This window comes from Taurulus bubalis, assembly GCF_910589615.1.
Source record: "Taurulus bubalis genome assembly, chromosome: 2".
NCBI lineage: Eukaryota > Metazoa > Chordata > Actinopteri > Perciformes > Cottidae > Taurulus > Taurulus bubalis.
The window spans coordinates 24,321,102-24,446,934 of record NC_136590.1 but is presented as its reverse complement, the minus strand read 5'-3'; the positions used below and the strand labels follow the sequence as shown (position 1 = coordinate 24,446,934).

At 40.8% G+C, this 125,833-nt stretch overlaps 7 protein-coding genes and 1 pseudogene across 8 annotated transcripts in view; 5 read left to right on the top strand and 3 right to left on the bottom strand.

Annotated features, from left to right (window-relative positions):
- Window positions 1-19,699: 19,699 nt before the first annotated feature.
- Window positions 19,700-54,724, top strand: LOC306753887 (uncharacterized protein; the record flags this gene model as incomplete). The annotated part of the gene is made up of 22 exons (XM_079237801.1): window positions 19,700-19,906; window positions 20,657-20,839; window positions 21,685-21,788; window positions 23,262-23,416; window positions 23,526-23,697; window positions 25,607-25,733; window positions 27,541-27,638; window positions 27,952-28,166; window positions 28,389-28,571; window positions 30,931-31,066; window positions 32,971-33,193; window positions 33,635-33,817; window positions 33,949-34,052; window positions 34,264-34,418; window positions 34,577-34,748; window positions 37,701-37,833; window positions 38,017-38,117; window positions 38,303-38,517; window positions 38,792-38,974; window positions 41,290-41,425; window positions 41,768-41,813; window positions 54,641-54,724. The coding sequence occupies 22 exons, from the start codon at window positions 19,700-19,702 to the stop codon at window positions 54,722-54,724; spliced, it is 3,315 nt and encodes a 1,104-aa protein (XP_079093927.1).
- A 4,855-nt stretch (window positions 54,725-59,579) lies between these two features.
- On the top strand, window positions 59,580-67,806 carry LOC306753886 (solute carrier family 22 member 4-like; annotated as a pseudogene). Its single transcript has 7 exons — window positions 59,580-59,786; window positions 60,287-60,469; window positions 60,640-60,745; window positions 62,240-62,375; window positions 62,529-62,700; window positions 65,043-65,175; window positions 67,684-67,806. The product of its transcript is annotated as a solute carrier family 22 member 4-like (transcript).
- A 3,476-nt stretch (window positions 67,807-71,282) lies between these two features.
- slc22a21 (solute carrier family 22 member 21) lies at window positions 71,283-81,157 on the bottom strand (the record flags this gene model as incomplete). The annotated part of the gene is made up of 9 exons (XM_079214156.1): window positions 71,283-71,422; window positions 71,804-71,986; window positions 73,112-73,326; window positions 74,330-74,427; window positions 75,778-75,904; window positions 77,887-78,058; window positions 78,146-78,300; window positions 79,563-79,666; window positions 80,759-81,157. 9 exons carry the CDS (start codon window positions 81,155-81,157, stop codon window positions 71,283-71,285), a joined length of 1,593 nt encoding a protein of 530 aa, XP_079070282.1.
- A 3,688-nt stretch (window positions 81,158-84,845) lies between these two features.
- Window positions 84,846-90,642, top strand: slc22a5 (solute carrier family 22 member 5; the record flags this gene model as incomplete). Its single annotated transcript, XM_079237800.1, has 9 exons — window positions 84,846-85,235; window positions 85,709-85,812; window positions 87,105-87,259; window positions 87,399-87,570; window positions 87,697-87,823; window positions 88,677-88,768; window positions 88,917-89,131; window positions 90,171-90,353; window positions 90,503-90,642. The coding sequence occupies 9 exons, from the start codon at window positions 84,846-84,848 to the stop codon at window positions 90,640-90,642; spliced, it is 1,578 nt and encodes a 525-aa protein (XP_079093926.1).
- A 2,483-nt stretch (window positions 90,643-93,125) lies between these two features.
- slc22a4 (solute carrier family 22 member 4) lies at window positions 93,126-102,696 on the top strand (the record flags this gene model as incomplete). Its single annotated transcript, XM_079237799.1, has 10 exons — window positions 93,126-93,554; window positions 94,801-94,904; window positions 94,989-95,143; window positions 95,786-95,957; window positions 97,993-98,119; window positions 98,360-98,460; window positions 98,614-98,828; window positions 99,650-99,832; window positions 101,635-101,770; window positions 102,543-102,696. 10 exons carry the CDS (start codon window positions 93,126-93,128, stop codon window positions 102,694-102,696), a joined length of 1,776 nt encoding a protein of 591 aa, XP_079093925.1.
- An 8,009-nt stretch (window positions 102,697-110,705) lies between these two features.
- Window positions 110,706-118,075, bottom strand: ppp2cab (protein phosphatase 2 catalytic subunit alpha b). The gene is made up of 7 exons (XM_079237396.1): window positions 117,950-118,075; window positions 112,757-112,966; window positions 112,464-112,637; window positions 112,264-112,353; window positions 111,995-112,156; window positions 111,591-111,709; window positions 110,706-111,384 (listed from the first exon to the last, which is right to left on the bottom strand). The coding sequence occupies exons 1-7, from the start codon at window positions 118,049-118,051 to the stop codon at window positions 111,312-111,314; spliced, it is 930 nt and encodes a 309-aa protein (XP_079093522.1). The 5' UTR covers window positions 118,052-118,075; the 3' UTR covers window positions 110,706-111,311.
- Window positions 118,076-119,265: 1,190 nt separating this feature from the next.
- On the top strand, window positions 119,266-123,342 carry skp1 (S-phase kinase-associated protein 1). The gene is made up of 6 exons (XM_079235397.1): window positions 119,266-119,362; window positions 119,964-120,063; window positions 120,329-120,402; window positions 121,414-121,557; window positions 122,436-122,576; window positions 122,666-123,342. The coding sequence occupies exons 2-6, from the start codon at window positions 119,967-119,969 to the stop codon at window positions 122,699-122,701; spliced, it is 492 nt and encodes a 163-aa protein (XP_079091523.1). The 5' UTR covers window positions 119,266-119,362; window positions 119,964-119,966; the 3' UTR covers window positions 122,702-123,342.
- Window positions 123,343-124,656: 1,314 nt separating this feature from the next.
- tcf7 (transcription factor 7) overlaps window positions 124,657-125,833 on the bottom strand; it is a gene marked incomplete at its 5' end in the record, with an annotated part of 66,455 nt that continues 65,278 nt past the window's right edge. Inside the window, one exon of the mRNA XM_079214039.1 lies at window positions 124,657-125,182. Within this exon, the coding sequence (XP_079070165.1) occupies window positions 124,828-125,182 (355 nt within the window). The 3' untranslated portion in view covers window positions 124,657-124,827. The remainder of the gene's footprint in view (window positions 125,183-125,833) is intronic.

Here is a 125,833-nt window from a genome sequence, read left to right as displayed (position 1 = left end):
TGTTTTCACGTCAGTACTAAACCTTAACGTAATCAATGGTGGTTAGAGGATTCATGTGGTGATGTGAAACTTACATGATGGTGTGTGTGTGTGTGTGTGTGTGTGTGTGTTTGTGTGTGTGTGTGTGCAGTCTTTATTATTGTGCTGCAGGAAGATATAATCTAGAAAGTATTAATGTTAAAATGTGAATTTATGTGTCGGTGCTCGGATTCAAAAGTGAGTTTACTATGAAAAAGGTTTTCTTTATATTTTCCTCATGAGAGACGGTAGTCTGCATTCCTTTTTTACGGTCTGTAAAGTGAATCTGGTGTGAAAAACGTCACATATTCTCTGTGCAGCAGACTCCGGACTCCTTACAATTCTCATCCTCCTCGACCTCAGCACAGCATTTGATACCATCTTGCACCCTCTGCTCCTGGACCGCGTGGCTGGCATTGGAATCACTGGCGCTGCACTTTCTTGGTTGAAATCATATCTCACTGACCGCCAACAATTCGTGCAACTAAGGAACCACAAGTCTGGGTGTTCGGGTGTTTCACTGGGAGTGCCCCAGGGGTCAGTCTTGGGTCCCCTTCTTTTCACCATTTACCTCCTCCCCCTGGGCACACTCCTCCGTCACCATGGGATATATTTTCACTGCTACGCCGATGACACACAGGTCTACATCTCCTCTAAACCGACCACTGCCATCCCTCCTACCTCCCTCATCACCTGCCTTGATGACATCCAGAACTGGATGAGCAGGAACTTCCTTAAGCTAAACGGCAATAAAACTGAGGCCCTACACACCCCAGCTCCACCCATCATCATCATCGACGGATTCCCTGTACCCTTCTCCCCCCAAGTCAAGAGCCTCGGCGTCATTCTGGACAGCACCCTTTCATTTGCACCCCATATTCAAAACATCACCCGGACTGCATTTTTCCACCTCCGCAACATCTCCAGACTCCGCCCATCACTGACCCAGTCCAGCACCGAAATCCTAGTCCACTCATTTATCACATCCCGCATCGACTACTGCAATGCCCTCCTCACCGGACTCCCCACCAAACTCATCAACAGACTGCAAATCATTCAGAACTCAGCCGCCCGGATCATCACCTGTACGAAATCATCGGACCACATCACTCCTGTACTCATCCAACTTCACAGGCTCCCTGTACAATACCGCATCGACTACAAAAACCTTCTCCTCACCTATAAAGCTCTCCACAATCTAGCCCCCACTTACCTCTACGACCTCCTTCAGGAATACAATAATTATTATTAGGGCCCGAGCACTGACGTAGTCAGAGTTGAGGACCTATTGTTTTTCAAATGTTTATTTATTAGGGCCCGAGCACTGACGTAGTCAGAGTCGAGGACCTATTGTTATTCGAATGTTTATTATTATTAGGGCCCGAGCACTGACGTAGTCAGAGTCGAGGATCTATTGTTATTTGAATGTTTATTTATTAGGGCCTGAGCACTGACGTAGTCAGAGTCGAGGACCTATTGTTATTCGAATGTTTACTATTATTAGAGCCTGAGCACTGACGTAGTGTAATGGGAAAATATAGTGTTGTAATAATACAGTCTAAATTGAACCTTAAATGACCCTCAGAGATGTAGGACCAAATGGAGGGAGAAGCAGATGTATTGGGATCAAAGGGATGTTCCTTCACTGGTATAGGGGGAGGGTCGTAAACAGATAAGGTGTTGATCGTCAGGCTGTTGACGGGAACAGTGGGGGTTCATGTTTCTTGAATAGACTCAGCTACTCTGGGTTCCTTCATTGGGGGGTTTGGAGGCGGAGACCTCATGGTGTTATAAAATGGGCTGATGACTGTTGCTCCATTGAAGATTCTGTGTTACAGGCTGCGCCAGTAGCCGTGGCAGACTTTTCCTTCCTGCAGAAATAAACGAACTTAAGACAACTTTGATTCAGAGACTTCATTCCTTTTTAACAGATATGATATAGGAAAATCTTCCATTACAGTAGTCAGAGCGGAGGAAAGCGAAATGCTAATGTTTATTATTTTTATGGTACGGCTTTGCGCAGGGAAAAGAGGTGCTTGGGCTTAACCTACACCTTTCAAAATTTCCACACCAATCCGACTCGCCGAAAATACCAATCTGATTGGGGTTTTGTGAAATAATCGGAGAAAATGTCTTGCTATCGCCCCCTTTAGTTGTGAAAGCCCACCCTTTTTGCGGACTGTGGCCGATTGACTTGAAATTTGGCACACATGACTGCATGACTGCATGACTGCTCTACAAAAAAATCGTGGCAGTAAAATGCACCTAATTAGATTTTCCGCCATTTTAAATTTTGTAAAATCCACATTTTTGCCCACTCCTCCTAAACGCTGGGTCCATTTCATACAAACATTTCTGTGGATCATCATTGGCTCAATGTGATCAAATAATATCTTCCACTTTGTTGATATCTCATTGCGTTCAGAAGTTATTAACCAATTAACCTCTTAGGGGCGTGGCTCAATATGTCACAACAGTATGCAATATGCAACAGGAAGTTACATGTTTTCTACTTGTACACCGTGCTCCTCACAGATCATTCATATCCCTCTCAAAATGCGTCGGAAGAGACTTAAGACATTGGTAATGCATCACCTTGAAGATTGTAAGGATCCGTTGAACGGCGTCGCGTCGGAGCATCGCAGAAGTTTGATCCTTTGCCGTGACCGAATAAAGCGATGTAACTCGAATCCACATAATAAGATCCTTTCCAGGTTTCACATGTTTGATGAGACTCCAGGCCTGAAGACATGTGCAGTCTAATTTTTAATTAGAGTTATAGCGCCACCTAATGGCAACAGGAAGTCAATATTTATATACTTTGGCTTGCTTCTCTTAGTACAGGGCTCGGCAACCTGCGGCTCAGGAGCCGCATGCGGCTCTTTAGCCCGTCTGTTGCGGCTCCCTGAGGCTTTGACAAAAAAAAAAAAAGAAAGACAATTTTTTTTTTTTTTTTGCCCAGTGGAAAAACTTTTAAAGGGAAGTCCTCTTATTTTGAAGTTTTAGGTGATATTGTGTCACTGAAAATAAAAATAAATGTTTAAATATTTCTTTCACTAAAATGTGCGTCACGTCGCTGTCAAGCCTCCGCCCCTGCAGCTGCAAAAGATATGCGTTTAAAATGTAAAACTCACTGAAGAGGACAGGTATTGAACCTGCTACCTTGCAGTTACAGGACAAACACTCTACCACATGAGCCACAAATATAGATAGACCTGAAGGTCTGTATAGTTGTGTTTTTAATTAATCTTAATGTAGCCGACACATGACTATATTTTGTTTGATAGTTATAAACAGGTAAAATAGCAATACAATGTAAAAACAAAACGTTCGCCTGCCAGGCGGATGTTCGAGGCCGGGAGAGCCGGAGACTTTAGGTTACCCCTGCACCAACTAGCTTCCAATTCCAGTGACTAAGGCTGCAGTCGAATAGTCCTTTTTGGTTATGGACCTTCCTAACTGAGTGAAATTACCCGGAAGTACCTAAGTGGCCTCCATGATAAGTGCCGGTCGAATTCTCTAAACGCAAAGGAAAGGAGCTTAATGCTTCCTAACTTATATCCTTTAGCATAGGAAACACTGGACCTGCCTTTACGAAAGGAAAGGAGATAATGTGACACACAATTCCTTGCGTTGGCAATTTTTAAAGTGACGTATCATTCGGCCGTTCACGAAAACAAACGATCATGACCAAGAAATGCAGATCATGTAAATAACCGTTGTTATAACTTGGAAATACTTTCAATGATCTGTTAAACCTGCTGGGAAACTATGAACGTTACGTTTCTGAAAACTGCTGTAAAGTGATCAAACTGCTGTATTTGATATTCTCTCTCTGGTGTTGTACTTCAGCTTCAGCCCTCATTCTTTTATTTTACTTCAGTTACAGAAGCTTTAAATTAAACTGGACGAGCTCTTCAGTCTTAGTCATGTTTGTGATCAACTATGTTGTTACATTACCATAAAACACTATCAAGTCAACACGAGTTGTGTTTCATAAACTATTTTTATGATGAGATTATAATCTACATATAAACCGTAACAACATAAAGTGACGTGACGTTTTCCACAGAGGTTAAGGAAAAGTGCTTAGGGTTAGACGTTAGGAGGTCATTATTAACTATTCGACTGCAGCCTAAGCCTTGCCGGGTCAAATGTGTGAGTAAAACAACAAGGAAAAGGCTACTCATGAGAGAATGTGTCTTATTTCCATGGTGTTTAGCCTACAGACGTTTCCTCAAAGGGAAATCTGCTGCTTCAAATTGATTTTTTTTGTCATAAAAAGGCACCATCTGAAGCGTCACATCCTCGGCTCTCGGGATTGGAACACTCGCTGGCCAAATCAGCCCATTTACCCACTTTGTAATGTTGGTGGAATGTGGCTGCTTTTACTCCACCGTGAACTGGAGAGACAATGTTACTGGGTCCTGCGTGGGCATATTGCAAGCATGGAAAAATGACTCTAGTTTCTTTTCAATCAACAGTTGGCAGAGCTTTTATGGGCTAAAGTCTGAAGGAAGTTGTGTTTGTCTTTATTTATGAACGCACATGTGTGTGTATTCTCGTATTTCCTCAGTGAGGACAAAATCTACACACACAGATGAAAAGGTGCACCGTTTGTGTATAAACAGAACCCTCATGGTCTGTTTGCAGGGACTTATGTCTCTTGATCCTTCTAACGTTTTGTTTGGCCTTGTGGAAGGAGGAAGCTTTGATTCTCATGAAACAGGGATTTAAAAAAGAGACAGTCACTGATCTTGAGACACCCACAGGATGACCTCAGAGCTGCTGAGCTGTCAAAGGAGCGAGTCATTCGTGATGGTGGTCCGGAATCGGTTGGTGGAAAGAAACCGGTGCAGCCACAATGTAAAAAATAGAATTATCTCCCAAAATGAGGAATGTTTAAAAAAGCAACTGGATTTAACCAATCGGCAACCTCTGGATCTGAAAAGGGAAGTCAGTGTCTTAAATTAGCATTATCTCTACTGACCACCAGGGGGCGACTCCTCTGGTTGAATGTGTCTTGTATAGAAGTCTATAGAAAATTATTCTACTTCTCTCTTGCTTTATTCCCTCAGTAAACATTGTAAACATGAGTTTATGTATCAATCTCTAGTTTCAAGTCTTCTTCAATACAGCATGATGTTCATGGTCCATTTAGAGACCACAGAGTATGCTTTAGGGGCGGGGCCTTTTACAGTGTGTTTTCAGTTCATGAAAGGTAATTGTTACATTAAGGGTCGCTTAAAAATGTCTTATTCAGCGTTTTGTTATAGCTCCACCCTCTTATGTCACTTCTGGTTGCAAAAACCAAGATGGTGTAGACAACATGCCGCTTGAGTTTCAAAGTTTGTGCCAATTCGATCAGACCGGAACGAAATCCACGTGTCCTGAAACGCACAAACAGGAACCGACGTGATGTCGAGCCCGTGTTGGAAAAGAGTTACAAATCCAGTCCGTCAGACGACTAATTACATTTCCACAGTGGATATTTATTCATTTTGACATGGTTAAATGTGTATAAATTGTACATTATATCTAATATGGAGGAGGAACCCCCCCGATGGTCTTTTGTTTTGTCTAAAGAGTAAAAATGGCCAAAGTGGCTGTGGTGAAGCCTGACCTGAGTGGCTTGGAAAGTGGTAGGAGGCAGACACACGATACTTAGTCCAGAAACCCAAAAGGTGTTTATTGCCATTAGTAGCTATGCTACACGGGTTACCAAACATATATATAAACAATAAATAATAAAAAAAAATGAATAAATCACTACTCAGTGTTAAGGTTACTTAGATTAACTTAACATCACCTCACGTGCACACAGCTACACAGCAAAAGTCTTCCTTTCCGCCTATCCAGGTATACCCAAAGTAAATTGGAAGCTGTACTGGAACTATTTAGAGTAAATGCATGGCCTTGGTCTCTTTTGAAAGGTAACACTCTGAAGCTTTTTTCCCTCAATAGTCAGAATCACTTTAAGTGCTGCTGACACTGAGTTATATACGTTTGAACACACTAAAGTATAAGGTTTTTATTTTCGCCTGAACATTTCTTTACAAATAGATGCCTGTAGATGACTATAAATATATGGGACTTATGGACTGGACACACTGGGACAATAGCCTGAAGCCTTATCTAGTCTAAGTAAAAAGCAGATAACAATATCACAGAAAATGAATATTTTACACATGTTTTTCTAATGAAATGTCTAGGCGTTTTTACATTTTGAGACTGAAAATATTCATGATATATATACTATATACCTAGTAAAAAAAGGCTTCTTGTTTTCTTTAGCTATTAACCATTTCATTTCGTATATGTAACTTCTTACTTTATTATTTGATGATCGATTAATGCAATTATTTTGATATTATTTCTACAGCTCCATCACCTGAATGTACCTGAATTTACCCAAATGTATACATTCTATAGCCTGTAACCCTACAGTGTGTGGGTGGGTGGTGTGGGTAGGGTTGGGAATGAGGTTTTCAATTTCAATCTGTAATTGTCCTCAGACATGTGTGAAGCCTCTTCCCTGGTGGGATAACTGTGAAAATCAATAAAGCATATTTACAACAAAATTGTAATAAAAACACTGTAAAGAATCCACAATAACAATATTGTGGGTATATTATATATACAAACAGAATAAAATGTATTTATATTGCACCGGTTGAAGTGATTAAAGTGAAGTTTTTTGACAACAAGCCAACCCAGACATACACTTTTCTGATCTTTTCTCTGTCCGCCTGTCCTTCTCTTGGACATTCTCCTCCACTTCCTTCTGCTTTTTCTGCATTTCTTCCCGTCTGGCCTTTTTAACACTCTTTTTTAAAGACACAAATAAAGCACACACATTCACACACTCTTCTTCACCCCTCTTTAACCGTGACAATAGCCTCATAAGAAGGAGCTACGTGTTTCAGCGCATACCATAGTGACTGCATGAAAAGTCCCACAGCGGTTGGCACTGGAGGACGAACGCTGCAATATACAAGTGCCAGAACTTCTTTTCTGTCTCTTTTATTTCACTTTCTCGCTCCCTTTTGTGTCTTTTTTCGTCCTTCCCAGACTTCTTTAACTGAGTGAGAGAAAAAAGGCTTTTATTTAACCAAACAGCTCCATCCAGCAGCCGGACTGGAGATACAATCGTCTGAGAGTGTAAGTAGAGAGCAAAGAGTGGCATAATTCAGATACAGGTGAGTCCAGCCTGTCGACCGGATTCATTTGGAAAAACACTTTGAATCTCTTAACTTGATAAAAAAAACAATGGAAAGTAAAACCTTTTTCTGTTTTTTTTTTTTTTTACGTTTTGACCAATTTTAGACCAATTTCCCTCCAATCTTCCAGTGTTTCTGCAAAGTGTTTCTCTCTTCACATCCCTGTGAGATGCACAGATAGAAACAGCTTTCATTAACAGGTCAGAACATGAAGGCAGCAAGAAGCCTGAGACCAGTTATGATGAGTGAGTTATGGATTTGTGTCTCCAACTAACAGGCCAATAGAAACAGTCATTTTTTATGAAAACATAAACACGTATTAAATATAACCGAAGCTGATACTTGCACATTCGTCTGCTTCAGAGAAAGTTAAACTTTTAATTCCACCTTAAAATTCCACTGACAGGCAGGCTGCAATCGTTGCAATCTAACCATGCAACAAAACATAATCAAGTGGTTTTGTTGAAACACAATTTAAAATGAATGAATGATGATGTTAAACAACTTAAAAAAGTGACGGCAAGTGACACAGGCTTGTGGCTAAAGATATGATTACTGTCGGTGGATATGAAGACGGTAGAGAAATAAAAGTATTGATAAATAGATAAAGCGTCATATGTTTTAATGGGGTTTTATTAACACCAGAGGCAGGAGTTTGTGCAAAAGTAAGTTAAAAAACCTGATGAAAAGCGTGGTTTACCCTGAGAACGCCAAAACCATGCACGCGCACACACACACACACACACACACACACACACACACACACACACACACACACACACACACACACACACACACACTGAGTTAACAGTGATCCACCCCTGTGTAAATGATAGGGATTGTGTAATTATAGCTGTGTTAATATGACATAATGTTCGATCCACCCACAGATGTGCGGGGGTTTTCTGCAGACCGCCCAGATGAAACCATGCTGCTTCAGCTTGTCACCAGCAAACATGATCTCATCTCCACATTCAGACTTATAACTCAAAGTCGGACCTTAAAAGCTGATTAATGTGCATTCAAGTGTGAAGATTTTCATGTTCTTCACCCAATTCATCACATTAAGTTGACACTTACAGCCGGAAAGCTGTAAAATATAGTAAACAATTCAGGTCTAAACTGGGAAACAATGTAATGCCTTGTGAAGGAATACAGATCAGCGAAAAGTAAAGCCCCCCTCCCCTTCTTCAAATACGTCGTATTTTGTCGTATATACGACTGAATCATTTGGTTATACACGGAATCACGAACCAGGAAGTATGAAGGTAGATGGGTTCAACAAACAGTGTTCTGTCCCAAAGTAGACTGATGCTCGTTCCTCGTGTGAAACGAGACGTTAACGTTGATTTATTGATCACGTAACATGCGTACTTCAGTAACGGCATTTTTTTAAAAATCCAAATGATGATCATTGCTATATTTTTCCTACTAAGTATTTCACGATCTTTTCCAGAACCTAACTAAGCACTTTTGTTGCTTGAACTTTTTGCGTGAAATTTCGTATTTCACAATCTTTCTCCCAAACATAACTAAGTATTTCACAATCCTTCTCCGAAACATTAGTATTTCACGATCTTTTCCAAAACATAAGTAAGTACTTCACGATCTTTCCCTGAAACATACTGTAAGTATTTCACGGTCTTTTCCTAAACATAACTAAGTACTTTTGTTTTCTAAACTTAACTACTTATTTCATGATCTTTCTCCGAAACCTAAGTATTTCACAATCCTTTCCTAAACATTAGTACTTCACGATCTTTTCCTAAACAATAAGTATTTCATGATCTTTTCCAAAACATAACCAAGTGATTTTGTTGTCAAAACCTAACTGAGTTATTTTAAAAAGACTGTATGCCTGTAATGAGCGGAAACTGACACGTGCTGCTAATTTTCGTAGGAAAACGCACAAAAACGAGGAGTAACTTTGCGTCAGAAATCATACGAATCATCATTATGTTGGTACGTTGCATACTTACAGCAGGCACATTTGTGTTTTCCTTTATTCATTCTAATTTTGTTTTAAACTTGGATTCATTTAACATATTTATGTTTTATTGTATTTCTGCTTAATTTCAAATATGAATGTATCCATGTTTAGCCTAGTTTTGCTAAACTGATTGGAACTAATCTCAGATCAAATGAATCCCTGTTGGTGCAACCAAGCCTTCAAGTGATTTCTCATCATGTATTAATCTAAAACAAAAATGCTATTTAACCCACCTACCTTGGGATAAAGAGTTCCAGGTTCTCTGAGGGAAAGGAAAAAGCCCGCTATTTATTTTCGCACTATCACTGTGTTGCCCTGAGGATCTGGCAGCTGCCCAGCCAAACAAAGTTTCATTAATATTGATTACTATTAGGCCAGAGGTCCAATGTTACCTTATCTTAAAGTTATTTCAGACGCCGTCCGCCCCACCAAGAAACATACCTTAGAGGAGGAACAACCCTTCAGGTTCAATGTTGTCTCTTTTTTCTCTGGTGAACTTGCTGAAAGGTAGCGATGGGTTCAAGTGGAAATCAGGACGAAAGAGGGTTCATGATGACGAGAGGTGACTTCAAATGTCAAACTGTGGGTCTTGTCAAAACCTGGCTAAGACAAGTACAACTGTTTAGGAATTAAATACAGTCCATTTAAATAGAACAATAAAAATGATTATATGCACTGCAGTGTGCACATTAGGCTGATGTGAACATTACATTTCACCCTAAACGTAGATGAACGGGAGCAGGGTCTGTGGCCCAGATGCTCGACTCTCTCTGCAGCTGATTGATGCCAAGAAGAAGAAGAAGAAGAAGAAGAAGAAGAAGAAGAAGAAGAAGAAGAAGAAGAAGAAGAAGAAGAAGAAGAAGAAGAAGAAGAAGAAGAAGAAGAAGAAGAAGAAGAAGAAGAAGAAGAAGAAGAAGAAGAAGAAGAAGAAGAAGAAGAAGAAGAAGAAGAAGAAGAAGAAGAAGAAGAAGAAGAAGAAGAAGAAACTCAGTATCCGGTCTTTCTCCCTCAAGTCTTATTCACTTCAAAAGGGAGATTTATCGGTACAAAACATAACACAGAGGGGAAGAGGGAGGATGATCTGTACAAGATTTCTTGGATTAGTTTAATCAACTGAATGCGGCGCTATCCATCAAAGCCAGCAAATGAGAACAAATCTGAGAAGTTGGTGACAACTCAGAAGTCTGGGACCTGACTAGATGAGCAGTGATGTAAGCGACGTGTCCTAAATGGTTCCTGTGATATCTTCTGAAAAGTTATCCCCTCTTTTTCCGTGTTTTTTCCTACGAATGGCCGGCAACATGTATCTTTACAACGAGAAACAACAATAACACACACAATAATAACAACAACAATCATCTACATGGACTTTTATGAATTTAACTGTAATTATTTCCCAGGAGCCATGAAGTTAATTTAAACCCAATGGCACATTGTTGTTCATTTCCAAAGTCCTGGAAAGTCAGAATTTAGGTAAGTTTCTTGAAACCTTACCTAATGTCATTTACCACCCAGAACAGGCCCTTCAATATACCCTGCTTGGGGTATTGAGAAAAGTATTATGATATATATGTAATAATACATATAACTTGTGCTTTTCACAGAAAGGTTCAGTGCAGAGAATACAAACTTGTGGACTTGTTCACGTTAAGTCACTTAGAAAAAAAAAGAACCTGAGAGATCATGCAATTTACTGAAAGCCACTGCCATTGGTCCATATGACTGAAAATGATGTCTTCTCATTTTCCCACTGAAGCATCAAGTCAAGCTGCCGGAACTATGAGAAAAAGAATCAAACAGGAACATAAAAACATTGCTGTGTGTTGGTTTGCGCTCGATACAGCAAAGCATTTTGAAACCAGACAATCAGAACAACAACTAGAGGTCATAATGGATGCTACTTTCTCTCCGCACAGGTCGAGCATCTCGGTCCAGGATATTATCTGGTAAGTGAGTAGTCTGTTGGATGAAATTAGACAACCAGGAAAATAGGTCTATTGGAGCCTACGGCTGTTGGAAGTAACGCAGCGGTGCGTAGATATGAGTTTAACATGTTGCCAGCCTCTAAAGCCGAGCCCAAGACATTCCCATGTAATATCACTGGTTAGCATTTATCACTGGTTAGCATTTATAATGGTTTCTAGGAAGATTTCCCAAAAAGAGACCGAACAAAGCTTTACATTTTCTAAATTGTTTCTCAGGGCTTTTTTTTTTTAATGAAGAATTGAAAAGGGGGAGGGAGAGAGGGGATGACATGCCGCAAAGAGCAACAGGTCGGACTCGAACCTACAACTGCCAAAATGAGGGCACTTTGAGAGGCGTGTGTGCGGCTTAGTGTGTGTGGGTAAGAATGTGATTGCATGTAAGAGTTTTTCTCTTTTCTCTTAGTTTTTCGAGTTTTTTCTCAAGAACACCACGTCTCACTCCGGCCTTGCACTCATTCATCCACTGGCTCGTTTACCCTGAAATCCCAACCACACAATATACTTTCCGGCGTGTTCTGTTTGTGCATCAGAAGCGACTCCCCTTTTTCTTTTTGTCTTGGATGGAGGCCACACACTTGACCTTTTGTATTCTGCACTGACACAAATGCTTACTTGACCATTTTATTCATTTTGCTAATTCAGGCCGGGTATTGAGTGTGAAAAAAGTTAAATTGATTATAAAGAAGTGTTTTTCTACCAACTAAATTGATTAATTTCTTTTAAATTCCTATGAGGGCGGCGGTGTCTCCGAGGCTGTTTTTATTTATGTAATTTCATTGAATTATGTGATTACATTTCCCCCCTCTGAGGACCTTTCAGTGAGCCGTGTCACGTTCAACTACTTCACTGACTGCTGGGAGATAAGATCCCTCATTGTCTGTGTGACCCTGAGAATTCGACCGAGACGCCCGCTCGGCCCAAACGCCAATAGCGCCATATTAATAACAATGTTTGCGGACCTTGACCCCGCTTTATCTCATTTCCAGCTGAAAAAGAAACCAACAAGTGTTCCAAGTGGAAAGCAGTCGGGAGAGGCTCGGCCTGTTTTGATTGGTGGAGAGGTTTTCCCGATAAGGAAGACGGACTGCGTGAGGAAGCCGTTCTCCACAACCTTGGCCCGACGAGCTGCACATTGTTGGAGGAAACTTGTGCGGAAAGAATCTGCCAGTATGTGCTGACCAATTAGTGCTCACTGACCTGTGATGTCCTGGGCCAACCAGGCGGCAGGGATTGTTGAGAGGTTGCCATGAAAACAAAACACCAAGGATGAGCCTGAGAAGTAATATCTTTTTGCGTGAGTAGGTTGAGGGCAACCGCTGCGCCCACTATTGTTTCAACAATATTTCTCCCTCCGTCGTCCCTCTGTTTTCATACAGAAAATATTATAATAATGTCTGAAAATGTAACTCTTACAGATTGTTGATGATTCATACAATTTTGCTCTGGCAAAGCTCTGGTAGAGAGCTGTCAATCACATAATTTACTAAATGACCATCATGCTGTATTGAAGAAGACTTGAAACTAGAGATTGAGAGGGAATAAATCAAGAGATAAGTAGAGCAATTTTCGATGCACTTCTATACAACCAGAGGAGTCACGCCCTGGTGGTCAGTAGAGAGAATGCAGGTTTTAAGATGCTTCCTCATTGGCTTCGATCAGCAGAACCGGAGCTTAAAAAACCTGTTCTAAGGCCTAGTGGATTTCAGTACAGTACATTATTGAATTTAGAAACATCAAAAACTTTACTGTCACTATGTGATATTGGAACATATGACGACCTAAAATAAATGTCAGTGACCTAAATAAATGTTTAGTATATAAACACAACAGACGATTTAAAGTAGTCTGCCTTGTTCAGGGGCCTCAGTTTTGCCCTGAATTCCCCTTGTGACTTTATTCATTCCAGCTACTTCCTTATTCCCAAATTATTGGTTACAATATAAAAACAATACGGACACACATTGTGATCCACCGATGGAGAAGAACAACACACACTGAGACGCCGTCTCTGCCTCCATGATCGAATGAAGCCAATGACAGTTACCATGTGGGTTGAGAGTGTTTAGTCTTAGAGACTATTGTGACTGTTTTATTTGTGGCTTCAGTCAAAGCTCTGTTAGCTACCATCTCCTGTGATCCTGTGAGTCGTGAAGAAGAAAGTGTCAACATAAGAAAATATGATCAGTTCGCAAGATCCTCAGAATCACAAACTACTGTTGCTGTCAGACTGAGCAGGAAAGTCGTGGTAGAGACCGAAACAAAGAAGGTAGATGAATGAAAGCAAACAATGTAAACAAACATTGGGAGAGAGAGAGAACCACGGGGGAGTCTTATGGGAGAACAGCCTGAGGCCTCCTGGGTATTTTTTTTGTCATAAACCAGAGTATTAAGAGTTTAGATACATTCCCACCCTAAGGTACAGCTAAGTATTATTCTATTCATTTATTTTTTTGTCTTACCCACTGTGAATGTGGGTTATTAATGTATTGACGCCCTGGATCGTGTTCTGGCTGACTGCCAGACCAACTCAGTGAAACCCTCGGCCTGAATGGAGGACAAAAGCTGCAGCTGTGGAAGCAGCAGGCAGTCGGACAAAAAACTAAATGGAGTCACTCTCAAAAAATCAAGGCCAACTTGTCGGACTGCTGCAACACCTAACCCTAACCCTAACCCAATTATTCCCTGGCCACATGTTCTGAAAGCAGGAGTGTCGGGCAGAAGGGGGAAGTCCTCCTTTCTGCTGCATTCACCTCATAAAAACACAGGCGGGTAGAGAGAGAGACAGAAAGAGAGAGAGAGAGAGAGAGAGAGAGAGAGAGAGAGAGAGAGAGGCAGGGTGGGAGGGAGGGAGGGAGAAAAAGTGTTATTCCATATGACCTTAAAAGTCTAAAGTCAGTTTCAAACGCTGTGGCTGTGGGTTGCCGTATGTCGTTGTGTGCCGTTCATGGAAAGTCAGACGGCGAGTTGAAGACTGTAGTTTGCAACACGACCATTTGTGGAAACGCACAACCACAGATACGATGGCAAACCTTTAATGTGTAGCGATGGCGGGCGAATGAAAGTCAAGTCAACGGTTGATGTTTATTTGATTTTACCCTGACAAGAATTGACAAGAATTTTCAAACATGAACCCGCTTATGTAGGTCCACGTAGAAGCATTACTGGATCGTGATGTGCTCAAAACGGGACATCTTGTGTGCAATTTTAATGAAAATAAAATGTGAAAAAGCTTTAATGAGGAGAGACGGGGAAGAAGGAAACACATCAATGAACAAATAAGACTCAAAGGAACCTCATGCTCCTGCTCGGCTCCAGACCAGTACAGGGATGTGGTGTGTGTGCAGCAGTGGAGTAGTTAATGAAGTGTGAATGAGTAGTTGTTGCAGAGTCACACACCCTCACCCAGTGCACTCTGGTAAACATCCCTCTCTCCTCCTCCGTCCGCCCAGAGAGTGACAGACGCTCTCCTCCACGAGGCTGAAGGACGTCTTGACATGGTGAGTTGTTTATTCACTGCCGTCTGACACGATGGAGGAGCAGCTGAGCAAAAAAGAGATGCAGGAAACGTGTCTTCTGCAAAGTGTCTCAGCGTCTTATTTATTAGAGTTAGTGGCAAAAACTAAACATAAAGGCAGTCACACAATAGGTTTTATGTCAGTGTCTAAATTACCAATATGACAGTTCTTTAATTAAAAAGGAAAAAGACTCATAAGCCTTGAGGTCAGCTCAAAGTGCTTTGTTCATGGTTGAAGATGGAAAACAGCTTTTTGTTGAATTTGAAGGCTTTAAAAAGACCTCAACCAAGTGATGTTGAGCAGTCAGTTAAATTGTAATGTAAATATTTCATGTCACTTTTCAAATTATGATATTTATGGGACATTTTCTGTGAATAAGCAATACAATATACATCAATATACAAACATGTGTACCCGGAATAATTGTGAGGGAACATAAACCTGAACATTATTAGTAAGCTGAACAAAACCACCCACTTTTATGTTTTCTAATTGTGGAAATATACAGAATTTCACACAGAATATGCTGTCTGCAAACTGACAGGTTTACTGTCAGTTACTGTTTAAAGTAACGTGTCTCTTGAATCCATGACCATTTAATATTCTAACTTTAAATGTGGGCCAAGCCCCTTTAATCTCTGTATATTCGGCATATTGATTTGCACATATTGCACACAGTTATTTAAGGCAGTCACTGTTGTTTGCATCATTGCCACAATTCATATTTTAGCTTGTCGAATAGGCTTTGAATGTTGTTATTTAGAAAAAATAAAGAATAAAAATCACAAGAGCATGTAGCTTATTTTACAAAACAGATGTTGGAAAAAAAAGTGTCCTTAAAAACCTCCAAAGTCCCAAGGCTCGATAGATGAACATCATCATAAAGTTATTATAGAACCTGGCGGTTGAGGCTTTGCTTCAAATGGGGTTTGCAGTTAGCAGCCATGCAGACATGAACTAAGACTTTGGCTCCACCATGTGGTCAGAGATGATCACTACATTACTTGCAACTCTCTTGGAGGAACCGTCACTTTCAGGTTTTGGTCAAATGTGTAAATAGTTTCTCCACATATGACAAACGCATCCAGACAGAGAATCACATAATCAAATGTGTATTCAAAAAATACAAGTGAAAAGAAAACACGAAGCAAACAAAAGCATGAATAATAAGCATAATAATAATAATACAACTCCACAGTTTTAATATGGTAGCTCAGGAATAAAGATGAATAAAGCTATAGACGAGAGAAAAATATATATTGACACAAGTATTCTAAGTAAGTCTACCGGTGTAGTTGTGTATACTATTTTGTAGCCACAAAGTTATCACAATGATATCTGATTGTTGTATTTATCTCCAGGTTAGAACAGGGAAACTGTTCAAAATACATAATTAATGTTGCATTCTGAAATGAGTCGGATCACGTTTTTCTTGTTTTCTTTATTATTGTAACATCTGCGTGATTTTCACCTTCAGTGATACCTGGGGGAAAAAAGGAACCAGATATTAAAAAAAATGTATATTACATGACTGTGTTTTTATGAAGGTGGTGGGATACGAACGTAAAAAGCATAACGTGCTCTCCACTCCTTTATGAAGTGGTTGTGGTGACATGCATAGTTTACAGAATGTGGTTTTTAAAGTTCTTCCCTTTAAAAGCTACAGTATGATGAGTGACGGGCCGAGTATGACGCTCTGAACATAAAACAGGATGATCTCTAAAGACCTTCACGCAAAGAGGGATTAGATCAAACGACGAAACAACTACTGAAGTCGACCTCGTCTATCAGTTTTAAATTCAAGTTGTACTTTGCATTCAGGTGAATGGAATGGATAATTAAAACACGTATTTTTGCTTTGTGCATTTCTTTGAGGGGTAATAAAACGTTCCATTTTCGCTGCAGACGTAACTACTGCCCAGAAAGCCTTCTGCTGTGAAGACAAATGGCCACAGAATCAGAAATTGGTTCATTGCCACATACGTTTGATGATTGGTGCATAACAATAAGCACAGTGCAACAGCATAAGACATAATTTAAGAATACAAATGGGAAAACGTACAATAGAATAAACTAATTAATTAGGAGTACGTTAAAATAAGTCTGTTATTAAAGTGTACAGTAAAACAGCAGCAAAGCAGTAAAACATATTTCCAAAACTACACCCTACACAGCAAAATCGGTAGTGTTACTTAGTGTTAATTTTGTGTGTGTAAAATATTTTTAGTTGATCAGTGTTGTTTTGGGTGTTAATTGAGCACTTGCAGTGTTGAAATAGCTCTGGGGGTGGGGTTGTTTCAGTGAGTTAACACAATGCACTCCTGACTGAGTTATCTACACATCCGGTTATTTCGCGGTCTTTCTTTTTCACATACCTGCTGTGTTTAACTAGCCGCCTAGCGTTTCTGAGATTGGAGTGAGACACAGAGATGTTGATGTTGTGATCTTTGCAATAAAACATCTTTGATGTGACGTTTCGAGTCTTGGCCAATCAGGCAGTTATGTATGCCAAATCTGCAATAACATTGCTGGAAATACACATTTTGAAAATACAAAACTATCAGTTATCAGATATGAACAGTTGTTACTAAATGGCATTTCAACTATGACAAACAAAACATTTTCATTTTCATGAACATATCCCTCAGTTCTTCTAATGCTGGGTATCACAAGTCCAATATGTCTCTAGGCTTCACTATGCGGCCTGATCTCGTGGTAGTACAGTCTGGTGGTTCTTTGGAACCTGTATGACCTGCAGGGCCCTGCTGTACTGTTTGAGACTCAGTGTCCTCAAACTCCATCTGGTGGTTGTGTGGTGGAAGTACCGGGTTTGTGCCACTTCCACACATCTGCAAGAGGTGACACCGGTTACGCCTGAGCATGTGACCTCCATCAGTGCGAATGTTGTAGGACCTATAGGTACCTGCTGGCTCAACGACTGTTGCGGGTTCCCATGTCCCTGTGGGAAGCTGGAAATGGACCATAGCTCCTTCTGGTAGTGCCGGTAGTGTCCTAGCATTCCTGTCGTAATATTGTTTTTGTCTCTGTTGGCATAGTTGCCTTCTGCTGTGAACTATGCTGCGACAGACCAGTTCAGGTTGCAGTTGTTTCTCTGTGCTTGGTAGAATTGTGGGCAAACACCTGCTCATTAGCAGCTGCACTGGCGACTTCAGTCCATCAACTGGTGTGTTTCTGTATTCCAGTAAACTGAGGTACGGGTCTATCCTCTGTGCATGTGCTTTGTCCATGAGGGCTTTGACAGTCTGAACAGTCTTTTCAGTCAAACCGTTACTCTGCGGGTACAGCGGGCTGCTTGTGGTATGCTCAAAGTCCCATGCATGAGCAAAACCTCTGAACTCTTGTGAACTGCAACAAGGTCCATTGTAACTGATTACTGTCTGGGGTGTTCCACATCTGGCGAACATGGATTTCAGCTTTTTTATGACAGTTGCAGATGTGAGGTTGGTGATTTTCTCTACCTCAAAGTACCTGCTAGTACCTGCAGCTGAAGAAATTCAACCTGCCAAAGAAAATGATGGTACAATTCTACACTGCCATCATTGAGTCCATCCTCTACTCCTCCATCTCCGTCTGGCATGCTGCAGCCACTGCCAAGGACAAGGCCAGGCTGCAGCGCATCATCCGCTCTGCTGAGAGGGTGATTGGCTGCAATCTGCCGTCCCTCCAGGACTTGTTCGCTTCCAGGACTCTGTAGCGAGCTAGGAGGATCGTAGCTGACCCCTCTCACCCTGGACACAAACTGTTTGAGTCCCTTCCCTCTGGCAGGAGGTTGAGGTCCATCAGGACCAAGACCTCACGCCACACTAACAGTTTTTTCCCGTCGGCAGTCGAGCTCATTAACAGAGCCCGGGTCCCCCACTGACGGACTATTTTTCGGGCTATTTTTCCTTTCTTTTCTTTCCTCTTCTTTTCTTTCTTCTTACCGGCCACTCCCCTGCACACTTCAATCGTTGATTGTTGATTGTTGTTTGTCTCGTCTAACATCTCATGTCTAATGTATGCACCTTCCGCCTAGAAAAATTCCTTGTTTGTGTAAACATTCCTGGCAAGTAAACCAGGACTCATTCTCTGAATAAAGGTATTGTCATATTAAAACAGAAAAAGATACCTCTTAAAGTTGGAAGCACAATTTTTTTTTCAGATATATGTATATGTATAAAAAATTGTATGGTGTAGAATTAAGATTTAATTTTATTTATTTGTTTACAAATTGCTGTACGTCACAGTACCCTTCTCTGATACTACCACTAGGGGTCCTCAGTGAATCATTTAAAAATCATACACAGATGCGTTGATGATACAAAGACACACAATGTGTTTCTGGGAGTCAAATCAAATCACAAGAGCTACATTTTGGTTTTTACAAGCTAAAGAAGTCATTATACATTATATTTTAGTTGTCTGGCTCATGCCCTTTCTTTTTTTAAACTTTGTATGTTCAGACTGGACTGCGTTGCATCTCTCTGTTTTGTTTTCCCCTTTTCATTCTTGTTCCCTACTTTCATTTTTAAGTTAACTCGTCATGTGTCTTGTCTCATTTTACCTCCTGCCTTTGTGTGTTTTCCCTCCGTTTTGAGTGTCTGCCCCGCCCTCATTAGCGTCCCTATTACTTCCCATTTAAACCAGCCCACTTGTGACACCGGCTGAGCTTTTTATTACTGTATAAAATATACTGTATAAAATATTTGATTTATTCTAGATATTTGGTTTAGTTTGGTTTCCTACCGATGGCTTAGTTGGCAGAGGGACTCATGGGGAACAACAATTCCCACCTGCGAACCAAAGCTGAACCCGAGTAGCCTTTCTGGGTGTTGGCTGAACGAGGAATGCATCTACATAATTACAGTTTCTCCAACTCGGTTTATGCTCCAGGGGATCGACATGGGATAGCATATAAGTTGTGCATGCCCCAGATCAGATGCAGGAACAATTCCTGGAAAGACTCTGACGATGAAGGACTACGCTCAGAGCGTCGCCTTTCTGGGCCAGTGGGGACGTTTCCAGCAGGTCGTGTTCTTCCTGCTGTGTGCCAGCATCGTGCCCAACGGCTTTGGGGCTTTCACCCTGGTGTTCCTGACCGACGTGCCAAGTCACCACTGCGTTGTTCCGGACTACAACCTCACGGAAGACTGGCATAACACCATCATACCTGTCCAGGTGAGAGTCGGAGAATGAATGCAATGCGCCACATTCGGCCTTATGACACAAGGTTTCAGAAAATAAACACTCGGCAACAACAACACAATTGCAATAATATACTTTCGATATAGAGTCATGCATTCAATGTTATGCAGCATTAAGTGTGTACGTTGTTTTTTTTCACAAGTAGTATTGTTTAATTCTAGTTGTTTGCTCATTTAGGCTAGTTTTTTTTTATGTATTAGGATAGTTTTTTCTTTTAATAGTTTTTAGTTGCCGACTGCGTGACCCAGTGTTTAATCTGAAAACACATCTTGTGTGGTTGATAATAATAAAGCTTATTTATTTTATACAACACATAACGAGAAGAGATATCTAGAGAGAGAGAGAGAGAGAGAGAGAGAGAGAGAGAGAGAGAGAGAGAGAGAGAGAGAGAGAGAGAGAGAGAGAGATCTGGCAATACACATTCTTTCTATATTTAAAATGCCAGTCAGACTACATGCGGATGTCAATACAACTGTTGGGCTACTTCAATATATACAGGAATAAATAATGATTGTGATGTTCTTGCATGAGGAAATTATCTCAAACTGGACATCTTTGAATACCCCTGATAAAGAGTCATAACAGTTCAAATTAAATCACAAGGTTTGTCAGAATACATATTGTGTTAGTGTTTTTTTTTGCCCATACATTGCACATGCGTTACAAGAATATGTTTACTGAGAACCTAATGTAACTAATGCCACTAATAAAGGTTTGTGTCAGGTGGTGAATGGGAAACAGCAGCTGAGCAGATGCAGCAGGTTCAGGCTGGACGTGGTCAGAAATCTCTCTGCTCAGGGATTCATTCCTGGCAGGGACGTCAACCTCACTGACCTGGAGCAGGAGGGCTGTGTGGACGGCTGGAGCTACAGCAGAGATGTCTACCAGTCCACCATCGTCTCTGAGGTGAACACAGTTGTTACTCTTCTGGTGATCGTAATGTGTGCACCCTTGACGAAGCATTAAAACGGTTTCTTCCTTTTACTCATTTAGTGGCATGGCTTTGCTTGCTAACTCATTGTTGACTCATTTACATGCTACACAAGTGAAAGGAATTGAGCGTGCATGGGAGCAGTTGACCTCTACCAAGAAATCTCCTGAGATTTGGGCAACAGCCCTACTTTTGTATAGGTTTAGCAAAAGTTCACAGTAGTTCCTTCTGGCAGAAGGCCCGAAACACAAGCTTCTCCCATGTGTGTTCGTTTTACTAAATGAACATCATGCTGTATTGAAGAAGACTTGAAACTAGAGATTGAGACATAAACTCATGTTTACAAAGGTTGCCGCCTTGTCTGGGCGGAGCCACGATGGCGTGTCTCTCATGGGATTTGTATTTACATAAAGAAGAACCTCTTTTGAATGTAACCCTCACCTCTCTCTCGCTCTCTGTTGTCAGTTCAACCTGTTTTATTGCCAAGCGGGTTGAGTGAATAGATTTCAGGTTTCAGAAGTTGAAAGGTGTTGAGAACCACACCCATCGTGCCATTGCATTGTTCATGAAAGGACGCAGGACAGATTCAGTCAAATTGAACTAAACTAAGCACTGTTGCCTAAAATACACAATTCTGCACACAAACACTGAAATGCAAACATTTCTTGCATCTAAAGAATAAAAGAGTGCAGTTGCAAATTCACCTATTAACTGAAGTAAATGTAATTCTACTAAAACAAATATGTTTTAGCAACATGAACATGTTTACTTTAACCCCCCAGTCAATGTATTTAGTTGATGAGTTTTGTGGATATTCCAGTTTGACCTTGTGTGCAGTGAGCAGTGGAAGTTGACGTTAACTTCCACGGTTTTCTTCGTTGGAGTTCTTCTTGGATCCTTCTTCTCCGGACAGCTCTCAGACAGGTACTGAGAACACCATGTGACACACAGCTTATACAAAAGCATTGCTTTGATACACGTGGTTACCTCTTTAAATAGCCAATATACTGTACGTTACCTGACTAACACCTGACTTACTATGGGCCGAACATTTCATGTTTCAGCCTCTTTCACATGCAAACTGAGATCTAAAACCCTTTGAAGGTATAGATTTATAAAAGTTCTGGTCGCTTTGTATCTGCGTGGACTTGTAAAGCAAAGTGTTTTTTCTCCACTTCCTCACCTTTTCAGTCCTCCTTGATGCTGTTGCCGAAAAGGAAACCGAGGTGTCTTATTGATTATTCTCCAAATCAATAAGACTCCAAATCAACGTTTTCTTGGTCTTTCCCCACCTTATATTGTAAACTTCACTTTGTCGTCTGTCCTTTTGTAAAAAGGTCATTTGGACGAAATGTAACTTTAGAGAGGAAAAGCCGATTAAAAAAATAATAATCTGTATGCGCGTACATTTAAAATCTTGCTCTAACTCAAATTTGTCCACTTTTAGAGCATGCCTTTTAAACAGGGAAAATAGTAAACTAAACTTATCCTTCTCATAATGATCAAGAATAATGATCCTTTTAGCAAATATTGGCAATGCATTTCACAATTATTAACCCGATTATGATGCTTTTGTGCCTGTTCCATGCCAGAATATGTAAAACTTTGTCTTTTTTATTTAGCTTTTTGTTAAACAGGTAACAAATTATAAAGACAAGGGTGCAGTACGAAATATACACAACACAAGACAGATGTTATGATTTTAATGTGGTACAGATATCTGGTGGTTTGGGTTGGTGGGAGTATTGCAATTATTTTTTTTTACACTCGTTTGTGTGCTTGTGTGAAAGTGTGTTGTCACATATTCCTGTGACCAGAAGTGTATGCAGGTGTGTCAGGTAACAGACGTATGTATGTATATATATATATATATACACATACGTATGTATGTATGTATGTATGTATGTGTATATATATACACATATATACACATATATATATATATATATATATATATATATATATATATATATACACATACATACATACATACATACATACATACATACATACATACATACATACACACACAATTTGTACCTTTTTTTTTTTGGGCTCAATTAAATAATGGAATTATTTCCCCCACCACTTTATTTAAACTTTAATTAGCCTTATGCCGTGTTCACACCAAAAGAGTTGTGAAATGTTCGCGCGACCAGATTACATGTTCAGTCAATGCACAGAATGGTTGCGACAAAGCAAATTTTTCGCCGGGCGGTACGATAGAGGCAAAATGGTGTGAACACGGCATTACTGTACAATAATTAGCTTTGCATCTTAAGAACTATAAAGTGCATTCAATAAGCGTAGATGCATTTTGTTCTATTCATCTTTATGTTATTTATATATACTTTGGTCATGAGTTCTTTATTCCACTTTATTCCACTTCTCTCACAGATTTGGAAGAAAACCTGTTCTTTTTGCAACCATGGTAGTCCAGATGGTTTTTACCTTCATTCAAGTTTTCTCTACTTCATGGATCATGTTCACGGTCTTCCTCTTCATCAATGGTTTGGGACAAATTTCCAACTTTGCCGCTGCTTTAGTGCTGGGTACATATGAGCATGGTGTTCTTCATTTAAATACTGCCACAGATGTTTACAGATTTGGAAAAAAAGTGCACAGATCTAATACTTTTTGTATTTGTGTGTGTGTGTGCAGGCACGGAGATCTTGACTGGCAACGTGCGAGTCCTTTACTCCTCTATGGGCACGTGTTTAAGCTTTACATTTGGCTACATGATGCTGCCTCTCTTTGCCTACTTCCTGAGGGGCTGGAAGTCTCTCCTGTTGGCTCTGTCTTTGCCGTGCCTGGCCTATCTCCCCCTCTGGTGGTAGGTTGCACTCACTACAAGAAGGCGTACCATGAATTTTTCATAAAGCTCATGCTTTGTCAAAGGAGAGTTTAGAGCAGTGGTCACCAATCTTTTTAAGCCCAAGATCCATGACCCCTGCCTTGGTGACAGGAAAGATCTACCTATTGAGGCTTTTTATTTGGCCTAATTGTAATTGAATGAAAGCAGACACTTTGGTCCAGCTTTCAATTTAATGTGACCAAGAACACACTAAATGACTTAATTTCAGTGTATCATAAAAAGAAAATTATTTGTTAACCGCACGCTATAATGAACAAGAAAAAACACATTTGCAATGAGCAGGCTGGATGAACTACCAATATTAACTGTTGTATTTATCAACTGTTGTATTTATCAACTGTTTGAATTGAAGCATAATTTTAGCAAAATGTTAGAAATTATCTATTTGAAAGATACAAAATCAGTTCACTTTTTACTTTGTAAAATATCTGAATTGGTAAAGTTAAGATATTTGGATGTGGTCAGAAATGCTCTGAACACAAATATCAGTCAGATATAATTACATTAATTATCTTTCCATTAACCCTCAAATCAAATAATAAATACACTTCACACACACACTTGAGTTGTATTTTCTCTTTAACTCAATAGTTGAAGGTCACATGTTTTATTTAATGTGAATATAATGAATTCAATCTAATTTCCATATATGCTACGATTTGTCGATATCTTATTTTGAAAACCGGATGCTGTGTCACGTGGATCTTTCCGCTAACTTTGTGAAAACCCTCGCTCGCTCCAGGTCTGGGTCGTTTGGATGTGTTTGCCGTGAATGTTAGTACATAGGTGCAGTGACATTTTAGTGTCTGCTGATTTAACTACGGAGATCCGAGTGTCTGCTGAGTTGACCGCAATTCGCTTTGACATGACTTTAATCAGTCTGGAGTTGCTTTCACGCTGCCTGTGGAGTCCATCAAGTGTGCTCACGTCTCTTTAGTTGCATGCCCTTATAAGGAGCTGGCGGGGCGTTTCTGTATGCAAATCCAGGTGCACGAGAAATCCTCATCGGGGAATAATCGCTGAATAATTAAAAAAAAAAACATTTCAGGCATTCATGAATCAGGCAGAGATCTTTTATAACGTTGGTATTTAGAAGTCCATAAGAAAACATTTCAGCAGACACTTTATTTTTTTTTTTAGAAAATGTGTTTCTGAATTTATTTTAATTTTATTTTGGAGAGCGACGGGGAAAGTCTCCGAGATCGACCGGTAGATCACGATCGACGGGTTGGCGACCACTGGTTTAGAGCATTTGGATATTTGCTTCAATAAAACAAATATTGAATCACATTTAATACAGTTATTACAACTTTAACTAACTTTGTGCCTCTTCCACGGAGTGCTAATACCGTTACTGTTTCTAATTTGTATAAAAAAAAGGCGTCCGGCGTCTGTGGGTAGCGATGTTGACTTGATATGCTATCTTAGTAGCTTGACGGAGTTATCCATATGCCATGTGTTCTGGTATTGTCATGTTTTCTTAATTTTTCCGACAAGTGCTTCTTGTCCCTTACTCCCGTAAGCTGTCCATGCTGGATCGGTTCCCGTTGACGCGTCTAGCTTGGGCCAAATTAGTGGCCCATTCGTGGATGTTTTTTAGGGCGCTGATTGGATATCCTATTTTACAAATATTACTGGGTGTATTCCATAGCTCCAAAACACAAATATTGACAATTTGTAAAATCTATTAATATTATTATAATTCTTATAATTAATAATATTATAAAACTTTTTTTTATTTTTGGTGGCTGAAGGTGGGTGGGGTCACGCCTCATGACCCTCTATTGGCCGGCCGCCACTGGAAGTGGGATAACTTGTGTTCACCATTTTTGATCCAGCCCAAACCTTTACTGTTTCTCTGATACAGGCTCATCCCAGAGTCTCCTCGGTGGTTGCTCTCTCAGGGCAGAGTGGAGGAGGCCGAGAGCATCGTGAGGAAGGCCGCTAAGTGGAACAAAGTTCTGGCTCCAATGGTCATCTTTCAAGATTACATTGTAAGTTGACTTGATGATACCTATTGTTGGAACTCTCCATGAAACATATTATGTCATGTGTCAGGACACCAGTCAATTAAAAAGCAAAAATGATGAGGATGATTGTTTTCATTTGCATTTTAAGATTTACAAGCGTACATTTGACACATATCTGGTACAACCAGCAATATTAAACTTACACGGAAAGTATAAAAAAAACGGACACCTTTTGAGAGAGAGAGAGAGAGAGAGAGAGAGAGAGAGAGAGAGAGAGAGAGAGAGAGAGAGAGAGAGAGAGAGAGAGAGAGAGAGAGAGAGAGAGAGAGAGAGAGAGAGAGAGAGAGAGAGAGAGAGAGAGAGAGAGAGAGACTTCACTTCTGTCTTCACAGGGCTTGTTTAGTTCATCACTACCCCTCTGCATTGCGGAGCTTGGTTTGTGTTGTTTTACTACAGATTGCATATTTTCATTCGCTGACTTCTTGCTTCTGTACAGTATGTTTGGTTTTAACGCCCTCTAGCGATTTGGAGAATAATGCAACTAATAGTGCATTGAAAATAAACGCCTTTGTGCATGTTTGGGGCTTGGGCGCCATCTGAGGAGACTCGTGCTACGGTGCTTCACACAAGTATGAACAAAGCTTAAAGAGTCAGAGGAAGAGACTCTGATGTCACCCAGCTCACTTTGTATCCAGATCATTTAGAAAAACCTGTTGATGGCTTTAAAAAAGGAGGGCAGGAAGCGTTCTGGGTCCGTCATAAAAACTAAAGTATCCAGAGAAATGGGCATTTCCAAATGTAGAGTTTAGGGTTGATCCATATGGAGGCTGCAATGTGGAGGTGAGGGTTGAACTTGAAAGCCACCCTATTCTGTACCCCTTGCATATGTGGAAGCAGATGGGTTTGAACCCCTGTGAAACTTAGTAGTGATGTCATGCATAGAGGGCAGGAGGCTGCACAGAGGACTCCCAAGACAAAATCAAAGGGGGCGGGGCTGATCTCCGTGTCTGTGAAAACATTTACTATTTCCGCCATTCACCATTGAAATAACCACTAGTTCTGCTTTAAACTTGTTGAGGAAGTCCCACACACATCGGAACATCAAATGTGATGTCAAGGTATTTGATGTCTGACTAGTCAAGTAAAGGTCGAAATAAGGTCTTGGGATAATAAAGCGTAGTTTACACTTGCCGTAGTGAAGCACCAGAAAACTACGTAATCACGGCCTGCGTGTCATGTGCAAAGGCCGGTTGATGGTTTAAAAAAAAAGGTTCTGCTTCGGTCGTATAAACTAAAGCATCGTCTGCATAAAGCATCAGCTGGTGACTACTGCTGTCTCTTTTGATTTGTAAAGTTGAGAGCTGTCTTTAAAACTGCCTACTACATCGTACTGATGAAGGTAGTGTGCATTATACAGACTACACTGCATTCTGCAGCAGTATAGTATAACACTGTAGAGTTGATTTATTTTTGCAGGATGCTTGTCTTTAGCCTTTTAAACAAGCTCTTAAAAAAATCAAACTCATACCACTATTGCCATTTTATCCATCCATCCATCCATCCATCCATGGATGGAGCTTTGAATTAGTTTTCTGCATGACTTAACTCACCACTTATTTAAACAGCTCATGGTTAAATACGACCCCATGACAGACATAAGATGAGGGGAAACTCAAAATATGAAACAGAACAGTGGAAAGCTATTCCTACAAACAATATAATGTTTTAGTTTAAAACAATACTCACTCATTAAAAAAAGAAAAGCATTTGGGCTCCTTTAAAAGTGCACAACCAAACAGAGGGTGAGACTTGTATTTTTTGTCTCTTGCAGGTTAATAATAAGACGGACCCGAAAGATACCCACAATGCCTTCGACCTGGTGAGGACCAGCAGCATCAGAATCACAACGCTGATCCTCTGTCTGGTGTCGTGAGTAAACACCGTTATTTTAGACAATGATATATTCTGCTTTATCAACAGACGTGGTCAAAACACAATTATACGAAGAGAAGATCTTATCATATGCAGCATATACAGGAATACGCTGACAATGCGGAACACATGAAAACACAGATGGAATGCAGCACATTTTTCTTTTACAATTAAATGTCTTGAATAAAATCCTTGTTTTTAGTATCCACTGCCATAGTGGGGTTTGGGGGGACTCCAAGGTTCTGTATTGGGCCTTCTTCTGTTTAGTTTCTTTATACGTAACGCACATTTAGCACCTTGCCTGGCCCAGGTTTACTTCGTGTACCGGATACTATGGCCTGTCCTTCAACACGTCCCAGCTCCATGCCAACCCCTACATGAGCTGCTTCATCTCTGCCGCCGTGGAGGTGCCAGCATACATTTCCGGCTGGCTGGCTCTGCGATTCTTTCCACGAAGGCGGTCAATCTGCTTCACGTTGCTCCTTGAAGCATCGTCACTGTTTCTCATTCAACTGGTGCCTCAAAGTAAGTGAGAAAGAAAACAAACATGAGTCTGTACTCAAAGATTATTAGAGAATAGAACTACCCTTCATGATCTTTGTAGGTATCTCAAGGTGTTCTGTTACTGACATCTTGCCGCATGATCCGGACACACAGGGAACATTTTTGGGGTTTCTTTTGCTACAGTTTTGTCCGTGTCTCTATTCTGGGAAAAAACTCAAACAAATCTATTTCCTTCTCCTTTAGGTCTATCAAATCTGTCTATGGCACTGGAGATGTTGGCTAAATATGCAGTTACCACCACTTTCTCCATGATGTTTGCCTTCATTGCAGAGCTCTACCCGACACTGCTCAGGAACACAGCGGTGGGGATATGCTCCACTGTTGGCAGACTGGGAAACTGCATCGCACCTTATTTGATAACTCTGAGTGAGTAAATTGGGTTCAAATGATGATTATAACCATTAGTTTGAGATTTCATGTATTAAAACCGCGTGAAGTCTGGGCCGCTAAATCTAATTTCACCAAGTTTAGATGCCATGTATGGAGGACAGAAAATGACTTAAGTATAAATAAATAAATGCATGAGTAAATACCGGAATGAATAAATGCTTAAATACAGAAATAAATAAAGAAATACAGGAAATATAAATATAAGTTATACCTAAACAGGACATTATTAAATAAATCTATTTCTACATTTCTGTATTTCTTCATTTATTTATGTCTGTTTTTCTGTGTTCACATGTATTTCTTCATTTATTTATGCCTGTATTTCTGTGTCCTTGTATGCAAATGAGCTGGAGCGGTCCGAACCTCTGTCTAAAGCATGATTGGTGCGATCGCACCTGGTATGTTATGCTCTACTACGTCTGCCTTGCACATGTTGTTGAAGTTGGCAAGCTCAGCTAACCGTTAGCAGAAGTCGTCGTTAGCACTTGGCAACATGCCATTGTTATTACAAGTCATTTCAAAGCAATTGCGATCTTTAGCAGCCGATTTGGAGCAGGAGTTCTTAACCTTTTTTACCTCGGGGCCCATTCAAATATCAACACTGTATTGGTTTATTAACTAATTGATCTCACTCTTGGTTTGATTTGTATTCAATAACTAACTCAAATCTTCCTACAGTTCAACAAGCAAAAACCGTGTCAAATAAATGACATGATGCAATGTGATCATCACAAAGACATTTATTGATCATGTGTATATAAACCTGCACAGACAACAAGTCATGGAACAAATCAAGCTAATACAATAACTCGTTTAAAGGCTCAAGTCAGGCGTATTAACACACAAATAAGATATTTCTACAAAAACAAGGGGGACTAAAAGAAAAACTGAGATTGTTTTTTTTAATTTATAAAGACATAATGTGGTAATAAAATAAATACATTGCACAATTATTAGGAAAGTATTTTTTTAGGATTAATTGTATTATTGAACTGCTACAGTGCTCTCGGTTAATAAACCTCAACCCTGAATATTTAAAAGTGAGGTTTTTACTTTCTTAGGAGAATATCTGTGTTCACAATTATTGGGCAACGATTAGTGTGCAGACACGTGTGCACACAATTCAAAATAATATTTTTCAAATTAAATAAACTGTAAATAACATTTAAATAAATTGCAAATTAAAATATAGCCTTATGATGTGAATGATACGCTTCAGCAGTCTTCATGTTTGCAGAACCAGAAGTTGCTCTTCATATCTGTGACAGCTGGCTTTCACAGCACATTTGGAGTTGCCAGTCAGTGACAGACAGACATTTTCTGCATCTGTAGTACATCGTCCTTCATCTGGAAAAATCCCACCGGCTTTCCCACGAGTGTTGGATGTTTGGTCTCTAGATGCTACGTTAGCTAGCGAAGCTAGCGTTAGCCCACACAGGCTCAGGGCTCGGCCTTGTTACCTCCGTTCACAAAGCCCTACTTTGTGAAGTCAGGATTATACTTTCACAAACATTTAGACGTTTGGGGGGGTGTTAAGCAGCACTTTCGTCCTCATGTTTTCGTTTTAAATACTTCTTTATAACTTTCGCTACAGGCTAACGGCTGGCTGAGTGTCTTCTTTTGCATATTGGCGCTCGTTAAATAACTGACTAACGCATTACCGCCACCAAGTAGTGGGAAGCTATATTGCAACTGAGCGTCTCGTGGATAACAGTAATATCTCTGCTGTCTTCAATTCATTGCCTATGCGTTCCCGCGGCCCACAGGTGAAAAATGGAACGTTTTTGGCGGCCGTCTAGGTGGCGCTCGCGGCCCAATGGTAACCCTATGGTTAAGAATCACTGGCCTAAACAGCTTTTTGACTTCTCTACAGGGGCCATGTGCTAGGGATCGGTTGCTTCTGTCTTGCTTCCCTACTTGACCAATCCTGTTTAACAATGAGGTTTGGACCGCCCCAGCTCATTTGCATATAAGGACACAGAAATACAGGCATAAATAAATGAAGAAATACATACGGACACATAAATACAGACAGAAATAAATGAAGAAATAGAGAAATATAGAAATAGATTTATTTAATGATGTCCTGTTTAGGTTTCAACTTATATTTATTTATTCCTGTATTTATTTATACATTTATGTAAGCATTTATTTATTCCTGTATTTATTTATACATTTATTTAAGAATTCATTCATTTATTCCTGTATTTATTTATTTATTTATACATTTATTTAAGCATGTATTAATGTATTCCTGTATTTATTCATGCATTTATTTATTTATACTTGAGTAATCTTCTGTCCACCCTCCCCCCCCTTTCTATTTTTTTTTTAGACACCTATCTCTTCCATCTTCCTTATATTATAATGGGGACTCTGGGTTTTGTGGCTGCCTTTGCTGCTCTCTTCCTTCCAGAGAGTTTTGGACGACCTCTACCTGAAACGATACAACAAATGCACAAGAGAGAAAGGTGGGCTGCTTCCTCTGTTATGGAGTTTTATACACTGAGTTTTAATTGAAGGTTGATGTGTTTAACACACTTTATTTTTTACATTGTGGTGTAATAAGTTTAACTTAAGTAAAGGCTCTTAACATTTCCTCCACCACTGGCTGTTTACAACTTGTTTCTGCTGCCCCCAAGTGGCAAGGAAAGGCATTTTGTAAACCTTTTTCTCTTATTGTTGCACAATCTACAGAACCTCGACAGAACCCTATCAGTAATGTTTTATTTTGTCCTTATAAACAGGATAAAGTGTCCATGCATCACTGGAAAAGAAACCCCAATACCTGTGGTACTCCTGGACAGTCCACTGTGATTATCTAGCGCTTTTCTGATGTAGGTGATATGTTGATATTAAATATTATTACCATACTACTTCTTACATTTTTTTAATATTTGAATAATCTTCAAGTTTTTTAGGTTGAGTCAAATATATTTCCTTTTTAAATACATTTGAAAACGGCACTGTGTTTTAAGACGTCAGCATGTAAGATTGAAATGGCAGAATTACATCGTGGGTTGATATACAGTGGCTTGCAAAAGTATTCATACCCCTTGAACGTTTCCACATTTTGTCACATTACACGCCACAAACATAACTATATTTTATTGGAATTTTATGTGAAAGACCAACACAAAGTGTCACACAATTGTGAAGTACAAAGAAAAGTACACATGATTTTAAATTTATTTCACAAATAAAAAACAGAAAAGTGCAGTGTGCAAAATTATTCAGCCCCCTTTTCTCTAAGTGCAACCAATTGCCTTCAGAAGTTGCCTGATGACTGCTGAATGATTGAATGTTGACTGAATGACTAAATAGAGTCCACCTGTGTGTAATCTAATCTCAGTACAAATACAGCTGTTCGGTGACGGCCTCAGAGGTTTCTTAAGAGAATATTGGGGAGCAAACAGGACCATGAAGTCCAAGGAACATACCAGACAGGTCAGAGATAAAGTTGTGGAGAAGTTTAAAGCAGGGTTAGGCTATAAAAATATTTCCCAAGCTTTGAACATGTCACGGAGCACTGTTCAATCCATTATCCGGAAATGGAAAGAGTATGGCACAACTGCAAACCTACCAAGACACGGCCGTCCACCTAAATTTACAGGCCGAACAAGGAGAGCACTGACAAGAGACGCAGCCAAGAGGCCCATGGTGACTCTGTCACCAAAAAAGTAATCTCACGTATCCCTTTGAGTGCCTTTTACATACTTGATATCCAGGCTACAGGTTTATTATCCTAGTTGGGAAATAGAAAATGCACGCATGCGCGTACACGCACGCACGCACACACACGCACGCACGCACGCACGCACGCACGCACGCACGCACGCACGCACACACACAAAACACTTTCTCCATGATGTTTGCCTACATTGCAGAGCGCTACAGTGGCTCGGTGGTGAGCAGGGTTGTCCTTCAATCAGAGGATCGGCGGTTCGATCCCCAGCTCCGCTAGCCCATGTTGATGTGTCCTTGAGCAAGACACTTAACCCTAAAATTGCCCCCGTAGCTGCGCCTACAGTGTATGAATGGTTGATAATCACCTTGCATGATTGCTCCTCTCATCAGTCTGTGAATGGTTGAATGATGTCATGTAGCGTTAAAGAGCTTTAAGTGGTCGGAAGACTAGAAAAGCACTGTACGGGTCCATTTGGGGGGCATTTGTTTGAACAGACATAAGTTTCTACTACAGCAAGCATATGAGTGACTAGTTTACTTTTTATAGCCTCCATGTTTGGAAACTCTGGCAGCATACCAGCGTGCCCAGATACAAGGTGTGGCTTGTATGGCAGTTGAGGGGAGGGAAAAACTCATTTCTAGTGCAGTAGAAAAATAAGTACATGCAATAAACAAGTGTATGGGACAGTTCAGGCTCTGAGACCATGAAGGATTACGAAGACTCTGTCGCTTTTTTGGGTCAGTGGGGACGTTTCCAGCAGGTCGTCTTCTTCCTGCTCTGTGCCAGCATTCTGCCAAATGGATTTGGTGCTTTCTCCGTTGTCTTCTTGACTGACGCCCCCCTCCACCACTGCCTGGTTCCTGAGGCCAATTTGACTCAAGTCTGGCTCAATGCCATCATCCCGATAGAGGTAGTTATGTTATGTTGACACATTGGTTTCTCATTATTAGTTACACGTATTCAACAATTCCAAAGGTGAGCCAGGCTGAAAGACTGGAAAGTATTTTATACAATAAGTAACTTATTTTGTATTTGTTCTGGTATTTTTAGGCTTATCTAATCAATAATACAAACATAAAAATAATCAGATGTGCACAAAATAACATCATAATTTAATTTACAGCGTCAAACATTCTGCACTGATTTGGGCTCACCAACGTGAGAACTTTGGCAATTAGTGATATTACGGTTGTTTGGCCAGAATTGTTATGCTATTACAATACTTTGATGCATGGCTTTCGAGTTGATGTATTTTTAAGGAGCCTTATGAAGCGGTCCTGCTACAGTTTATGGTTTTATGTGAAATGTTACTAATGCCACTTACAGAGGTTTGTGTCATTGTGACCGTGAGGTGGTGAATGGTAAACAGCAGCTGAGCAGATGCAGCAGGTTCAGGCTGGACGTGGTCAGAAATCTCTCTGCTCAGGGATTCATTCCTGGCAGGGACGTCAACCTCACTGACCTGGAGCAGGAGGGCTGTGTGGACGGCTGGAGCTACAGCAGAGACGTCTACCAGTCCACCATCGTCTCTGAAGTGAGGGTTGTTCAGTAACTAAAATAACACTACGCAACTGTTTCCTATGTTTTGCTAAGGAAGGAAATGTTTGATGGATTATTTTTCTTCTCAGAAATAAAGGTTATTTTTCTTTGTTCATGAATGGATAGTTTGACCTGGTGTGTCGAGAGCAGTGGAAGCAGCCGTTCACCTCAACAGTTTACTTCCTGGGAGTTCTTGTTGGAGCCTTCTTCTCAGGACAGCTCTCAGACAGGCACTGAACACACCATCTCATAATTAAATTATAAACACATAATATTCTTAGAACCTTTTAATTCTTGCTGAAAATGTCCTTGCTTAACTTTTGCCAAATGAAAAACACAGTATATCAAAAATAATAAGATACATTTAAACTAATAGGATCTTTAGCAACCGTTACTGTAAACAATTAAAGACATTGATCTCTTCTCGTTGTTTGAATCTAGGTTTGGAAGAAAGCCTGTTTTCTTTGCCACAATGGCACTTCAGACAATTTTTTCTTTTTCTCAAGTCTTCTCACCTTCATGGATTGCGTTTGCCATCCTCTCCTTCATCAGCAGTATGGGACAGATCTCCAACTATGCATCTGCTTTTGTGCTGGGTAAAAGTGTACATTTTGTGCTTTAGAACAACAAATAATACTTTTCTACAGTTCGTGATGTTGAACAAATTACATATATTGTGTGTGCTGTGCAAGTCTTGTTGTATCACTTGTTTCAACTTACTTTACCTATTTACCCGCATGTTTCTCTCTTTCAGGCAATGAGATCTTGACTGGCAATGTACGGGTCCTGTTCTCATCACTGGGTGTGTGCCTGTGGTTTGCCTTTGGCTACATGATGCTGCCTCTTTTTGCTTACCTTTTCAGGGGCTGGAAATCTCTCCTGTTGGCTATCTCTCTGCCTGGCCTGCTCTACATCCCGCTCTGGTGGTAGGTTGTACTCATGACAGTTAAAACATTTTTCATGTTAAGGTTACTATATCATCCATCCATTTACTACCTCAGAAGGATAAGGAGAAATAAATGGCAGAAGGCTAGGCAAGATAGTCCAGATACCCCTCACTTCAGCAACGCTGCACTCCCTGGGGGATCTTTAGGGGTCCCCAGGCCAGGTGAGATATATAATGCCTCCAACCTGTTTATGGTCTTCTACAAGTTGGACCTCCAAAGTGAAGTGCCCTGGAGGCATCCTGATTAGATGCCCGAACCACCTCAACTCGCTCTTTTTGAAGGTGAAACAGCTCTTTGAGATCCTTCCGAATGTCTGAGCCCCTCTTGCTATCTCTGAAGTTGAGCCCAACCACCCTGGGAGGAAAGTAATGTCAGCTGCAGTGTTAGTCTTTCAATCACTTAAAAAGTTGTACCATAGATTAGTAACTACCCTGGCGGAGGCCAATAATCGGCAAAAACACATTTAGCATTCTATTCAATTCAGTTTATTTTGTAGAGCCCAAAATCACAAATACAAATTTGCCTGGGCAGAAGCAATATATGTCATGTGTACAGAATGAACAATGTAACACACTTACAGCACATTCAATGAATGTGACTGATACATTATTCATATAATGAGTAGCCACGATCCATGGCAGGGGGCAGGACCGGCTCCAGACAAAGCCACAATCCATCGCAGCAGGCAGGACCGGTTCCAGACAGCCACGATCCATGGAAACGTGAGGCGAGGAAGCACAGAGGCTCCTGGGAAGAGGTAGCATTAGTGATGTGCATTGAAGAGACAATAATTTATCCAGAAGGAGAGAGAAAAGAGGAGAAGAGGAGAAAGGAGCTAAGATGTCCCCAAGCAGTCTAGGCCTGAGATGAAAACGCAGCATATCTAGGGGCTGGACCCGGGCAAACCTGAGCCAGCCCTAACTATAAGCGCTATCAAAGAGGAAAGTCTTAAGTGTACTCTTAAATGAGGTGACTGTGCCTACTGCCCGGACTGAAAGTGAAAGCTGGTTCCACAGAAGAGGAGCTTGATAACTGAAGGCTCCGGCCCCCATCCTACTTTTTAAGACTCTAGGAACCACAAGTAAGCCTGCATTCAGTGAGCGCAGCTCTCTAGAGGGATAATATGGCACTATAAGCTCCTTAAGATATGATGGTGCAGTGGAGAGCAGCTAATACAGGAGAAATGTGATCTCTCTTCCTAGTCCTCGTTAGTACACAAGTTGCAGCATCCTGGATCAACTGAAGAGACCCAAGAGACTTACTGGGGCAGCCTGATAATAAGGAGTTACAGTATTCCAGTCTTGAAGTAACAAATGCGTGGATCAACGTTTCTGCATCGCTTTGAGACGAGATAAGACGGCATAGCAATGAAAAGTTAATGAAGTGTTTTCTGATAATATTGCCTAAAGGAAGCATATACGGTGAATAAAATTGGTCCAAGCACAGAATCTTGAGGAACTCCATGACGAACGGCGGTGATCATCAAGGCTTCATCGTTTACATATACAAACTGAAATCGATCTGATAAATAGGACTTAACCAGCTTAGTGCAATACCTTTAATAACAATTGACTGGACCAGTCTCTGTAATAAGATGTCATGGTCAATGGTGTCAAATGTCACCAGTGCTGTCTCTGTGCTATGATGCTTTCTAAATCCTGACTGAAAGTCCTCAAATAAACTATTGTTATGTAGAAAGTCACACAACTGGTTTGCAACTACTTTCTAAAGTTTCTTAGAGAGGAAGGAAAGGTTAGAGATAGGTCTGTAGTCTTGTTTTTCTGCTGAGAACATAAATACAGCTCTCAGTCAAGGACTGCAAGTCTTATACCAACAGTCCAGTGCCACATACTCCCACAGTACTCCCCAAAGGAGTCCAAATGGAAACCTATTGTAAGCCCTCACCAAGTCCACAAAACACATGTAGACCTGGGCAAACTCCCATAATCTCCAACAACTCTTAAACACATCCTTGTGTTTGCTTTGGCTACTACTGTTGCTGCAGCCTTTCTTGGCCTGGGGTACTTGCCTGGTGCTTCAGGAGACCCCTGCGGTAATATCTGCTCTATCCGATTGTCCAAGATATATGGCCTCAGATTTGATGATATGACCACAAAGTCGATCATTGATCTTTTAGTATCAACTACACTTATGTATCCCCCTCTGATCGAACATTGCTTTTGTTATGGACAGTCCACAAAGTCCATCAACAAAACATCACTCAATTTCAGATAAGAAAGTCATTCCTACCAGTCACCCCCTCTAGATTTCTCCAGTGTTGCCCATGAGTGTTGAAGTCCCCCAGAAGAACTATAGTTCCTAGATCGTATCCTCGCTTGGATGCCACCTAGAGACTCCAAGAAGTGCGGATCCTCTGAGCTGCTGTTTGGCGCAAAGGCACAAACAACAGTTAGCGGCTTGCCCTCAGCGACCCACATTCCCATAGAGGCAACCCTCTTCAGCAGCACCAGCACTCGGCCGGCTGTGAATATCTGGCACCTCTTACCCAGGGCGACTCCAGAAAAGGAGATAATTCTCCAGGAGCTTGGTTCCAGAACCAGTGTTATGTGTAGAGGTGAGCTGAACTGTTTATACAGCTCAACATCCTGAACCCGCTCTTATTCCTTATCAAAAGTAAAGTTGATTTTCCACATCCTCAGAGCCAGTCTGTGATGCGAAGGGTGAGCACCCATGAGTTCTCACCTTTTTGCCTGCTGTCCGGCTTACAATGCACCCAACCCCACTGCTTATCCCTGCGGGTGCTGGTACCTTAAATTACACCATAAATGTCATGATTTTGCTCCTGTCAGAAGATGAAAACAATCATTTGGCTCTTTTACTATAGAAATATCCTAACGTGTATTCACCCTTACTTTAAGCCCCTCGAATCGAGCCTGATCCTTTTTGTTTCTCTCATGAAAACTGAGGCAGGCTCATCCCAGAGTCTCCTTGTTGGTTGCTCTCTCGGGGAAGAGTGGAGGAGGCTGAGAGCATCGTCAGAAAGGCTGCTAAGTGGAACAAAGTCGATGCTCCACTGGTCATTTTTGAAGATTACAGCGTACATGTAGGTTTGCCCCAAACCTAACACAATGTGTACACATTGTTAGTACAATTCATCTCATTGGCAGCAATGTATACCACATTTTATGACAATTCTTCCAGCAGTTGTTGAGATATTTAATTCTGGACCAATGTGGTGGAATGATACGTCGAACTGCTGTTGAGACAGAGGTGTTGTATCTTGCAGGCTGATGAGTCAAAGACACACCCAAAGGAACAACACACTATCTTCAACCTGCTGAGGACAAAAAACATCAGAAACACAACGGTCATTCTGTGCCTGGTGTGGTGTGTATTTTTTTTTTTACATTTGGTCATTTACAGTGATGAACTTACTTGGTTTGGTCCTTCTCTCATTTGTTTGGTATTTTTACTGAAAGTCCTGAGTCTAATGGTCTTGGTCGTGTCAAATGTTGTTTCTGTGCAGATTTCCATTGAAACCTCTCTGTTGTCTCTATCTCATGTCTTCCCAGGTTCAGTCTGAGTATCGGATACTATGGCTTGGCCCTGAACACGTCACAATTTCACGCTAACCCTTACATCAGTTGCTTCATCTCAGCAGCTGTAGAGGTACCAGCATACATTACCAGCTGGCTTGCGCTGCGATACTTTCCACGAAGGCTATCTGTTATTTGTATTTTGCTCCTTGGAGGATTGTCGCTGTTTTCCCTTCAACTGGTGCCTGAAAGTAAGCAGTGACATGACGTGGTACTTTTAGTATTTCCAAGCAAATATCTTTAGCCCACCGATTCAGCATTGCACTCATAACATTTAGAAAGCAGATAAAAAAATCTTAAAATCTGGTGGCCACATTACACCAGTGGCGGGCCGTGGATTTGGTACCTACGCCTGCTCTGTCTGTTTAGTTTAACAAATGTCTTTAACACACAGTTAAATGCATTTGATCTGTGCGGAGTGGATCATTCAGGGACTTACCTAGACAAACTGTTCTTTCCTTTCAGGTTTATCAGAACTGGCTGTTGCTTTGCAGATGCTGGGTAAATTTGTTATTACCGGCGGTACATCCCTGATGTATGCATACACAGCAGAGCTTTACCCAACAGTGCTCAGGAACACAGCGACAGGGACGTGCACTGCTGTTTCCAGAGTGGGAGGTTCCATTGCACCTTTTTTGTTACAGCTAAGTGAGTAAACCATTCTCTTGTCGTGATTACTCAGTAATTACGTGATTTGTTTTTATCCAAGTTATCATTTTAAGTTACTGTAAGGGACTTTAACGGATTATGAAACCATCTCAAATTAATACTGAGTCTTCTATATGACCTTCATAGATTGGCTATTTCTATATAGTTATTCTTAATGCATGTCATCGGTGCCACCGGTCGGTTTCTGTGCAAAATGCAAAGATGAAACCATGTAGGTTCACCATGTAGTACAGTGGCGGGCCGTGCATTTTGGACCAGGGCCTTCAGTGCCGTCTGATATTGTTTACATAAATACGCACATGCTGCGTCATTAACGGACAATGTACTTCACCTTATTAATAAAACAACACCACGATGTAGCGTAGTTTGCACAAGACGGAAACCACTTTTATTCTCGTTCCACACTTCACTAGAACGTTTCCTCTCCTTCTTTCCTTCCGTTTTTCCCTTCACAATAAAAGCCTCAGAAACGCAGGAGGCAGTGGCATCAACGGTGGGTGCCGGCGGTGAGCCAAGCGGGGTAAAAAACAACACAAAAAGCAGAAAAAACAGTTGACTCACCCGATGCTGTTCACCTGATAAAGACAAAGTCCATCCTTCTCTTAGTTAACAATTAAGAAGTGTGCTTCATGGATGCCAGTGAGTATCCCCTCCATAAGAAAAGGCATGAAGTAAAACCGCCACCAAAGCCGGTTATACTCCTCCTTCAGCCATTAAGTGTTAAAACACTAAACATAACTTATCTTATGTTTCAGCATGAACTCTTTTTAATCCTGGCAGCAAGGTAGCTTTCTGTTGTGTTGATAGAAGTCGTTCTAGTCAACCAATCACAGCGCATGTTAATGGTCACGCGGGCCCTGTGATGAATCAGACGTCCAGACATTCTAGAAGACTGTTTTATCTAGTCTAACCAGGTTACTTCTCCCACAGAGAAAGATAGGTGAAATGTATGGATAAGAGGTGCTGTTAACCAGCTCCAAGCATGCCATACAAGAGGCCTGAAGCAGAGGAACAGATGAAGACATGAGCTGTGCAGTGAGAAAATAAGATAATAGGGAGAAAAAATATTATAATACATGTATTGTATGTAATGGAAGATTTTCCTATAGATCTGTTATAAAGGAATGAGGTCTCTGAATCAAAGTTGTCTTAAGGAAAAGTCTGTTACGATCTGTGTTACAGGCTACTGGCCTGTAACACAGAATTCAAAGAAACAATGGTCATCAGCCCCTTTTATAAACCCCATGAGGTCTCTGCCTCCAACCCCCCCATGAAGGAACCCGGACTAGCTGAGTTTGTTTTGAGAGACATGACCCAGCTCTGTTCCCACCAAACACATTTACACTTCCTCACAATCACCACCCTATCTGTTTACGACCCCTTCATATACAAATTGGGGAAGATCAAACAACCCTTTGATCCCAGTACCTCATGCTTCTCCTCTCAATTTGACTCTGAGGGTCCTTTAAGGTTCAATTTAGACTCTCTTAACCTCACAAGATTACAACACTATATTTTACCATTACATGTATTTGTGAAAAACAATTACATTATGAAATAGCTATAACTTTTAATTATTAAAAAACAATTGAAAAAATTAAATAACATAATAAATTAGTGTTTAGGCCAGCAGAGAAGGCTTCGAAGGCCCTGACGGCCCGCCACTGGTCTAGAAGTATGTCATGATCGACCATGTCGAATGCATCACTGAGATCCACTAATACAAAGAATTAAGTTCTGCCACTGTCTGCTTAAGTGGATGTTGTTGAAAACCTTAACAAGAGCAGTTTCAGTACTGTGGTGTTGACGATAGCCGGACTGGAAGACATCAAAACAGTTATTTTTGGCCAAGACGTTTTTCAGCTGTTGAGAAACTTTTTTTCCCCATTATTTTACTTAAAAATGGGAGGTTCGATATTGGCCTAAAATGTTTCATTATTTTGGGGTCTAAACTGTGCCTTCTTTAGGAGTAGCCCCAGTTGGGCCTCTGGCACCGACCAAATCCAGCTTCACTACAGCCCTTACCCTGGCAGACAGGAGGATAGGCGGATAGTAGTTTTCTAAAGGAACTCTGGCGCTTAGATACACTACCACCTTTGTCAACAGGGAACACCAAAATCAAAAAAATCAACACAAAATGAAAGTTCCTGTAGTAACTTCAAACAGATAAGCATCTGATGTTAACTATTTTTAGTTTGGATGCTAAACATACTGATTAATTCACATACAGTAAATATTTACAGTGCATAATAAACACAGGACATCTTTCATCCAAATGTTCTCTTCTCTTACAGGTGGATACTTTAAGTACCTGCCTTATATTGTAATGGCAACTCTAGCTTTTGTGTCTGCCTTTGCTGCGGTCTTCCTGCCAGAGAGTTTAGGACGACCTCTACCTCAAACTATTCAACAGATGCATGGAAGAGAAAGGTGGGTTCCTTTAGGAATACATACATTTTCATAAACTCGTCCTATGTCAATACACTTATATAGACTGCAGACGGAGATCAGCTATCTTGGGAACTCTGGCACATTTACGTTGAGGTGAAAACTGAAATGTTAATTAATGTGCACTGTCCCTGGTAAATAAATTAACATTGAATATCATCTAGTAGACAGTCATCCTGGCTGAAAAAACGGTTCAGGCAAGAAAATAGAAATAAAAATGAACAGAAGTGAAAAGATATTCAAAATTTGTAGCTTTTTCATATATATTTTTCTCTATTCAGAAATTCACATGATGGTTTGTTTATTTTTCTTTTGTCACTACAGCTTGAAGTGCCCATTCATCACAAGAAGAGCACATTCAAACACTCAGGTGCTTTTCGAAAGTCGACTCTAAAACATTACTGAAATTAGATATTCATAAATACTGCACTTTTAACTCTAGCTGCACGCGTATCTTTGCTATGCTCAGTACAAGTGGATTTAATGGCATTATATGAACAAGAAAAGACATTAAAATACTTAAAACGTGACTAAAACATTTTGTAGTAAAATCAAATTGTGCTTGCAGTCTTTGCATGTGATCTCAGATGACAAATATGGATATAAAATATGAACTGAGTGTGAGTGTTAAATGTGATGTAAAAGATGATGTAAAAGATGCACTATAACATCCTAAACTGGGTCTGATTAAATTGTTAATTTATTGAAACTATGTTTTATTTTCATGTGCTGTTGAACTTTAATTGTGTTATTACACACATTTTTATTGTTTACAACAGTGAATACGGGTACCGTGTGAATATGATAATGATTGCATTGCTGCTGAGCATGATTAGTGCAGAGAATTGTTGTGCTTTTCTTTTCCCAGTATTTTGATGCCGTTGCAAAGAAATCATTAGTTTCGTGGAGATATTTTACAACAGTGATTCTCAACTGGTGGGTGGGTCGCGGACCCGTTTTCAGTTGCCTGGGAAAAAAAATAAATATATATCTTCTTTTTTTTCATTCTGTGGTTTTATTTTGAAGGGACTTTTTGATGCAGCGGAGTGTCGTTTGTTTGCCGGCTCTGGTTTCATCTTATTTTCCACTTGTCCCTGCATGTTTTCAGCAGCGTGTGGTTGGGTCAAACCATCCTGATATGGGGGAGACCCTGGGTTTTTAGGATAATTAAATTAAACAGCCTACTGAATATAAAATTCACAGCTGATGGCGCTTCCTGCATGACAGGAAAACACTTGGGGGTTGTGAGGAGAATTCTTTACAAAACTCCGAATGCAACTTGGCACCCTTGTTTTTTTGCATCGAGAGGCCCTGGCCTTCTACCGGCGTAATGCGTGTTATTTATTAATTATTTACGTCAGTTTTTTAAAATTCTGATTGTGACTCATCAAACCAACAGTCGGGAAGACTGAATGAAAGGACGTAACATGTTGTAAAACGTGTTTTAACTAGATGGTAAATCAGAAAAGAAATCTATTTTATAACTTGAGTTTAATCTGTGATCGTCTTCACTCTGGTATGAAACTCCAGCGATCAGTCCGCTCAGCTGCAGCGTCCAATCAAATAACAGATGAACAGCGTTAAAACACTTCCTGGAAGCCTGCTCTCGGTCTCCTCGATCATGGCTCCGTCGAGATCCCTCCTCGCTCCTCAGAGCAGAATAAGAGCTTTGGGACGGCCGTCAAGATGGCGACACAGAACCACTTCCGGTTCGATCGAGGAGCGAGGAAACGACAATTTAGAGACTTGGGATGTACCCACAGAGTCCACAGGAAAATTCTCTTCAGCGGCAGCTTCTTCTTCTACAAGTATAAGTGGCGGATTGCAACCAACTTGACTAGGTGCATACCGCCCGCGCCACCCAATGTACTGGAGTGTGTGTGCAGGGTGCTTTGCTGTCTCTGTGAGGAATTACAGTACAGAACCTCCTTGCTGGCCTTCAAAGTCAAAAGTCAAAGTCAGTTTTATTGTCACTTCCTCCATTTGTGCAAACATACAGAGGACCTGAAATTATGTTTCTCTACTGTCTGACATAAAGTGAATAGTGCAAAACAGTTGAAAAAGTAAAAGATAGACAACATATAAACTACATATAAACAACATAAATTGGGAAACTAAATAAGTGTGCGTTAATAGCAGCGGTCAGACAGTTTAGCAGCAGAAGCAGACATGAGTCTAGATGTGGGAGTGGTGAGGTAGAGAGTTCAGCTTCCTGACAGCTTGGTGAATAAAGCTAGTTGACAGCCTGGTGGTGCGAGCCCGGAGGGTCCGGTATCTCTTCTTAGGGGGCAGGAGGCTGAAGAGACCGTGTGAGGGGTGGCAGGGGTCGCTCACAATCCTGGTCGCTGCAGGGAGGGGAAGGGAGTGAGGCACCAATGATTCTTCCAGCTGCATTCACTATGCACTTCAGGGCTTTCCTGCTGTAGTCTGTACAGCTTCCGCCCACACAGTGATGCAGTTGGTCAGGATGCTCTCGATGGTGCCACGGTAGAAGGTGCACATGATGGGTGGGGGGCTTCCTGCTTTCCTCAGTTTGCGGAGGAAGTAGAGGCGCCTCTGTGCTTTCTTTGCCAGGGATTTAGTGTTGGCTGTCCACGAGAGGTCCTCACTGATGTCCACCCCCAGGAACTTGGTGCTGCTGACTCGCTCAATGTCAGTACCGTTGATGGTTAGTGGTGGGTTTGGGTGTGGCCTTTCCAGAAGTCCACAACAATCTCCTTGGTCTTGCTGTTGTTCAGCAGGAGGTTATTGTCTCTGCACCACGTGGTCAGAAGGTTGACCTCCTTCCTGTAGTGGGTCTCGTCATCCTTGGTGATGAGACCTATCAGAGTAGTGTCGTCTGCGAACTTGACCATGTGATTGGTGCTGTAGGTGGTTTTGCAGTCGTGTGTCAGCAAGGTGAAGAGCAGTGGACTGAGCACACAGCCCTGAGGGGCACCTGTACTCAGAGTGATGCTGCTTGAGGTGTTGTTGCCGACGCGTACTGCTTGTGGCCTCTCACTGAGAAAGTCCAGCAGCCAGTTACACAGCGAGGTGTTGAGCCCCAGCTGGTCAAGTTTGCAGATGAGTTGTTGTGGGATGATGGTGTTGAATGCTGAACTAAAGTCTATGAACAGCATTCACACATATGAGTCTTTTTTGTCCAGGTGAGTGAGGGCTGGGTGGAGAGCAGAGCAGATTGCATCCTCCGTGGACCGTTTGGCATGGTATGCAAACTGGAAAGGGTCCAGGTTGGGGGGAGAATGGAATTGATATGCGACATGACTAGTCGTTCAAAGCACTTCATTATTATGGGGGTAAGTGCCACTGGACGATAGTCATTAAAGGAGGATGGAGTGGATTTCTTTGGCACAGGTATGATGGTGGTGGCCTTGAAGCATGATGGAACAACAGCTTGTCTCAGAGAAGTATTAAAAACATCTGTGAAGACATCCTTAAGCTCATCTACGCAGTCCCTCAACACACGACCAGGGATGTTGCCTGGACCTGTTGCCTTGCGGGTGTTGATAGTGGAGAGAGTCCTCTTCACGCTGGCAGCAGACAGGCACAGAACCTGATCATGGGGAGGAGGCAGAGTCTTGTGTGGACAAGTACTGTTCTGTGCTTCAAATCGTGCAAAGAAGCTGTTGAGGCACATTTAGCAGAGTGATGTTGCTGTCGCAGGTCTGTGGCGCGGGTTTGTAGTCTGTGATGGTCTAAATGCCCTGCCACAGGCTCCGTGTGTCTCTGCTGTCTTTAAAGTGACGGGTTATCTTGTTTGTGTAATCCTGTTTTGCTTTCCTGATGCCGTGGGACAGGTCGGCTCTCGCTCTTCTCAGGTCCGTTTCGTCCCCAGCTCTGAAGGCCTTGTTTCTGGCCCTCAGCAGCCGATGGACTTCCCCTGTCAGCCACGGCTTCTGGTTAGCCCGAGTGGTGATGGTCTTTACATAAGTCACATCATCCATATACTTACTGATGTAAGAAGTAACAGTGTCTGTGTACTCATCAATGCCTGTGTGGTTGTTCTATGTGGCTGCCTGCTTAAACATTCCCCAGTCTGTTGTGTCAAAGCAGTCTTGGAGAGCGGAGGAGGCCCCCTCTGGCCACACCCGGACTTGCTTCAGAACCGGTCTGGAGACTTTCACTCTGGGTCTGTATGCTGGCATTAGCATGACGGTGATGTGGTCAGAGAGTCCGATGTGAGGGAGGGAGGAGGCCTTGTACGCTCCTTTGTGTGTGGTGTAGACCAGATCCAAAATGTTGTCCCATCCTTGTTGGGAAATCAACATGCTGGTGAAGTTTCGGAAGAACAGTCTTGAGATTGGCATGATTAAAATCCCCAGCAAAGATGGTGAAGCCGTCTGGGTGAGCGGTCTGTTGTTTGCTGATGGCCTGGTACAGTTCACAAAGTGACGCATTTCTGTCGCTGTTGTTGGGGGTGGTAGGGATGTAAACAGCGACAAGCAGAATCGCCGTAAATTCCCTCGGCAGATAAAAAGGACGGCACCTTACGATCATGAACTCCGCCAGTGGTGAGCAATGTTTACGTACCACGACAGCGTCACGACACCATGCATCCCAGATGTAAACACATACTCCGCCGCCGCGAGTCTTTCCTCCTTCAGCAAGGGCTCTGTCCGCTCGGTAGCATGTTAGCTGCTCCAGTTTCACAGCGGAGTTGGGGATGTTGCCATTTAGCCATGTTTCCGTAAAAAGTCCGCAGCAGTCTTTTGTGGTCCATTTTATTGTCCAAGGATCGCACATTAGCCATGATGATGGATGTTATGGCTGGACGAGTTGGACTAGCCGCTAGCCTAGCTACCACCACGCTTACCCCTCTTCTGCTTCCTCGCACACCGCTTGCAGCGCCTCCTTTCCGGGGAGGGGTGGCAGTCCAGTCCGGTGTGGCCGTAGGCTGACATAGTAGTCCGAGCTCCTTGAGTGTTTCGGCTTGTGCAGTATCCAGATTGTTGTGTTTCTTGGTCCTGCCGATGCTTAGCAGAACCTGCCGACTGTAGTTATATTTCGACGTGGACAGAAGAGGTGAAGACGGACATTTTTGTACTAACAGACGAGGCGAAGATGACATTTTTTTGTACAAACAAGAACAAAACACTGGGGCCGTTTCTCAATCAGTGTTCTTCTCTGTACTTGTGTTCGCGTGGACTCGTGAAACGTCATCAGTCGCGGCCCAAGTACTGTTCCAATTCAAAAGTCCGCTTCTCGCCAAGAACGGTGAAAATGCTCGGATGTGACTTGATCCGCCCATTTTACCGGGGATGCATCAGAGCAGACTTGAGCGTACTTGAGAGAGCCAATATCCCAGAATGCATTTCGGACCAGCAAACGGGGAACAATGACGGATGAGAAAACTCATAACTGAAAGTTGACATTCTCTGAATACTACCGTTGTTGAGTCACAGAATTTAATTTTAGGATGTTTTCAGGCGAGAAGTTAGTTGTTTAAGCATCAAATCTGTGGTCGCTTTCTCAAGAATCGGCCGACTTAAAAAGATACGCCGATGAGTTGAGGTCCTGCTCGCGGGACCGGTGAGCTCCGCAGCACCGGGCCGTCAGCGCTCTGCTGCCCGCCGAGAGCAGCCTGATCTCGTCTGGACTTTTTGAAATGATCCGCTGGCTCCGATGTCTACGTATCGATTAAACATGAGATATAATTCTGTTTCGAGGATTTAACAAGCAATCATTATTATTTATTCAGTCACATTAAATCAGTTTGACTGAGGGAAAGGGTAAGGTTTATAACTTAAGATTTTAATTTAACTTTTACTTTGAACTACAGTGGTGTCTTATTACTTTTGACCGAATTGTTTGCAATTATATGTGTGTGTGTGTATATATATACATACATATATATATACATATATATACATATATATACATATATATACATATATATACATATATATATATATATATATATATACATATATATACATATATATACATATATATATATATACATATATATACATATATATATATACATATATATACATATATATACATATATATATATATATATATATATACATATATATACATATATATACATATATATATACATATATATATATATATATATATATATATATATATATATATATATATATATATATATATATATATATACAATGAGATGTGTGTGTCTGTGAAACCAGTACAAAAAAAGCAGGGTTGTCATATTTTGTTTGACTGTAAAAATACTTTACAGTGAAGAATCAGAGTAACCATGACAACAACACCTTAGGTGGTGACGTCATCAAGTCAGCTGCTGTTCCAATTGCAGAAAGACCGTCCTGCGTTCTCCCGTCCTTGAGTCTGGACTCCCAAGTCCAGATAATATATATATATATATATATATATATATATATATATATATATATATATATATATATATATATATATATATATATGTAGTGTATTTGTGAAAAACAATTACATTATGTAGTAGTTGATTTAATGTCTTTTCTGCTGATAAAATGTTCACCTGCCCGAACGGCAGCACCTCCTGTGGTAAACGATCTTGACTTGAGTAACCACTAAAACTCTCAGATTGCACTCAGGAAATCCCCATGGACTCAAAGACGACAGAGACTGGAGTGAGTCGGTCCCGGATGAAAAAAGACAAAGAGTATCTCCCTCGACTATCTGTTCCGACTAACTATAAAAAATCTCAAACACTTAGTGATAAAGCATAATACTGTGATGATCAGGCCCCCTCCCTCCTGTACCCCAGTGAAGCAATCGTCTTACCCCTTCTCCGAAGTCAATGTTTTCAGTTATGTACATCATTTTTCTATTATGTACATCATTTTACAATACATATTTGGCGTATGACTGAATGATGACAGAAAGTGTTAAAGAGCTTTGAGGGATCAGGAGACTAGAAAATAAACAAGTATTCTATATAACATTTATCATGTCTCTAAAGGACGTGTTCTCTAAAATGTGCTGTTTCGCAAATCTCCTCTTCAGCAGCTCTTACGTCCAAGCTTCTCCCTACATTCTGTTTGTTCATAAATTATTCTGATACATTTTAATCCAAAAGAACATGGGGAAATCTTATTTAATTATTTCATTGCTCCATTGCCTCGATGGCATATCAAAACACATTTTCCAAAGAAATTGTAATACGACGTATTTTATAATTATCTCAATATAAGTTATCAAATGAGGGATTTTCATAGTGATACTGCCTCGACATTTATCATTTATTTGTTTTTTAAACCTGCTGTGACTTGTTTGTATTGAGAAATCATTACGATTGTCAGTATCTTTATACATATCTACAGTATATCTGTTCTGCGCAAATTGCACACGACTGCAAAACATTGTTGACTGTGGGTAACACGTATGAAGACCACCAGTTAGCCCGCAAAGCCTTCGTTACCTCCCCCCTGGCTCTATGGGAAAACCCCAAGAACACCTGAGGAAGTAATGAAACAGACGCCACCAACAAACCTGTGTGAGGGCGAAACACCCCAGACACAGGGTCCCTAGAGGCACCTCTGTTATCAATAATTGCTGCTCTTCTAGTGAGGCAGTTAACCGAACCTCCACAAGCGTCCTCATGGAGGTCGCAGTATCCCCGTCCTCACCCTCTTCACTAGGCGTATGCTCATGAACATCTCCTGAATGAGACAACACAAGACTTCGCGTTTCCCCTGGGGACAAAATCTCACGACGTACCGTGTGTGGCACATTTAATAAAAAATAATATATATATTAGTATTCTCAGTTAAAGTTAGGTCATTTGAGTCTTTTTGAAACTACTTCTTAGTTGTTGGACTTTTTTGTTTGTGCATGAAAGCTATTGAGTCCATTTAAAAATGGCTAAAGATTCTGAATTGTTATGTTGTAATACCTTGTGTCTTGAAGATGCACTTTTTTTGTATTTCTTAAAATGCAGCTAATTGAGTGTAAAAGGGAATAGTTCCCTCTCTAGCATCGCCACCACCTGGTCGTTTTGGTTTATCATTAAACTTGTTTTTGTGTTGGCATACACATTCTGTACTATCTCAGGTTCAAACTGCACCATCTTTTCATTAAATAAATTTGAGAAGTTGAGAATGTTCCTCGATTTGGGTCGCGACTTCTCATTAGGGGGTGATGGTGGATCCTGGAGCCAGACCAGTTGAGAACCACTGTTTTAAACAATATATTGTTTCAATAACTGTTGTGTTCCTTGAGCCTGTTGCAGCCGCATACAAATCGAGTGACAAAAGAATCCTCCTCAGTTATTCCTGACGAGAAACACAAACGGAGTCGTGACGGTCGTCCAGTTATTTGCCTCGAGCTGGATATCGGTGCGGCACCTCGTTTAAGGGACAACCGAAAACTTCTTGTCTGCAATGTTTGTATACGGTGTCTTCTGACAACATCTTGAGTAAAACAAAAAACACACACAGTTACAGGAATGATTAACAGACACAACAATGCTGACGGGAAGTGTCTACTTTTAAATATCTATTGAAGTGGCACCCAGGAACCATATTTATTGTATCAATGAGCCAATACTCAGATTATCCTGAGTCAGCGTGGCTGGCTGATCTGTGACCTTTACACGTGTGGAATCTAGACTAGTGCAGAATCGGCAAAAACTGCTCAACACTGACAGTCAGTAAATGACTCCAAGTTCCAATGAATAAAAGGTAATATGTCTGAAGCATCTGTTGAGTGCAATATGCTGGACATGCATTGAATTACACTTTGCATGTTGATTTAAATGTGTTTTTAAATCACTACATTTGTAATAACAAGACTGAGGATTGATACTATAGCATTATAGTTATAACTATGATATATGTTTACAGCAGTGGTTCTCAAACTGAGGGGTGCGCCCCTCTAGTGGGGCGTGGGGGGAGATGCATTTTTAAGAAAGAAATTTAGATTACATTAATTTGCAAATGAGGTATAGGTGCTATTTTGCATACATTTCCAGAAAAGAAATGTGAACATAAAAAGTATTGTTTCTTTCTGTGGACATCTTTGACTCAAAGTTTGTTTCTCTTTGTGTCACTCCATAAATCAGAAAACAGCCATTACATTTTCTCCATGTTTTTAGTAATAAAATGTTGAATAAATCAGGCTACGAATGTCACGGGGTGGTTGAAATTAGGACCGAGGTGCCGAAGCAACGGTTCAAAAAAGTTAATTGATTTAACAAAAACAAGGAAAGGCTTTAAAGAAAACACTATATATAAACATAAAGGTGGACAAGCTTACTCGCGGGGAGGAACACGGACCGGCAACACGCAGTCAAAAACGCAATACGTTCCCACACTGAGGTAGGAGACAAACAGGGTTTAAATACACTGGGTAGGGGGCAGGTGATTGGACACAGCAGGGAACAATCAGGGACAATCAACAGACAATCACAGGGCAGGAAGTGCACGGAACACAGAGGACACACAAGACAAGGGCCGTTTCTCAATACCCAAACGTTGGCCGCTCTTTATTCACGCACAAGTATTTATAGAGCCAGTGGCGGGAAAAGGTATAAAATATTGTTATGGATACAACGTTATATTAGATCTAATATATATTAAATATAATGCTGTTAAAATAAAGCTGCTTCTGATTATTATTGTATTTCATTCAGTGAAGTCATCAGATTAAAATGTAATGACCAAAAATGTACCGAATTGTATTGTCATAAGAGTTCATGCAGTTATGCGAGGTACACCAATATTGTAAATATAAAGTACATTCTGTATATTTATACATTAATAATGCTTAATATATATATATATATTTATATATATATATATATATATTTATATATATATATATATATATATATATATATATATAATAATGGATCGGACACGGAGGATTGCGGTTGCGGTCGGCCATCTCTATCAAGAAGCCGAAGGGGAGGCGAATCCTTCAAAGAAGAGCCGCGATGCAGCGGACAGACAGGAGACGTGCCTTAACTTAATCTCAGTCTCTAGATGTGCAAAGCTGGTAGAGACATACCCCAAAAGACTTGCAGCTGTAATTGCAGCAAAAGGCGGTTCCACAAAGTATGGACTTAGGGGGACTGAATCATTTTGCACACTGCACTTTTCAGTTTTTTATTTGTGAAAAAAAATTTAAAACATGTATAATTTTCTTTGTACTTCACAATTGTGTGACACTTTGTGTTGGTCTTTCACATAAAATTCCAATAAAATATATTTATGTTTGTGGCGTGTAATATGACAAAATGTGGAAACGTTCAAGGGGTATGAATACTTTTGCAAGCCACTGTATATGTCTTTTGCAATGTTCTTCTTGTTCTGTCTAATTTTTATGTAACTGCCTGAAATTAAATTAAATTAAAATGTAATTGTAATAATAAAACGGATTTAACGCTACCTGTAAACAAACAATAGACTATTGAGAACAAAATAGTGTTTGTTAGATTCAACCAAACCAAATTATAGCTCACGTTTAACCGTACAACAGAGACGTCAATCCCACCGGCAAATTTCAAAAAGACTGGGATATTTGGCTGTCCAAAGTACACACAAGTGACCTTCAATGCATATCCCATAATGGGAGGAGCGAGCCACATCCGGGCATTTGGACCGTGCTTGGCTTGATGCAAACTTTGAATTGGAACAGTACTAGGGCTCGGACTGATGACGTTTCACAAGTTCACTACAAAATTCATGACAGAGCCGGAGGAGGGACCTGGGGCACGGCAGAAACAGTCCGGGTGCCTGGCCAGAGGACGGCCACCAGTCGGGCAGAAACAGTCCGGGGAACGGGCTGGAGGACGGCCAGAGGATGGCCACCAGGCGGGGTGAAGCAGTCCGGGGGGCTTGCCGGAGGATGGAAATCAGAGCCATGCTTCGGCAGGGAACGGGACCGGGACTCTGAAGGGGAAGGGGACCGGGACTCTGTAGGGGAAGGGGACCGGGAGTCTGAAGAGAAAGGGGACTGGGACTCTAATGGGGAACCTGAAGGGGACTTTAAAGGGGAACCTGAAGGGGACTCTGAAGGGGATTCTGAAGGGGAACCTGAAGGGGACTCTGAAGGAGACTCTGAAGGGGACTCTGAAGGGGACTCTGAAGGGGATTCTGGGACAGGTCGCAGAATTTTTGCGAAGAAATGTCTATTTACAAAACGTAAACATTTTGTCGCATATTCCGAAGGGTTAAGATGACTATGTCATCCATCCATTTACTTCCCCTAATCTGGCAGAAGGATAAGGGGAAGTAAATGGCAGAAGGCTAAGCAAGATAGTCCAGACACCCCTCACCTCAGCAACGCTGCACTTTCTGGGGGATCTTTAGGGGTTCCCAGGCCAGATGAGATACATAATCCCTCCAAAGTGTTTATGGTCTTCTACAAGTTGGATCTCCAAAGTGAAGTGCCCAGGAGGCAACCTGCTCTTTTTGAAGGTGAAACAGCTCTTTGAGAGCCTTCCGAATGTCTGAGCCCCTCTTGCTATCTCTGAAGTTGAGCCCAACCACACTATGGAGGAAAGTAATGCCAGCTGCAAATTTTAGTCTTTCAATCACTTGAAAGGTTGTACCACAGATTAGTAACAACCCTGACGGCGGCGTCAAATGTTCTTTCTGTGCAGATTTCCATTGAAACCTCTCTGTTGTCTGTATCTCATGTCTTCCCATGTTCAGTCTGAGTATTGGATACTATGGCCTAGGCCTGAACACGTCACAATTTCACGCTAACCCCTACATCAGTTGCTTATTTCCAGCTGGCTTGCACTGCGATACTTTCCACGACGGCTATCTGTTATTTGTTTTTTGCTCCATGGAGGATTGTCACTGTTTTTCCTTCAACTGGTGCCTGAAAGTAAGCAGTGACATGACATGGTACTTTTATATTTCTAAGCAAATATCTTTAGCCCACCGATTCAGCATTGCACTCCTATAACATTTAGAAAGCAGATTACAAATTCTTAAAATCTGGTGCCCACATTACACACAACGCAACTCCAACGCCGACAGTTGGCTCGGCTGTGTCATGCACAGGGAACGCCAGAATCAACACAAAATGAAAGTTCCTTGTAGTAACTTCAAACAGATAAGCTTCTGATTTCAACTATTTTTAGTTTGGATGCTAAACACACTGATTAATTCACACAGTAAATAGTTACAGTGCACAATAAACACAGGACTTCCTTCATCCAAATGTCCTCTTCTCCTTTTACAGGTGGATATTTTAAGTTCCTGCCTTATATTGTAATGTGAACTCTGGCTGTTGTGTCTGCCTTTGCTGCACTCTTCCTGCGAGAGAGTTTAGGACGACCTCGACCACAAACTATTGTAATGGAAATAATTCTTGTTGTTCAAGACGAGAGTTAAAATCAGATATGACAAACAAGCAAGCAGAGTTTGTCTGGTCAAAACAAAATGCCTCCGTTCGTTTATTCATGCTTGCGCAAGCAGGGAGAAATTTCAACAGCCATGAATCATCAATGTCTGTTAGGGTTTTTCACAAAGATCATTTGCTAAGACGGTCAGTTATATACACTTTCATATGACCATCCCTTTACGACCCATCTGTTCTCTGTTTGGTTCCCACTAGACCACATATGATATACATTGAACTGTGTGTTCCACGTCACCATATACATTGAAGATCTTCCACGTGGCTTGTACTTTGATCTGATCCATATCATGTTTTCAACCAATCACATCAGCTGGTATGAACCGGAGTAGCTTCAAAACCTGAAAACCCATGTTATCAGTCCCTCCACGTCTTGCAGTTAATCATTAATCTGAACATACATTAGTATTAAAACCTCATGTTTAACAGCAAATGTATCTGAAACATACAGCATATACATATTTTCCCATCACACTATTTACCAGATGCATAAAAGAGAAAGGTGGTTTCCTTTAGGAATACATACGTTTTCGTAAACTCGTCCTATGGCAATACACTTATATAGACTACAGACGAAGATCAGCTCTCTAGGGAACTCTGGCACATTTACGTTGAGGTGGAAACATAAATGTTAAATAATGTGCACTGTCCCTGGTAAATGAATAAATAAATTGAACATTGAATATCATCTTGTAGACAGTCACCATGGCTCAAAAAACAGGCAAGAGAATAACAACAAAAACTAAGTGAAAGTGAAAATATATTCAAAAATTGCAGCTTTTTGTCACGGATTCCCCATCATATTAAGTGTTTTCATCCTGTCTGTCAGTTCTAATCACTCTCCTGTCATTCCAGATCCTGCTACTCACACGTGATTACCCCTCATCACCGTCACCTGGCCCTCACGCCCAGCTCACCTGCAGCCCGTTCCCTCATTAGCTCACTATTTAGGTCCCCTCACTTGCACGTGTCCTATGCCAGATTGTCTTGTCCATTGTGCCAAACTCTCCAGCATATCTTTGTACTTTTTGCCTACCTGTTCTGACCCCGTTTTTGCCTGTCTTGCCGACCTTGGATTTTGCCTGCCCCTTATCGGATTTGTTGCCTGTTTGTTTGATCTCCTGGTTTTGACCCCTGCCTGAATACATGACTAAAGAACTTTGCCTGCCACCTGCCTCTGAGTTGTGCTCGTGAACTATATTTCCCACTGTGCCTCACACTTTTTCATATATATTTTTTCTGTATTCAGAAATTCACATGATTTTTTAATTTATTTTTTATTTTGTCACTGCAGCTTAAAGTGGTCATTAATCACAAGAAGAGCACATTCAAACCCTTAGGTGATTTTCGAAAGACGACTCTGAATAATTACTGAAATGAGTTATTCATAAATACTGCACAATTAACTCTAACTGCACATGTATCTTTGCTATGTTCAGTACAAGTGGATTTAATGGCATTACATCAGCAAGAAACGAAATTAAAAGAATTTAAACGTGGCTAAAACATTTTGGAGTAAATTTGTGCTTGCAGTCTGTGCATGTTATCTCAGATGACAAATATAGATAGGAATTATGAACTGAAATATGAAACATGTGAGTGTTTAATGTGATGTAAAAGATGCGCAATAACATCCTAAACGTGGCAACTGGTTCTGATTAAATTGTACATTTATTGAAACTATGTTTTATTGCATAGTGCACATCAGTAGCATGTGTATATGGTAAAGATTGCATTGCTGCTGAGCATGATTAGTGCAGACAATTGTTGTGCTTTTCTTTTTCCAGTATTTTGATGCTGTTGCAGAGAAATCATTAGTTTCCAGTTTCGTGGAGATATGTTAAGACACACATTATATTGTTTCAATAACTGTCACGTTCCTTGATCCTGTTCAATTCAGTTTAATTTATTTATCCCAACATCACAAATACAAGTTTTCCTCAGAGGGCTTTACAATCTGTACACATGACATCCCTGTCCCGGGACCTCACATCGGATCAGGAAAAACTCCCCCAATGAAGATAGTAAAAACCCTTTCACAGGGAAAAAAAAGGGGAAGAAACCTGAGGGAGAGCAACAGAGGAGGATCTCTCTCCCCGGATGGACAGAAGCAATAGATGTCATGTGGCCAGAATGAATAACGTAACGGAGTTACAGCACATTCGATGAATGTGACAGAAATTATTCATATAATGAGTAGTATGCATGGTCCATGATCCAGATAGCCACGATCCATTAAGCAGAAGGAGGTAGAGAGGAGAGGCATCCCAGGGGCAGTGGGAGGAGAAAGCAAGGCCATGGCAGCTGGCAGGACTGGCTCCAGGGTTGTTGCATCAGCAGGGCCATGGTTGCATCAGCAGGGCCAGGGGGGAGGACCCCGATCCTCCCCCTGGTTCCAGGCAGCCACGAATCCATGGAAAAAGAAAGTAGAGTTAGTAATATGCATTGAAGAGACAATCATTTATCCAGAAGGAGAGAAAGAAGAGGTGAAGAGGAGAGGAGGAGCGAAAGAGGAAGAGAAGGAGAGGAGGAGCTCAGCGTATCCTAAGATGTCCCCCAGCAGTCTAGGCCTATAGCAGCATATCTAGGGGCTGGACCAGGGCAAACCTGAGCCAGCCCTAACTATGAGCCTGAAACAGCCCTAACTATAAGCGCTATCAAAGAGGAAAGTCTACTCTTAAATGAGGTGACCGTGCCTGCCCAGGACTGAAAGTGAAAGCTGATTCCACAGAAGAGGAGCCCGATAACTGAAAGCTCTAGCCCCCAACCTACTTTTTAACACTCTGGGAACCACAAGTAACCCTGCATTCAGTTAGCGTAATGCTCTTGTGGGGTAATATGGCACTATAAGGTCCTTAAGATATGATGGTGCATCACCAGTTAAGGCTTTGTAGGTAAGGAGAAGGATTTTAAATATGATTCTCGATCTTACAGGAAGCCAGTGGAGAACAGCTAGTACAGGAGTAATGTGATCTCTCTTCCGCGTCCTCGTTAGTACACAGCAGCCTGATAATACGGAGTTAGAGTAATCCAGTCTTGAGGTAACAAATGCGCGAATCAATGTTTCTGCATCGCGTTGAGACAGGATGTGCCGGATCTTTGAGATGTTCCGTAGGTGAAAAAAAGCGGCCCTTGAGATCTGTTTCACGTGAGAGCCAAAGGACAGGTCCTGGTCAAAAATAACTCTGAGATTCCTTACGGTGGTGGTAGATGCAGAGAGATGTCATCCAGAGAAACCATATCATCAGATACTTGATTTCTGAGGTGTTCTGGTCCGAGTAAAATAACTTCAGTCTTATCCGAGTTCAGCAGCAGGAAGTTGCAGGTCATCCAGGTTTTGATGTCTTTAAGACACGCTTGAAGTTTGGCGACCTGGTGGGTTTCATCTGGCTTGATCGACAGATATAGTTGAGTATCATCGGCATAACAGTGAATGTTTATGGAGTGTTTTCTGATAATATTGCCTAAAGGAAGCATATATAAGGTGAATAAAATTGGTCCAAGCACAGAACCCTGTGGAACTCCATGGCGAATGGCAGTGGTAACCGAGGCCTCATCGTTTACAAATACAAACTGAGATCGATCTGATAAATACGACTTAAACCAGCTTAGTGCTGTACCTTTTAATACCAATCAACTGGTCTAGTCTCTGTAATAAGATGTCATGGTCAATGGTGTCAAACGCTGCACTAAGGTCTAGCAAGACCTATACAGAGACAAGTCCCCTATCTGATGCAACTAGAAGATCATTAGTAATTGTCACTAGTGCTGTCTCTGTGCTATGATGCTTTCTAAATCCTGACTGAAACTTCTCAAATAAACTATTGTTATGTAAAAAGTCACACAACTGGTTTGCGACTACCTTCTCCAGTATCCTAGAGAGGAAGGAATAGGTCTGTAGTTAGCCAACACCTCTGGATCCAGAGTCGGCTTCTTAAGAAGAGGTTTAATTACAGCTACTTTAAAAGACTGTGGTACATGACCCATTAGTAAAGACCCATTGATAATATCTAGTAGAGAGGCACTAACTAAATGACTGTGAGACTGCACTGTCCTCTTACATAATTTTTAGGACATTGTAATGTTGTGTAAAGTGACTTTGAGTACTAAGAAAAGCGCTATATAAATTAAATGCATTATTATTAAATGTAAAACTTCCTTAAACAGCTTAGTCGGAACGGGGTCCAGGAGACAGGTAGACGATTTAGAAGTAGAAAACATTGAAGACAGTTGGTCGAGGTTGATGGTAAAAAATCCATCCAGACACACAACAAGGCCCACAGCCTCCTCCATGGCCATCCCACCTGAGGATGGACCGGCAGTAGTCGAGGGCAGGAGATCACCGATCCTGTCTCTAATAGCCAGAATCTTACCATTGAAGAAGTTCATGAAGTCATTACTACTAAGGTCTATAGGAATACACAGATCCACCGAGCTATGACTCTCAGCCAGCCTGGCCAAAGTGCTAAAGAGAAACCTAGGGTTGCTCTTGTTTTTCTCTATTAGTGATGAGTAGTAGGCTCCTCTGGCATTACGGAGGGCCTTCTTATATGTTCTCAGACTATCCCGCCAAACCAACCGGGATTTGTTGCAGCTCTTCAGTTATTCCTGAGGGCGGCTCCTCGTTCAAGGGACAACTGAAGACTTCCTGTCTGCAATGTTTTCCTTTTCTTCGCTGTGTGTGAGTGTATACGGTGTCTTCTGACAACATCTTGAGTATAAAAACAAAAACACACACAGTTACAGGAATGATTAACCGACACGTGACAATGCTGACGGGAAGTGTCTACTTTTAAATATCTATTGAAGTGGCACCCAGGATCCATATTTATTGTATCAATGTTGTATCAGATTGTCCTGAGTCAGCGTGGCTGGCTGATCTGTGACCTTTACTTGTGTTTGTCATCGTGTGTTGTTTGACTTTAACTGGTTACTCTTTCTTACTCTTACTCTCTCTGTCACTTATTGAGCAATCTTTTCACAGCCAGTTGAACTCGACAGTTAAACAGTCAATGGAAGAAAAAAAAAGCAATCACTCGTAACTTGTTACAAACTGACCCACCCTCAACAGAAAACTGGACTGGAACAATTAAAGAAATCCACGGGATGAAAGAATGACCTTCCTTCTGAGACTGAGAAAAGACATATATAGCTTGATGGACAAAATGGACAAGATATATGTAAAAATAAGGAAATTGGCAGGTGACTCGCCCTCCCTAACCTCACAGGTTTCTGGACTTTGTTGGCTCTAGAAGCTCAGTATCTCCTAAAAAGACAAGCACTATGTTTCATCAAGATGCAACCCCATATATAAGTTCACAACTAAGTTAGAAAAACCCTGTGAATAGAATTCTTTGAATATATTGTTTTGTAACATATCCGTATGTTGGCTTGAATTTATGGTTGACACGATTGACTGACGATGCCTTTGAAAGTGTTGCATAGTTGTTTTGATTGCTTTGTTTTCTTATTTTTACTCATTTACCTGCTTACATTTTTTATTTGTTTCCTTTTAAGGCCTACTTGACCAGATGCATGGTTAATTTCTTATATTCTTTCGTATTTTTGAAGGTTGTATTTCTGTTAAATTGTAAAAATACCTAAATAAAATATCAAGTAAAAAAAATAAAAGATAAACAGTCAATGGGAGATTCCATGTTAGTACTCTCTGGCAGCATGCATGGATAGAAGGCATGGCTTATATGGCCGGTGAGGGGAGGGTAAAACTCTCATTTGTATAAAAATAAGTATACGCAATAAACGCAGTGGACGGGACGGTTCAGGCTCTGAGACCATGAAGGATTATGAAGACTCCGTCGCTTTTCTGGGTCAGTGGGGACGTTTCCAGCAGGTCATCTTTTTCCTGCTTTGTGCCAGCATTCTGCCCAATGGATTTGGTGCTTTCTCTGTTGTCTTCTTGACTGACACTCCTCGTCACCACTGCCTGGTTCCTGAGGTCAACTTGACTCAAGACTGGCGCGATGCCATCATCCCGATAGAGGTTGTTATCTTAAGTTGCCACATTGGTTTCTCATTATTAGTTACACATATTCAACAATTCCAAAAGTGAGCCAGGCTGACAGAGAAAAGTATTTTATACAATATTGCTAAAGAAACTAATTTTGCATTTGCTGTGATATTTTTAGGCTAATTATCTAATCTCTAATAAAAACATGAAAACAATCAGACATGCACAAAATGACATGATAAATTAAATATTTATTTTTTTACATGTGTTTAGGTTATCAGCGTCAACCGTTCTGAACTGATTTGGGCTCACCAGCGTGAGAACTTTGGCTATTAGTGATATTACGGTTGTTAGGCCAGAATTGTTATGATATTACAATACTTTGATGATGTGTGGCTTTGGAGTTTATATATTGTTCTGCATCTGCTGTATACATTTTATGGAGTCTTATGAAGCGGTCTTGCTACTTTTTACGGTTTTATGTGAAATTTTACTAATGCCACTTATAGAGGTTTGTGTCATTGTGACCTGAGGTGGTGAATGGGAAACAGCAGCAGAGCAGATGCAGCAGGGTCAGGCTGGACGTGGTCAGAAATCTCTCTGCTCAGGGATTCATTCCTGGCAGGGACGTCAACCTCAATGACCTGGAGCAGGAGGGCTGTGTGGACGGCTGGAGCTAGAGCAGAGATGTTTACCAGTCCACCATCGTCTCTGAGGTGAGGGTTGTTGTATGATACACTACAGATCAGTAACTAAAATAAATAATTAAACCTGAATATAATACATACTCAACTGTTTCCTATGTTTTGCTAAGGAAGGAAATGTTTGATGGATTATTTTTCTTCTCAGAAATAGAGGTTATTTTTCTTTGTTCATGAATGGATAGTTTGACCTGGTGTGTGTCGAGAGCAGTGGAAGCAGCCGTTCACCTCAACAGTTTACTTCCTGGGAGTTCTTGTTGGAGCCTTCTTCTCAGGACAGCTCTCAGACAGGCACTGAACACACCATCTCATAATTAAATTATAAACACATCATATTCTTAAAACCTTTTCATTCTTGCTGAAAATGTCCTTGCTTAACTTTTGCCAAATGAAAAACACAGTAGATCAAAAATAAAAAGGATACATTTAAACTAATAGGATCTTTGGACCCTCTACAATTTGCTTACCAGCCTCATGTGGGTGTGGACGACGCCATCATCTACCTGCTGCAACGAGCTCAGTCGCACCTGGATGGTACCGGTGTCTTTGAGAGAGTCACTTTCTTTGACTTCTCCAGTGCATTTAACACCATCCAACCACTGCTACTGGGTGAGAAGCTGCGGGTGGTGGGGGTAGACTCGTCCACCATCTCCTGGATCACTGACTACCTCCCAGGCAGACCACAGTTTGTCAGAATGGGCCGTGTGCTGTCTGGGACGGTGGTCAGTGATGTTGGAGCCCCACAGGGAACTGTTCTGTCTCCCTTCCTGTTCACCCTGTACATCACTGACTTCCAGTACAACACGGAGTCATGCCATCTGCAGAAGTTCTCTGATGACTCTGCAGTGGTCGGGTGTATTAGGGATGGACGGGAGGAGGAGTACAGGGCAGTGGTGAGTGACTTTGTGAAGTGGGCCGGCGTGAATCACCTGCTTCTGAACGTGGCCAAGACCAGAGAGATGGTGGTCGACTTCAGGAGGAAGACAACAGCTTCTAGTCCTCTGAGTGTTCTGGGAGAGGACGTGGACATAGTGGAGGAGTACAGGTACCTGGGTGTTTCCATCGACAGCCGACTGAACTGGAAGGCCAACATCACTCTTTTTCCTACTGCAGGGTCAGAGGAGCACTTTCTCTAAGAGGTTCCTCACGCTCCGCTGCAAGAAGGACCGTTACAGGAAAACATTCCTGCCGACAGCAATACGGCTTTACAACAAGTCACCGCTTGCTTGCTAGTCCCTCTGTGAATTAAACAATGTAAACACTGTACATGTTCATAGTTACCTACACTTAACACTTAACATATCATATTATATACAAATATACGATTATATACATTTATTGCATTTTTGCACTCTTCTATTGTTTGTTGTTGTCGTTGTTGTTATTTTATTTTTATTATATTTGCATTTACACTTTAATATGCACATACATACTTGCACTCTTGCACCTCTACTGTATAAGGTTAATTTAATTTAATTCCTAAATTAATACTCTGTTATTCTTTCTTTCATACAGCTATTTTATTGTTGTTATTTTTATCTTTATTCTATCAGTATTATTATTGCATATATCTTTCATCCCTGTTGTTTTTATATCTTATTTTTATTTTTTATATCTTATCTTATTTTTGTAGATGGCTGCTACGCGACACTAAATTTCCCCTTGGGGATTAATAAAGTATATATTCATTCATTCATGCATTCATTTAGCAACCGTTACTGTAAATAATAATTTAAAAAAACTTTCCATTTTTTTCTTATATAGTTGTTTGACTTCTCATTCTAGGTTTGGAAGAACGCCTGTTTTCTTTGCCACAGTGGCACTTCCACATTCTTCTTACCTTCATGGATTGTGTTTGCCATCCTCTTCTTCATCAGCAGTATGGCACCAATCTCCAACTATGTATCTGCCTTTGTGCTGGGTAAAAGTGTACATTTTTTAGTACAACAAATAATAATTTTCTACAGTTAGTGATGTTGAACAAATTACATATATTGTGTGTGCTGTGCAAGTCCTGTTGTATCACTTGTTACAACTAACTTCACCTATTTACCCGCATTTTTCTATTTTTCAGGCAATGAAATCTTAACTGGCAATGCACGGGTCCTGTTCTCATCACTGGGTGTGTCTCTGTGGTTTGCCTTTGGCTACATGATGCTGCCTCTTTTTGCTTACCTTTTAAGGGGCTGGAAATCTCTCCTGTTGGCTATCTCTCTGTCTGGCCTGCTCTACATTCCGCTCTGGTGGTAGGTTGTACTCATGACAGTTAAAAATGTTTTAATGGTAAGTTGACCATATCATCCATTGACTTCCCCTTAGCTAGTAGGCATTGGCAGAAAGCTCAGCAAGATAGTCCAGATACCCCTCACTTCAGCAACCTGCACTTCCTGGGGGATCTTTAGGGGTCCCCAGGCCAGGTGAGATATATAATGCCTCCAACATGTTTATGGTCTTTTACAAGTTGGACCTCCAAAGTGAAGTGCCCTGGAGGCATCCTGATTAGATGCCCGAACCACCTCAAGGCACTCTTTTTGAAGGTGAAATGGCTCTTTGAGATCCTTCCGAATGTCTGAGCCCCTCTTGCTATCTCTGAAGTTGAGCCCAACCATCCTATGGAGTAAAGTAATGCCAGCTGCAATTTTAGTCTTTCAATCACTTGATTAGATAGATTAGTAACAACCCTGATGCCAACAATCGGCAAAAATACATTTAACATTGTGCTGAGAACACAAATACAGTTTTCAGTCAAGGACTGCAAGACAACAGTCCAGTGCCACATACTCCCACAGTACTCGCCACAGGAGTCCGAAGGGGAACCTATTGTAATACCTCACCAAGTCCACAAAACACATGAAGACCTTTGCAAACTTCCATGACCTCCAACAACTTGTCACACACCCTGGTGTTTGCTTTGGCTACCACTGTCACCGCAGCCTTTCTGGACCTGGGGTACTTGTCTGGTCCCTGTTGACCCACACATTTGGGTTTAACAGGTCCCTCCGGAAGCTTTCCCTGACATCAGTTGACATCTCTGACATCTCTGCTCTACTCGATTGTTCAAGATATATGTACTCAGATTTGATGATATGACCACAACGTCGATCATCGATCTTTGGCACAGTGTGTTCTAGTATCAAGTACTAGTATGCCCCTCTGATCGAACATGGCTTTTGTTATGGACAGTCCGTGATGAGCACAAAAGTTTATGAACAAAGCATCACTCAATTTCAGATAGGACAGGCCATTCCTATCGGTAACCCCTCCAGGTTTCTCCATCGTTGCCCATGAGTGTTGAAGTCCCCCAGAAGAACTATAGTTCCTAGATCGTATCCTCGCTTGGATGCCACCTAGAGACTTCAAGAAGAACGGATACTCTGAGCTGCTGTTTGGCGCAAAGGCACAAACAACAGTTAGCGGCTTGCCCTCAGCGACCCACATGGAACCACAGTACCTTAAATCAGTGATCCTCAACTAGTGGGTCGCGGGCCTTTGCCTGGGCAAAAAGAATATATATAATAACTATTTTTTTATTTTCATCCTGTGGTTTTATTTTGAAGGGACTTTTTTATGCAGCGGAGTGTCATTTTTTTGCCGGCTCTGGTTTCAACTTGTTTTGCACTTGTCCCTCCATGTTTTCCTCAGCGTGTGCCAGGTTGGGTCAAACCATCCTGATATGGGGGAGACACTGGGTTTTTAGGATAATTAAATTAAACAGCCTATTTAATATAAAATTCACTACTGATGGCGCTGCCTGCATGACAGGAAAAAACTTGGGGGTCGTGAGGAGAATTGAGTGCTGCTTAATTTTCTGTAAAGCACAATGTTTTTCAGTATTTACCTACTGATGAGTTAATCACAAGAAAAGTTAATTTTGTATATATGAATCCTTCTGAATTGCACTTTTTGATTAAATTATTTTGAATTTGTGGAAATGGTGCTCCTCAAGACAGTGACTTTTTCCATAGTAAAATGTTTGTCATAGATTCAGTGAGTGTTTATTCTCAGTTAAAGTTAGGCCATTTTAGTCTTTTTGAAACTACTTCTTAGTTGTTGGACCTTTTTATTAGGACTTTTTTTGTTTGTGCATGAAAGCTGTTGAGTCTGTTTAAAAATGGCTGAAGATTCGGAATTGTTATGTATGTTGTAATACCTTGTGTCCTGAAGATGCACTTTTTAGTATTTATTAAAATGCAGCTAATTGAGTGCAAAAGGATATAGTTCCCTCTCTAGCATCACAACCAGCTGGTCATTCTGGTTTATCAATAAACTTGTTTTGTGTACATATTCTGTACTATCTTAGGTTCAAACTGCACGATCTTTACATTAAATACATTTGAGAAGTTGAGAATGTTCCTCGATTTGGTTCGTGGCTTGTCATTCAGGGGTGATGGTGGTTCCCGGAGCCAGACCAGTTGAGAACCACTGCCTTAAATTACACCATACATGTTATGATTTTTCTCCTGTCAGAAGATGAAAACAATAATTTGGCTCTTTTACTATAGAAATATCCTAACTTGTATTCACCCTTACTTTAAGCCCCTCGGATCGAGCCTAATCCTTTTTGTTTCTCTGTTGAAAACTGAGGCAGGCTCATCCCAGAGTCTCCTTGTTGGTTGCTCTCTCAGGGAAGAGTGGAGGAGGCTGAGAGCATCGTCAGAAAGGCTGCGAAGTGGAACAAAGTCGATGCTCCACAGGTCATCTTTGAAGATTACAGCGTACATGTAGGTTTGCCCCAAACCTAACACCGAACACAATGTGTACACATTGTTAGTACAATTCATCCAATTGGCAGCAATGTACATACCAAATTGTATAACAATTCTTCCAGCAGTTGTTGAGATATTTAATGCTGGACCAAAGTGGTGGAATGATATGCCAAACTGCTGTTGAGACGGAGGTGTTATATCTGGCAGGCTGATGAGTCAAAGACACACCCGAAGGAACAACACAATCCTTTTTGTTTCTCTGTTGAAAACTGAGGGAACACGTCCCAATTTCACACTAACCCCTACATCAGTTGCTTCATCTCAGCAGCTGTAGAGGTACCAGCATATACTTTATACCTGTGATACTTTCCACGACGCCTATCTGTTATTTATTTTTTGCTCCTTGGAGGATTGTCGCTGTGTTTCCTTCAACTGGTGCCTGAAAGTAAGCATTGACACAGGGCTCTCAAGTGTCACGCATTGAGCGTGACTGTCACGCATTTCGGTCTTAAGTCACGCCCTCCCGCCACAGATCGTATTTCTCACTCTGAAAAAAACCTTTAGGCTATTTAATGTGCCGCAGCGCGCAAACATGACCTGGTCGCGCTGCCCTCACCATGGAGGAATCAAGCACGTCTCTCCCGAATCCCCTGGAGTTCTGCCGTGAGGTGCCACTCATCAGCCAATCAAAAAAAAGAAATGGGCTACACGAATAGCCAATCAGAAAAACGTATCTGTTGTATCTGGGTGAAATGTAAATCTTACCTGTCTTAAAAACTTGAGAGCCCTGTTGACATGACGTGGTACTTTTATATTCCCAAGCAAATATCTTTAGCCCACCGATTCAGCATTGCACTCCTACAACATTTAGAAAGCAGATTCAAAATTCTTAAAATCTGGTGCCCACATTACACACAACGCAACTCCAACGCCGACAGTTTGCTTGGCTGTGTCATGCTAGTAGAAGCTAATAATGTCGTCTTGAGTTACTTGACTCATATGCATTAGATTTCCCCAAGACCTGTGAACTGACTTTAAACTGTAAAAATGATGGAGACTAGACTGTTTCTGAGGTTGAAGAATTGTTTAGAATGCTTTTGAGGTTTTAAAGCAGCGGAGAAAATGGTTGCATTAGCCTTCGTCTTATGTTAGCTTTCTGTTACCACCTCTTGTGTAACGGGTTGGTTTTGACCCATGTCTTAAATCAGCTGTAAAATACACTAAAAACAATTATCTATCAGTCAATGTGTTTCTCATCTCCTGGTTACCTTGTTAGGCTTCCTAATCCATGAAAATATTATTGTATGTTTTAATATTTTTGGTGTGGGCCTCTGGGCATTGTCTCTGTTAGTATACCCCTCGATTTCAATTTAAAAAATGGTTAAATGAACCTCAAGAGAATCATATAAGTAAATAAAAGGTTGTTGTGTTACCTGACTATTACTGAGGGGTATTAGAACACATCTCTTAAATACATTTGTTTTATTAATTTTTTCATTTTAATATTATTAACTATAGTAACATCTATGGTGTTACAGGTCAATTTCGTCCAATGTATATTTACTTCAAGAAAAAAGCTAAAAAGTATTTTTTATTTTTTTTCAGCAATTTAACTTTAATACAAACACAAAATTAAAAGCAGAACAAGTCACAACACAACATATAGATTTGCAAGCTAGAAAAAAAAAATCAAGAAAATCTTCTTTTTATAATTGGGTCGAAACCGACTCTAACAACACAAAGGTCATAATTTCAACCAGGGCATTTTATAATTTAGTGAAAAACAATGTTTTTGTTTTATTTAGTTGAAGTAGAGGTTCCTGACAAAGTCAAAAAGCCTTGATGCAATAAAACACATTTTATGTGGTTATTTTATGCATTTAAAACCTAAAACGGGTCGATGCCAACCCTAACACAAGAGGAAGGTTAGGTGAAGGTAGGAAAATAATTTAACACTCAGTTAAATGCATTGGATCATTCAGGGAATTTCTTAGACAAACTGTTCTTTCCTTTCAGGTTTATCAGAACTGGCAGTTACTCTGCAGATGCTGGGTAAATTTGTCATTACCGCCGGTGCATCCCTGATGTATACCTACACAGCAGAGCTTTACCCAACAGTGCTCAGGAATACAGTGACAGGGATGTACACTGCTATTTCCAGAGTGGGAGGTTCCTTTGCACCTTTTTTGTTACAACTAAGTGAGTAAACTGGTCTCTTATCATAATTACTCAGTAATTATGTGATTTTCTTTTACCCGAGTTATCATGTGAAGTTACTGTAAGGAACTTTTAGTTTTAACCGATTATCAAATTAATACTGAATCCTCTATATGACCTTGATTGATTGACTATTTCTATATAGTTATTCTTAATGCTTGTCATCGGTGCCACCGGGTCGGTTTCTGTGCAAAATGCAAACATGAAACCATGTAGGCTCACCAGGAACTCATCGGTCCAGACTCCAGTTGGGCCTCCGGCAGCGACCAAATCCGGCTTCACTGCAGCCTTTAACCTGGCAGACAGGAGGAGAGCTCTGCTCCCGGCAGCAGCGTCTCCAAATTCAGCCAGGAGCAGAGCTTCTCCTCTCTGCTCCGCCTGGTAGCCAACACAGACATGACGCTGTTGGAGAACCAGAACCAGGACTGAACGGACGGTCAGACCTTGCTGCTGTAAAATTCTTAGTTTTCTAAAGGAACTCTGGCGCTCGGATACACTACCACTTTTGTCCACAGGGAACGCCAGAATCAACACAAAATGAATGTTCGTTGTAGTAACTTCAAACAGATAAGCATCGGATTTCAACTATTTTTAGTTTGGATGCTAAACACACTGATTAATTAACATACAGTAAATATTTACAGTGCACAATAAACACAGGACTTCCTTCATCCAAATGTCCTCTTCTCCTTTTACAGGTGGATACTTTAAGTACCTGCCTCATATCGTAATGGGGACTCTGGCTTTTGTGTCTGCCTTTGCTGCGCTCTTCCTGCCAGAAAGTTTAGGACGACCTCTACCTCAAACTATTCAACAGATGCATAAAAGAGAAAGGTGGGTTCCTTTAGAATTAGATACGTTTCCGTAAACTCGTCCTATGTCAATACACTTATATAGACTGCAGACGAAGATCAGCTCTCTCGGGAACTCTGGCACATTTACGTTGAGGTGAAAACTGAAATGTGAAATAATGTCCCTGGTAAATGAATAAATAAAGTAAAAAGATGTTCAAAAATTGCAGCTTTTTCATATATATTGTTCTGTATTCATAAATTCACATGATAGTTTGTCTTTTGTCACTACAGCTTGAAGTGCCCATTGATCACAAGATGAGTACATTTAAACCCTTAGTTGATTTTCGAAAGACGAAAAATTACTGAAATGAGTTATTCATAAATACTGCACAATTAACTCTAGCTGCACACGTATCTTTGCTATGTTCAGGACAAGTTGATTTAATGGCATTACATGAATAAGAAAGGAAATCAAAAGAATTAAAGCGTGACTAAAATATTTTTAGAGTAAATGTGTGCTTGTTATCTCAGATGACAAATATAGATATGAATTTTGAACTGAAATATGAAATGATATGGTTCTGATTAAATTGTACATTTATTGAAACTATGTTTTATCTTCATGTGCTGTTGAACTTTTCTTTTTTTTGTGTATATGGTAACGATTGCATTGCTGCTGAGCATGATTAGTGCAGACAATTTTTGTGCTTTTCTTTTTCCAGTATTTTGATGCCGTTGCAGAGAAATCATTAGTTTCCCGTTTCGTGGAGGTATTTTAAGACACACATTATATTGTTTCAATAACTGTCGCGTTCCTTGATCCTGTTGCAGCCGCATAAAAATCCAGTGACAAAAGAATCCTCCTCAGTTATTCCTGATGAGAAACACAGACGGAGTCGTGGCGGTCGTTCAGTTATTTGCCTCGAGCTGGATATCGGTGCGGTTCCTCGTTCAAGGGACAACCGAAGACTTCCTGTCTGCAATGTTTTCCTTTTCTTCGCCGTGTGTGAGTGTATACGGTGTCTTCTGACAACATCTTGAGTAAAAAAAAACACACACACAGTTACAGGAATGATTAACAGACACATAACAATGCTGATGGGAAGTGTCTACTATTAAATATCCATTGAAGTGGCACCCAGGATCCATATTTATTGTATCAATGAGCCAATACTCAGATTGTCCTGAGTCAGTGTGGCTGGCTGATCTGTGACCTTTACACTTGACAGGTTGTGGAATCTAGACTTGTGGAATTTAAACTGCTCAACACTAAACGACTGAATGACTCCAAGTTTAAATTGAATAAAAGATAATATGTCTGAAGCATCTGCTGAGTGCAATATGCTGGTCATGCATTGCAATACACTTTGCATGTTGAGTTAAATATATTTTTAAATCACGGTATGTGTAATAACAAGACTTAATTAAGAGTAATGTTCATTACTGACATTAAGATGAATATTTATTGTATTACAAGTCTTCTGAAATATTATGTTTAAATATGCAAATGAGGCATTATCTAATGGTAACTTGGCGAATTTAGAAGAAATAGACAGATACAAACAGTTAAAGTAGTAACATAAACACTTAAATGTGTATTTTGGATGTTTTCTTTCCATCAGTCTGAAAGAATATGTATATATATATATATATATATATATATATATATATATATATATATATATATATATATATATATATATATATAAAATAAATAAATATATGGAAGCAAAATAGCCCAAAATCTCCACATTCAGTTGTGTTTTGACAACAATGAGCTAGCCGGAGCTAACGGGCCAGATAGCTGGCTACAGCGTTTTTGTGAGACTGAACGGTGAGTAATCAATTGTTGCCCCTATCACTGTTAACTTTCTTACAGTGAACTTAGTACGACTAGTCGTGTTGGACCTCCATAATGTGTTTGTAAGACCGTAACTAACGTGTGTTTGTTGACGATAGCTTCGTAGCGTTAGCACGTCACTACATAGTGCCGTGTTGGATGTTTCCTTCCGTGTCTACGGCTGAACGGTGCATACTCAACTGTTGTCCCTATCACCGTTAACTTTCTTACAGTAAACTTAGTACGACTAGTAGCGTTGGATCTCCGTTAATCGTTACTACAGTAGTGTTTATGTCACGTTAGGTGCTGCTAACACGGTGCAAGCTAACGAGAGCTAGCGGAAATAGTTGACTACAGCTATGAACGGTGGGTAATCAACTGTTGTCTCTATCACCGTTAACTTTATTTCAGTGAACTCATACTGACTTGTATTAATGTATTTTACAAAGTGGATTCAGAGCTGCGAGGGTCCAGAGGACAACATGCAGCTGCAGCAGTCTCCCTGTTCGTCTGCCTGCCAACACATCACTATAGCAGGCCACAAAGCCAGCCACAGCTCATATTCCCCACCATATAATAATACATTTGGTGTTTGACATTTATTTACATGTGTCTACCATTTTATTCATATATTCCACTGTTTTTGTGAACCTAAGACCTTTGGTAAACCAGTTTCCATCACCAAAACCGATATACCACATGAGTAAAGTTATGTTTTCACAACAAATGTCCAAAATCAAGATTACATTTTTCAGCTTTAGTCATATTTTCTCTTTGCTCTTGTGCCTTGGGACAATGGTGCCTCATTATATAGATAGCTGAGATTCTTCTGTAATTGTTGATATACAACACATGTATGTATCATATGCAAGTGACTTTAAAAAGGGAAATTTAAAAAGTATGTAAAATCAAGAAAATGACCCCAGAGTGTTAAACAGTCAATGGGAGAGATATTTTTGTGCTTGCATGGAAACACACAAATAATCATTCATTTTGAATCTGGCACGTTTGAGTTGTCCTGCATTACATTTATTGTTACTTTTGTCCAGAGCGACATACAATTGGGTTTTTTCTGTTGGTGAAAAGTAAAGTGATAAATTTAAAATAAAACTGTCTTGTCTACATTTAAAACTAAAATAAATTAGATAATTCCTCATGACAGGAGAAAATGAAATGTTGAATGGAGATAGAAATGGAGAACTCTATGAAAACAAACTATTGACTAATCTGACTCTGTAATACGGCTTGTCTCAGGGAGGCGTATGGCTGTCTTACCCAGGGAAGTGTTGCATGTGAGCAATGGTGTCGGGCAGAGGCATTCCATAGCTCTCGGGCAGCAGGAGACTCAGCAACCCTGACAGAGCCGTAATGCTTCCCATCAGGATGTAAGGCAGTGAAATTGAATAGCTTCCTGTTGCAACACATGAAAGACGAAGACGGTGACAAACAACTGAGGCCAGAACGGGTCAGAACAAAAAGACAAAAGGTGGAAAGTACTTCGATGTGGCTGCATCGGCAGTTTGAATCCGATCCACAAAATGTTAAAGGAAACTTCTAAATTTGAACTGAAAGCTTTTTCAGCGGTCTATTGTGTTTTTGTTCTGTTAACTTTTGTTGTAGTTGTTTTGTTTCCATAGAGGCACCGGCTTCTTGTTAGCCTTCTTGTTTCTGTCAGTTGGGAAAAAAACAGCTGTTCTTCACAGTTCATCCAAATAATTCAAGTCACTTCCATGCAAGGGAAAATTAAAGCCCTTGTCAACCAAACAGAACCTGAACACAAGGGCATATTTACTTAAGTAGATGAAGTACGGGGCAATGATGCTGCCAAATCTGGAGGCCATGGAGCAGGTGCCCACCGCCGTGGTCCTCACGACGGTTGGGTAAAGTTCGGCTGTGTATGCGTACACAATCGCAAACGCCGCCGTTACAGAAAACTTCCCCATCATCTCGAATGTTATGGCAAGATACATCTGGTCTAGAAGGTATAAAGCATATTACAGAGTGAGATAATACATGTGAGTTAAAGTTAAAGGGTATAGCCGCGTGTCCAGAATGTAGCATCTGGACATGCTGTATGAAAAAACAGTCTCAGTTTGTGAAATGACGACAAAAGGTCTATCTATTGGTTATGTGTACAGGAAAATGCATTCTGGACAACTTTTTTTATAAGGACAACATTACGTTAAAAACAAAAGTTGAGTTGAGGCGCCAAACCCACTCATGGCTAGGTTTAGGCAATACTAACAGTTAGGTTGAGGCAACAAAACCATGAACAATTAGGTTGAGGCAACAAAACCATGAACAGTGGCGACTGTGGCTAAGTGGTTAGCATGCCTGTCTTTTCAAATCAGAGGGTTGGTGGTTCGCACCCCGGCTCTGCTAGTCCATGTTGCTGTGTCCTTGAGCAAGACATTTAACCCCTAATTGCTCCCCGTTGCTGTGTCTGTGGCGTATTGAGCAAAAATGTAAGTCGCTTTGGATAAAAGCGTAAGTGAAATGTAATAGAACAGTTAGGTTGAGGCAACAAAACCATGAACAGTTAGGTTGAGGCAACAAAAGCACTAACAGTTCGGTTTAGGCAACAAAACCATGAACAGTTTGTGGATTTGTTGCCTCAACCGAACTGTTCATGGTTTTGTTGCCTCAACCAAACAGATCAGTTGAGGCAACAACAGCACTAACAGTTAGGTTGATGCAACAAAAGCACTAACAGTTAGGTTGAGGCAACACAAGCCCTAAGAGTTAGGTTGAGGCAACAAAAGCATTAACAAACAAATCTACAAACATTTAGGTGGAAGCAACAAAACTGCAAACAGTTAGGTTGAGGCAATACCAGTTGTCTTTTTAGATATTATAAAGTAAGTCACTCTGACTGTTGTTGATGCATTTAATGTGTGTCCACCACTTACAAAGGCTCCTAATTAACTTTCCACTGGCATTATTATTGTCCTCAGGGCCACAAAAGAAGAAACCCAGACAATTTGAGTCCTTGAACACAAAACCAATAGATTGCATGTTGTGCTTATTTCACAAACGGCTGTATATAAACAACTACACGAGAGAGTGGCTGCTTTAATGTATGTCCATTAAAGTGTCATACCTGCTGGTATAAGCTTTATGAATAGTAGAAACATTCCTCCCATGAAGAGCGTTGAGAAAAGACTCAATCGTCTGGAACACCAGCGAAACATAGCCCATGACATAATGTAGGCTGGCATCTCGACCACGGCCGACAGGAAACAGTTGAAGTATGCGTTACCGTGAAGGTTCGCTGTGTTCAGGGAAAGAGCAAAGTAAGCGATGGCCACGGTGTTCCTGTGGGGATAGAAGGTATTTATTATTGTGTCGTCTCGAACACTGTCCTCTATTAAAAGTGTAATGTATGTGTTTGTGTAAAATTGGGGTGAATCAAAAGTTGGAGAAGAATAAAGGGACTATCACACCTGCGTCAGACTGACTCTGCCTTCTACCGTTTACCGAGTATTACCCATAAAGTCCAGTAGAGGGGCTACGCCTGTGCTTATAGAACTAGGGTTACAATATCGCAACCTTCACTCTTTGCTGCAGACGGCAGCTGTTTTCAATACAAAAGCACTAAAACCTCAATTTATGCAAACTGCCCAGCCCAGTAAGGTTAGGCAATAACTTGTGAACATAGTCCAGCATTTAGCAGCTAAAGATGCATAACAGACCGAATAGAAGTCTTAACATTGGACTTGCATCGATCAAGTGGCTAGAAATATGACTTTAAATGAAAGTGTATGTTGCTATGTGCTACGCAGCTGCATGTATCTGCTTAAAATGTGATATGTTGTTGTTTTTGCAGCCTGTTTCTCAGCATGTACTGTATTAATGACAGTGAATAAAACCCTTCAGTTGTAATGATCAGGAAAACATGGCGTCTGCATCATTGATTCCATTTTTGATCGTATAAAGTCCTTTAACAGTAGAAGAAGGTACATGCAGCTTGGAGTTTACCCATCCGCTAATGATCAGCGCACAACTTTTCTTTTTCTGCAAGACAAAGATAATCCCACTGTATTTGTGGGGAAGTGAGCACCGGAAGAATACTGGGCACACTGTGCAGTTATACAACCTGATTTTGATCTCCGTCGCAGGCTTCACAGCACCTGGCAGGTCATTATTTGTTGTTATTGAAATGGACTGACATGTGGTCGGGGTGATGCATGAGCAGAGACTGCGTGTGTTCATTATATGTCCATGTGTGTGTGCTTAGGTGTGTGTATTTGTGTGTGTGTGTGGGGGGGGGGGGGCACTGTGCTGAATGTGTAGGTCAGGCGGGACAGCAGGGACTCACCAGACCAGCCACAGCGTGAGCGAAATCCAGCGGATGTTTCGGGAATGAAGCAGGTCACAGATGTTGTGGGCCTTCCTCGTCCCACATTGAAGTTCTTTCTGTGGGGCAGCAGAGGGAGAGAAACAACAAACACTTAGCAGGCAGAGCCATTAGGCTAGAAATTATTTCATCAGAGAGACAACTTTGTAAATGCACGGCCACCCTCTGGGGTGAACATATGTATTACCAAGACGTCAGGCTTAATGGAGGCAAAAATGCACTGCGCAATGAGAAGCTGAGGTGGTGGGGGGGGGCAAACATTATTGTGGTAATTAGGAAAAGATGGTGAGCAAACACTGAGTTCACTGGTTTATTTTTTACACTGTTAAATGTCCATTTTGGTATCTGGTGATCATTATTTAACGAACCAATCGAAGGGATTCGTGCAAGGATTGTTTTTGTTGATTAGACAGTTATTTTTTTTACTGTCAAATATCGTTACCGGTATCAGCCTCAAAAATCCAGTTTCATCCAGGCTTTAATTACAAATATAAATGTACAATGCACACACACAAACACACACACACACACACACACACACACACACACACACACACACACACACACACACACACACACACACACATACACATAGACCAGGATAACATAGTATTCTTTAGCACCGTGTATTCTAGCTATTGAGAGTTCCATGTTCACCACATCAAGATAACTAGCTAACCACTGGGGTTTTGTAAGGGTAGTAAGATGTGTTTTTGATGCTGTGATAATTCCAGTGAGGAATATTTAGTTATTTTTAGTTTAATTCTTAAATCTCGTCATCTGAGCCACCGGGTCGGATTCTGGTGAAATCAGATGACATCATGCGGGTTCACCAGAAACTCAGCTCAGACTCCAGCAGAGACCAGTCCACAGTGGACAGACCCAGATCTGGCTTCACTGCAGCCTTTAAACTGCAATCAGAAGCTCCGGAGGGAGGAGGAGAGCTCTGCTCCCAGCAGCATCAGCGTCTCCTCCTTCTCTTCCAAAAGCAATGCTTCTCCTCCTGGTCCCCACTGGGTGTCGACACCGACACCACGCTGCTGGAGACCCAGGACGTAATGCTGGACCCGCTGGAGGGAAGGGGGGCACGGGAGAACCAGAACCAGGACTGAGCGGAGCATACTATCAGACCCTGCTGCAGTAAAATGGGTGTTGTTTTAAAGGGAGTCTGGTGCTCATGGAAACACTTACATCCACAGGGACCGCCAAAGTAAACATAGAATGAAAGTTCCTCGTAGTAACTTTATCATATTTACAAGGAATTATGAAAAATAGAGGCACATTTGTCTTACTAAATATAAGTCAAAAGAATAAAATGTCAGGATTATTATCGTGTAAAATACGAATAATTCCATGACCTTGGTGTTTATGTATCTTCACCTCACATGAGACACGTTTTCAGTGCTCACCTGCAAAGGACCGAAGATGACCGGCGGAGGCTCGATGTTGTTCCTCTTAGCGGCGTCTCTAAGAATGGCCTCGGCCTCCTCCACTCTTCCCTGAGAGAGCAGCCAGCGAGGAGACTCTGGGATAAACCTGACGACAGAGAGAGACGCCGATGGAACAAAGGAAAGCGAACTGCACCGCAAAGGTGCTATTGAGTCTTTATGATACTCAATCGAGTGAAACAAATATTTACTTTAATTAAGAGCTGCAGATATTCACGTTTGAGGAGCTGTGATCATTTAGATTTTGACATTTTTGTTTAAAATATGACTTAGCGTATCTTTATGCAATGGTTCATATGATTACTTACATAATAAGACAGCATTCATAACTTTGAAGTTATCAATCTCCAGATGTTTAAATGTACCCGTCTGAACCTGACTTTCAGGATTTGCTTCAATTTAAAAATTATGAACTTATTGTTGTGTGTAACAATTAAATCAGAGTTTCTATTGGCCCAAAGCGAAATAGAGTAACAAACACAATATGCTGTTTTTTTTATTGGTGCAAAACAGTCCCCATCTGTAGATATGCACTTTTTAATGAGACACAATTTTATAATCTATAGCCAATTATTTACAGGGAAATATCCCAAATTAAATCACTGATTTTAACCTCTTACCGTTCCTGTAAAATTTGACGAAAAACGCCTATCCAGGTATACCCAAAGTAAATCGGAAGCTGTACTTGAAGTATTTAGAGTAAATGCATGATCTTGGTCTCTTTTGAAAGGTAACAATCTGAATCAGAATCACTTTAAGTGCTGCTGACACTGAGTTATATGAGTTTGAATACACTAAAGTATAAGGTTTTTATTTCCGCCTGAACATTTCTTTGAAAATAGATGCCTGTAGATGATTATAAATGGGACTTATGGACTGGAAAACACAATGGGACCATAGCATGAAGCCTTTTCTAGTCTAAGTAAAAAGCAGATAACAATATCACAGGAAATGAATATTTTACACATGTTTTTCTAATGAAATGTCTAGATGTTTTTCCATTTTGAGAGTGAAAATATACCTATTTAAAAGGCTGATAGTCTTGCAAACTTATAGAGGTACTATTCATATTTACTACCAGTATTGCTGACACAGAGAAAATGAAATGCATTTTCAAGCTGATTCAAGGCCAAACTGAAGCTCTATCAGCAGCTGTCTCTTCTCATCAAATGTTGGGATTACTCACCCCCCGCCCCCCTCCCCGCCTTTTCCTGGGATTCGTTTTTTAGGCAATTTCATTGGCTGTACGAAACGCCTGTCATCTGAGCTGTACGACATGACAGGCTTGAGCCACGTAAGGAGACAGGGGTTGACTCTGTTCTTCAACGTAGCTTCTGGTTGGGTAATGTAGCCTGTCAGTCAGGACATGAAGCTCCTACTGGTTCAAGTGGGGATCCAATAGAAAGCTTAGATTTCGGCGGACATGATACCGAGTTTGGAGCTGTGCTCTCATGCAAACTTGCCTTTCTGCTAAAAACAAAACTGCTTTCTTTCATATCTTCCAGCTGATATGAAATGATGCAACGCCAGTTGGTGGATATTTATGGATGCAATCACGTGTTTTGGACTAAATCTTTTATGGGATTTATTTTTTAACGCTGTTTTTGTTGGAATGTTATGGATTTATGGATCAATATGAGGCGTCATCGGTGAGTTTTTACTATCGTTTGTTTGTTGTTGTCTGACAAAAGTCTCGTTTGTAGCTGCTGTGGTGGTCTGATCTTGAAACGGATTGCACAGCTGGAATCACAAGAATCGTAGGATTCCAGAAACACGTGGCACTCGTACCGAACTCGTACCGAACTATAAATAGGGGGTACAGTGTACACAAGAATGTCCAGTAAAAGACTCCCGTGGGGGGGCAGAACGTTAACAGGTTTAAACAATCGCTTATCATATAGATTCAGTCTATTGACAAAACATTTTTGCAGAATAATCTATCCAGATATATATTGTTACAGGAATTATGACGATTGATTGATTGCCATAGCTGAGTCTATCTACTGAAACTACCAGGTACCCATCAGCACTGCAGACGTTTTTTTAAAGGCCACACACACACCTACCTACCACCAGAGAGGCACAAAGAGGAAGCCGGGCATCGTGAGGACGAGGAGAAGCTTCCTCCAGTCTCTGAGGAAGTAAGCGAACAGCGGCAGCAGCATGTAGCCCGCTCCAAAGAAAAGACTCACACCGGCTGTGGAGAACACCGTCCGAACACCTGGGCCCAATATCTCTGTCCCTAATGAACACAAGGAATAACATATTTTGCATTGTCATGAAAACCTGTTAAATGCGACTGAGAGTCACTGAGGAGGGTGAAGCATACCCAGCACAAACGCAGCCACGTAATTGGAGATTTGTGTCAGGCCGACAACAAAGAACGTGGCGCAGAACATGGTCCACGATGGAGAGAAGACCTGGATCAACGTGAACACCGTCTGCATCGCCATGGTAACAAACAACACTATTTTTCTCCCGTACCTTAAAAAAAGACAGAAAGTCTGCAAGTGAATGACCAAGTCAGCATTATTACCAGGCGGTTCTGCCGAGTGAAGACGATGCGAAAGTGTCTTAAACCTGCATTCTCTCTACTGTCCACCAGGGGCGGCTCTTCTGGTTGCATAGAAGTATATGCTTCATGTGTAAAAGCTGCATTCTCTTTACTGTCCACCAGGGGGAGACACCTGTGGTCGTATAGAAGTATATGCTTCACGTGTTAAAGCTGCATTATCTGTCCTGACCACCAGGGGGCGACTCCTCTGTTGTATAAAGGCTATGCTTCATGTGTTAAAGCTGCATTCTCTCTCCTGACCACCAGGGGCGACTTCTCTGGTTGTATAGAAGTCTATAGAAAAAACATCTTTTTTGCTTTATTCCCTCAGTAAACATTGTAAACATGAGTTTATGTCTCAATCTCTAGTTTCAAGTCTTCTTCAATACAGCATGATGTTCATTTAGTAAATGATGGTCATTTAGAGTCAAACAGACCATAAAGCAGGGTATGCTTTAGGGCAGGGCTACAAGGTGATTGACAGGTTGACACCAGAGACTTATACGGTGTCTCTACGTCACTCCTCCTCAGTCGAAAAATGGTAACTTCCTGTTCATTGGTTGCAAACCTCTTAATCACAGTAGCCTCACCCTAAAGCATTTGCATGTATGGTCTGTTTGACTCTAAACGGAGCATAATTTACATATTTACGGTTTTGACTCTGCAGCTCACGTAATCGCAGTTTCACAATTGTGTCGGAGAACTACTGGGGCCTTCAGAAAAAGTAAAAACATGAAAGGCTCTCTCTGGGGCCAGTGTTTGGTTTGACCTGTTCCTTATGAACAGATATGAAGGGCTCTTTTTCAGGTAAAAGAGATGCAACGAGTTAGTTTCAAGTGATTATACATCAATGAAAACATAGTTATGAATATTATATTTAATTTATGCTATAGATCCCCTGAAATGCAACACACTGCCCCTTTAAGGCACATTCCTGAAGGGCTTAAAGATATCTTTTTTCTTGCCGTTTTACTAAGATGTCGACTGAAAACTATGAAAAAGAAAAAAAGTCTTCAGTGCAGACTTGTTTCTTGAGATCTAAAGTTAAACATTATAGAGGGCACTGATACAGATTAACCTTCCACATGCATGGACTTAAGTTATTTGTTTGATATTTAGCAGAAAATGTGGCATAACGATGTGTTGAGTGACACATTGAGTGACAAACTAAAGTTAATATTTGGTCCCAAACCTGTCAGAGAGCTGTCCTGAAATGAAGGAACCAGCGAGGACACCGCAGAAGAAGAGGGAAGACGTTAACGGGTTCTTCCACCTGTTGTCACACACCAGGTCCCACTGCAAACACACACACACACTCTCCATCGTTCAAAAGTTTGTAATCGGCTATTTTTAATGAGATAAAAATAAATAAAAACTTTAGATAGTTTTAAAAGAAGAAGAATGAAATGATTCAAACTTCCATTAAGTTGATGTCCCCACACTGTTGTATGGCAGGAGGAGGATGTTGGTGGATTTTAGATGGGGTTTTTTATATTTCCAGTCCAGAAAAGCGTCAGTAACCCTCGATCATTATAGAACTCTGAATATTGATGAAGTCTCTCTGGAGTCTCCTCGGTTAGATTGAAGAGGTTTAAACTGTCTTTGCTTAAGCAGCACCTCGCCTAATATTTGTAGAGTATAGTCCTTTCAGATATCTGCCTGTTAGGAATCAAGCTTTTTAATATATATATATATATATATATATATATATATATATATATATATATATATATATATATATATATATATATATATATATACACATATATATGTATATATGTATATATATATATATATATATATATATATATATATATATATATATATATATATATTATGTATCCGTAATATAAATGTATCTGTATTTTTTCTTCCATATATATATATATATATATATATATATATATATATATATATATATATAAGAAAAAAAACGGATACATTTCAGGAACACATATGGTAGTTAGTTATACAAATTAATATTCTACAATTTGAAGAACATGTTTTCCCTCATATTAAAAATATGTCAATGTAATGTTCATTTTAAGGCAACATTTTCTTTGTGTTGTTTCACTTTGTTTTTATATTGAAGTCTAATCTAATGAGGGTGGACAAAATATCAGAAACACTTTCTCTTGTATAATATCAATGATAGGATGATATATTGAGACGATTTGTTGTGCAGATCTGAAAAAATATATTCGAATACATTCAGAGTTTAAACAAAAAACTCCCCTTGACTTTAGTAATAAATAAGTCGCCTATATATTGTGACATATTTGTATTTTGGTGACCTCAATCATTATGTCATTCTAAACGGTTAATGATCCCTCTTCCACTGAAGCTGCAGCCTCTTCTTCCTGCAGCAGCGCGCGCAGTTGCTCAAACCTCAGATATGATGGTGGAGATGTACACGCTCCGGTCGTACTCCCACCCGTCCACGCAGCGCTCCGTGGACACGTTGGACAGGTCGACATCCACGCCGGGCAGCAAGCCCCTGTCCGAGAAGCCCTTCACGTCTTGCAGGTTGTACCTGGAGCACTTGCTGCGCACCAGCGCGCCGCTGTGGCTCTCCTCCTCCAGCGGGATGCTGCTGTTCCTCCACGCCGCGGTGAGGTTGATGTGCGCGGGGATGAGGCACGCGTGCGGCGGCGTGTCGCCGACGAAGACAATGGACATGCCGCTGAAACCGTTCGGGACGACGGTCAGGCAGAGTAGGAAAAACACCTCCCGCTGGAAGCGTCCCCACTCCCCGAGGAAGGCGGTCGCGGCTTCATAGTCGGTCATGCTAGTAGTCATGCTGGTTGGAACGGTGCGCGCACAAATGTCAAAAAAGCAGACGCGCGTGAAGGACTTTGGAGCGAGTTTATCACTGAACCATACCACCTGCCGTGTTCACTTTTGCCTTTCCTAAAATAATCCTGATTAACTGGCCTGTGAGCCTATCAGAGAACGACAAGCCCACCATGTGTTATCTAGTCCAGTGGTTCTCAACCTTTTTTGAGTGATGTACTCCCTGTGAAATAGTTGTTCAGCCAAGTACCCCTTAACCAGTGCAACGCATTTTTGGTTGAAAACAAGATGGAATACACAGCGCTGTGCCATCACTGTTCAAGGGAGTTGTTAGGCCCGACGCGCAGCGGAGGGCCGGCAAACCCTTGAACAGTACATTATTGTAGACACAGTACTGCCTCGAGTACCTTATTGCTTTTATATTACGGGTACCTGCGACTTTATAAATAGTAATAGTCAGCTCCCTATCAGCACAAATCAGTTGTAGCCACCAAACGTTGTGTATTGCATTTCAGTGACAGAGAAAATAGTCCTGGGACTATTATCTTTGTGTTAACATATTAGATTACATTTCATCAAGGAATAAAAAGTCATAAAAAGTCAGCAGATAGTTTCAAAACAAACATTATATTAACAAACATTAATAAATAAATACATTCATACATATAGTATATATATGTTTATATATGATTAATTGGCCTAAGAGCCTTTCAGAGTAAAACAGGCCCACTATTTGTTATGTATGTCAACATATTAGATTAAATAAAAGGACTGAAAGATTTGTGAATATATTTATAATTATAATATACAATTATGTTTACCATAAAAAGTCAGCTGATGGTTTCAAAACAAACTGTTCATTGACCTTGAGTATTAATAAATAATTACATATATATATGACACTCCCATTACAAAGAGTCTGATGTACTCTGCACCTTTTTATCTCAAAATGATCTTCGGTCCAAGGTCTGAATTATTTCCTTTGTTTCAACACTAAGACTGTAAACAAGGAAACAGTTCAATGATTAATGGTCTTTTCCTGTACTGTGTTTTTTTTGTATTTCTCTCTATTTCATCTGTCTTTGAGTTTCTTGAAATGGCTTCCTCAATAAAATGTATTTTTTACTATTAAGTAGTAACAAAATGTAAGTTAATTAGTAATTTGATCATTTGGAGGTACATTTTATTAATTTGTATACACATACACATTTTGTTTTATGATTAACAATGTATGTACACATTTATAGATCTATGTACACATTTATAGATCTATGTACACATTTATAGATCTATGTACACATTTACAGATCTGTGTACACATTTACAGATTTTTTTTAGATATCATGACACAACTCTCCTCACACCTCTCATACAATGGCCACATAGCAAAGCACTAAAGTGCAAATGCAGTTCAGAATGCTCTACATATAAACAAAAAGAAAACTAGAAAGGTACACTCAGTAGAGTGCCGATCTCTGTCAGGGTCTGCAACGACCACTGCTGTATTGTTGTGGTTAAATAAATATGACCCACGCTTGGTTAGCCCTAATCCAAACACCAATAGGGTAAGACGTCTTAGAACACACTTCAGCTGCTTCAGCTGCTTGTCGTTTAAGACATTTAATAAGATTTTTTTTTTAAACATAGTGAAACTCACCAAGCTGTCTGCACACGTAGCAGCACCCAATCTAAAAGTGAGAAAACTGTTGCAGAGTTGCAGATCGGGGGCCGGAGATGCACTAAGCTGTTTCCAAGTACACAACAGACTACTGAAGATGTTTTGAGAAAGTGAGAGTCAGCGTAACCACGAGAGGTCCTTGAGCATGCAGTCGTTGACGGAGACTGAGGTGCACACTCACTCACGCCAACAATTGCACGATCGCTCCTGGCGGTGAGAAAAGACGGCAACAATGTGGTGAATAAACAGAGACATCCAAACAAATACATTAAATACAAATACACAAACAAGAATACTGTACAGGTGTGGCGATCGGAAAGGAAGGTTTTTAGACTGTATTTAAAAGAGAAAAGGGGGTGGAGCAAGTCTAAACCAGCAGACAAACTGTTTCATTCTTCAGGTGCAGAAATACTGAAAGCCATCTTAGCGGACCACAGCAGCCTCTCAGAGGATTTCATGAGCACGGACGTCAGCAAGACGGGCCTGCAGCCATTTCAATCCTTCCTGAAGTTTCTTGGGATGATTGTGGAGCTTTTGAAGCTGGACAATGCAGTTAAATAGTGTAAAAGTTAGATATACACCTGAGGACCTGAGGTCATGACCCCGTGTTGGTAAGCGTTTGCCTGGCTGCTCATGCCCGTGAGCAAAATGCTTTTTTTGTGCCTGCAGAGTTAAACTGCAGTTGGACTGTCACGTGATTATCGATAAATCATTTAAGCTTATTATGCACTTTTGTTAGAATTCAGTGATTAACTTACTCTAATATTAAACCCACAGTCTCACGGTACCAGTGTTGGTTTTAAATCCGGCAACCAGTTCTCTTTCATGCTTTTGTGCCAGTACATTATTTAATCTGGGATGAGTCGTTTCTAAAAGCCGTTTGTTGTCTTTATGGATCAGTGATCATGATGGAGAAAAAAACATCTGCATCCCTTCAGCTCAGTTTAAACGTTCCTGATCTTCTTCCTGAAGGTAATTCATTCATTCAAGTACTGATTGAAGTGATTATTAGTGTTGCTCTGCGGCCTGAGAAGGAGCGTACATTGTTACACAGAACACCTAAATCTGGAAATTAATTAAATGAATATCAATATACACAACAACAAGGTTTGGAGCAGGCAATCCCAAACCTTATTAGGAACCAATCCTAATAATTATCGTAGTTATATACAAAAAATACACTACCTTTGCAGAATTTTAAATGTTCACTTTTATCGAGAATGATTTCACACTAAATGTTAATTTTCTTGTGTTGTTTTACGACACAATGTTGCCACAATTATCATGCAATGAACGTATTAAAGCAACAGATTAAACATGTGTTACTGTGAAACTAAGGGTGTTTTTTCATTTGTGAAAATAAGCCATTTTAGCAGTTTATTGCAGTAAAATGAACATATTTATTATACAATTTAAAGCCTGCTTACAGGATTTCTCCAATGTCTGCTGGACGTTTACATAAAGGCCTGCTCGCCTATGCAGTGTGGCTTTAAAATAGTCCTAATGCTACTTAGCAGCATTTAGAATACAGGCACGTGCACTTCTTGGGGGTATTTATAAGTGTGGAATGTTGTTTGGAGAAAACACCTCTTTGAGCAGAGTGGTACTGCTGGGAGAATAGACGCTTTTGATCATAATACCTTCATTCAATCAAACCAGCGAGTGAGAGGACTCTCATTCAGCAATTCTAGATAAATAAACAGTTCATAAACTGAATGAGAGGCTGTGGAGCCGGTCGCCTAAAGACCCGCTGGGAGGGAAAAGTTACCCTTTTTAAAAGAAGGTTTAATACCCTCTCAGGACGGGAAAGTGAAGTTTTCCATTTGTGCCCCCCCATCCCACCGAGGGACCAGCTCACTCTGCTCCACAGAGAGCTCAGACCCAACACTAAGCTCCAGACCTCAAGAAGGACACCACCACGGCTCCAACGCTGAAGAATTTCAGAGATTTATCCCCCCACCCCTTGAGAGCAAGGAGGTATTTCTTTTCTTCTTCTCCTAAAGAATGGGAGACTATGATGAAGACACTGCATTCCTCGGCCAGACCGGTCCTTATTTCTGGAGCTCATTCTTCCTCCTGAACACGGTTTTTGTCTCTACCGGATTCAACGGACTTTACATAGTCTTTGTCGGGGCGACCCCGAAACATCGCTGTCTCGTCCCGGACGTCAACCTGACGGAGGAGTGGACGAGGGCCATCATTCCTCTCACGGTGGTGGATGGCGAGGGGGTGCGGGGCCAGTGCAGCAGATACAGGCTGGACGTGGTGAGGAATCTCTCCGCTGCAGGATACGTTCCCGGAAGAGACGTCAACCTCACTGACCTGGAGCAGGAGAGGTGTTTAGACGGATGGCTCTACAGCAAAGACATCTACCAGTCCAACATTGTCACCGAGGTCAGTAGGATTGTGATTGTTTTATGAGGTTCTTCTTTGGGGGGTAAAATCTAACCCCCCCTAGGGGGGGAAGACTGAGTCTCTGTACTAAACCCTCTTTAACTTTGTTCTGCTTCACTTTATCAAAGTCAACCTTTGCCGAGAAAATGTTCACATATTGTGCTATGATTTGGGTTAGAGTTAGACCTTACCGCTGCATCATTTCAAAGAAATAATCATCCTGAAAGTGCTTTTTTTCTAGGCGAACCTGAAACCTTTGTCATCTTCATTTACTCTTAACTAGCAACATATAGACTGATATTTACACATCTGAACAAAATCTCACATGTTATTAACCAAAATTATTCAACTAGCCCTGGTGGTTGCAGAGATACGCCGTTTTTAGTTTGGGTATGCAATTTTCGAGGAAAGGGCCTAAAAATAGGTGGGTTTTTAAAAGGTTAAATATGTTTGTGATTCCTGTCTTTTCACAGTGGGACCTGGTTTGTGGCGACGAGTGGAAAGTTCCCTTTGCCTCGTCGACTCTCTTTGTGGGATACCTCTTTGGGTCCCTAATCTCAGGACATCTTTCCGACAGGTATTTCATCCTTTTTTATCAGTAAAAATTCCCTCAACATGTTCCTCTCATCGTCCAGTATAAACCTCCGTGAGCTGTCGGTGAGCTATCTTATCTCACAGGTTTTTTTCTTGTAGTAAATGTTTGTGGATGCTTGTAAAAAAAAAAAGAAGAGAAGAATTAACGATGAAGGAAGTGAGGATTTGTGGTGAATGTTACTGGAGAATTCATGATATCATTATAATAACAACAGCTCCATCTGCTGTTGACGTTGATCCCCTGAAAGAGAGGTTGCAAATTAAATTCTAATTTAAAGTAGGAGACTTCTTAAATATCTTCTAAAACATCCTTCCTCTTCATTAAATGGTCTGGTGTGACAGAAAGCCGCGTAGGCATCTATAATGTGGTGCTGTAATGTGTACAGAGGCGACTGAACATTATAGGAAGAATTTTAAATTATAAGACCACACAGCCCTTAGTTCAGGGGCTGGACCAGTGAAATCACAGCATAGACGCTGAGGGTCTCTGATTGTGGCCCTCTGGCTGCACATGTTACCCTCCTGCCTTAGTGCTGCCATAACTGCTCTTTGTTATGGTTATTAGATTGAATTTAGCAAGTGAAATGCTCCTAAGTACGTAAAGTAATTGATCTTGGCTGGGGTAAGCGTTCTACCCTGACAGACATCGGTGTTGTGTGTTTTGGATTGTAGGAAAAAGCTCACGCCACAGCAGTGTGGAGCACTTGAGCGTTTAACTGTTTAGCCCTTTTGCAGCTGTGCAAACTATCCGCCCAGTGGATGATGAAGAGGGGCCGAGGGCCTTTGAGGGTCGAGAGCTTTTTGATCATCATGTCACATCGACGGGTGAATTTAACACTTGTGTGTTACAAGCAGTTCAGGAGAAGACATTATTGTATTGGCCACATTTACAGCAGTCCTCGTGTGTAATATCTGTTTAAAAGCTCATTCAAATTAGTCTTTCCTTGCGTTTCCTTTTTGAAGGCCAGGCAACAACCCAGTCTGTAGCGTTTAACTCGTGATGCTTTGGCCACACAATAAATCCAGACAGTGGCTCACAAAACATTTCAAACAATCCAAATAACCCCAAAACACGTTTTTAAATGCATGACAGGTAACGGTGAAAGTGACTGGAAACGGATTTATGTTCAGTAAAAGCAAATTGTTTTTGCCAAGCTTTCATGTAAATCATGGATCTTTTTCTGCCAGAGCAAGTAACGATCTAACTGTAAATGCTTCTAAATGCACCGTGTTTGTGAATCACTTGTCAATGACATGCAAGTTCTTTCCATCCAGGTATGGGAGGAAGAAGGTTGTGTTCATCTCGCTCGCAGCCCAGTGTCTCGCAGTCCTGCTTCAGTCCTTCTCTCACTCATGGAGGATGTTCTGCATCATGTTCCTCTTTGTTGGAGCCTCCCAGATATCCATCTACATTTCCGCCTTTGTACTCGGTATGCATTGGAAACTTTGCCTATATGTTTGGTCCTATAGCCAGAAATCACCAACACTTTGACATACTTTCTGCTGGTGCATCTCTTCTATATCTCTCAATGCTCATCACTGAACCGTTACGATTGTATCTTCTGGCAGGAACGGAGCTTTTGAGTAAAACTATGCGAGTGCTCTTCACAACCCTCGGGGCCTTCCTTTTCTATTGTCTCGGGTACATGACTCTGCCCTGGATCGCATACGGCATCCGAGAATGGAGGACGCTGCTTGCCATCCTGTCAATGACTTCTGTGGTATACATCCCTCTGTGGTGGTGCGTCACTCACAATTATCATTGATAAAGTTACATTTTGTGCCCAAAGTCATCATCCCTGATTCAACAGCAAGATGTGATAAACATATTTTTGACCTTCATAGTAAACGTGTATCGATTGTGCAGGTTCATCCCAGAGTCTCCTCGGTGGCTCATCACTCAGGGAAGATTAGAGGAGGCCGAGGCCATCGTGAGGGAAGCTGCGAGGAAAAATAAGGTTGTGGCGCCACCTATAATCTTTAAAGAATCCGAGGTGAGTTTCACATAATGTCATCCATAACACCGCTTTATATTTGTGACCTTTTAATTATGGCAGATGCTGTTAGAGCCCAGGTGTCAGAAGCCTACGACACTATTTACACCTGAGCCAACGATGATATTTGCTAACATTAGATACTTTATGTATATATATCACACTGGAGGCTATGCATATTTCTCAAAAACCTAAACAAGCACGTTCGTTGCCTAAACCTAACCAAACTGTGACTGAAAACTGAAAATAATACTAATTAAAATGATTCGTCAACTAAGTATAAAAATAGTCTTTTCATATGATTTGAACTTGTGTGCTTGGCAAATTCATCCACCGCAACCTTATCCTTACTTTGTTGCTCTTTTCTCTACTACTACTACTATTACAACTAAATATTTCTCCCAGAAAGCCTTTTTTTCTAACTAACTATTGCTAATTAAGTAGCACATTTAACTTGTCCAGGTGTAAATAGCAAAATAGCTGCCATGTGACTATTTTCATTAGCGAATAGACACTCCATTTAATTATAACGTCCATTTTAAACGCAAAAATCTGTCTTTTTAGACATGGAGACAATACATAATTTGGTTATCACATGTTATGCCGAGCGTGGTTCAAAATGAGGAAAGAGACAGTGACATTTCTCAACAATATTCCATATGCATTCAGACAACATGAAACATAGTTTATTTGCTCCAAACCATTTTTGTGAAAACGCACCTAATTTGCTTATCTTATTTGCTGCGACATTTAAAAGAATTGCGTAAAGCTTGCACGACAAGCTACCTTGAAAACATTCGTCAATCTGCTCAAAACATGTTTTTAAATATTATTTTGCTCGCGTTGGTTTCAGCTGGGTATCTGTCCAAGCAGGACTTACAGCATGCTGGATGTCTTGAAATCCAAGAACATCAGATGTATCACACTGATGTGTCTCGTTTTGTGGTGAGTGCTTCTTGTTGTGTTTTTCCCACTTCATTATGACGTAGAATAAAAGCCATCATTCACATTAGATGATGAAACCAGTAGAAAAAAAGTGCATTGTATGTACATGTCATGACATTTACTTGATATTACAAACTCTTTTTTTTAGGATGGCAATAAACATAGGGTACTTTGGATTGTCCCTGAACACCTCCAACCTGAGTGGCGACCCCTTCATGAATTGTTTTTTATCAGCGGCTTCCGAGGTCCCCGCCTACATCGTTTCTACCTGGCTACTGAGGAGGTGTCCGAGAAAAGCTCTTCTGTCATCGTTCCTCGTCATCGGAGGAGGAGTTCTTCTTCTCATCCAGTTCATCCCGAATAGTGAGATCCTGTTTAACGTGAAAATAGTGTTGTCACACACACAGGCACACAGTGTCCTATCACACAGCCATAATAGATTAAACTGCATACTAAAACATGTATGGGCACTAAACTCCACAGACATATATGATGAGCATTCTGGAACACATGACATTTAAGATAAGATAAGAGACAAATGAGCACGGCTATGCAGTGTTGTTTTTTTTTATTACATTTGCTCATGTTTCCTCCGAGAATTCTGCTGTCGCCCCTTTGTTATTTATTTGTTCATTTGATAGAGACAAAGCATGATATTGTAGTATAAATAGATATATTAAGCTAAAGTGCAAGCTAAAGAGTCAGAAATAAGTTATATGACACAAGTTAATTATTGTCTCTGCACTTTCATAGAGGAGAGGACATGTGATGAATATATAAGTTGCATGGAGTGTTACTGTGTTACAAATATTGCTCTTGAGACAAGCACAGGACGTTCAAAAATTAACTTTTCCCTGTTCTCATGTTTTTTCAACGACAAACAACACGTGGCAACGATTGAATATATAACATCTGTGTTTCATCAGCTGACAGCTGATGTTGCAACTCAACCTTTCCACCATCACCCAAACAACCCCCCAAATGTTTGTATATATATAGTTACAAATTCATTGCTTTTAGAGCAATAATGGAGTGTAATAGTTAAATTCAATTCAATTCAATTCAGTTTATTTTATATAGCCCAAAATCACAAATATAAATTTGCCTCGGAGGGCTTTACAATCTGTACACATAACATCCCTGTCCCGAGACCTCACATCGGATCATGAAAAACTCTTCGTCAGAGCAAGTCATATAGAACACGTGGGGTATGTTTAATTTTTTTTTCAAATAAGAGGTATTCAATTCAATTCAATTCAGTACAACTGTATTTATCCCTGAAGGCAATTTGCTTCAAGGCAAGTAAAAACAGACGGGAAACAGACATAACGCAACAAAGAAATGTAGGGAATCCATTCATAAATCAATCCAAATATCTTCTTTTTCTCCTTCTCCCCCTCAGCACTTCAATATGTTGCTCTGGCTTTGGAGATGACTGGAAAGTTTGGCTTCACCATGGCCTTCAGCATCGTCTACATCTATACCGCTGAGCTTTACCCCACTGTACTCAGGAACGTCGGCATGGGAATGTGCTCATCGGCTGCACGCATCGGCAGTATCACAGCTCCTTATGTCATCTATCTTGGTGCGTAGCTATTAAGCGCATTATCTAAAGAAATTGTATGTAAATACAAGTGCGTATCGGATAATATCAGTGTCTTGAAAATGTGTGTCTATATTCAAGTAAAGTTTGTCACTTTGTAATGTAGAATTTCACTCTTTTGTTATTTACAGGCACTTATAATAAGGTTCTGCCTTATATTCTCATGGGAAGTCTCACAATTGCCTCCTCTGTGGTGAACTTCTTCCTCCCTGAGACCCTCAACAAAGATCTTCCAGAAACAGTGGAGCAGATGCAACAATGTCATGGGTAAGTGCATTTCACTCAGGTTTCGGTTCTGACGAGTGAAGACAATGCTGAAGTGTCTTAAAACTTGCATTCTCTCTCTCCTGACCACCAGGGGGCGACTCCTCGGATTGTATAGAAGTCTATGCTTCATTTGTTAAAGCTGCATTTTGTCTCCTGACCACCAGGGGGCGACTCCTCTTGTTGCATAGAAGTATATATAAATGACTCTGCTTCTCTCTTGATTTATTCCCTCAGTAAACATTGTAAACATGAGTTTATGTCTCAATCTCTAGTTTCAAGTCTTCTTCAATACAGCATGATGTTCATTTAGTAAATTATGGTCCATTTAGAGTCAAACAGACCATAAAGCAGGGGACGTTTAGTAACTCTACGTAACTCCTGTTATGTAGAGTAACTGTTTGACTTACTCATGTAATGATGCATATTTTCTTCTATTGTACTTGCCCTATAGTCTCCATGTCTATCTACCCGTTAAGCTCCATGGCAATTTTTAGGATTAAGCTCGAAATAGCATACCCAAACTAAAAAGGGTGTATCTCTGCAACCACAAGGGCTATTTGAATAATTTTGGTGTTATAATAAAGGCAACCCTTGTGAGCTTTTGGTCAGATGTGTAAATATTAGTATGTATGTTGCTGGCTAAGAGTAAATAAAGATTAAAACACAGAAAAAATAGAAGTTTCAGGTCCGCCTATAAAAAAGCACTTTCAGGATGATTATCTCCTTGAAATGATGCTTCACTAAGCCCTGAAGCTCTCCCAAATCATTGCACAATATGTGAACAGTCTCTCTGCAATGTTTTCACTTGAAAAAGTGAAGCAGAACAAAGTCAGAGACGTAAAGTACAGAGAGAATTCAGGCGAGGTTTTCAAAATTTGCATTTTGGCACATTTGGGCACATTTGCGCATATTTTTGCACATCTGTGACATTTTAATTTTTTCATGTAGCAAACCTTATATTTCACTTGTATATGACTTATGGTGTTAAATAAACTTGTATTAGTGGGATTTACCGAGGGGAAATGCATTTTTTCTTTTATTTCCTATTTTCTCAAAAAATCTCAAAATTTGCTGACTCAGCGATTTATGGTGCTGTGTTCTTTGGTTCATATCTCGGTGATGCTTGCAGCAGAGGGATTTGGTGATTGATTTGGAATCTGTGTGGAATTGGCTTGCTTTTTGCCATTTGGTTTCTTCTGATAGCACCAAGCTACGGGATGCTAGTTCCGGAAACATGCAGAGTGGGCTGACTCATGACAAAATTATAACTATTTTATTTTAATAAGTATTTTAGTTGGTGTTTGAGTTGTGTTGAAATGTCTGACTAATTATTGTAGCCCAGGTTCTCTTGTTTACTTTGATGTGTAGCATCAATAGGTCCATTCAGGGCTTAAAGTGTTAAAAACAGGGAATTAAACAAATTAAACATACTTCTAGTTTAAACAGAAATAATAATTAAAAAAATGCACAGCACAATGAAAGAAAAGAAGACAAGTAGAATATATGAACATGTAGAATGACATTTCTGTATCTTTGTTTTATTGTCATGTTTCTTTGGTTTGCAGGTTGTGCAATGGTACCCAAAAGAGGAAACTTGTAGTAGAAAATGAAGGACGGAGGAACCTACCCATTCAATGTGAAGCCAAGTCTGATGTTACTCTTCCTCTGTAGGTTTTCTCAATGGCCTTCAAAGAAAGAAGCAAAACAATCTGAGCATGAAATCCAAAACATGCACAGTGGGATCCAAAAGCCCTCTGGCAAGAACTGTTGCTTTTATCAATTTTGATATACTCTTTATTTTTCTACTCAGTAGATGATTATTCAAGACATTTTTTATTTTAAATGTGGCAAAGAATATTTGTTTGATCTTAAAATGTGTGTGTTAAATTGAAATCCGTGCCTGATTGGTCTGTAGTTTTTGGCACACAATATATGTGAATAAAATATAAATACATTATGAACCCTCCCAACATACAGTTGTTTTCATCTTTTAACAACAAAAACATTAATTCATATGTTTCTCAATGGGTTATCACTGTTGCTCCGAGTGAAAAGAGGTAATTGAAAATGTTGATATTTTAGTAAACATGAAAAAAAGACACCGCACTCATGTTGGCACGGTAATATAAGGCGATAGCCAGGAGCCAGTTAGCTTAGCTTAACATAAAGACAATCACACTGACAGGGGGAGTGAAGTGGTCTGAAACGAGAGACGAGTAAAAGAGTGACACAGGAAAGACTAAACCAGAGTAGCATGATGTCGAAGGCAGGGCGGCATGTATAAGTGGCACCCTCGCCTCGTGCAGCTGATAACCAAAACTCCCTCAGTGTTTTTCCTTTGTCCTTTTTCTCAGAGCAATACGTAACTGTGTAACCTCCCAGCTGGTGTATAACACATTAACTCAGCTTTATTGCTCATGTGCATGCCATAGAGCATAGTCGTTGTCTTTACTTCATGCGCCTCTTTCCTTGTTTTCTTTTGTAAATATGAAGGATTTAGGGGAGGAAGTGAGCACCTTAAAAAACAGAGACTATGAGAGCATCACATCTTTTCTTGGATCATGGGGACCCTTTCAGCGGAGGATTTTTTTTGCACTGGCCTTCAGCATTCTCCCGAATGGGTTTTTTGGTGCCTATATAGTATTTGTGGCTGCTACACCACCTCACGAGTGCTTCGTCCCTGATAACTCCAGCATCAGTGACCTGTGGAGAAATGTGACGATCCCTTTGGAGACAGTCAATGGCGTTGCGAAGCGCAGCTCGTGCTCGAGGCTTGACCTGAAAATTGTCGTGCAACACTCTGAAAATAAAGTCATCCCAAACGTGGACATGAATGTGAGTGATATTCCTCTGGAGCGCTGTCTGGATGGTTGGACGTACAGCCAGGAATTCTACCAGTCAACCATTGTCACAGAGGTGAGCAATAAGTCATCAATTAACTTTATCTCCGATAGGGCCAAGAGTTAAAGTAATAAACTTTGAAAAGATTATTAATTTTAACACCCCCCTGCATGCATATTCCCTTTTTGAATGCAGCCTTGGGTTCAAGGCCGGGTCCCAGGCCTTGGCAGGTTTTGGGGAGAAAGTCTTAGGTTGCGACCAGAGATAAGCTCATAATTTGTTTTGGCGGCAAGTTCTGCATTTGCAACGTCTTTTTGGTTATTGTGACTACTGCTGCTGCTGCTGCTATGAGCCCCCCCTGATCACACTGCTGCTATGATAACAAGATTGACTGCTGCTGTTACTTTTAGTATAACATTGTGGGTACTGCTATTCTTATATTGTATTAATCAAAGGTGCTAAATCCCCAAATGTGTTTATTAATACAGCAGTAAAATAACTATTTGCTGTAAAAGATATATTGGAGTAATGTCCACCATCAGAGAGAAGATGGTCTGTTTCTATAAAGTTATGCTTAATGTTCGTCATCGGCGCCACCGGGTCGGATTCTAGTGAAACTAGATGACATCATGCAGGTTCACCAGAATCTCCTTCAGCTCAGACTCCAGCAGAGACCAGTCCACCGTGGATGGACACATATCCAGCAGAGACCAGTATCAACACAAAATAAAGTTCCTTGCATTTAAATAAATTGCTATAGTCAGACTACAGCGGATAGTCAAGTCTGCAGAGAGAACTATTGGTGCCAGCCTGTCCTCCATCCTGGACTTGTACACCTCCACAGTCAGGAAGCGGGCTGGAAAGATCACTGCAGACCCCTCACACCCTGGACACAAGCTGTTCCAACTCCTCCCCTGTGGTAGGCGCTACAGAGCTCTGTATGCCAAAACACAGGAACAGCTTCTTCCCACAGGCCTTCACTCTTATGAACAGTTAATCAGACTCTTCCATCTACACTATTTGCACTTTGTTTTGGTACTGCTGTCTTAATATCTTTTTTTGTTGTCTTTGTTATATTTATCTTGTTATTGTGTATGTAAGTGTAAGTACAAAGAGCTAAGTGAAACCGGAGTCAAATTCCATGTTTGTGAAAACTTATATGGCCATAACAGTAACATGCTGATTCTGATTCTGATTCTTAGCGTCACAATGGACGCGGAACAGCCGGTTGATGAAGTTGAAATGAGTAGGTGGTTAACTCTGTCCACGTACAATGTCAGTAGCTGTAACTAAAAAGTGAGACAATGTGTTTATTTTACAGTGGGACTTGGTCTGTGACAACGCATACAAATCTCCACTGGCCACTTCTATCCAATACATTGGTGTTCTGGTGGGAGGGTTTCTCTCAGGCCAGATGTCGGACAGGTCTGTATTGTACATAGCATTGTCTAAAATAACATTAAAATGTTACTGTTATGGATTAAAGTAACTATACTCTGTATTTCTCAGGTATGGAAGGAGGCCAATGCTCTTTCTCATGATGCTTCTTCAGACTGTGTCAATCACAGCTCAGATATTCTCCCCAAACTGGGAGATCTTCGTCTTCATTTTCTTCTTCGTGGGTGCCGGGGGATTTTCCAACTACACCATTGCATTTGTGATGGGTGAGAATTGTGATCATGCAATGCTTGATGTGTTCAGACTCATATACTGTATGTCATAATGACCCATCGGAACTGGAAGGTAAAACCTGTTGAAAAAGAATACTGGAAATAAAAAATGTCCAGGAATGTGTTATGTCCAGGAAGCACAACGTGGACCCAAATGCAGCACACAGGAGTCACGGGTGAAGTGGAAAAAATAACAGGATTTAGTCACACACAAAAACAAAAGATAGCGTGAACAGTGTTGAATCCGGTGTGGGTGAGCAGGCAGGTAGCAGGTGGGGATTCCGGAACTCGGTTAACAGGAACAGGGAACAAAGCTCACGAGTCAAAACAGGACGGCCTGAGTCCGTAGCTACCACTATGATGACGTAATGATCTGGCATCGACTGGCAGAAAGACCCAGGTTAAATAGAGCGGTATCTTGATTCCGGATTGCTGACAGCTGCTCCTGCAGCCATCGCCCAGGAGGAGGAGGAAGAGCTGGCCACGCCTCCTTGCAGACAGACAGACAGGGTAGAAACACACAGGAGACAAAAGGACAGGGAAACAAAGGAAACACAGAGGAGCTTCTGGACTGGCTAGATGAAACATGACAGAATGTGTATTGATATTTTGTCCTAAAATCTTTTACACCTACAGGTACAGAGATTCTAAGCCCGAAAGCCAGAGTGGTTTTCTCGTCCCTCGGCGTTTTCATGGGCTCAGCTTTGGGCTACATGGCACTGCCAGTTGCGGCTTACGGCCTCCGTGATTGGCGGTCGCTGCTGATTGCCATTGCTTCCTCAAGCCTGATCTACATCCCTCTGTGGTGGTAAGTATATTCATATATTGTTTTACGGCGTGCTCTCATTTTAGAAGCCAAAGTAGAAACCAAAGTAGAAACTTCAACAAGGTTTTTTACAAGAAACGTGAAGTGTAAAACGTATAATGACAAGGCAAGGCAAGGCAAGTTTATTTGTATAGCACATTTCAACAACAAGGCGATTTAAAGTGCTTCACATAAAACCATTAAAAGCATCAAAACATAATGCAGATTTAAAAACAGTTAAGTCAAAAAGCAAAATAAAAGTTGAAAAAGCAAAATAAAAAATAAAAGTTGAATAAAAGTTGCAGTGCAGTTTAAGAAATAAAATGCAGTAGTGAGATGCAGTAATTGAATCTAGTTCAGTTAAAGGCAGCAGCAAACAGAAAAGTCTTCAATCTGGACTTAAAGGAGCTGAGGGTCTCAGCAGACCTGCAGCTTTCAGGGACCTTGTTCCAGATATATGGAGCAGAAAAGCTGAAGACTGCTACCCCATGTTTAGTTCTGACTATTGGAACAGAAAGTAGACTCGTCCCAGACGACCTGAGGGGCCGGGATGGTTCATAAGGTAGCAGCAGATCACAAACATACTTAGGCCCTAAACCATTCAGTGCTTTATAAACCAGCAGCAGGACTTTAAAGTCAATTCTTTGTTTGACAGGGAGCCAGTGCAAAGACCTCAGAACTGGAGTGATGTGATCCACTTTCCTGGTCTTAGTGAGGACTCGAGCTGCAGCGTTCTGAATCAGCTGCAGCTTCCTGATTGACCTTTTACAGAGGCCTGTGAACACACCGTTACAGTAGTCAAGTCAACCGAAGATAAATGCATGGACAAGTTTCTCCAGATCCTGTTGAGACATAAGTCCTCTAACCCTTGATATATTCTTCAGGTGATAGTAGGCTGATTTTGTAATTGTCTTGATATGGTTGTCCAGGTTGAGGTCTGAATCCATAACTACACCTAGATTTCTGGCTTGGTTTGAGGTTTTTAACAAACGGCTTTCTCTTAATACACGGCTTTCTCTTAATAAAAAGACATTAAAGAAAGATATTCTTACCACCTTCTTCGTTTTAGGGCTGTTGTAGGGGAAAAACATTTTGATTACTGAGCCGGGGGAGACAAAAATTGAGATTGTGACAAATTTACAAGAAAAAGTTCACAACTGTGGTTATTAAAAGAAATAATCTAAAACATAATGGGGTATTTTTGTTCACGGACCACATCGCTTCCCTTCACAACGGTAACGTGAGCCGCCTATTGTGCAACACATAAAAACAAAGAGGCCTTTGTGGAGTCAAAGACGGAGGTTGTTTGTCTCCACTTTCCTCTAACTTCTACAATATTAGTATTTATTTATGTTCATAAAAGAACACAAAGACCTTCGCCGATCTTAGAGGTCATCCTTATTGTTGTAACATTACTTTAGAAGCAACGGAATTCAGACAGCTGGCATTGCCACGTTTTTTTCTTTGTTTGACTTTATAACCTTACTTTATAATCCGGTATAGCCCAGTGGAGGAGGCTGCGGCGCTCTTCATCTGAGGCGAGGGAGTTAATCATCACAACAGAAGCCTTCTCTCTTATGAAACCAAAACATTTTAGAATACTTCCAACTCAGCATGAATCTAAACCTTTGTGGGGCTTGTTGCCATCCTCAGTGACTCTTGTTTATCACCAGCCATTTCCTGCACTTCGGCCTTGTAGGAAACAGTAATGAACGAGGCAAAAAGGAAGAGAAAGAGGCAACAAAAGGACCTTGAGTCAAAGATGATATGGTTTGTTTGGCAAATGCACGTCTTTACAAACTCCATTACTCACCTTGTTTTGGCTGATTAGACTTATGCTCGGAGCTTTGAGGGAAATTGATTTGGTCACATTTAAGGTTTAATTTGTCCCGCCCAAAGCTAACGGTCCATACGCGCCCACACAGTCCTGAGAAGGTGTGACCAGCCCCCCACTTTAAGGTCATGGTTAAGGCTGGTTTGGTTTAGTACCTTTTTGTCCTGCTGATATGGTTGTATCCCCATTGTTTCAACACCACAGGTTGATCCCAGAGTCTCCTCGCTGGCTTCTCAATCAGGGACGAGTGAAGGAGGCTGAGGTCATACTGAGAGACGCTGCCAAGATTAATAACACCCAGGCTCCAGAAGACATTTTTACAGAAGCGGAGGTAGCTCCTTTTTAATGATTAACACGTGATGAACATAAACTGCACATGCCTCAGACATCCTAAAAAATTAAACTTGAATTATCTCTACTGACCAGCAGGGGGCGACTCCTCTGGTTGTATAGACATCTATTAGAAAATGACTCTACTTCTAGCTTGATTTATTACCTCAAACATTGCACAGATGAGTTTATGGTTAATTAATTGGTAATCGTTTCTTCTTTTATTATATTTTTTTCCCAGATCCACGAAGCACTGGCTATGAAAGACAATAAATACAACCTTTTGGTTATTGTTAGCAGCTGCAATATGTTCTCTGCTACAGTACTGTGTTCATGTATGTGGTACGTGTACAATTTTCATTAAATGAATACACATTTCTAATCACATTTACACAAATCATGTCCAAATTAAAGTGTTGGTCATACAACTAGTTACATATGCACCCAAACATGTTTGTGTGTGTGTTCAAGTTGTTGTTTTGAATGTCTCTGCAGGATCATCGCCACTGTTGGTTACTATGCTTTAGTGCTCAACACCTCCAACATGCACAGCAACCCTTACCTCAGCTGCTTCCTGTCTGCCGTGGTCGAAGTACCGGCTTACATCATCGCCTTGCTGCTGCTGAAGTACTGCTCCAGGCACTTCTGCCAGTCGTCTACGCTCTTCCTCGGAGGCGTTTTTATCCTGTGTGTTCACCTCATCCCAGGAGGTGATGCTTTGTTTCCTGTCGACTAGTTAAATGATCCTGTCGAACAGAATCTAGATATTTAAAGTTAAAAACCAGGTGGCAACCTCCAGTTCTGCCGAGTGAAGCCGATGCGAAGGTGTTTGTCATGAGTACCTCGTAGAACGTGAATATTACGCTGTGAAAAAACAGAACAGGGTTATTTTGTGAACAACCAATCACGTTGTGCGGGTTGAGTTGGAGCTATATTTATAAATATAAATGTGTGTGTGTGTGTGTGTGTACATATATATATATATATGTATGTATGTATGTATGTGTATATATATATATGTATATATATATATATATATATATATATGTATGTATGTATGTATGTATGTATGTATGTATGTATGTATGTATGTATGTATGTGTATATGTATATGTATATATATATATATATATATATATATATATATATATGTGTGTACATAAAAAAAAACTGAGATATATCATATTCGCAGGTGAGTATTTATCATTATTATTTTTCATGAGAAAAGTAATATACAAAGAATTCAGGTAAACATTAGCTGAAAATACAGAACATATATAAGTGGAATAATATGCAATTAGTATCATAAAAGGAAAAACAACAACAACCAAAGTATACCTAGACACAGCCATAAACAAAGTCTAATATTTGCAGGCGATTTTTCACATTTTCATAAGCCTCGGGTGTAAAGCTCTTAACTGTCATTTGTTTTGCAGGTTTTTGGTAATAAATCAAAGCACTGGAAAGATTAACATAACTAATTTGACTCTTTCAGTGTTTGCTTTTATTGAAGTGTTGTTTTTGTCCGTAGATATACCGAGTGTTCCTGTGGTCCTCGAGATTTTTGGGAAGTTCTGCATGACGTCAGCGTTTTGTGTGGTGTACACGTACACATCAGAGATCTTCCCCACTGTTGTCAGAAACACAGCAATGGGTTGTTGCTCCATGGCTGCTCGCGTTGGAACCATCAGCGCCCCCTTTATCATTTATCTGGGTCAGTATATTTAGTTTTTAATTTCTCTGAGTGAAGTCTCGACTTAAGTGCCTTAAAACTTGCATTCTCTCTACTGGCTACCAGGGGGGCGACTCCTCTGGTTGTATAGAAGTCTATGCTTCATGTGTTAAACCTGCATTATCTCTTCTGACCACCAGGGGGCGACTCCTCTGGTTGTATAGAAGTCTATGCTTCATGTGTTAAACCTGCATTATCTCTTCTGACCACCAGGGGCGACTCCTCTGGTTGTATAGAAGTCTATGCTTCATGTGTTAAACCTGCATTGTCTCTACTTCTCTCTTGATTTATTCCCTCAGTAAACATTGTAAACATGAGTTTATGTCTCAATCTCTACGTTCATTTCGTAAATTATGGTAATTTAGAGTCAAACAGACCATAAAGCAGCCGATCCTTTAGGACGGGGCTACAAGGTGATTGACAGGTCACCACCAGAGTCGTATAGTATTCATTTTCAAGCAAGATTGTCTGGTTCCAGCTTCTCAAATGTGACAACTAGCTGTTTTTCGTTCTCATGACTTTAAATTTGAGTTTTATATTATTAGTCAAACAAAACAAGCGAACTGAAGGCATTTCCTTGGCCTCTTATTGCATTTGTTTGTTTTAACCAGTTAGCGTTCTGCCGTCCCGCGGGTGTCCTCTACTGTACATTCTATTGTCCACTGTACATCTATTTATAGTTCGGCACGAGTGCTGTATGTTTCTGGAAACCTACGATTATTGTGATTCCAACTATGCACTCCGTTTCAAGATCAGACCACCACAGCAGCCGCACCACACCACCACACCGCAGAAAATCTACCCTTTCTAATGAAACGTCACTTGAACCAATAGGAGCTTCATGTCCTGACTGACAGGCTACATTACCCAACTAGAGTCTACGTTGAAGTACAGGCTCAGCTTCTGTTTCCTTACGTGGATCAAGCCTGTCACGTCATACGGCTCTGATGACAGGCGTTTCGTATAGCCAATTAAATTGCCTAAAAACGGGTCTAAACAAGAGGGGGTGGAGATGATCCCAACAGGTTTCAGCTCATGAGAAGAGACTGCTGCTGACAGATCCTCAGTTTGGCATTGAATTAGCACGAAAATGCATGTATACTTAATTTTCTCTGTGTCAGCAATACTGGTAGTAAATATGAATAGTACCTCTATAAGTTTGCAAGACTATAAGCCTTTTTAATATGTGTGTATATGTATATATATATATATATATATATATATATATATATATATATATATATATATATATATATATATATATATATCTCATGAATATTTTCAGTCTGAAAATGGAAAAACACCTAGACATTTTCATTCAAGTTCATAAGTCCCATTTATAGTCATCTACAGGCATTTATTTGCAAAGAATTGTTCAGGCGGAAATAAAACCTTATACATTAGTGTGTTCAAACTTATATAACTCAGTGTCAGCAGCACTTAAAGTGATTCTGACTATTGAGGGGAAAAAAGCTTAATTGTTACCTTTCAAAAGAGACCAAGACCATGCATTTACTCCAAATAGTTCAAGTACAGCTTCCATTTACTTTGGGTATACCTGAATAGGCGTTTTTCGGCAAATTTTACAGGAACGCTTAATTAATCGATTAATCCAGAAAATAACTGGGAGATTAATTGATGATAATAATAATAAAAGTTGCAGACCTACTGCAGTAAAAAGTATTGTTAAAAGGGTCTTATTCTCTTCTTTTTCTTTTTTTTAATAAAAAATCCACTCAGCTAGTAACTCAAGGGATATTTTGCATATTCTTTTTTTTTTTTAGGACAATACTACAAGGCGCTGCCATACATATTGATGGGCGCTCTCTCCATTTGTGGTGCCGTCTTGTGTTTCCTGTTGCCGGACACTTACGGGAAGCCTCTGCCAGAGACCGTTTCACAAATGCAGCAGATATGCAGGTGAGTTTACACTCTGGATGAAAAAAATGTTTTCTGGTGTTTCGCCATCTTTCACTATCGGCAGTTCAGTGATGAGTTATTTTCCACTCAAAAGTTAAAAAAATTAAAACATAAACTTAAAAATTAAGAAATATTCATGCCAGATCAGGAGATGCTCATCATACCGACGTCACCGGAGAGAAAGTAATGAAATGCAAATATTTAAATTAAATATCTCAGTACAGAGAGTTTAATTTAAGTTTCAGTATTTGCTTTACATATTAACTAGTTTACAACTAGACCATTTGTTGTTTTTTATAGATGACAGATACTTTTTGTTATAATAGTTAAAGGGCTGAATCGTTTAGTTTTCCACATTTAGTTTTTTACTGTCTCTGCTGTTATTCTGTAACTAAACGTCATCTCAATGTTCAAACAGGTGGAGAGGAAGAAAAGAAAAGGAAACAGAAAAAGAAGAAAGTTCAACTGATGATCAGAGTAAGGAAAGCAAGCTCTAGTGTCACCTTATGATTTAATTCATCACCTTGCTTACACATTCTGTATGTATTTTTGGTTTGAAATGTCCCACATTGTCACCCACGTAATTTATTGTGAACAGCCCTTTTTTATTTATAAATTTCATGTTTGACACAGAAAATGTGAGATTCTTTAAAATTTTATTTGACTGAATGTTTTTAATTAAGCTATAGAAAAATGACAAGATGTACTTAGAGAACAAGACAAACAAAAAACATCCACCATGTTTTCTATTGAGGTGTGCTGGCATTTGGAGTGAAAGAGTCAATCAGTCAATCAACAACATCTTCACAGCAATCAACATCCTGGTGCTGGTGTTTGTTGCCATCTCTGGATTTATCCTAGGGGACCTCTCCAACTGGCAAATCAGTGAGGAGGCTCTGATAAACGCCACAGCACAATTCAAGTAACGTCAAAGAGCAATAGAAGCATTTCTGTGTGCGGGATCATTTTTTACATAAATACCGTAGTGCTCCCTCACTGTAAATAAATACTAAATAATGCTTCCAGTCCACTGCATAAATTTGAGCTTGACTGCTAATCTGATAGGTGTACGGAGTGTGTGAATTTTTCTCCCATGGCATCAGTGGCTGGCGCAGATATGCTTTTGTTGGATTTGACTGCATCTCTATAACAGGTCAGATGACAACATTTTTTTACCAGAAGATGAGATCCTTTGCTCAATAAACAAAATCAAATACACATAATACTTCGAAGACAACGCAGATATGTGTGCCAAAAGATTGTTGGACACCATGGCCAGATTTGGAGGTACGAACACAGCTCCTACTGCAGTAGTACAGGGGCCGAATGGCCTGTTGCAAGGGGTCTGGCACCCTATACTCCCACAGCACCCACCATAAAAACCACAAAGGGACCCGGTCGAAAGCCTTCACCAAGTCCACAAAGTACATGTAAACTGTTTGGGCAAACTCTCAGGACCCCTCCAGTAGTCTTGCGAGGATAAAGGGACGGGTATGTAGGAGCCAAATGGGATCACGCATTGTTCCTAAATATGTACACTGGGTGGCGCTGTGCTGTGTTTATGGGATTATCTATATATGCAATTGGAACACGATTAACGGCAGGTGTTGGACCCCGGAAAGGGCAAAGGGTTTTGACTGCTTCTACGGTACTGTTGGGCAGTTATTACAGGGCGTTATTAGTCAGGGCGTTATTAGTCGGCATCCAGGGGCCATATGAATGTTCATCCACGTCATAAGAGAATAGACACGACTGATTCAATACAACGTGTCCGTGGATTACTGAATCAAGCCAAAGGAACGCAAAGTGATCGAGGCACAGCAGGAGCGCGTCAGCCAGATCTATCTAGAGCAGGGATTCCCAAAGTGTGGTGCACGTACTGCCTCTAGGGGGTGCGCGAGAGGAAAAGTGTAATGGTGGTCTAATAATTAATATTAAACATATTTAAAAAAAAATTAAGTAGGATTTTTTAATTATAAAAATTCCCTTTGTAAGATTTAAATTTAAAAACGTACAATTTAATAAATAGATGCACTTCCGGTCCGGCAGCCAGACTGTCTTTTACGTACACACTAGCTAGCCTAGCTGGTGCACCTAACGTCATTTCATTCATTCAGCAACATCCATGAAAATATGTTAAACTGGCTGAAATTGGGGAAGCTGTCAGGTGGGACATCTGAAGCTATCAGTAATAAAAGAGGAGAGGGACAGAGAGAGAGGGAGGAACCGGAGGCGAGAGAAACGGAGAGGTGCGTTGGGGAGAGACCGGAGAAGAAATCGACCGGGAGTCGGAGAAAGAGGAGACGGAGGAGACCGAGAAGGTAGGAAGGGACATCACAGACAAACCGGGAGCACAGAGACAATCGCGGAGTCAAGGTGAAAAAAGAGGAGACGAGAGTGAGCATCAGACTGGGAAAAAAAAGAGGAAATATGATGACAATTATCTGGGTCTGGGCTTCACTTGGATTGGCAATGCATATTGCCCGAAGCCACAGTGCGTGTTGTGCAGTGAGGTTCTGGCTAACAGCTGTCTGAAGCCCTCTTATTTGCGCCGCCACCTAAACACCAAGCATGCCAGTGCAAGTCAGAAGCCCCTTACATTTTTTAGATCAAAATTGGAAGAGTTACAAAACAGCCAAAAACAATTGCAGTCTCATTCACGAGAAAGTGAGAGACGTGAGTCTCTCTCACTTTCTCCCCCTCCCTCTCCCTCTCTATCTCTCTTGCTGCAGGCTGAGCCACCTGCGCTGCCTGTGAAAATCCTCATATGGACTCCTCCTTTTTTATTTATATCTGTTTCTTAGCCTATGCATGTGCCGCTCTTTGTTCTTTACGTGGCTTACTGTGTTTAAGTAAATAAATGTGAAATGCAATCTGCCTCTGAGCATGTGCGTGTGTCCTCGCCATCCTTATTGCTCTTTAAAAGTGACGCCTTGTGTAACTGAAATTTATACAGCGGACTAAATCTTGTAACAAACGCCACACGCGAGCAAACAGTTCTCGCAATGGTCCGATTTTATGCGGCTATAAATGGGCTCTGTTGCGGGGTTTTTTTAAGGTTTTTAGGGTGCGTGAACCCGGTCGGGATGTAGAAGGGGGTGCGTGGCCTAAAAAGTTTGGGAACCGCTGATCTAGAGGGAAAAGCACCTCAGTAGCCCAGGTAAGGGACCGGGCTCCTTTTAATACGTAAACTGTTTGAGCAAACTCTCAGAACCCCTTCAGTAGTCTTGCGAGGATAAAGGGACGGAATCCCCACTGCTTTTCTTTAATCTGAAGTTCGACAAATGGTCGGAGCCTCCTTTCCAGCACCCTGGCATAAGATTTCCCTGGGAAGCTGAGTGGTGTGATACCACGATAGTTCGAGCACACTCTCCGGTCCCCCTTTTTGAAAATGGTAACCACCACCCCGGTGAAGACGCTCCGATTTGGGGAGATTACGAGTCAAGTTAGCCACCACTAGAGTGTTACTACGGACCACCGCGAGGAGGTCTCGACTCAACCGACTGATTCCCCTGGTCCGCACAGAAAGGAAAGAGCAAAGAGGGAAGAGGGGTTTTGTATCCGCTTTTGAACACCTTTCCTCGGGTAAAAGTCTGCGGATTTCACCCTTGGAGAAGGGTGGGTCATTGCAAAGGTGTTAAATCCGATTTGGACACCATTTCTCGGGTAAAAGTCCATTTGCTTTCACCCCCGGAGAAGGGTGGGTCATTGCATAGGTGCTGAATTCGATTTTGGGCCACCTTCCTGAGGTAGAAGTTAGCGGATTTACCCCCAAGAGCAGGCCGGGTCATTATGAAGGTGTTAAATCCGATTTTGGACCCCAAAATCCCTGGGATGTTTGACCTCGAAAATCTCCAGAAAACATTGTGCTGTCACACTGCCATTAACGTTTTAAGCCCCAAGCCAGACCTATCAGACCATTCTTCCTTAATTTTCTCTACAACCATATGGTTGTTTAAATTAAGGACAAACTCTTAAGCCACGTCTCAGGGGCCTATAGTGCACTACCCCACCTCCCCCCAAAACAATCCTTTTTCTAAAGGCCATAATGACTATAATGTTTTAAAATGTTAGGTTTAAAAATGTGGGATGCACTAGGCTACCCTTTTCAGCTGCATATATGCCGATTTAAAATGATCAAATTGTATTACAATGCAAATACATTAAAGTACCATATGTGTACTGAGCATTAACATGCGTTTCATGGAGCGGAAGACATGATAGCTAGTTGTCTATAAGTATTGTAATAGTGCAAAATAGGCGGCGGCGGCGACTCCGACACAAACACTTAAAGCTGTGGATCTCAAACTTTTTCTGTAAATAACATAATTGTGTGACTCATCTGTGCTTTTATAAGGAACAGAATAAAGACAATTGCAATCACTTTAAAGTAAATCAGATTACCCCATCAGACAATGTTTTGTGTAAGTTCTATCTGTGCAAAAAAATAACTCATATTTAGTTACTACTAAATAGCTCATTGTGGAAAACAATAAGCTTTTAATTTTTTTTGCCAAACAAAACAGAATGAGTGCAGATATGTGAACCATCACGTATCAGTATTAGTGGCTGCAGTGAGCTGCTTTCCTCTACACGTTATAAACGGTGTTGTAGATTTGATACGGCCTCTCTCAATTCATGCTCAATATTGAGCTTAGATCTGTTTTTTTTATTTTGAGAAACGCAACAGCAGGAAAAGACAAGCTCACGGAGACTTCTGGCAAAACGGCAAAAAAAAATTGCGTCGCGTAGAGTCGCGCAAGTGTAACCTGTTAACGACGTACCGTAACCATTTACCCGAAATTACAGGCATTTGTCCATGTATTTATGAATGACTTAATTTTATATCCGTGTACTTTATACTTTTGTAATATGTGAAGCCAGCAGCTAATTGTTGGTAGAAGACACGAGTACTTTGGCTCGTTTCACCTGGAGCAGGAGAGCTGCTCCGGTGCGAGGAGCAACTCCGCTGCTCATCACAGGAGAGCTGCTGTTGCCATCTTCACCCTGGGTGCGTTTAAAACGCAGATTTAGCGATCTGCTTTTCACGCGCCATATTTTTCGACGCTCTCTGTCCGCTGGTGTGTGTGCTCAGTGCTCACCTGTGTGCGCGCGGGGCGGAGATTGAACGATGACAAGCCGGAATGAAAACAAACCAAAATTAAATAGTAACAAGGCTATTTTTAAAATGTAGGAAGTAGAAAGTACAGACATTTGCGTGAAAATGTAAGGAGTAATACTCCATGACCGACAAACGAAGATCAAGTCAATAAATGTTGCTATAACTTTGAAATACTTTCAATAATCTGTTAAACCTGCTGGCAAACTACAGACGTTACGTTGCTGAAAACTGCTGCAAAGCGATCAAACTGCTGTATTGATATTCTCTCTCTCGCCCTCATTCTTTTATTTTATTTGACTTCAGTTACAGAAGCTTTAATGAAAGAGTTAACTGGACGAGCTCTTGAGTCTGAGTCATGTTTCTGATTATCATCTTTTTAATCAACTATTTTGTCACATTACAATACAACACTATCAAGTCAACGCGAGTTGTGTGGTGTTTCATAAACTGTTGTCTGCATATTTATGATCAAATTATAATCTGCATATAGATAAACCATAACAACAAAAAGGGATATGAGACACACATCGTTAGTGGGATAACGTACTTAATTCAGCATGTTTGAAACTGAAGAAAGAGAGTTTAGTAGCTTTGTACTCTGAAAAAATATGTTGGTTTCACTTTCATATTCCTTCTTTCATTTCTATTCCAACCTCGTTAATAAAGTATTAGTATGTGGGACCTTGGTAAGGGTCAGCAAGCTCACTTAGCATCCCCCACACTAGCATAACAACGACAACACACACAATGTCACTTCCTCCTTAACCACCCGCCTACCCCCCTACTCCACCAATCACAGGCCGCAACCCTACCAAGAAGCACCCTGCTTCCCTGTGATTGGTCGGAGAGAGTGAGAGGCACCTAACCGACCAAGTACGGACTTGTGAACTTTTGGAGTCTGGACTTGGAGTCTGGAGTGGCGGGAAAAGGTATAGAAGATTGCTGTGGATACGGTATATTAGATATAATATATATTAGATATTAGATATAATATATATTAGATATAATGTCGTTATAATAAAGCTGCTTCTGATTATTATTGTATATATATATTAATATATATATTAATATATATATATATATATATATTAATATATATATATATATATATATATTAATATATATATATTAATATATATATATATATATATATATATATATCAGTGGCAGCCCGTGGATTTGGTACTTACGCCTGCGGTTTAGCAGGTTTCTGCTGCTGCTGTACTGTAGTGGTTATACTGCGAGGTGTTTCTAACATATATTCTCTTTAATATTGGATGAAGGAAATACCTCCAAAACTAGATTACATAGAACATACATTTAGACTAGAACACTGGTCATGTTAACATTTATTGCATGGCTGTTGTAATATTAATTTGGTTTGATACAGTAACATTATAACAGTATTTAAATATTAAATCCATTAGGCTATATTCCACATACACACCTACCATTTGTCTTCTCGGTCCGCAAACATCAAGAGGTTGATCATCAGTGCAATTGTCCTCGTACAGTTAGATACACAAACACCACTACACATTAAACTAAAGTAACTGAACCTCCTCTGTGTCTCGTACATTAGTCATTAACCAGGACAGACACAAACAGGACATTTGATGTCTACGATACAGAGATCATTGGGCTACAGTGACTTCTGGACTCTGGTAAGATAGGTGTGTGTCGAGCAGTAAAATAAATTGAAACCTTCTGAAGCATATTCAAGCACCTGATCACACAGGTCAGATATTAATACTTGTAGACTTCAACAATTCATATTTATTTATTTTTATTAATATGAAATAGTCCAAACCCAAATGAATACAAAGAGCCATGAGGTTGAGGTGCTGGTAACGGTGTACTGGTTGTGCATTTCCCCGAAGCAGAGGAGATGAAGGAGGTGCTGTGCTGCCGGTACCATCGATGGGTGTCACATCCAGATTGTTGTTGTAAAAATAAACAATTGCTTTAAAAAAAATGAATATCCTGGGTTGAAATTCAAACATTACATTTATTTACAAGCTTCTCATTCTATATGGGCCCGGGTTTCCTCAGTTGTCCCTTCATTTAAATTGTATGTTATAATGCACAATGATAGACAGCATAATCAGTCTGTATACTATGGATAGAGAAGAGCTAACACGTCGGTCAAAAGTTAAAAGACAGCACTCTAGGTCAACGTTAAAGTTAAATTAAAATGTAATTGTAATAATAAAACGGATTTAAGGTTACCTTTAAACAAACAATAGACTATTGAGACCAAAAGATTGTTTGTTAGATTCAACCAAACCGAATTATAGCTGAAGTTTAACCGTACAACAGAGACGTCAATACCACTGGCAAATTTCAAACAGACTTGCAGAGATCAGGCTGTTCTAGCCGGGCACCGTGAGTGCTGAGCCCTCAGTGCTGCTTTACTGACTGTCCCGCTAGGCTAGCGGCTTCGAAATCGTCGGAGCTAATTTTTAAATCGACTGAATCTCGACAAAGCAAAGACCAATTTGATTCTTAAACAACTAACTTATCGCCTAAAAACATCCTAAAATGATTTCCCGTGACTTAACAGCAGTAGTATTTAGAAAGTTTCAACTTACAGTTGTGTTGTCGCCTCCGCCATTTCTTCTGTTTGCTGGAGTGAAATGCATTCTGGGATATTTGATCATCCAAAGTACACACACGTCACCTCAGATGCATACCCGGTAAAATGGGAGGAGCGAGCTACATCCAGGCATTCCGACCATGCTTGGCTTGATGCAAATTTTGAATTGTAAAAGTACTTGGGCTGAGACTGATGGCGTTTCACAAGTTCACAAATACAGAGAAGTACGCATATGGTGTACATGAGCTTATTTACTTTTTTACATAACGTTTTTCTTAAAGAAACACTAACAGAGGCTTCCCCAGACCAGTGTAGCAACACCAAAAGGTCTCAATACAAGTACAAGTAGTGGATGCAAACCTTTAAAAAAAATACTTTAATGTTTTTTGTTTGTTAGATGCCTGAATTCGGGTCTGTTGTAAACAAGCTTAAGAAATGGTTCAGCGTTTTGTTCTTCTAAATAAAATGAGTCAGTAAATGCAAAATCCAGATGGAGCTTAAGAACATTTTATTATCTTGCACTCCACATTTTTTTAATTCATTCCCTATTGCTTAGAATTGAACTCTTCTCAACTCACTTTGTCTACTGAACATAATAAAACCACATTGGAATATATATATATATATATATATATATATATATATATATATATATATATATATATATATATACACACACATACATACATACACACACATACAGTAGATATATATAAATAAACAAACATATGGAATATATAAACATAATCATCCATCTAATGTTTTACTTGTATTATTCTTCTTACATATGTTCTGTATGTGCAAGTCATTTTTACCCAAATTCTTTGTATATTACATGTATTAAACACCCCTGTTGTGTAAACTTAGTCATGTGACCGTGGTTTAGCTAGTTTATAGCCTAGCGTTAACTTTTCTTCTTTGATGATTACATTCATACTTCACATAATCTTGCCGATCTAAATATGGAGGAATCATAAACTTGGGTTTTCCAGGGAACTTATGCTGTGCAATAACCCAAAGGAGAAATCCCATTGGCTTAGTGTGGAGGGAAACCAGTGTGAAACCAGTGTGACCGACTCGCTGGGTGGTGAACTGGCCGACTCCCAGGTGGTTTAGTTCCAATGGGATCACGGGTCAGTGGGACCTGAACACCAGCTACCAGCTGTTTGTCACCGTGAAGAAGAAGAAAGAAACCAGCACGTTCACGTCAAGGAGCCACCTTCGTCTTTATTATTCAAATGTTTGGTTAACAGACTCAGAATAAACTATTTCATGTACACCAAGCTGCATGAGAAAGGCTTTCCTCACCAGTTACACAGGACAAAGAAACACTTTGCCTGATGGGGGCTTTTCTTTGTAATCTTAAAAAAAAAAAAATCAAAAGTCAAAATAAACAAGAAAAAACATCTGTAGTGTGAAATAATTTTCATCTTTTGACATATGTTACATTGGTTTAGATTTACAAAAGTGCAAACAGATCGAGTTCAGATCTTCTAAATATAAGCCATGGCGTGTGAGGGGTTCGAACAGTTGATCAGTCCGGCTCTAGGAGAAATAATTGAAACTGCTGTTTTTAAATAGCGGGGGAGACTTTACAATACACGTACTTAGCAACGAATATTGTTGCGACTTTGGCACGCCCCTTTTGGTCCATTCATAGGTGCACAGACATCGTTTTTGATAAATGCTTAAATAGGTCTTTGTGTGGATATACAATGTGCACTGCTGTATAGCCACGCCGCCCCCCCCACACACACACACACTCACTGTCCTTAGACACGTTGTTATGGCAATACCGGACCTGACTGTACAGGCGTCAAAAGTTACAGGAAGTAATCTGGGGTGCGGCGAGTGACGTGGGGCTCCCCTCTGCGAGGCGCCGGGTCGAACTGCAAACTGGAAGAAGAAGAAGAAGAAGAGTAGAAAAACCTAATGAGATTTCATTAAAATCTCGTCATACATATTGTCATCACAATACTGTGCACATCATGGGACTTTTGCAAAGCCTGTCACACCATTTCAGCTATTAAACACTTGAAGAACATCAGCTTTTAAGGATCCACCCTACACACATCAGCACTTCATTCCTTTGTTATACTTACAACGAGTATTTGAGGGTGTCGTCTAGTTCCATGATGGCTGCCTGGTTGCCACAGCGGTAGCAGTAGTTGGGAGCGCTAAATATCGTCACCACATTCCTCTCATGGCACCAGTTGTAACCCTGGGGGGGTGAGAGCAGATGCATTGTTCACAGGAGGTGCTGCTAAAAAAGCAAGTCTTGTTTTTGAACTTGACATGACCGTTTGTTTCATCGTATTTCTGCAGCAGTGGTTAAAATTTCGTTTCCGCTTATTCAGTTTCAGTTTTTAAGAAGTGGGAGTCTGTGCACTGGAAGAAAAACTGTACACGTTCCCAGTTGTGGAAGAAATGTTTTATATAATCATGTTGTCACAGCCATAGACATACACACACACATGTATGCGTGTGTGTGTGTGTACACACACACCTCCATGACCAGCTGGTGGGCCCGGGACACTAGCGTGAGGCGGTTGGCGTGGTTGAACGTCTCCGAGATGTCCTGACCAAACGTGTAGCCGGCCCCTCGAGGGGAAATGCCCCAGCCACCGCGGTCGTCGGGGTCGGACCACAGCAGGTCACACATGGGACCCTGCGGAGGAGGAAGAGGAGGCGCGTGTTACCGAGGCGTCACCAACGCAGTCCTTTTAACAGCCGCCATGTTTAACCGTAAATACACTGAGGAAGTATCATCTTTACCTCATGTGGCACTTCTTGTAAGCGGTCCAGCGCTCTGATGTGATCCAGAGTGTCGATGGACGGCGACAGGCCTCCGTGAAGGCAGAAAATCTGGAAGGACGGCAGGAAAGCGTCAATACGTTTAGCAAACACAATGCAACATTACACTTTGAAAGGTCATATCCGTCATATCGGCGAGATCGGTCGATGCGTCTCCTCACCTGAGAGTCTACTAAGGCTGTGAGGGGAAGATAGTCGAACAGGTCTGTGAAGTACTTCCAAACGTTGGCGTTGCCATATTTCCGTAGGCACTCGTCGTAGAAGCCGTAAACTTGCGTGATCTGTCTGCTCTCGTGGTTCCCTCTTAGGATTGTGATGCGCTCCCGGTAGCGAACCTGAAAACACGAGCGAAGAACAGAACTGTAAACGTTTTCTTTAAAAAATAAATTAAAAAAAGAATAACAACGTTTTAAGCCTTACTTAAATGTCTCTTATGGAGCAAATCAAATGTTACCTTAAGTGATACGAGTAAAGTGACGGTCTCTACAGAGTAGTACCCTCGGTCTACGTAGTCGCCCATGAACAAATAGTTTGTGTCTGGAGACTTCCCTCCGATCTTGAACAGCTCCATGAGGTCGTGGAACTGGCCGTGCACGTCGCCGCACACCGTCACCGGACATCTCACCTCCTGGACGTTCGACTCCTTGGTGAGGATCTCCTTTGCCTGCAGGAGAAAAACCCACATTTCAACCGTGGGCCATAGAGTGAAAATAATAAAACTCAAACAGGAGTCCCGATTTCCACGGTTTAAGTACATCCTGTGCTGCTCTACTCCATTTTGCTGGTTGCATTGCAGGATAATCAATGTGATCCTGCGCTGTAATCACACTGCTCCGCTAGCTTTATTTCAGGAACAGACAATTTCCTGCCAACATCAGCCTCCAGTGGTCTTACATTAAGATGCTACACAGTGATTACAACACGACAAACCAGTATCTCCACAGTAATCTCTCCCAAGGAAAAAAAGCCCCCACCGAATGTGTGTGTGTGTGCGCCTTGCAGTGCTTGGAAAGATAGCTATGGCAACATAACCACTAAAACACAGTTCATTCTACCCAGATCATCATGGCGCAGTCTAAAAAAAAAAACATTTGTTCACTGCCGTCTGCTGATTCAATGCAAACATTAGAGGTTTATTTTAGAGGTCAGCTGTTGCTAAGAAATAAATGTTTACAACCACCTGTGTGTGAGACGAAGATAGATTATCATCCAACTGTACAGTTAGCTTATGGGAGTTTTAACTACATAATATAATATTAATAAGTGCATGTTTCTTTCAATAAATAAAAACAGGCTTCATAATTCTCACTCAGCAGGTGGCGTGTGATTTATGCAGCCTTCACAAGAACTTGCCTCATTAAAACTACATTTAAATTGATGGGGGGAAAGGCTTCAAACATCTCCAATATTAAATCTGGAGACCCACATCAAGACTGGATGAGCCCTTTTTAAAAAGGAGCTTTGAAGCAAACAAATCCACATGCTGAGAGAGAAATGGTCTGTGGCCATTGAATGATCGCTGAAGCCGGCCGTCATCCTGATAGAGAGCCAACCCGACCCAGTGACCCGGACGGGCCTGCAGCGCTGCACAATGTGACCTACATTACACCCACAGACACACCCTCCACATGCCCACGCTGCCATGAGGCCTTCAGAGCACCTCAACAGTCACTCACTACTTACAACTCATCTGTTTTAAATCTGCTTCTCACCTGCGATGTGAAGTTATGTTTCTTACTGCTATAAAAAAAAGGCAAGAATTGTATTGTTAGTGTTTATTGTTTCCGTTTTTACTGTATAAAGTGCCTTTTAAAGCTCTATAACAACAACAATAATAATAATAATAAATTGTATTTGTAAAGTGGAACCTCCCCTCCAGGGGACAAATAAAGTGGGCCGGGTGAGTCCGTCTGTGACACAACCCTGACGACATTTAACACAGTCTATAATTTGGGTAGAACTTAGGGGTAGGGGAAAAAAAATCGATTCAGCATAGTATCGTGATAGTTTGCCCCAGACACAACGGCGTTTGATGCTCTGACCTCTTTGGGATTTCCACAACAAGTGTAACGCAGAAATAGTAGTTATTTTCATGGTGGACGGCAGAAATGGAAACTCTTTGCACGGCGATAAACCACAGAGATAAGCCCCGCCCTCTCTCTGGCACATCCAGCTCGAATGACGCGACAATGCAGACTGTAACACAAGCAGTTCAGTTTGTCAGGTGCAACATTTATGAAAGTGTTGGTCAGATTGTCTGCTTGACAATCACATTTTGCAGCAATAAAAAAAAAAAAAAAAGACTGAAAACGTTATCTTCTTAGATACAAAGTTTTCCTTTGGGGACAATTTGCAGTGAAAAAAACCGGAATAAAATCACAATACTCAATACATCACAGAATCCTGATAGTATCGCAGTATTGTGATAGTATCGAATCGGGACCCAAGTATCATGATAAAATCGAATCGTGGGACCTCTGGTGATTCCCACCCCTAGTAGAACTGAGAGTATGAAGAACATTAAAAGGCCGGTACTGGACAGTGAACCCTGACTTTCTTTCATAGTGGTTCATGATGATTTCTGGACTATATGGTAGATTGCAAATCAACCAGGCACTATATTGAGCGACTGAAAGCCATAGCCAGCCCAAAGATCTTTTGCTGTAACCGTTCTTGCTGCAGTATTTTGTGGTTTTGTTCAACACCGATAAGGCTGAGTATCCAGATCAAACTAAATCTCTATCGCTCCTGCAGGAAATGTAAAGAATCCTTGTTTCCTGGGAAAACACACTCGAGCCCAATTTTGAACCAAAGTAGAACAAACCCATCAAACACAATATCCTGAAGTTGCTTTTCATGCACACATAATTAATGCGTTGCCAGTGAATCAGACAATAAATGGCTTCTAGCTCTGTAACCTTACACTGAACTCTACGAGGCATGTGTTCAGTGACGCAGCAGATATCTCCTCTGTGGCCTCAATTGGCTCCGCTGATGATCCCTTTATGTTAGAATAATGTGCAGTTTGTGGACAGACAACATGGTCTGACAATAGATGAGTTTTAACATATTCTCAACGCCTGCTCTATCGAAGTACTTTCTCGCTTTGCCGTCTGTTAAGTTCTGCTAAAGGTCACGTCTGACCCAGTGTTTTAATCTTTTTCTGGTCCTCTCAATCTCCCTTTTCCCACTCAAGACACTTAACCTTTAGTCAAAATCCTACCGCTGTGGAGCACCTTCGTAGCCAAGTGGGCTAAATGCATTCTAGACTCCAGCAATGTCCCGGGATCGAGTCTAGCCCCGAGAGTCTTTCTCCCTCTTTAATTCCATATTTTATCATATACGTTTTTTAAATCCTACGGTTGTAAATAACCTTATTATCTGCCTCTGTTCTTTTTGAGCAAATATTACATAAAACTAGAAGTAAACTAACTCAATGTGACCAACTGCTGATACTAAGACAACAGCTTAATCTTGGCATTAGCGATGGCCTCAAATTTTAAGTGTGTGAGGGACGGTTTGGTGTGCCAGTCCAGCTGTGGATGAAAACAAGATGACGGCAGAGGTTGCTAAGCACCTCGGCCAAAGTACAGACCACGCAGACGCCCCAGGGTGGGGCCCTCGGCCAAGAATCACAGCGGTGCCAAAAACGTCAGACATCAACAAGCTGCTTGGTCCGGTGCTGAGAAGTCACATTTTAAACAGTCAGCATTTTAAAAACCAGGTGCCGCGATACAATCCTATTAAAGAGTGTTAAAACAAGGCCAAAAAGGTTCTTCCTGGAGACTTTGAACTCAATGACGCGGCACTGAAACTACAAACGGTGACCTCACTCTAAGATGTTTGCGGTGGTGACAACAGGACGATGATCAGCGTGTTGAGCAGATTGCATCTGCGTTTACCGCTGCGGCAGCTTTGTGAATTTTGCTGAGATGCATTAAAACAGCCTTTTTGTCAGGGTCAGTGTTTTTGCTTATCACCACATACTTTCAGCTGTGTTTTTTTACATTGTTTGTGCCGGTTTTAATGATACGACTAGAACACCAGTTTTTGCTGTTGAATGGATACACAATGCACATTTTGTTCACTGTATCAGGCATGTTATAGGAAAGAGAACCATCATGTGAGAGGTACCACAATGCTTAAAGAACGTTGCATTGATTATAATAAACAAGATGAAGACGATACGCAGTCACTCCTCCCGCGTACACCAGACAACATTCAGCCTTTTCTGAGAGCGCTGGAACCAAGGAGGCGGATGCAAGCAGAGAGTAGTTAGATAGTAGTAGTAGTAGAGTCGGGATGCTACAATGATACAACTTCAGGGAAAATAATCTGTAGGTTTCCGTTTTCCTCTCAACTACTTTTTGCTGCATTTGGATGAGAAGTCAAAAGAGATCCAAAATGTTCTTCCTCCAGAAGTCACAACATCGTCACGTCATTCCGAGCGTCGGACATCGACAAGAAGACAGCACAAAAAGGTTATAAATCTTTTGGGATCTTGACCCACATAGTGAGAAACGGGGGCATTTTAAACTACTTGAATTGACCGTATCACAGAGGAGGTGGAATGATAGAAAAGCAATGCCGTGATATTAACGAGCCATTTGAATACAGCGAGATGTTAAACTCCAGAAGTCCAAACATGGCAGTAGCATTTTACGAGCTGAGAGCGACAGCGCTGTGCTAAACAATGAAAAACAGACTGAGCGAATGGCAATAATACAATTCTAATAAATAAAAACACCAGTCCTAAATTTAGCCTCCGTTATCAGAGTTTAGCTTAACAGCTAATTTAAAGAAAATCAGTATTTCACAAACTGATTTCAGGACGATTCTGAAAATTAGATTAAAAGCTGGCAAGTTTAGGTAAAGCTATTACTATTTAGTTTTAGAATGTTGTTGATTAAAACTGGGTTTAAAGAGTTTCTCTGTTAAGCAAAGACATTCAGGGCCGGACATCAGCAGGTGGTCTGAGCAGAGAGGATGTGGAGGAGAGGTTTTTAGGGTTAAGCTCCAGCTCAGAACAGAGAAGTCTGCAGAGTCAGTTAGCCAGTTACCAGCCAGAGCAAGAGCGAAAACATGTGGGGGGATACTGAAAACCACTGTACATGTCATGTTTTCAGCTTCTATTACCACTCAGTTAAATAAATCAGAGGCATACATTTTCCTGCATAAATGACAACAAACAAACAATACACCAGACACAAGAGCTGAGGATCACAAGTTCACTCCCATGACCAATAACTCCGCTGACGTCATGTTTGTGTTGGATTATTGACTACTATATTGCCTTGTTAACTACTTATTGGCTGGAGAAGTAGATATAAGAAGTTATAATGAAGGCTGGGTGGGTCAAAGGTGAATATCATGCGTTTGCGCGTGACATTAAGATATATTATTATCAGGATGGAACATGCTGCCCCTCCATGTAATTATTTATTTCATAGACATTTCGGACAGGCAACAATTCAAACGCCCCGGAAAAAACAGGACCCACTCCAAATGATTTTGCCAAATATATGCGCACGTGAATTGTACACTAAAGACGCCATTTTAAGAATGTCTGGAAGGCGGCTGTTAGTTGAGAAGACGTTGACAGTTTAACGGTTGGAATTTAACACATTTATATACATCTATATATCACCTTTTCACACAGTGATTTCACTTGTCCCTCCGAGAGCTGCTTGCATTCGTTGAGCTGCTCGATCCACTCGTCGAGTTCTTTCGTAAACGCCTTTTCGTCCATTTTTCTTTTCTTCTGCTGTGTGTTTTTTCGCGGTCGTTAACTTCGGCAAGGAGCAGGAAGACGCGCGTGCCTCTCTCGCCGCCGAGTCGCTATGATTTGGCTGAAAAACTGGGGAGGGGGGAAGACGTCACTTCAGTCGGTGATCCGCCCTGGAAATCAGTTGGTGTCGAGCTTTACGCAATAAAACGCAGCGTTTCTGGTTGGGACCTTCGAAATAAAAGCACCACAAAAAGAAAACGGTTGCCTTGAACATTGTTATGTTATTTACCTTTCTGCAGTGGTGGGTATGGAAGTACATGTACTTAAGTTCACAAGTTATAACAATCAGTATGTAAGCTATAACAACCAGTATGTAAACTCATTTAAATTAGCCACACCTTTACCAGCTGCAATATTGAAGCTTGGCAAAAGAAAAACACCGATGTATGTCTTGTAAAAATGTGCCTATATTTGTGGACTATCTCCACATTTTATATTTGTTTTTATAAACAGTTGTACCATCTGCCCTACATTGCCCTGAACAGTTTCCTGTCTTTTGTTTTAACCTAAAATTAAAATGATTTCGTGGAATATTTAGAAATAAATCATGTGGTATTTATGTCCAAAAATATAGGAAATGAGAGCGTTCCAGGATACCTCGAAAGCACCATGTAACGACCCCATGGTCGTTTAGAGAAACACTAAATCCACATTTTACTACATTATAGAATGCAGTATAATGCCTAAAACATATTTTACACAATGTTTAAAGTAAGCTTATGAAATGAGTGCGAAAACAGTTACAATTCACAAAATACTTTGCGTAATCAATCCCTCAACCATAACACCGTTACACTGTGAAACCTGTTTGTTTTTATATCTGTGCACTCTTGTGTTGTTAGTTACTTTAATATTATTCTCATCTATTTTTTGTATATATTGTGATTTTTTTATATTTCATATTGCTTTACCTGTCTGTCTGTCTGTCTGTCTGTCTGTCTGTCTATCTATCTATCTAATGCATTTAGCTAGAATCAAACGATACAAGCACCCTCCCATAAAAACAACAACATTTCAAATAGTATTAAACTCTGAATGTCATCCATAAAGATAGTGTGTTGGTGTAAACATAAATAAATAAAGTAATACATAAATAAAAAGGCTAGATAAACAGGAGCAGCAGCCTTCATGCGTCACCCCGTTTCTCCTCCGGGCGGCAGCTCAGCAGCTAGATCCAGACTTCCAGTCGCTATCGGAGCCTCCGCGTCTGTCAGGCCCTGCTGTTAAACACAGAGGAATCTCACCTCTGGACCAGAATTATAAGCATTTACGGTACGTTGCTTTTATATTTCAGTAAATTTTTGTACATGTCGTGATTTAGAAATCGACGGTTAAAATCGGTGTGTTTATGTTTTGTTTACATCTTTTGTGTTGAGTAGCTCTGGAACGCTGAGCAGGCCTCGCGCGACGTCACGAGGCCTGCTAGCTGCCCCAGTTAGCATTTTAGCTTAACCGACCATTACAAGGGGTTGTTTTTATTGAGAAACAAACATACACACAAGATAGGGGTTAACTGTGTTTAATACTCTGCCACGGTGTTTTTTTTGTCCGTATAACCATAATTTAAGCCCGCGTTACCGGGGTCGCGAGCTCAAGGTGCCGCTAAGTGGCTAGCCGTCTTTCTGGTTAGTATGGCCACGGTTTAAAACATGTGTAACGGACGTTTCGTCAAGTGTGAAGCTATCTAACCTTTAACGGTTGTGGGCGCAGTGGGGAACTAATAGACGAGTGTGTTCACGACTATCATACAGCCTTAGCTTAGCTGAATTAGTGTAAGCAATTAATCAAGTTGTGCGCGTGTGGTCACGTGACCGCGACTCGTTAAATTAATGTTTTTTTTTTTAATATATAATCTGATGTTCCCACTCTGCAGATAATGCCCACAATAAAACTACAGAGCTCCGATGGAGAAATCTTCGAGGTGGATGTTGAGATAGCCAAACAGTCTGTCACCATCAAGACCATGTTAGAAGGTAACTATATATATATGTATGTGTGTGTGTGTGTGTGTGTGTGTGTGTGTGTGTGTGTGTGTGTGTGTGTGTGTGTGTATATCATTTCATATTATGTTCAGTCATCACAAATCCATCAGTCCATAGTACCCCTTCATGACTTACTTTGTGACACATATTTTGTTCTTTTACACAATACAGTGTGGTTGTGTTTCCATTTAGATAAATGTAGAGTTTGGTTGCTGTATACAGATCAGTGTTTGACATTCATTGATTCTTTTCACAGATTTGGGAATGGATGACGAAGGAGACGATGACCCAGTTCCCCTCCCCAATGTAAACGCTGCCATCCTCAAGAAGGTAACCTGAAACGCAACACACCTTGTTCACTCACCTGTGATTAGCAGGTTTGTTAGTTTGACACGTTTTAATCAAGAAACCTGGTCACCGGAACTCTTCCAACAGTAGTTTGGGTGTGTCTTTCTTTTCTTCTGCTTCTGCTAACGAGCGGGGGTTAGTGATTGCCATCTACTCGCTCTAAGACGAACATTCAAGGAATGTTTATTGTCATTATGCAAACGGGGACGTACAACCATATGCAGTACAAGAAAAACATGACAAACGAAACCAGCGAGAAAGTCCTGCAGCGTTTTATTTTTAATCTACAAGATTAACAAAAAGGACATTCTCGGGGCAGATAATTAACATTAAATATAGTTTGACATTTTTTTTCAAATGTGTTCACTCAGTTCCAGTTTATTATGGGTTTTTTTTGTGTCCGTTATTGTTGGTTGAAACCGTTTCAAGAGAGATGTTTGAGCTAATTTTGGATGCCAAGTCTTTTTCTGGATCTGTCGGGTTCATGTTTTCAGAATTGTTTGTATCCAGTGGAGAGAAACCAGTACAGGGTTTTATCTGGAAACGCGACCACAGACTCATACTTTGCAATATTGAAATGAAGATCTTTGCAGTCGCAGCGTTAAAGCCTTTTTTTTGTTTTAGCCAAGCGGACCCAAAACACTGAGTGCATCGATCGTGTGGTTTTGTCTTCGCATTCTGTTAAGGTGATCATATTTCTATCGGTCGTTTATCACACACACACACTTCAAGCTGTGTGTTCCTCTATGCCCTCGTCACGTGTTTCCTGCCAGTCGACTAATCGCATTAGTGGGAGCAGATGGCCGGCTTTCTTTCTGCCTCTTCAAGTTCATGCTTGTGCTTCAGAGCTGCAGTTATTTAAAAAAAAGAAAGGTCATAACTCTGTTGGAGAACCGGAACCTTTGTTTTAATAATTAGGTGCTGATTATAGACTACTGTAATGCACAAGCATGTTTAATAATGGTACGTGTGTGTGTGTGTGTTCCCCCTCAGGTGATTCAGTGGTGCACTCATCACAAAGACGACCCTCCTCCTCCTGAGGACGATGAGAACAAGGAAAAGAGGACGGACGACATCCCCGTCTGGGACCAGGAGTTCCTCAAAGTTGACCAGGGCACTTTGTTTGAACTCATTCTGGTAAATACAGGTGGTAGGTGGTTCGCAGCCCGTGGGGGATTAGAAAGGACTGTTTTTAAGGTGAATTAAACCCACAGGGATCGATCTTTGGGCTTAAATGTGATTTCTCTTTGAGCAGCGTGTTAAAGCCGGGCAGAACGAGTGAAAGGTGACCTCGGCCGGGGAGGGATTGGGAAATAGCTGCTGGAGAAGCTGTGGGCTTCCAAGAAGTGAAACTAAAGTCTGAGTGTCCGTCACTTGACTCTGTGTTTACGTGCACGAAGGTAGTTGATGCCGAGTTGGGAAGTAGCTCCGCCTATGTTGAGATGTAGCCTCGCTCAGCAGCAGGGCTCAGATATTGTTTACATGAATATCACAATACTGTTAAGTGTTTTTTATACCTCTGTTTCTAGAGTTGTAACATCCTGACTCTTTGTTATATAAACCTGCATTCTGGCTTCTTGTGAAGCCTTCGATTTCATGGATCTATGACTCTAACTTTACACGAATATGTGATCCGGATACTTTCTTTTGGATATTGATTGTCGCTTGTTCTTTCTTTTTCTCGTTGTCTCCGATTCAAGTCTGTATTGTGATCATATTTCTCAATGTGAGGTAGACGGACTCGTCAACAAAGACATCGGTCAATAACTTTTTGCTCACTTGTCGCTTTTGCTGGGTTTGCAGGTAGAGCTGGAGTTATTGTGATCTTTTGAACTTGCTGGACAGATTTTCCTGAATTGAGACTTCGATGCAAATTGCTGAAGCCTCGTCCTGTTTATAATTCGGTTTAATTTCTATCCAAACGCAACACGCGCTGGCAGTGTGAATGCTGTTTGTTTATTTTCCTTAAATGCTTAGGTATAATTTTCTTCATGGCACTGTTTGTATTTTTTCAGGCTGCTAACTATTTGGACATCAAAGGTCTGTTAGATGTCACCTGCAAGACGGTGGCCAACATGATTAAAGGCAAAACCCCGGAGGAGATCCGGAAGACTTTCAACATCAAAAATGATTTCACAGAGGAGGAAGAAGCCCAGGTATTTATTCACTTTAAATCTATTTTATTCCATCTGACCCACCACACACATTTTGTAAAAACTCCGGTTGTTCCACCTCTCATCCTCAGGTACGCAAAGAAAACCAGTGGTGTGAAGAGAAGTGAGAGGGGGAGATCTGTCAACACTACCACACTGAATAGGAACTGTCCCTGCTAACTGGTTGCACTGGTGTTGTTCATACTTGTCAATATTTACATTTAGTATATTTAGAGCCACACACGCCCCCCTTCCCCTTGTTTCTCTGCACCCATAGCATGACCATTTTTAACTTGCCTGTGTATTTTGTCTTTATTTAAACAAAGAAGCTCTTTTGTTTCCCCACACGCACACATTGTGTATTCAAATAAATAGTTCTGGTTTAATGGCTTTGGTACAAGATTAGAATTTTTTTTCTTTTTGCCCCCTTATTATTAATCGCTATGGTTGTCTTTTTTTTTTTTTACTAGACATGTTTTTCTTTTAGGTTAATTGAAAAAATAAAATGACTTTTGACTGATAAATGAAAGGGTGAATATTTAATTTTTGCTCGTTTTTTCTAAAGCAAACGGGACGTTTGAGGTGGAAAGATGTGGTTTGTTTTGTTTTTGCGTAACATTCTCTGGACTCAGATGCACGGTAACTAATTCCCAATTCACATTGTTTTGAATTGGAAACTTGTTTTCCCTCCAGATAAAAAGCTCTGATGCTGGATTTTTAGGGATGATCAAACATTTATTGAAGGAGTAAATAAAACATATAAAAAGGCCGGTGTCTATTTGTTTTTGTGTTCCAAAGGTAGCCGAGCAGAATTTAAATTGTCAACGGGAAGATCTTGTGTTTTTAAAACCACAGCAGACACAAAAGATATTAAAAACATTTTAATACATCGAACAAAAACATGAAAATACAGCAGGTGACACCTCCCCTCCCCCTACACTACTGATGTCAAAAAAAGAGCTCTCTCTGCTGCAGGAAAATTAGTTTTTGTTGTACAAATAGTTTGTCCACAGCGTTGGATGCTGAGTTTGGAGCTGCAAGCAGAACTGTAAATGAAAGCCTTTTTATTTTATTGGGTTTGTGACATTGAAGCTGGAACATGCACAGAGTGAGAACACACGATGTTTGAACGCTGCTGCAGAAACGAATCGACCTGAACAAAAAGTTCAGTTCTGCACAAAAGGACCAACACAACATGTATTGCTTTAAGAAATGGTAGCAACTTTTTTTTTTATATACATAAAAACATATAAAAGTTTAATTATAATAGGGAATTCCAACATTTATAAAATTTTACAACAATGCAATATAATAGTACCCATTCGGTCTTAAGTTTACGGAGCTGCAAAACATTTTCGAAGAACAAAAATAAGTAAAAATACTTTCCCCACCAGCAAAAACCCTGACCTTTTTATAAAAAAATAGATTTAAAAAAACGAGATTCGTACAGAAATTAGGAGAAAACTGAAAATAAAAAATGTGATAAATGTGAGTGACAAAGTGCCGAAAAGAAACAATGTAACTTGCAGTGGGGGATAATGCTCTTTGACCTACGGAAGTTATTTTTCTGTCTTTGACGTTTTGGAAATTAAATAAAAGTTGAATTGTTAAACTAAATGGCAGCTAAAGAAAAGTGAATCTGTCTTTCTTTGAGGTTCTGCTGGTCAGAATGGCTGCTTGTTAGTTCTCCTGAACCCCGACTTTGAGTCAGCGTTGATGTGGTTTTCACAAAGAGCTCGTTTACATTTTTTGTTTCTTGATTGTCGAGGTCAAAGCACGGGGGCCGGCTTTGAAAACAAAGATTTAAGAAACAAATCTATAATAAAGTAGTTTTGATTGTCAAAGTGACTGGAGAGGCAGATTGCCGTCCTCGAGGCCGAACTAAACTCATGTCAGTTGAACTGCAGCAGATGGAGCCAAAGAACCACAGATCAGGATTAAGTAAACGGGAACTCTTCAACCGCCAACACCAGGAGGCCGGATCCTCCACATGACTCAGTTCAGCCTCTCTGACTCCTTCCAACGTCTAAAACATTTAGAGCCAGGACCAGGAAGTCCCGCATGTACAGTGTGATTATGTTAAACGTTTCCACACAGATTATTTTAATCAAAACAAAAAAAGGGGGGAGGGATGGATATATGTGATAATGGAAGGAAGGCAGGTGAGGAAGATGATCTTCATGGCTCTCTGGAGGAAGCTGAGGAGACCTGGGTGTGGGAGGTTGGGGGCTTCAGGGGTTCAGGGGTTGTGGGATCACTGAGACTCCGTTAGCACTTTGAGAGAAAGTCCTGCGGCCTTGGAGGCCGACCACGGCGCCGCCGCCGAGCCGTGCGCCTGCTTGCTGGTCAGTTCCGGGCGTGCGTGGGTGCGTTTGGGTGCATTCGGCTGACGGAGCAGCGGGGGCGGGCGCGAGAGCGAGGGGCGGGACAAAGGGAGGAGTGAGGACGGGGAGGTGGGCGGCGGGGAGCAGCCCGGGGAGAGGGGGAGCTGGTGCTGGTACAGGCGGTGGCGGGTCGGGGAGGGCGGAGAGTCTATAGCACTTAAATCTGAAGAAGTTGGGCTGGGACAGCCTCCTCCTTGAAGGTAGCGAATGCACTTCTTTTTCCTCCTAGGGACAGTCAGAGAGAGTTATCTGTGAATAGAGTGTGGATGGTAAACGTCAGCAGGCTTTCATGGAGATGCGTCATTCACACACTGACGTGGTCATCATGGACAATAAAGGGGTATTAGTTCATGGAGAGGTCAAACTAAACATCATCACAAATCACAGAGACAACACCTCTAGGTCACTTCATGAGGAAAGAGAAACTAAAAACACATTTGTTTATTTGGTGTAAGTCTAAAAAGGTACAAATATTAAAAGGTTGCATTAAAGGAATGTTTCAACCTTCCATGAACTTTGCTCGTTTGCTTTTCTTGCTGCGAATTAGATGAGAAAATGTAAAAACCACTCCCACTCTAGCCTAGCCTAGCTTAGCAAAAATACATTTAAGTTCAAAATGACACCCATCAACACCTTAATGTGCTGAAAACACATTAAACTGAAAACCTGCTGGTTTGAGACATTTCGAAGCCTTGAATTCGGTGTTTTGTACGTTGCCGTCTTGTCTTTTTTGTAACCAGTGAACGGGAATGACCATATTTGGACTCTGTTTTATGGTCTGTTTGGCTCTAAATTACCATCATTTACGAAATGAACTTCATGCTGTATTGAAGAAGCCTTGAAACTAGAGATTGAGACATAAACTAGTAGAGTCAT

Coding starts and splice junctions, on each gene's coding strand:
- ppp2cab (XM_079237396.1), bottom strand. CDS start 118,051: ATGGACGAAAAGGCGTTTACGAAAGAACTCGACGAGTGGATCGAGCAG. Junction 112,354..112,463: donor CAGCCTTAGTAGACTCTCAG/GTGAGGAGACGC, acceptor CCGTCCTTCCAG/ATTTTCTGCCTTCACGGAGG. Junction 111,385..111,590: donor GACACCCTCAAATACTCGTT/GTAAGTATAACA, acceptor TTCTTCTTCCAG/TTTGCAGTTCGACCCGGCGC.
- skp1 (XM_079235397.1), top strand. CDS start 119,967: ATGCCCACAATAAAACTACAGAGCTCCGATGGAGAAATCTTCGAGGTG. Junction 120,064..120,328: donor CATCAAGACCATGTTAGAAG/GTAACTATATAT, acceptor TTCTTTTCACAG/ATTTGGGAATGGATGACGAA. Junction 120,403..121,413: donor ACGCTGCCATCCTCAAGAAG/GTAACCTGAAAC, acceptor GTTCCCCCTCAG/GTGATTCAGTGGTGCACTCA.